Source organism: Uloborus diversus, chromosome 7, assembly GCF_026930045.1.
Source record: "Uloborus diversus isolate 005 chromosome 7, Udiv.v.3.1, whole genome shotgun sequence".
NCBI classification, from domain to species: domain Eukaryota; kingdom Metazoa; phylum Arthropoda; class Arachnida; order Araneae; family Uloboridae; genus Uloborus; species Uloborus diversus.
The window spans coordinates 57,508,205-57,636,369 of record NC_072737.1 but is presented as its reverse complement, the minus strand read 5'-3'; the positions used below and the strand labels follow the sequence as shown (position 1 = coordinate 57,636,369).

Here is a 128,165-nt window from a genome sequence, read left to right as displayed (position 1 = left end):
GTTGAAATTTGGTATATAGAATCCCAGTGGGGTCTAGTTGTGCATCTCCCTCCTTTTGGTTGCTTTCGGATGTTCAAAAGAGGTCTTTTACACCTTTTTGGGGAAAATCAATTGTAATTTCAGTGCAAACTCAAGAGTGATGTATAATTTGGCGAACACTTGGCAATAAATCGCCAAGCATTTGGTCTCCAAGTTTTGAAACCAACTTGGCGATATATCACCATGTTTGCGACACATTTGGTGAAAAAAATGTTTCGAATTCGGTTTCAATTTGGCATTATTTAGAGTTATCCATTAAATCACGTTAAAATTGTCAATATTGGGAAATGTAATGTCTGCAAAATGCTTTTTTCCATCGGTTCTCAACAATCTAGTTAATGTTTGAAATGTTTTTGGATTCCTCAATGTGAATGACACGCTCGAATGAGGTAACGTTATGGTGTTTTTCTGAAAATGGTGATTAAAAATCATTAAATTGGAGTAAAAGGAAGTCAAGTGATGAATTGAAACTTATTGAGTTTTCATATATTTTAAAGGACTATTTTTAATTCTACCAAATTTAGAATTATTAGCGGCAAATGATTCTAAACTGCTCTTTTCAAAAGAGATTTGCAAGTTTTCGGACCGAAAGAGTGTGTAAAGACGAATTAGTTACAGCGAGTAATTCATTTGTGAAAGAAAGAAAGCAGAATAAATGTAACAGACATCTAAAAAATGTGATGATGGAAAAAGCGGGTGTAATGAAAAGTCAAAAAAAAAAAAAAAAAGGAAGAACAGAAAAATAATGCAGTTTTAAACAAAAATATTTAGCACCTCATAAAAAAAGCATCATGATTCAAATTCTTTAAGATATATGGAGCGTTAATTTAATTGTTTCAGTCAAGGTTCGTTGTAGGAAGTTAAAGGCAATCACTAACTAATGCAAGGCTGGCTGCGGAAGAAAGAAATGAGTATAAAAGCATAACAAAAAGAAAAGATTGCGTATCGTCAAAAAATTACTTTTAATTTAACAAAAAAAGGTAATAATAACAATAAAATAGTAATAAGTAGAAGCTGTTATTCAAAAAAAAAAAAAAATGAAACTCCTTTCGTGTGCAGCAATATTCTTGTAACAATTTTTGTATTACAAATTTAATAGCAAGATAGTTAAAATACATAATGTATAACCATAAAGAAAATTTAAAATAATGAGATTCAGCTAAAAAGAAACCACTTATTACTTTAAAACATGAGTATGAATACAGTGGCGTACTTAGCATGAACGACACCCGGAGCGGTAATTTGGGGCGTCCCCCCCCCCCCGTACAGACTCAAAAGGGAAAAAATATGTAAAAATTATGTAAACATGAAAATCTTACAATTTTCAGAAACAACTACATTTATGATTTAACGAAATTTTAAGTGAGCTAACGTACAAAAAACAAATAAAAGTGGTGGGTGCAAAATTTTCAAATTTGTAGTGTTAAAAATGCATTTTAGCTTCATATTTTTCAAAAACTTGCAGTTGCACTTAGGTTGTCACCCTCGAGAAGGGTGACACCTGGAATGGAGCACCCCCCCCCTCCCGCTTGTAGTGACGCCACTGATGAATAATATCAAAAGCCTCTTTGAAAGCCAAGAGATGCATTAGGAACCTTTATTCGATATCTTTCACACAAATAACCTACCTGAAAAGACTATCAAAGAGAGTCGTTACCTTGGAGCGACTGGCTCTCAAACCTGATTAGAATTAGCTCCTATCTGAGGTTCATTCGTATATACCAGTTTGTCTTTTTTTTACTTTCTAAGTTATATCTGTCAAAGAGAAAAAAGCGTTCATTTTCACGACGTCCTTTGGAACGATTGGCGCAAAAACTAATCAGCGCCATAGCCATCAAAGACCATTTGTGTATAAACTTCTGTAGTTATTCTTGAGCTTAACTCAAAATACGAATTCATCAATATCTGACCATTGTTTTCATACAAGGTTATGGTTTAATTAATTGCAAGTGTGACTTTTACTAAAATAAAAACGCTTTATTAAAGCATGTGATGAGTAAATTACACAATAGTTTGAATTCTTTGAACATCATTCACTGTGTGACATGATTTTTCTAACATGAATACTATCACGTGTATTTAGTTACTTATTTAATTGTAACCAATATTGCCAAATAATATGGGTGTCTAACGCGTCACGTTTCTTAGTTATAGTAACTTCTACCGCATTTTTATACACCCTCGCTTATAATGTGTAAAAACAATTTAATTCCTTATATATTTCAATAATTAGAAGTATAAAACAGCCTATTAGTATATACTGTGAAAAATATCATCTGGAACAGTTATTATTTAACAACATTTAATATTTTTATTTTCCTCTTATCAGCAAGAAAATGATTTTTCCACCCTTACATGTAAAACTCGGTTGGACGAAAAATTTTGTCAAACCTATGGATAAAAATTACAAAGGATTTTTGCATTTGAAAAGCATTTTTCCCAAATTAAGTGATGCTAAATTAAAAGAAGTCATTGTCGGCTCATGAATAAGAACGCTTATGAAAGAACAATGACCTTGATGAAAATCTCACCCAAAAAGCAGGGCTGCGGAGTCGGAAAGAAAATGGCCGACTCCGACCCCGACTCCGACTCCTAGATTTTGAAACGCCCGACTCCGACTCCAACTCCGACTCCGACTCCGAATTTTTTTTTTTTTTTTTTTTTTTTTTTAATTGTACTTTTTTAACTCCCTCTCTCCATTCAAGGGAAGGGGGGAAAACCTCTTAACACAGATTGAAATATTAATTCCTTTTTATGAAAATTTCGCATTTTGTGTTTTATTGTAAACCCAAGACGCCATACAACGTTAGAAATTCAATTTAAAAATCAAACTTTCCAATAGTTACGAGTTAAAAAGTGAGATGACTTAAAAATCCCTTTTAAAAATTTTAAAAAGGATTATCTGTAATTTCCCCCCCTTTAATGTTTAACAAATAGATATTGATCAAATCGTGTGCTTTCAATTTTTGAAAGCTGTAACTTGAGAGAAAAAAAACTTTTTTTTCTAAATCCAAGTTCTTCAGAGGGGGTGGTTTGCCCCGGTTGACGCCCATCTGGTAGATGACACCCAAAGTTAATTTCAGAGTTTATAAAAAAATATAAATACTTTAATTCTGAAAATTTTCACGAATATATTTTAAATTATATTTCATCAAAAAAATTTCAACGAAAATGGGGCACATATACGTCAGGAGCTAATTTTACATAAAACGCGGGCGGTATACAAATTTGTACGAATAACTTTTACTATACCTATATTTCTTCTTCGCTAAATTTTTAATTTAAATTTTATTGGCTGCTTTAGAATTAACCTAAATATGAAGATTTTAAGATTAACTGCAATTCTTGAGTGTTGTAATCAAGAAATCATTTACTTATTTTGTTCCACTCTTTTTAGTGAGAACCAAGCTTACAGAAATAGTCTTAATAAAGAAAAAAACATTAGATTATTTCATCGAGTCTTTTGGATTCGTGCTTTCGCGCCAGAACTTCTTTGAATTTGCCGATCACACTTAAACGTTTCAACCTTAGCTACGGGTGTCGACTTACTAATTTGTTACGTTTCTTTTTACTATTTTATAAGTGAGATCGAACAAAACACTATATTTCATTTTTATTTGAAAGTGATTACTTGAAAATGTTAGGCAACAAAACCGTTTGCTGACAGTTGCTATTAGTTAAGTTAAAAAGCAAGCAAACTAGGGGACGGCTACAGAAAGTTCGGTAAGCATTCAAGCTAGCTAATTGCCATAATGGCAGTTATTTTCTCATTAGTATCTTTTTATACATGTAATCGAACCAATTGGTAATCAGTTTTTAAAAAAATGCAAGGAGAGTCAGTGAAAAGGAAAGAAAAAAAGAAGCCCGGAGTCGGAGTCGGAGTCGGCATGTTTTCTAACGACTCCGACTCCGACTCCTTTATCCGAAAATCAGTCCGACTCCGACTCTTCGACTCCGACTCCGACTCCGACTCCACAGCCCTGCCAAAAAGAACTATCTGCTTGGTTGTCTCTGAAAGGAGGTAATTCGAGGATTTTTAGTCAGTCATAAAACTAAAAATGCCAAATTTTTAATGAAAAACGTGTTGCAAAAATATGAAACAATTTAGTGCAGGAATGTCATTTACATTTCTTGCATTTTCACTCCGATTCTCCCCCCTTCTAATCTTGCAATGGTGACCGATGAGCAAGGTGAACGCTTTCATCAAGATATAAAATGCATAGAAGAACGTTACCCAGCAAAATGGAATCCAAAACTGTTGGGAGAGTACTGTTGGTTTCTAATTCAAGAGGATTTCGCTATTCACACGAGGAAAAGTTAAATTTTCATCATATTCTTTTATAGCATGTGGCTTATTTTACCACTCAATGATAAAATCAATGCTATTTCTCCTCACAATGCATGTATAAGTGTACATTATTACTATATTTGCATAAAGATTCAAAATATAAGTAGATAAACACGCAGATTTAAAAATTCAGTTTTTAGCCATTCATAGAAACTAAATTTGTCACAACTTTAAAGTGGTTCGTGTTACCAGAATTTATTTTATATATTTATGTTTAGCAAGCCCAGCATAAATCAGGTGTTTCTCAATGTTATACACTGGTAGACAATTGCTAAGGACGGATGGCAGCGTTAGCAAGCACAAAGTGGAAGGCAAGGAAATATAGAAATTAGCATAAGTCCGGACACAGTAAGACGTGTTGTGTCGTATGCAAATTTTAGACTCACGACGTTGCTGGTCACGTGATAGCGATGATAAACGATATAAAATATTTGGCGCATGACGACCATTGTTGTTCAAAGAAGGCAGAGTTTGACGGGAAAGAATCAACGGACGTACTTGAATTTTTCAGTATGATTTCGCGACATTCCTTAGATGATTTTGCGGGTAGCCTTGTTGTTGACAAGATTGAAGAAGGGTAAAAAATATCTGATGTTACCGGGGAGTTCGACTTCAGCCGTAGGGTTGCTTCAAAGGTTTGGAAATCATTTCAAATAAATGGAATGTGTAGCAAATGTCACGGGGGACGTCGTGTACGCAGTATGACGTCAGCAGAAGATTCGTATATAGTGCTAGAAACGAAAAGAAACCGGCGCAACACAGCTACTGAGGTAGCAAAACAGTTTCCTGCTGCTACTAGCAAGTAAATATCTCAAAACAACGTACCCATACGTATGCATGCAGTAGGACTATACATCTGACAGCATGTTTTGTACATCCCATTGTCTACAAGTTAGCGTTTCGCCTGTTTGTAATGATATTGTCAGCATGACATTTGGAGAGAAGTAGACTGGTCTTGTGTACTGTTCTCAGATAACAGCAGGTTCAGTATGTCGTCTAATTGAGATCGACAACTAAACTGGCGTAAGAGTGGTACTGAAGACAGGCCGGAAAACATAAAGTAAAGGACAAATATCCTACTAGAGGTGTCATGGTGAGGACTAGGATCATGATCAATGGCCGTACATTGCTCATGTGTTACCAAAAAGAATTATGGCTGACCAGTGAAGCATTGATCTTGTTCTGTTACCTCATCTTTATATGTTCCGCGGTGCTGTGGGTGATAAATTTGTTTTCATGGATGACAACGGAACCTGACATCGAACAGTCCCTGCCCATGAGTGCCTAGAGAGCGAGAGTACTCAACCCATTGGATGGCCAGCTCATTCTCTAGACCTGATTCCCATTGAAAATGTTTGGAATGCTTTGGGAAGCAGTCTTGCTGGTCGACAACGCCCTCCAATAAACAAGGACACCCTCATCCGTAACTGACAGAGGAACGAGAGAAATTACCCCAATAGCCGCTGAATATTGTTGTGCAAAGCAGCAAACCACGTGTGGAAGCTTGCATCACTCTCCATGTTGGCCATATCCCATATTGACATCTTTCGCCGGAACGCTTGGGGACGGTATTTTTTTTTTTTTTCACTTTCACGCATTCAGCACAAATGGTCCTTCGGATACTTTTCAACGCCTTCTGGATCTCAGAGCACAATAAATTATCGCCCTTGTAATGTTCTAGTGTTCTGGCATTAGTTTATTTCACTTGGCATCAAATCACACATACTTTTTTACGCGTTACATAGCCAATTGTGATCAGTCCTTAGCAATTGTCCACCAGTGTAGAAAAAAATTAAAAAATTTTCATACAGTGTAGCGCCGCCTATGTTACAAGTTTCATGGCTCAATGCATTATGAGGCGTTCAGATATTAAGTGGATCAATCCCATGAACGATTTGATCTACTTGAATTCTAAATGCCTGATTTAACACAAAGTAGTTCGGGCTCTTATTATACGAGGTGATCAGAGTTAAAATGGATCAAATGGCTCATGGACTTGATCCACTTCAGCTTTGAACGTGTTGTATATTGATTCTGGGAGTTACAAAATGTCAGATATGTACACACAAAAACTCATTTTTTTTGTAAGAAGTAAATATGTGTCAATCATGCAACAAAATTAACATTTAGCTCGATGGTACCCTACCTGTGGCCCCCTGGTCATATAGGGCCCGCGAAGCTTATCCATGTGGCCCGTTGCTATGTTCATTTCAACGTCAGAAATCGAAAACTGTTCTACAGCCTTCCCAACGAACCGATCTTTTGTAGTTTTAAAAACAAAAGTGAATATGAGGCAGTGAGAAGCAAAGGGGAGTAAGGGGACAGTTTCAAGTTTTGAGTAAAGCGCGTTTAAAGACAAATTCCTATTTAGGCTTTCATTGAATTTTCTTCTAAATAATGCTGTACAGAAGCCCCTACCAGGGCTACCAATACCATCTCTTGCCCCAAGACAGAGGATAGCTTCCTCTACCATCTGTACTGGTATCTCCAAACTTTTATTTTGCCACTTACATCCCTTTGCTTCTCACTGTCTCATATGTAGTGTACTTATAATTACGTTTTTGCTATCAAATTTTGAAATAATCAATGTTAACGTAACAACTTTTTTGAGGCTCACAATTTTTATTCGGACAAACGAGAGCCGAATAAACGAGGTTCCACTCTAGTTACGAGCTGTTTTACTTGCAGGCTTTTGTGATTATGAATACTCGAAATTTGAACATCATACTGAAATGAACGAAGATGACGTTAGCATCTCTGGGTTAAGGTTTTTAGGTTTTATGTGCCTCATAGATCCTCCACGTCCATCTATAAAAAAAGAAGTACAAAAATGTAGAAACGCCGGCATCAAGGTAAGAACTACGCTCATTCTGAAATAATCTAAAACTTTTAATGAATTATTTATAATAAGTAGAATGTGTTTAATATGTAAGCATACTTAAGGCTCGTCCACAAATAATGATACGTTTTGAGGGAGAAGGGAGATAGTGAATTTACGATAAGGGGAAAAGAGGGAGTAAAAAGTGTGATATAACATATTTTAATTAAAATAAAAATATTTTTTGTAGCAAGAGGGGGGGGGGGTAAAAAATTAATGTTCCAAATAATAAAACTTAATGAATTTGAATCAGCAAGTAATAAAGAATCATACTTTGTCAACACGATGTAATAAAGAGCCTCTTCAGTCATCGATACTGTCACTGGTCAAATTAAAATTTTTAAACGTCGTTCAAGAATTTAAGAAAGTCTTGGAGATAAAAGTGTGTGCTAACACTTAAAAAACGTTGTTATCCCTAAAGAAATTCTTATGCAAGAAATGAGATAAAATATTAATAAGTAAGTTGGGGCACATAACCGAAAATTTTGTGACACGTTTAAAGATCTGTATTAAGTCTAAAACTAGCCACTTTAAAAATTTGTAAATATATTATACGAAATAATCTTTATACATAAAGGTCTAAGCTCTGTCTGGATGTCCGGGGTAAACGTCAAAACTACTGGACGGATTTCAACCATTTTTTCGCCATAGATAGCTACATAATCGGGGAACAACTTAGGCTATAATTTGTTCCTTAAAAACATAGTTTTCAAAAGTTATGGTGGAAAACAGCAAATTTCATGTAATTTCCCCATTGAATGATTAAATATAAAATCCATTGTTGGGTAAATTCGTTGCCTAACAACAGGAATGTTAAAAGTAATCACAATGTAAAATTTTAATCAAGGCCTCTCTGGAGCAAGCATGACATTTATTGCTTTCTTAGGAGTTGCATCCTTATCTTCTTTATACATAAAGGTCTAAGCTCTGTCCGGATGTCCGGGGTAAACGTCAAAACTACTGGACGGATTTTATCCATTTTTTCACCATAGATAGCTACATAATCGGGGAACAACTTAGGCTATAATTTGTTCCTTAAAAACTTAGTTTTCAAAAGTTATGGTGGAAAACAGCAAATTTCATGTAATTTCCCCATTGAATGATTAAATATAAAATCCATTGTTAGGTATATTCGTTGCCTAACAACAGGAATGTTAAAAGTAATCACAATGTAAAATTTGAATCAAGGCCTCTCTGGAGCAAGCATGACATTTATTGCTTTCTTAGGAGTTGCATCCTCATCTTCTTTACTAATAATAAAGCTGAATGTCTCTCTGACCGGAGGATGTCTGGATGTCTGGATGTCTGTAGGCTATCTGTAGGATGTCTGTAGGATGTCTGTGACGCGCATAGCGCCTAAACCGTTCGGCCGATTTTCATGAAATTTGGCACGAAGTTAGTATGTAGCATGGGGGTGTGCACCTCGAAGCGATTTTTCGAAAATTCGATGTGGTTCTTTTTTTATTCCAATTTTAAGAAAAAAAACTATCATAAATTACGAAATTATCATAACGTGTAACCGTAACATGGGCACAAGCCAATTGGCGAGATACGAAATTATCATAACATGTAACCGTAACATGAGTACAAGCGAATTGATGAGAAAATTCACAATACATTATTTGTAAATACAGGCGAACCAAAAGACCTATTAATTTTTCTATTACGGGCGAAGCCGTGCGGGTGCCACTAGTTATACATAAAGGTCTAATCTCTGTCCGGATGTCCGGGGTAAACTTCAAAACTACTGGACGGATTTTAACCATTTTTTCACCATACATAGTTACATCACCATATATAGAGTAAAGAAATATACATAGAGAGGCCCCGTCTGTGGTAAGAAGGAGATGAAATTGAAGCCGGAATTGTGGGGTACAGTGGTGCAATGATTAGCGGGATTATGATAACGTGATCACTTCGCGAGTATAGTTTTCACCAATCTCGCAAAGAGACCGTATAAAGTAGCTGGCGGATTGGTTTGAATTTTAATTCATGTATTAATGCAATTTCAAAAACGTGCTCCATAAACTTGCAACAATATCTAAGTTTAAATTAACAACCAATTGAGATTCAGTAATGGAATGTTTAGAATCAAGATGTATCATAAAATGCTTAGCAAGAAGCTAAGGATCTTTGGATATAGCGGTGAAACTTCCGGCTTCAATTTCTTAGTATAGCAGGGCCTCTCTATGTAATTTCTTTACTCTATGTGATTAAACATAAAACCTTTTTTTACAAAAATTCGTTGCCTAACAACAGCAATATTAAAAGTAATTGTAATGAAAATTTTGAATCAAGGCTTCTCCGGAGCAAACATGAGTTTAAAGTCATTTAAACATTTGGAAACTCTACGTTTCGCACCCTGAGGGTAGGAGAGCTTTAGTTCAGCGTTAAAGCTTATAGTAGAGAGCTTTTTTTTTCTTCTTCTGTGTGCGTGTGTGTACTATTTAATTAAATGAAGCGCACGGTTTTGTTAGTGATCTTTGTTTTTGTTAGTTCATATTTTGTAAATTCTTCAAAATTTTAATATGTTTAAATTCGTGCTTTCGCTTCTAAATGAATATTCGTTGGTTCTTTACACTTATTGCTATTTTACTTTTATGGGTAAGGAAGAAGCTCGATTTTTAATCACGTCAAAGCGGTGTGTTTTGAGTTCTTTGAGTTAAAACAGAAAACGAAAGAAAGTAGCGATTGTTTCTTACAATTATTACTGACCCAGGCAACGCCGGGTATTTTTGCTAGTGTACTCATATTTGTTTTGAAGTTTAGTCGTAATATTTTCATTAGCATTAAAATCATAATATATTATGTTTGTCTAAGTTATTTTTTCTCACCCTGTAGATGTCGTCGTGCAAGCCTCCAACATTGAGCATTTAACATTGAACAATTTGCATATGATGCTAAAATAATGCACATTTCTGTAATTGCACTTTATTTGAGGGGGAGGGGGGGAATTCGTATATTTTTCTATAAATTGAAGTATTACGTGTTGTAATATGTGCAATTGTTTCGAAATTATGATCTTTTTGAAATCGAGTGCATAATTTGTGCTTGATCTGTATTATTTGCACCTAAAACGTAACTCATACAGTGAAATCCCGTTATAACGAACTTCAATGGACCTCAAATTTTATTTGTTCAAATGGGAATTTCGTTGTAACAGAATTCAAGCAACGTAATGCAAATTAAACCAGGACTGAAAATTGATTTCATTGAAACGGATATTTCGTTCTGTTGGTATTTGTTGTTTCACTGTAGTTTAAATTCAAAAAGCGAAAATAAAAATCGGTTTGTTTCTTCAAATTTATCTATCACGTATTGTAATATGTGCAGTAGTTTCAAAAATATGATTCTTTTCAATCGGGTTCACCATTTGTGTTCCGCCCAAAACGCAACAATGGCATAAATTTAAAAAGCGACTCTTTGAATGGGGTCGTTTCCAAAATTTTAAAAGTATTTTTTTATGAAAGAGCATGCTTAAAAGCATAGGATCTGACCATTTTTTAAATAACTTGTTTAAGTTTAATATCTAAAAAAAAAAAACTTAAATCGGTACGCTTTCATTGTTTACGCTTCTTGCCGATGTCATCACAAATGATGAAATGCCATTCTGTGTAGCCATTCACAGAGCAAAATATTTAATTCGCGTCTTTACTCACGTGCATTGGTAACTTTACGGTTGATAACAAGCGTAGAGCGCAATTTTAATTCGCTTCTTGATTATCATAACGTGGACACGCGATAGAAAAATGCGCCAAAGAGCATCATTTGTGACGTCATCAAGACCATGTCTTGTTTGAAAAATCGGACATTTCAAAAAATTAATTAAAAATTAACTGTTGGGAAAATAAAAGTATTTTCTGGGTTCATGTTATTTTTTTTTTCTTTGCTTATTCTATCAATTTCATTGACTAAAAGTACTACTTTTGATTAAAGGAAACAACCCCATTCATGTGTCACGCATTATAATCTGTGCAGTAGTATCGAAAATAGTATAATGTTTTGAAATCAGGTCCGCCATTTGTTACTCGCCCAATATTACTTCTGCCTAAAACGCAACTTATGCAATCGAACTCACTGATAACGAGCGCCAAGGGACCACGTTTATTGCTCGTTTCAGCCAAGTGCTCGTAAAAATCGAGTACGTGCGCCAAAAATCTTAAAATTTTATACATAATTACTTTGTTTTTTCATGTATTGTTTTTGAACCGTAAAAAAGAAGTTGGTTATTTCGCTTCGCTGTCTTATCACCTCTTGTGTTTGGTTATTCGAGAACTAGTGGTACCTGCACGGCTTTGCCCGTAGTAGAAAACTAAAAGGTCTTTTGGTTCGCCTGTATATTTACAAATAATGGATGACGAATTTCTCGCCAATTGGCTTGCCCATGTTACGGTTCCACGTTATGATAACTTGGTAATTTATTCGTTCATCTTATGATAATTTGCTCGGTAAAATGTTCTTAAAATTGGAATAGAAAAAGAATAAAATCGAAGTTTCGAAAAATTGCTTCGAGGTGCACACTCCTATAATACAAACTTTATGCCAAATTTCATGAAAATCGGCTGAACGATCTAGGCTAAGGCCCCTATATATACGAGCCGACGCATCAGCTTAAGATCAGCTTTTTTGGATCGGAGCGCGTTTTTGAGTGGTTGCCTTTTCTGGCAAGTTATCACGTTTGGTGATTGTTCACTGTGAGCAATTATATTAGCGGCACGTAAATTGTTTATTAAATAAAATATTATTTTCGGCAAATTTGGCGAAATCCGAAACTTTGCTGTGGTAACCCTAGCAGTGCAACAATGAAAATCCGATCCAAAAAGACTAAGCTTAAGCTGATGCGTCGGCCTATCTATATAGCGGCTCTAGTCTAGGCGCTATGCGCGTCACAGACAGAGGTCCAGAAAGACTTTCAGCTTTATTATAGTAAAGAATACTTGTTGCCCAAAAACTTTTGTCATTTGCGCCCCTGCTTTAGAAAAAAGGGAAATTTTTCTGCGCATCAAAAGCCATTAAATATGTTCAGTGTTATCCTTTTTTTTTTCTTTGTCGTTATCGTTATTGCTTTCATAATTTTTTTTCACTTCATTTGCGTAAATTCAACTACAATATCCCCGGAATTATATCTCGAAACTGATAACATTGGAGTCAACGTGAATTTAATTTCTGTTTTACTCCTCAAATGAGAACAAAGAGCCGCCATCACTTGTTGTCAGGATTAATGACTCACCACCAACTTTCGGTTTACTAACAAATGTTAAAGCAATTTTTTCCAAAAAAGTATGAACTGAGTTGGAATTTAATATAAAATTTTAAATCTCAAAATATTGCTCGCTTTAAGCGAGGTTTGCTCGTTAAAAGCGAGTTTTCCTCCAATAGACTTAACATTGTATCAACCAAGTACTTCTGATCCGGGCTAATCTCTATGCCATCCCGACAATCTAAAAATACTAAACCCAGGTTCTTGCTAAATCCGGGTTCTCGTTAAATCAGTGATCGTTATACGTAGGCAGGGCCGTCCCAAGAGGGGGGCGAGCGGGGCAATCGCCCCGGGCGCCACGAAATGAGGGGGTGCTTCAAGGCGCCCCTCGATTCGACGAAACACAACGACATTCACACGAAAACGATATTTTTACGTGGGGCGACTTGCGGCGCCCCTCATCGTATAAAGTGCCACGATTGTATAAAATTAGGGCGCCTTTCGGCGCCCACTCATTTTGTGTATAATAGATACACAGTCACAGACACACAAAATAAAGAATTATTGCAATGATTCTCTATTTTTTTCTTAGGGCACCAAAATATTCATCTCTCTTTGTCTCCAAAACATTCGTTTCCTTTGTATCATAGAAGCAGATACAATTTCTGAGAATATAACTGTTAAAAAGAACAAACAAAAGGCACTTCTCCTTTGTCTAGTTCTCATCAAATTTGCTTGAATTCTGCCCCTGCGTGCAGGTGACGTAACTAGAAAAAAGTTTTAAGCGGGCACATTCAGAAAACAAAAAAAAAAAAAAAATATTTTTGATCAAGTCAAAAGCTCTCTGGTCAAAATTTTGAAACTTTTAGTTTTAAAAACGCAAATTTAGCTTTAAAACGAGATTATAGGTTATGTTTATTGACGTTATGGTAAGCGAGGGCACTCAGAGACTGTTTCCAATCGATTATTTTTTTCAAATAGATTGAAATCAATTCCTTCTCCCCCTGCAAGTTTTCGAAATTGAAGTTTCAAAAACGCAACTTTAGACAAACGTTGAAGATTTAAAAATTTAAGCAATGTTTTACATTCAGGGGGTATTCAACTTAATTTTTTTGTAAGTGTCGTTTAAAAAACTTATTGCTTGTGATATTAAAGAAAGGCGGCATGGGGGCCCTTGTATGAATATTTTCTTAAACTCAAGTCTTAAAATGCAATTTTTAAATCCATATTTTGTAATATTAGCGCTAGTGATTTTTCGAAATTAGAGCTCCAAAAACGCTATTCTGAGCGATGTTCGATAATATTGAGTATTTGTGGGTTTCATTTTTTTTTAAAAATTACAAATATTTGATGCAAAAGAATAACATATATGAAAGATGTAATTAAATTGGTACAAGTGAAACCAAAAAACTCTTGAAAAGAGTCATTGGATGAGTCCAGATAGAAATTTAATTTTCATGTAATTTACTTCGATAAATATATTTTCTATTTATAATCAGCAAATCATTTATTCGTGTTCTTAGTTTGAACAATATAAATAACCAACTCAGTTTTTTTTGTTTGTTTCTTATCAAGTGGGATAACATTTTACTAGATAAATATTTGGGTAAAAAAACATTTAGATTTTTCGAACAGTTTTTGGGGCATTAATGTTTTACAAATATTCGAAACAGATTCATTGCTTGGGTTTTAATTTGTATAATGCATAGCCTTCTGATTATTCTGTTCATTAATATGTAAAAAAAAAGTATGTATTATGCATTGATGTTATAACTAACTTGATTTTTCTGCGTGTATGGGGGGGGGGGGGGAGAGCGTCAGGAAACTTCCGCCCCGGGCGCCGTCAGCTTTTCGGACGGCCCTGTACGTAGGCTTGCCAGATGTTCCGGTTTGACCGGGACAGTCCCGGTTTTCAGACCAAATCCTGGTGTCCAGGCCGGTTTACGTCACGTCCCGGAAAAAACAAATTTGATTACTAACAACCAAAAAAGTCTAAAAATAATCGACTATGAAGAATTATTCAAGATATTTACTTTATTATTAGATAAGGTTGACTTGGAAAAATAATATCGGATTAGTTTGGGAGGGGTTTTACAAGATTAAAACAAAAGACTGTTAAAAGAATAAAAGAAGTCCAAAAAATGAAAAATATATCTAAATTATTGTTCCGTTTATATATATATTTAATTTAATAAATCAAATATTTTTATCTAAGAAGTGAAATGTTCAAATTTTATCTGCTTGTATCATTTTTTATTATGCCTGCTTTAGGTTCACAATGGGGTCGTTTCCAAAATTTTAAAAGTATTTTTTTCTGAAAGAACATGCTTAAAAACATAGGATCTAAATATTTTTAAATAATTTGTTTAAGTTTGATATTTAAAAAAATGTATATATTTATCGATGCGCTTTCATTGTTTACGCTTCTGCGGATGACATCACAAATGATAACATGTCATTCAGTGTTGCCATTCACAATGCAAAATATTTAATTCGCATCTTTACTCACGTGTATTGGCAACGATAGGGTTGACAGCAAGCGTACGGCGCAACTTTAATTCGCTTCTTGATTATCGTAACGTGGAAACGCGGTACAAAGATGCGCCAAAGCGCATCATTTGTGATGTGTGTGTGTTTCCGGGTCCATGTTATTTTATTTATTTATTTATTTATTTATTTTTTGCTTATTCTATCAATTTCAGTGACTAAAAGTACTACTTTTGACTGAAGGAAACAACCCCATTAGTAACCATTTATTCATCGCATTGAGAATAAATTGCCACGTAAAACACTCCAAAAATCAGCCACAGGTGTAACCTTTTGAATACTAGCGACGAAGGGGTAGGGCGAGCAGTCCGGTGTCCCGGTTGAACATTTCAGAAATCTGGCAAACCTAGTTATTGACGAGTTTGACTGTAATTCAAATTTAAAAAAGCGAAGGACAAAATAAATTTATCAAATCCACAGCAAACACGCTCTCTCTCGCTCTCTTCCCGACCAAAACAAGTGTCTGCCGACCTTTTTCCTCTGTCTGGTCGCACTTACCCATTGATCCGGCGGAAAATCTGCACTGCAGTGCAGGCGGAGAGAGAGAAAATCCACCTCCGGGACCTTTCGGAGAAAAATTAAGGGCCGAAAGAAAGAAAAAGACAATTCCTCGGCTATCAAACCTGTAGCAGAAGAGATGCCCGTTGTCTGTTTCGAGTGTGATACGACTGTTGTAGCATGACCACTTTAAAGAAATAATGCCACTCGAAACAAGGAATTGCTTTCAGGAGAAAGTTTTTCAACTTTATTCCTTTTCCGTTCTAAAATGGAGTGAGACAGCCGAACGTTAAATGCTGGATTCTTGTTTTGGACTCGGAGAAACTATTGTAATGTTTGTGTTGGATGTTTCAAGGAGAGAATCACAGCTGTTGAATTAGTTTTTCTTTTTGTTTGTTCTCGTGTGAGGGTGTGTTACATCACGATAAAAATCCTCTTGTGTGTAATAGACAATGGTCGAGTAACCCGCGTGTTTCAACAATGAAACTCGCGCCACGGCATGATAATTTTATAATATGTTTTGGTAATGTTTAGCATTCAGGGAAAGGCTTTATCGTGACAAGGCCGAACTCGATCCGGCCACTTAACTGTTTTTATTGGTAAGACTGCGTCATTTTAGGGGAATGAAGAAACGAAAGCAATTAAAGCTATCTACTTAAGTATAGGGTTAATCCACTGGAGTTAGGGTTACAGTTTCAACTATCAAACTATCACGAAACAGACAATGGCTTCGTTCAAATGTAGAAGCAATTTTCACCCGTCATACCTTGACCGGCGATTTTCTAGTTGTAATAATAATAATGTGTATTAAATCCTCATAAGATTTAAGCTTTTACATTCTAGTCAAGTCATCTGGTAGTTTTACCTGGAAAGTTTTCCGGGAGTTTTGAAAATTAGTAATTTTATAGATTTTGATGTGTTCTTTTCGAATTTCCACTTTGCCACCTCGTATCTTTGCCGCTCGCGCCGCCATATTGAAAAAATGGCGTCTAAAAGCGGTATTTGGTTGATATCTCCGTTCTGACTTATTTTACGATAAAAACATATTTTACAAAATTAAACTAGAGAAAATTTCCTACAATTTATGTCACAACAATTTTTTCGTAAAATAAATAGCTTTGGCGTACTAGCGCCGCAAAGTATTATTTAACACGCGTTTTCGCAGAATAAGTCGTTCCACACTACTTTGAGGTTTAGTTATCATAACACATCGAGGAAATGCTGAGTTTAATTAATAAGCATATAGTACAAACACAAATTCAATCGATTTACAAGTTAATTTACTAACTGCATAAAAACTCACAATCCACAAATTAAAATTCTTTTTGTGGTAGAAATGAGCGAGAGGAAAAAGGCAATACGGAAACCAAATTCCATTTCAGTTATTTCTTCCTATCTACACTAAAACACCGAAATACACTCTTCCAACCAGGCGCCACGTGGATTCCCCCCTCTCTCCCTTTCCGAAATTTCTACCGGTAGAACTCAATAAAATATTTTAGTCTGCGTCATCAGTATACTTGTTACGAAAAAATTATTGAAAAAATGGCGTCTAAAAGCGGTATTTTGACGATATCTCTTTTCTGACTTATTTTACGACAAAAAAATCATATACAAAATTAATTTACGCATTATATATATTAATTTACATACAAAATTAAACAAGAAAAATTTCCTACAATTTATATCATAAAGTTTTTTTTTTTTTTTTTAATATTGTGGTCAAACAAGCCACAGAAGATGCTGACACTTTAATCATTAATACTGCGATAAGTGTTTCTTCAGCATTCGATTCCGTAATTGTTGTAGGCGAAGATGTAGATCTTCATATTCTTTTGACAGCTCTATCTAAGCGATCAAACATATATATGCTCAAGCCAGGAAAAGGAAAAATTTCGCAACAAATATATACAACTGACAGTATCATAGATAAGACAGCCGCAGATCACATTTTATTCTTGCATGCCTTTAGTGGCTGTGATACAACATGTGCCCTTTTCAATCAAGGAAAAACGAAATTTATTAACGTACTACGAAAAAATCCAAATTTAAGTGAGTCTATTAAAGCGTTTAAAAATCCAAATGCTGATCCAGAGATCATTGCTAAAGCTGGAGAAGACTTCCTTCTTGACTTGTACGGTTTCAGTGAAGTGAAAAGTAAAAAAAGCAAAAAAAACATGACTTTAAACGCCTACAGATATGAGTGCTTTGTAAAATCCGCATATAAAAGTAAATTTAATATTTCGTCGCTACCTCCAACAGAAGCAGCAGCAAGACAACATTCTTTTCGATCTTATATCCAGATTCAGCAGTGGTGTAGGAATGAAAAAAACCCAGAGCAGTGGGGATGGAATAGAAACAAGAATGGGTTAATTCCTGTTATGACGCTTGACCCTCCAGCTCCGCAAACCTTACTAAGACTTATTTCTTGCAAATGCAAAAAAGGATGTCAAAAAGCCTGTGGATGCAGAAAAGCCGGGTTAAAATGCTCTGTTATGTGTACTAGTCGTACAGGTGATAATTGTGAGAATTGGCAAAGTTTATCACATGATAGCGATGAAGAGGAAGAAACGGAGACGGTTTTCGAGCAAACGAATGATGGAATAGAAAACGAAGAAGCTCGTGATGAATTTGATGATCCCATCGCAGATGATGTCGAAGAAATTGCATGATGTCTCAATCGATACTGAAGACGGTGAACCAGTAACTCTTGGTCGATCAAAAATGTCTACGCGAAAATGCTGTTAAATAACACTTTTCGGCGCTCGTATACGCATAAATTATTTATTTTGCAAAAAAAAAAAAAAAAAAAAAAAAACTTTGATATAAATTGTAGGAAATTTTTCTTGTTTAATTTTGTATGTAAATTAATATATATAATGCCTAAATTAATTTTGTATATGATTTTTTTGTCGTAAAATAAGTCAGAAAGGAGATATCGTCAAAATACCGCTTTTAGACGCCATTTTTTCAATAATTTTTTCGTAACAAGTATACTGATGACGCAGACTAAAATATTTTATTGAGTTCTACCGGTAGAAATTTCGGAAAGGGAGAGAGGGGGGAATCCTCGTGGCGCCTGGTTGGAAGAGTGTATTTCGGTGTCTTAGTGTAGATAGGAAGAAATAACTGAAATGGAATTTGGTTTCCGTATTGCCTTTTTCCTCTCGCTCATTTCTACCACAAAAAGAATTTTAATTTGTGGATTGTGAGTTTTTATGCAGTTAGTAAATTAACTTGTAAATCGATTGAATTTGTGTTGGTACTATATGCTTATTAATTAAACTCTGCGTTTCCTCGATGTGTTATGATAACTAAACCTCAAAGCAGTGTGGAACGACTTATTCTGCGAAAACGCGTGTTAAATAATACTTTGCGGCGCTCGTACGCCGAAGCTATGTATTTTACGAAAAAATTGTTGTGACATAAATTGTAGGAAATTTTCTCTAGTTTAATTTTGTAAAATATTTTTTTTTTTATCGTAAAATAAGTCAGAACGGAGATATCATCCAAATACCGCTTTTAGACGCCATTTTTTTCAATATGGCGGCGCGAGCGGCAAAGATACGAGGTGGCAAAGTGGAAATTCGAAAAGAGCACATCAAAATCTATAAAATTACCAATTTTCAAAACTCCCGGAAAACTTTCCAGGTAACCCCTTTTTTTTCGACCAAATGACTGGACTATTCGTAGACGGGTGCGTTTTTTCTTACCTAAAATTGTTTCCTTGAAGCTTTTAAGTGAGCAACATCGGCAAACTGAACAGACATGACTGCATCATGATTTTTTTACTTAAAATGTGTTTCAAACAAGTGGTAAATCATCGGCTGTTTCTTAATCAAGTTCTCCTCCAGAATTATAGTCATATTAAGGTTACACCTGATCGTTAGAAATTGATTAAAAAAAGTGCTATAAATTTATGAAAAATGAAAGGTGGATTAAAAGAAAATATGTAACAGAAAAAGCAATATTATTTTTTTGTGTAGTTGTATTCCATGCATTTTTTTAAAATCGTGTAGAATCTAAGAAATACATATGATGCAAAAGGGCAAAACAATAAAAACGAAAAAAAGAAACTGAAATCCTTTTAATTTTCAGTCTTTTTGTGCTATTTGAAGTCATTATTAGATTTATTTATTTTTTTTTTCTTTATAGTCTTAACCAATAGTAACTTTTCCGCGCTACAGTAACTCGAGATTTTTTTTCATCACTCTTTTATTTATGTAAAAATGAATTTATAAAAAATGTGAAAACGTGGTTCGGAAATTCGGGTCAAACGAGGGCCAGATAAACGCGAAAAGATTGTTTATAATCAAAAGCCTGTCTCCTTGTATTTATGTAAATAAGATTTTTTTTTAAAGTGTGCAACGTGGTTCGGAAATTCGGATCAACGACGGCCAGATAAACTATATGTTACTGTATTATAATAAAAAGCCTGTGAAGTAATGATTGCTCATGCTTTCTCAATGTCTAAAAGAAAGTACTTGAGAACGAAAACTACGTGGCAAAAAATATGTACAGTCATTAATTTCTCGCCAATCAATTAATGCGCTTCAACACTTAAAGAGAAAATTGACTAATGATGCGAATAATTTTTTTTTTATTATTTGTGTTTTTAATGTCATGATTGTGTAAAACTTCCAACATTGATTAGACTGCTATTTAAAAAACCGAAAACACGATTTTCTTTTTTAAAAGTTAAGCATTTTATTTATAACACAGTTGAGATTTATTTACCAGCTTCCACAAACTCAAAAACAAAACAAAATTGCTAAAAGCTTCCCATATTATTAAAAATGAGTTAGGTTTTTTCTTTCGACCTTTCCAGCACCTCCTCAAAGTTTATCTTCAAGGAAAAGGATTTCTTTCGAATTTTATGGCGTCAATCGATAACGGCCTTACGGCAAAAAATGAAATAGATGTCATGTGGAGAGAACACTTACTTACACAAACGCGGAAAGAAAATTTGATGGCTAATTATGTGGAATATGATTTGCTGAATTTGTTTTTGAAAAACAATTTCAGAGAAAAAATTCTACTATTATGTTAAAAGTAACATTCTCTTTTCTGTATTAGGCATAGTGAAAAAGTGCTTTTGATCGGTATGTATATTATGTCCTGACTTTATTTAATTTAAATGCAGACTAAAAGTTGCCGAAAGTGGATTTGGGGAAGGGTGTTAAAGTAGAGCAGAAATTCTCAACTTGTCCGCTAGCAATTTTCATGTGGTCCGCGAATAGCTGGAGAAAATCAATCTTTATCATTTTTACTATTTTCTATTTCAAATCTGTGGAAGAAAGTATTGGTTTCGAGCAAATTTTCGAATTTTGGCGGATTTGGATGTTTTGAGGTGTGCTTTTCGATCATTTTTGGAAAACGTCTGTCTCTCTGTATGTGTGTGACCGCTTTTTTATGGTTACTGTAGAGCAAAAACTACAGCATGGAATCGAATGAAATTTGGAACACGTTTGCCCCAGTGTCACTGGTGCCCAATAGATTTTGGCTCCAATTCCTCCAAGGGGACATAGCAATCAAACGGTTCTTCAGTTATACGCAGGGCCTGCTATTCCTTCGAAAGTAACTTGCGAAACCAAACAAAATTTATTTAATTTGTTGACCATAATGGGTACAGATGCTGATTCAGTTTTGGTGCCAATAGATCAAACGGGGGTTGAGCAGTCGAATGTTTTTTGTCGTTTCTTGAGACTGCTATATCTCAAAAAATAATGAACGGAATGAAACAATAAAATATCGAAGGGTAGCCCTTAAGGGCTGTTCACTTATCGGTCGTCCGTCACGTCCGCACCGATTTTTCCCACCCGAAACAGGTTTTCTTTGCTGGTTGCCATGATAGCAAGCCATCTTGGACGGGACCGGTTTCGATCAGAAGAATCTTGATATTTGACGGCCGTCAAAAGTAGGACAGAATTTCATTGGTTTTCGCCAAGCAGCGCACTCTCCCCTCTCGTGGTTGAATTCAGTCACGTGATTGATGTACGGCGACCGTATGTGAACGTCACGTCAAAAAATGGGATGGACGGGACGGACGGTCGATTAGTGAACCGTTTTTAGCCTACGTTCCCAGTAAAAGTCAGAAAAAGAAGAAAAAAGCACGAAAGAAGGCTTAATGCAACTTAAAAATATCGCGAAAAACAAAAAAAAGTCAAAAATAAATAAAATAATTAAATAAATATCGAAAAATTAAAAATTGGAAAGTAGGGTATTGAGATGGGGAAAATGTCTGTCGGTCTGTCTGTCTGCCCCCCCCCCCCCTAATAACTTTTGAATGAATAGTCCGATTCGAACAAACTTTTTTTTTTGTTCGAAAGATCTCGGCGAGGACACCTCATTCCCATATTTTATTTTTTGATTTGAACTATTTTTTGTTCAATTTTAAACAGTTCAAAAAAACTTAACATTAGCGCCTACGGGGAAATTCAAGGCAATTCCGAACTGTGAGGCGAATTTGCTTCAAACAAACTTTGTAGGAAAAAGCTTTTGATGAAAAACTTGTATATAAAATATCTTTTTGATTTGAACAATTTTCCGTTCAATTTTGAACAGTTCAAATCCCTTAACATTAGCGCCTACGGGGAAACTGAAAGTCAATGTAGATTTCGTACTTGAAGGCGGATTTACTTCAAACAAATTTTGTTGGAAATAGCTCTTGACGCCAAACTTCAGACTCCGACTCCGAGAATTTAGGGGCACCTGACTCCGACTCCTGTGTCCGACAAGTAATCGTACTCCGACTCCCCGACTTCGACTCTGACTTCATAGCTTTGGCAAAAATTTATACACAGAGGACAAATGACCGACTCCGATTCTTGGATATTCGACTCCGACTCCTTTATCTCAAAATGAGATTGACTCCGATTCCGCAGCTATGGTTTTAACTGTGAAATAATTATTGTTGATATGACTTGTTTTTATTTTCATGCTAAAGTTTTAATTTAGGTATTTTTTCGGCGAATAAACTCGAAGTCATTTATATTTCTACATAAAGATATGCGCAGACGATTTTTTTTTTTTTTTTTGACAATGAAAATTATTTCTTTAAGTTGTTATTTTATTGTTTTTATTTATTTTGTAAGTGCATTAATTCCTTTAAAAAAATATTTTTGGCAACAGATGAAAAAGAAACGATTTTTTTTTTTTTTTGATATGATGTATTTATTTTAATGAGCTTATTAATTTCAATTATTATTTCTTCGTTTTGAAAGCTGTTTAAGAATTTTTTTTTAATGGAAAAAAGTGTATTAGCTGCTTTGTTTAAAAGATGCTGCTATTTTTTTTCTTTTTTTAGGTGGGTGAGGAATATTTTATTCCTAGAAATCAGCTTAAAATATTAAAAAAATATGTTTGAAACAATTTGCGATTTTAGCTATTTTTAATCAGGTACTGGAAAGTAGTATGGGTAAACGGGAAAGTAGGCTCGTTTAGTTCTAGACGGAACTTCTTGCTTAGAAGGTACAAGAGCTGATTCTATCTTGGCGCTAATAGTTCAAAAAGAAGGTTATGCAATGGAACGTCCTTTCTTGCTTTAATTAAAGACAATTTTAGGATTCATCTCACTTCACCTAATGTAATTGTTGTGCACATATTATTTCTATTGGTTTGTTTAGGATTCAGAAGGCTGCCAAGTGGTGCTCAGTAGTGAAAAGGACTTCTGATGTGGAGCCAATTCTTCGATAGTAACGAGCTATGCAATTGCTCTTTTTGAGTTTAAAAAGGGAAAAACAGAAAATGTCTGGTTAGTATAGGGAGCTTTAAATAAGTTTGATGAGAAGAAATTACAAATTTCCAGCTAAAACTAATGAAACGGAATGCAACCCAAAGTCCTAAATTGGGGATAATTTGATCGCTTATTGGTGCCAGACGTGGGATGCCAAAACATTATTTTCATTTAATACATATTGTAAAAATATCTGTTTTTTCAAGCTGTACATTTTTTTATTCTTCATAGAAGAATAAGAAGAGAATGACTGCTTCAGTTATTCTCAAGAAGGCTTAACAAAACAAAAACTCGGGTTTCGGCACCAGTAACAGACATGCTTAAGACATCGCTCTCATGTTAACTCAATTTTCTGACGTGTGTGTCTTTGTGTAGGCGTGTGCGTGTGTGTATGTACGCGCGCGTTTGTGTGTGTGTAGGCATGTGTGTGTGTGTGTAGGCGTGCATTTGTGTGCATATGTATGCGACAGTGTGTAGGAATTCATGTGTGTAGGCATGCATGTGTGTATGTATGCGTATGTGTGTAGGATATGCACGCAACCTGGAGACGGTTTTCGCTAGAGGAATAGCATTGGGAGGGACCGGGCGACAGTGGTGCTGCAGAGGAAGGCGGGAGGAAAATAAAATCATAGGAACGACATTCAAAGGTCAAATGAAAACAATAAGCAATTCATGATTGCTGAACTGAATTCAGCCTTTGAGTTTTTAGCCATGGCTGAAATACATAGGCCAAAAATTCAAACTACGTCTTGCTTGTTATCCACCCTGAATCCGACTTTTCTAATCCCCAACCATATACGGAACTTAATGCTATCTGGGATTCTTACGTATTTATTGATCACTGTTGGTGGTAAAAGATGCCTAGCAGCGTTTGCAGCGAATAAAACTGTGACACATTCGTTTTCATCATTGTTCACAACTTGGTATACATTTTTGTCACCTTTCATTGTTTTCACTCGGGATACCTTTGGGTTGAGGAAAAAAAAAAAAGCAGTTTCGTCGGAATTAAATATTCAATTTGGATTTTCATAAGTGCCAAGATGATTGTTGTCTTTTAAATAGTCGTAAACGGTCTTGAACCAGTTGCGTAGGCTTTCTGTAATTACTTTTGAACGGGACGGTGTGAGGTTTTCACTGATCCTATGAGCGACTGAAGGGTTCCTTTAAAGAAAGCCATTGTACCATGATTTCCCAGGTCTTCCATCAGTAAAAGAATTATTTCTCCGTAATTCCTTTAAGAGCAGCTGCACACTGTCTAAAAATTCTTCTTTTAATATCGGAAACCCTGCTTTAGATGATGAGGCTATCCAGAGTACGAGTATTTCCTCCTCAACCTCTGAAAGCACTAGGTCTGGACCTATCCTTCTTATGCTAGGATTAACCAATTTCACTTTGTTGAAAAGTAACTCGTGGGGCTCTATTTTTCCTTTCTGAAGCGGCAACACTCATAACATTACTATTTACATCCAATAAAGTAGTTTACATCTGTTCGTCACTGTAAGAGAATTTCCTGGCGGGGGGGGGGGGGCATCCTGAACTGAAAAAAAAAGAGATTTATTCGTTATTCTGAGGGTTCCAAAAAAAAAAAAATGGCATGAGTAACAGACAGCCTTTTGGACCAGTGACAGACACCCTGTCTGACACTAGTCCCATTAAAGAAGACAAAACAACGTTAGAAGAAGCAGACACGTGTTTCGGCGTTACAGGGAACGCCTTTTTCAATGCAAAAAATAATGAGCTTATGGATGAAAAGACATCCGACTTTTGGCTTTTGTCGGATGTCTTTTCATCCATAAGCTCATTATTTTTTGCATTGAAAAAGGCGTTCCCTGTAACGCCGAAACACGTGTCTGCTGTAATTTACAAATTTGTGCTTCTTCTAACGTTGTTTTGTCTTCTTTACTGTTCAGCACAAAGGTATTTATTTATCTTACTAGTCCCATTGTTCGATTTTCAATATTGAACCTGTTGCACAATCAAATCAATGAATAACCTCATATGGAGCGAAAAAAAAGATAAAAATGAAAAATGCTTCAAGGACCAATAACAGACATGGGTGTCTGTTACTAGAAAAGCGAGTTTTCTGGGGATGAGTAACAGACATAGATAAAACTCACATTAGAAGTGATTGTACGTGGAAAACGAGCATAGTTCAAACATTAAAAATACCTCCAGCATGCACTCATGTCGACATTTTACAATGCAAAGTGATGTTTGAAAACATTCACCCTCTTAAAGTAAACAGCTAGCTGCAGCATGAAATACCAACTAACCTCGAGGTAGCTATTCATAACCTTCCACTACTGCCTTGTAAATACCAACTGACTCATGAAATTCACTCTGATAACACTAGATGACTGCACCGTATTCATTGGCCACAGCAACGTCAGTTTAACCCGCCTAAAATTCTTATTATTTTAATCCAAACTTATGACTGTCTGTTACTGGACCCTTGTCTGTTACTGTTGCCGTCACTCTATATGCTGTAAAAGGAGATTTTGTTTTCTATCAGCACTAAAGTTGCCCCATAATTGCAATATTGGTAAATTTTATAAAAAAATGTGGATATGTATCAATGCTCTAAAAATATTTATAAATGTTGTAAAATTACTTTCTATATTGCAAGCTATATATTTTTTTTCTTTAAAAAGGAACAGGAAGTATCAGGGACGGACTGGGTCCCGCAAGAGGGCGCCAACCTTGGCCTCTAAAAGGCTCTAAAAAAGGTGTATAAGAAAAAATTGTGAAAGAAAAAAACGATGGCACACAGGTTTATGAATTTAAAAAAAGAGAAAAAAAAGCGATGTAAAATTTTAGTTTTGTGAGCGAAAAAAAAAAGAAAGAAAGAAAGTTGCACCAAAAAATAAATAAATAAATAATAATGATTAAAATAAATAAATAAACAAAGGTGTTCAGACTTGAGAGGCATGGGTGCATAGGCGGGAGGACGGCCCATCGGCCCGCGGGTCGGCAGGCCAGTCCGCCCCTGGAAGTATTCATTCTCAAGCGTACAAAAATAAACGAAACCTACTGGTGGAAATGGAGAAAACATGCAGATCTTTTTTTCCTGTTGTGGCAAAACGAATATTTTCTGTTAAGTTGAAAAAACAACATATCATTTTTTAATAAATTTCACATTTTGGTATTATTGAAACGAGTTCATTTGCAAAAAAAATGAGAGAAAAGAAGGTAGAGAAAATCTTATGTCGTCACTTCTGAAGGCGTTTTTATCGTCTATTTATATTAAACGTATTTTAAATTAAAGTATCACTTTGACATGTACAACAGCAGAAGAAAAAGTTCGTATTAAAAGGGTGATTACTGGGAATTACCCGAGATTTTCGAAGAACTTAGTGTGGAATATTTCTTATTTATGTTGGTGGCAAAGCAACCCCCCTCCCCCTCCCCTAGCATTCAATAAATTGAGATGATAGGAGCTTAACGTAGCATTTATTATCCAAAAAGTCAGGCAGATGTTTTCGTTTCAGTATTTTAGAGAACTTATTTTCTCAAATAGGAATAGATTTCTGGTATGTGCAAAAGAAATGATTTCTTTTACTCTTAAATGATTGCATTAAACTTTGTTAAGATGAAATAATGAAGTAAATAATAATTTTAGTATCAATGTCGGCATGGTTCTATTTTAAATAACCAACTCATTTGCTTAAATTATCATTGTGTATTTGTTTTTTATCAAGTGACTTTAGTCAAACGCGTAGCAATTTATTATGGTTATCTAGTTACTATACTTTAAACAAAACGTCGTGTCAACTTCTACGCACAACTTAAGTGAAGCTCACCTTTAAAACTAAAAATGTTACAAATGAGGCAGTGAGAAGCAAAGGGATGTAAGCGGGTTTTTAAAGTTTTGAGTAAGACGCGTTAAAATATAAGGAGGCGGGGTGACAAGAAGTGTGACATCACGCCTTTGTTACACGAATATGTTAATGAAAAATATCGTGACATATGAAAAAAACGAGCTGATATGTGCATCACATGACTTCCTTTTACTCCAATTTAATGATAATGGTGCCTAGGAGTAAGCAAAGACACATTTAAAATATTTTCACCCCAAGTTTGTTGCGAACTGAAGCAAAGAAAGCGTTTTATACAGATAAATTTTCCCAGTATTGACAGTTTTAATGAGATTCAATGGTTCACTTTCTAAATATGGCTAAATTGAAACCAAATTATAAAAAAAAACCCTCCAAATTTGTCGCCGAGTTGGCGACTAAAAGCTTGGCGATATATTGCCAAATTATAACACCACTTGAGTTTACATTGAAATTGACAATGATTTTACCCCCAAAAGGTGTAAAAGACCCCCTTTAGACCATCTAAATGCAACAAAAGGGGAGGTGCACAACTAGACCCCACTAGAAGCTATGTACCAAATTTAAACTTTATGGGAAAGTTTAAATTTGGTTTGTTTCAGTTTTTGAGTTATGCGTGATACATACGCACATACACACATACGCACATACGGACGTCACGAGAAAACTCGGTGTAATTAACTCCGGGATCGTCAAAATGGATATTTCGAATATCTATATTCTCTTAGGCATATATCCACGTGTGGTCGGGTTGAAAAAAAAACTCAATATTCATTCGAGGGTGAGCAAAATGGAAATTAAAGCCGATTTTTAAGTGAAATTTTTTTCGCGAATACAATACTTCTTTTTTTGTAAAAGGAAGTAAAAAGGAGGGGGGATTTTGAAAAATGTGTGATATCATTTATGGACGGTCCCTAAATGTATTACAACGCTTTTACGCTTTCTTTTAGTCGTAGGTTCCTCAGTTTTATTTTGAAAACTGAAGAAAATAACGAAAAATTCTTGTGAACTTAAAAAAATAAAACTTGAAAAAAAAAAAAAAAAACCTGCACTCATATCATGCAACAATCGATCGAATATCCTTTACCAAGTCTGAGAAATGACAATTTTTATTGTCGTTGCATTGTCACGATTTTCGCTATCATGATAGAACCTCGTAACTCTTTCCCGCCAATATCTTGTCGGTCGCTTTTTGCAAATAAAGGAAAAGCAAAATGGGAGGTGAGACAGCGGTATAGAAAGTGTCTAAATATCTCAGGAAAGCACCACCACATGCGATGCGACAATTTCCCGATCGAATTGCCGATGAGGTATGAATTCTTTCCTTTATAAATAAAATATCTCTGATTGCTGTGTTACAGGAGACGGGAAAACGTTCTTCTTTTATTCGGTAAAAGGTTTCGATCTGGAAACACTTGAAGCAGTAAAAAGTGGCTTTCAGTCGGAAAACTTATTTTCTGGAATGTATATTGGGTTTTTTTGCGATTGCGAATTACGTAACGAAAACTCGACGTCATTTTTTTTTTTAGTTCTTTCTAGAAAGAACTAGAGTAAGAATTCAAGTTCATTCTAGACGGAACTTAAATTTTTATTCTTTTTTCGTTTAAAATATGCATTTGTAGTTGTAAGTTAATAATCAAAATTATATTCAAGATAATTAGTTCACTTTTATGTGTGTGCAGTCAACCTGGAACTCCTGAACATTACATATTCAACTGTCCTCTAACCAGCTCTTTCCATTGCACTTACAATTCCAACCTTTCGTTTTCCAAAAATATTACACATATTCTATCTCACCCAGTTTCACGAAAGAGTATCTATAAAATAAGGACCCTACTCATATCACAAGCAGAAGACTTTAAATATCCGTTCTAAACACTTTCAAAGAACATTTATAGCTGTTTATTTTGTACTAGTGGTACCCGCATGGCTTTGCCGTATTAGAAAATTAAAAGATCTTTTGGTTCGCCTGTATATTTACAAAAAAATTATGGTGAATTTCTCACCAATTGGCTTGCCCATGCCTATGTTACGGTTATACGTTATGATAACTTAGTAGTTTACTCGTCCATCTTATGATAATTTTACTCGAGAAAATGTTCTTAAAATTGGAATAAAAAAAGGACAAAATCGAATTTTCGAAAAATCGCTTCGATGTGCACACCCCTATGCTACAAGCTAACTTTGTGCCAAATTTTATCAAAATCGGCCGAATGGTCAAGGCGCTGTGCGCGTCACAGAGATCCAGACATCCAGAGAGACTTTCAGCTTTATCATTAGTAAAGATTTACCAGGCACCTCAGTCTCATTTAACTTCTTTTTCACTTGTATACTTTGTAAATTTTAATGTTTTTTGCAGTTGCATGTCTTTCAGTAAGTATCAAAATTGTTCTAGCGAGTGACCTATTCTGCCCCCCCCCCCAATCACCACATCCGGTTTAACCTTTATTAGGATTGGTACGGTAATGATTGAAGGGGTTTAAATAAATTACAGTAGACCCTCGTTTTAAGCAAGGGTTATGTTCCACGGAAATGCCGCGTAAATTGAGACCTAATTCTAGTGCTAAAATAGGGGTTTGGTTCCGGAGATAACAAAATACTTCATTCTAGTGATGACTAATTGTATAATAAGTTTAATGTGTACTTACATCGTCATATATGCACAACATGTATAAAGAAAACAGAAATTAATTTCGTGTTCTGTTTATAAAGAGGAGCTGGCTATGATGGTCTTTTGGCAGTCATTAAGAATTTTTCTCTGTAATTCTTTGCAGAGCATAAACGCATCCAAGATCATTTGCGTCATTTCCATGATAAAACCTTCCTCCACTAACAAATCAGAAAGATCTTTTCTATTGTCTAGGAATGGCTCAAAATTTTCAACGTGAACGGTTTTGGTTGTGTGTCACCGATGTCAGTATTCTCCTTGGTTTTGGCCTCCTTTGTCACTCCTTAAAGCTCTTCTTCCAGTGAGTTCTGAACTGTGTGAGTTTAATAACTTTACTTCTGGAAAGAGCTCTGGAACCAATCGCATAAAATGTCTCCCGTGTCCCAAGCTCGATTATTAGCACGCCAAAATGCAGTTGATAACGCGTAATCTGCAATCTTAAGGAGTTTGGATTCTGAAAGAGGGAAAAATTTTATCTGTTTTGCATTGCCGCATCCGCGTAAAACCGAAGCTCATCGACGTAAAACAAAATATAGGTGCCAAATCTTAAACCGCGTATAATCGAAACCGCGTAAAATAAACCCGAGTAAAACGAGGGTCTACTGCAAATTAATAATCCCAATTATAGTGCAACCTCGTTTATCCGGACTAACTGGGACCATAGGCAATCCGGATTAACGAAAATCTAAACCTGTGGGAAGTATGGGAAATAAGCGAAACACATTCCTAAATTAGCATAGGCAGACTTATCTTTTATTAGATCAAAAAATAATGCTTTATTAAAATTACAGAGATGTTGGACTGACGCTCCAAAGCCCGCCATCCACTATAATTTATTGTACTACGCTACTACCTATGCAGGAGCTCTACACTTAATCCAAATACACTGGTGCAAGAAATGAAGAGAATTTTCAGATTCGGTTAGTTATCTCCAAAACTACTGGACCAATTTTAATGAAATTTGGTGTGTACAGACATTGAAACAATACAAAACAAATACCTAACCTCCAATATCCGCGAAACTGACCATTATGACGGTGGTGGTTTGACGGTCTGGACAGGCATCATGTTGAATGGCCGCCCACCCCTCCATGTCTTGAGTGCGGATCTGAGACAGTTGCGAAGTATAGGAATGTGATCTTGGAGCCCTATGTTCACCTCTTGAGGTGCACTGTTATTCCCCGTTATGGATTGGCCAAGCTGATCTCTAGACTCCAATCCTATAGAGCATGTCTGGGACGCTCTCGGGAGGGCAATAGCAACTCGCAACACCTCTCCGGGGACCATCCATAACCTGAGAGCAGCGTTGTTGAACGAGTGGAAACAATTGCCTCAGGATCCCATAAACTGCTTCATTTCAAGTATAGAGTCACACTGCAAGGCTTATATGTCTGTTAGAAGGGACCAAACCCCCATATTAACTTTTTTTTTTTTTTTTTTCAATTTTGCAACCGCTGTTTCATGCCTTCCGACTCTAAGGAGTGTTATTTATGATCATAAGTGTGTATTTTAAATTTTGGATAGTTATTTGTTTTGTATTGTTTCAATGTTTGCACGCACCAAATTTCATTAAAATCGGTCCAGTAGTTTTCAAGATAATTGACCAAATCTGAAAATTCTCTTAATTTTTTGCACCAATGTAAAGAGCGAATATTTGATGTCTTTGTAGTTCCACCCCTGCTATCACAGTTTAAAATTATAAAGTGGATACTTTTTTTTTAATTCTAAAAATTTGATCTAGGAAGACGAGATTCTACAGTAATATAAAATGATAAGCATTATGAAAGATTTTCTGTGAAGGGATCGGCAGATAACACTAGCCAACATCGAAAATGCATCCGGCTCAAAAATAGCTATTTCCGAAGTATTTTGCCTTGCTAAACACGAAAACCATCATAAAAAATGAGATTAGCTCTAGTTTTCAAGATACATGGCCAACTAGGATAGTGAATTCTCACTAATGCTCTTTTTTCCTGGCAGATAGAAACACTCCCATGGGACTGACTGTCCTCTAAACTTCGACCCTAGGTTGCGATAGAAAATCTCACTACATAAAAACCGAAATAGACTACAAGAAATTTAATTCTGTGAAGAGATGCCCAAAATCAGCCAGAATATGGAGTTCTAGATAGATCCACTCATTTCTGCTTCCACCCATGCTCATTCTGCTGGGAATAATAAAGAACTTCGTGAAAGCTGTGAACAAAGTCAATTTTCCAACACCTTAGAGGGAAATTTCCAAGATATATAGAAGCTAAGGTTAAGGAAAGAAGTTTTAACGGCCCTTCAAATACGCGCAATTATGAAAACCAGTGTTTTAGAAAAAAAAAAAGTGAGGAAGCATTTAAGGGTATATTACAAGCATTTCTAAGTAGCAGAGAAGACGAGAATTAAAATACAGCTGGTCAAACAATCTCTGCGGAAGTTCTGTGACCACTGATGAATGATGTGTCTCTGAAACTCTAAATTTTGTTCACTTCTTCCTAAATATTTTGTTAAAAATCTAAAGCTATGAGCAGTGAACATAAGGAAAGGTATATTCAGAAAATTACCGCCCATTAGCCAGGGCTAAAGCAGAAATACGTGAAATACACCGCCAGCTCAGTCATTTCCAGCCGAGGACTGCAGTTTCGTGCTTATTAGCACTCATCAGCTAATAAGCACGAAACTGCAGTCCTCGGCTGATAACTGAGCTGGCGGTTCCTATGCCGGGCTGATGAGTGCTAATAAGCACGAAACTGCAGTCCTCGGCTGGAAATGACTGAGCTGGCGGTGTATTTCACGTATAAGGAAAGGTTTTACCAAGATATCTTTACAATGGAACGTAGATATCAGGGTCATTGTGCTGAGTTAATGCTTACCAAATGCTGCTCTGCAAGAGATGGTCCTTCTTTGACACACAAAAAACAATCGAAAACAAAGCGTTTACAGCAATAAGCCAAAAGCATTCACTGCTTTCCATAAAATAAGCATTGTTTGATAAAACAGAATCTGTTCAATAACATTTATTGCACAGGTTTTTTTTTTTTTTACCCGACTGCGCGTGCGCGACGCAAAGGAGGGTAATGTGTTTATCAGTCTATGTATGTATGTCCGTTTCTATGTGGCGTTCTACAGGCTAAACGCCTTGACCAATTTTGGTAATTCTTACATCAATCGATTTGTCTAAACCTTGGGAGTGTCACTAAACACATGACAGTAATCAAAATTCTCCATATCAGTTGCCATTTTGTTAGTTCGGGATCGGGTCGCACGCAGTCGCTGTGTCGCTCACTACCTGCGTGCGACACAACGTGAGGCAAATGCAGGTAGCTTTCACTGCCTGAATTTTTTGTTTACTAGCGTCTACTAATTGGGGCCTCAGTGGCGGAGTGGTCAAAGCGATTGCTTCTCACACTTGAGGCGGTGGGTTGGACTTCCAACCTCGCTCCGGATGTACTTTCCCCTCATTTGTTTTTGTCGTGATTCAGGGGACTCAGTTTCGCTGCGTGTACTTTCGCGACAGGCTTTTTCAGTTTTGCGAGAAAGATTTGTCTGACGATGTTTGCTAGCTCGCGTCATCATGAGTTATACAGGCTGTTTATATAGCTGTGCTGTGGTTGACTTAGTTCTCGCATTTTTGCTAAAGGTCAAGCACATGTAGCTTTCAGCCGAGTTAAGTCCCTAGAGGGACTAATTATCTGTAATTTAAACCACCGCAAGTTACTTAATAAACCTCACTATAAAAACTCTCTCAATGAAATGACAAGATTGCGAGTCTTATAATCATAATGACTAAGTCAATGAAAATTCACTAAAAAGTGTAAAATAAAAATAATTATTAAATAAAAACGAAAAACCCGACTGCGTAAAAACCAGAAAAACTAAAAAGAAAAATGTATAAGCCCAGTAGTTTAGAATGCTATTAAGTACTTCTGAATAACTGCACCATTCAAATAGTTTTATATTCGTACACAGACAAGACATATCATAAATTCAAAAACAGAATAAAAGGTTCAACAGTCGGGACCCATTCAAATTTTACGGGGTTCTTTGATTCAAAAAGGAATGGGCCCCGACTGTTGATCCTTCTGTTCTGTTTTTGAATTTATGATACGTCTTATCTGTGTACGAATATAAACTATTTCAATGATGCAGTTATTCAGTAGTACTTAATAGCATTCTAAACTACTGGGCTTATACATTTTCCTTTTTAGTTTTTCTGGTTTTTACGCAGTCGGGTTTTTTGTTTTTATTTAATAATTATTTTTATTTCCTTTTTAAGATTACCTTTAAAGTAATGTGTGGTTGCTGTGCATGCAGCGGGCTTTTATGTATCTTGAAAACCAGAGCTAATTTTGAAAATCAACTACCGAATTCGTTTTTCTCGACCCAAAATTAGTAGGAATTGAGTGTTTAAAACCAGGCTGCAGATAAAAAGTTCTTTTTTGTTGACTAGTGTAATCAAACGTCATTTTAATCAAGCATTTAAGTAATGCATGGTACCATTACCTACAGCCCGGTTATGACATTTAGAGACGGCAGTTTCGTTTTTGTTATGAACTCATCAGTCTGAAATGGACAATAACCGAGCTGAAGGTAGATTTCATCTCATTCAAGCTGAGAGGATATTGGTTTCGCTAAAGAAGGTTCAGTGTATGGAAGTTCTCTGTATGGAAGTATCATTAGCAAACCAAGACCTCAATTTTTCTCAAAACCGACACAAAAGGCATTTTTTATGGTCTTGGTGGAAAATTTATTGCTGAACAAAGTTAAACTTTTAATCCTTCACCAAAACACACGTATTTTGGTGTTTCGAGGAACCCCTTTTAAATGCAAATTGATGAGACTGTTTCCATGAGCTCACATCTTTTTGCATTGAAAAAAAATTGTAATCTCAAAACACATGTCTGTATTTTTTATTGTTATTTTGCACTTCCAACAAATGTTTTTTAAAAATTTCTTGCTGATGTTAGATTTTGTTTGTAGTATCGGGCGTAATTTAGATTTTTCATCTTGAATATATATGTATATATTATTTAAAATTTAAACAAGCAGTTATAAGTAAAGCTCGAAAAAAAAAATCTTACATCGTGATGCATCGCAACATCGTGATGTGATGTTGGCGATGCATCACGATGCAGAAATTCCTGCATCCCCCAGCCCTAAAATATATGAATGTAATCTCACTTCTAATGGTTCCCCTAATTGATATTACTGAGATAATTTGTAAAAAAATTATTTTTTCGTGCAAAAAGTAGGCGTGTCCATAACAAACTACTACCTAGAGATTGGCGCCATTGCCTCGAAAGGCTGGACTTCTTTATCTTTATCTTTACTAATAATAACGCTCAAAGTCTCTCTGTCTAGATGTTTGAAAGTCTGTAGGATGTCTGTGACGCGCATAGCGCCTAGACCGTTCGGCCGATTTTCATAAAATTTGGCACAAAGTTAGTTTGTAGCATTGGGGTGTGCACCTCGAAGCGATTTTTCGAAAATTCGATTTTGTTTTTCTTCTATTTCAATTTTAAGAACGTTTTCCGGAGCAAAATTATCACAACGTGGGCAAGTAAATTACGAAATTATCATGACGTGGAATGAGTAGCGAATGAACATAGCCAATTGGCGAGAAATTCGTCATCCATTATTTGTAAATATGCAGGCGAACCGAATAACCTTTTAATTTTCAACTGCGGGCAAGGCCATGCGGGTACCACTAGTTAACACATAAGACAGCACAAGAAAGATTTACAGCACATAGAGAGGAAAAAAACACCCAGGGAACCGGCGGGAATCGAACCCGCAACCTCTGGCATGTGAAGCGAAGCTTCTACCATAAAGCCACGGGGGCCCCAATGTTAAAAGTTTTTTGATCTATATGAAAGTTATATTCTTATACAACAACATTGTCAAAGTCAGACAGTATTTTAACATACAAGGGAGGGATGGGAGGAGAAGGAAATGGCATCAGAATTTAAGCATGAGAAATTTCTAATTTTATCACTTTTGGCTGAAAATTTCAGCTAAAACTTCCCGAAGCGTTGAAAAAGTCATTTTTTCAATTTTTCCGTAGCGAAATTAAAAAAAAAAAAAAAAAAAAACTTTTATTTTTTCTTTTCGAAATTTTCGGGTTTTTTCCGACTGTTTTCATTTCTAGTCAAGAGTACTACTTTAAGTCACTGAAACTTTTTTAAAATGTCCGATTTTGAAGGCGTGGCCTGTATGACGTCACAAATATTTACTTTGGCGCATTTATCTACCGCGTTTCCACGTTATCATAATCAAAAAGCGAATTAAATATTGTGCTTTACGCTTGCTATCAAGCATATCGTTGCCAACACATGTGAGTAAAGAAGTGAATTAAATATTGTGCTCTGCGAATGGCATCAGTGAATGGCATTTCATCATTTGTGATGTCATCGGCAGAAGCGAAACAATAAAAGCGCATCGATAAAAGTAATTTTTTTTTAAATATTAAATTTAGTCAAGTTATTTAAAAAATGTTCAGATCCTATGTTTTTAAGCATGCTCTTTCAGAAAAAAAATACTTTTAAATTTCGGAAACGATCCCATGGTTGATGTCACAATTATTGACGTTGCATTTTGGTGCGCATAAATAGATACACGACATCTCTTAAAATGAAATATATACACCAAAAATGCAGTTATGCAATAATGCGTTCAAATGAATGTTTTCTTTTTCTTTTCTTTCCGCTTCATTTTCTACCATTTTATTACTTTTTTTTCCTTTCACTTTACTCATATCATTTGCAAAAGTACTGCACAAATAAATCATCAATATTATTTCATTATAATCCGCTCACAGACTATATTTCTATAAAAGCTAAAAATGCACTCAAAATTGCGAAAATCTGCATTTGAATAATAAAGTTCGAAAATGCATTAATCATATGCTACAATTATTCAGTTTAATGCGCCGTTTTTCGTAACATTTTTCACAAAAGAATCTTCGTAACTATTTGCCGTTGCTTCTGTTATTTTTGGAAAAGTTGAAGTGGAGAATAATGAAGCGATATGTGTAATTCATTGGTTTCGTATGAATAAATACGAATCTTAATACTAGATTAATCTTTTTTAAAGAACCGTCCTTTTCAATAAATTATGACCTCCATAACAGCATTCCTAAAGCAGTTTGTTACAAAATCAAAATCTGGCAATATATTTTTGAGAAGCCTTTTTTGTGTGTTGAATAAGGTCTCCGAGAAATGAATTTTTAAGAATGATATGCAAGTTTCAAATTCGTTTAATAAATCCTCTGCTGAAATAGAAAACCAATTATTATTAGTTGATGGAAAAGAATGGGTATTATAAAAAATGAAACGAGATTATTAAAATGCCTTTGTTATACAATTTGTTATTCTTTGGACAAAATGTAATATTTTTTAATTTAATCAATACTTTTTGTATAATAGCATTTATTGATTTCGCAACGTCCCTGGTAATGGCTTAACAAACGATGGTTGTGGAAGTGCAAAAGATACAGTTTTTCTAAACGCAAGGCGGAAAAATGCATTACTATGGTGAAAATTTTAATTAACATTTAAAACAAAAAATTAATTAATCGTTCTTGTTTTTAAAAGAAGAACTCCCAAAACGAGAAATTTTTGAAGTTGCCATTTAGTTTTCTTTGCAAGGTTAATTAATAATACAGAAACAGGTATAAAACAAAATAATAGGTGCACATGTGAAACTTTGAAGATTATTCATTAATAAGAGGTTGAGCCACCCTTTGCACAAATGACGATTTGTATTCGGCGTGGGACTGACAAATAAAGGTCTGGAATATAGTTCAATGGAATTCGCACCCATTCCTCGTGCAAGACAGTCTCGAGTTTAGATAGAGTGCGCTGAGGAGGAAACCGAGCAGGCTTAGTTCTCTAAAAATCCCCACAAAAGCTGAGTGATATTCAGACCAGGAGACTGGGGACACCACGATAGGTGTTCTACTTCATTGTCATGCTGATGTAACCATAGCTGTTTGAACGCAGTGTGTTAAGAAGCACAAAAAGAAGAAAAAAGTTAAAAGTGTATTTATCCACAAGTCTAATGTGGAAAGTATAAACAAAATTGAAGTTAAAAATGAAAAAATTGATTCTGACTCGGTTGCTTCTGTTAGCTCTTCTGGCTATCCAACCGACCCTGAAAAGGAAACATTTGCTTCTTCGAAAGCTGCTGACCAATGTGAAAGAAAAACTGAAAACTCATTTAAAGTTGTCAAAAATTCCAGATCTAGGAACATTAAAGTTCCCCCGATCTGGGTTGATGGTACTCACGACTTTGATAGTGGGTTAAAATTATATTCTGAAGTAGCCGGAATGACTATCACCGGCAAAATTAAAAATGATAAGATAATGTGCTCTATACCTACTTTTGAGGCGCAAAAAAAATTAAAAACATACCTTGATGAAAATTTCATAGGAAACCATACGCTTAGACTACCCGAAGAAAAACAACTTAAGATTGTTATCCGCGGTCTACCTATTCAAACTGACTTGATATGGATTGCTGATAAATTAGCCATACTAGGATTTTTCCCCCAGCACATTACGCAATTGCGTAAAATTGGACAGGACAAATGTAAACTGCCCCTCTTTCTCATTTACTTGAAAGATCAAGCTGAAAATGAAAAAATTGGGTCACTTGAGAAAATTAGGGGATTTTAATATCACCCTTGAATCTCTCAGAAGAAAGGACATTATGCAGTGTTGGAACTGCCAAGAATTCTTCCACTCCTCTTTTAGCTGTGCTCGACCTCCTGTTTGCCTTGTGTGTGCAGGACAGCACAAAACTAAAGACTGCAGAAAACCCTCAAACCTACCACCCTCATGTTTCCATTGCAAGGGTGAACATCTTGCAAATTTTAGAAGTTGTCCAAAACGACAAAATCTCATCGTCTCCTTGAATCGGAGAAATAAATCTGAAACTTGCACCTACCTGCGCCCCTCGCCCAAAATCTCAAATGCTGCTAATGAAAATCAACAGGTCCCCCCTGTTTCTCCCAAGTCAAATAACACTGTTATCGATAAGTTAACAATTACCCTCCAAAATCTTCTGCTTGAACTGCGTGGATAGTGGATCCAAATGTGTGTCTCTGCTAGCTACCAGTTTATTTTCTCTCTTCGTTTGATACTACCGAATTTGGTTTTCCCGCCATTACTGTCTGTTGAGTAGGCATGGCTTACAGCGGCGGATTTACGACCGTCCAATGAGCATGCCGCTCGACTATTCCCATCACTGAAGGTGGAAATTGCTTGTTTCAGCTGAAGTTCCATTTCAAATCTTTGTGAATTTTCATATGAATAATTACTGTCACTCTTTCCCTCCCTTGCCGCTCAATAATTTTTATTATTGATTGAAGTTTTCTTTAGAGACGTGGGCCTAACCTGCGATCTTCAAGATAAGTGTGGTAGGCAATTCTCCTAATTTATTAGGTCTAGCTTACTATATTGCTTAACTCTTAAGTTTTTAACTGAGACTGATCAAAAGGGCCATTAAGCTCTACCATCAATGACGCCCGCCTGCGGCGGGAGCGCCATCCGAATGAAGTTTGAACGCAACACCGGACGTTCTCCCGGAAAGAATCTGCAGATTGAAGATGGGCGAGAAAGCTTCCTTAGTGTTCTCCTGTGATTCTCCCTCTCAGGACAACAAGAGGCCACAATTTACGGGAAGATATTGCTCCCCGCACCATCACAAACTCCCTCAATGCTTCACTCTTCACGGTAGGAACCAAACAGTTAATATTATATGCATAGGCGGATTTAGGACTGAGTTCCTGGGGGGCCAGGATTTTTTTTCTTTTTTAGCAACATTTTTATTGCACCCGACTCTCATGTTTTTGTCTGCTTCCTGTCATGCATAAGTCCATGCTTTACTTTTTTGTGTGTCGTTTTCATTAATGCGTGTTTTCATGCTGTCCTTTTAGAATTGACCGTAAGAGAGGGAGCTAGTATTAAGAGAGTGACGCAGGGCTCCAATTTTAGGGGGCCGGGGGTTTCTCCCCCGGAGGAAATTTTGTACAATGGATATAAAATTCTGCATTTTGAAGCCTTATAAAGGTTGATTGCATAGACATTGAAATTGATAACTAGATTATACAGTTATACAGTATTGTTCAAACTTTGTAAGAAACAGCCATTTTAAGTTTGAAAGAAAAAATAAACTATAGATTTCTCAATACAACAACCTTTTTTAAATTATAAGTAGTGCAGACAACGAAAAGGAATAGAGGTAGTGTATTTTTTTTTCCTGGCTAAACAGATTAACAATATGCAGTAGAAGTAATTGGAGCCCACTTAGCTTAGGATTTTCAAAGAGTTATCTAATTATTTTCAAGGACTCTAGAATAAATAAAATTATTTAACGCACTTCATTTGTACTTTCCAGTCTCTGATATTTTAGTACTTGATTGTAAATTTTTACAGTCCTGTTCAAACTTTATGAGAAATAGCTATTTTAAATTTAAAAGAAACCATAGATTTCTCATGACAACAACTTTTCTTCAGTTTCAAGTGGGGCAGAAAACGAAAAGAAATAGAAGTAGTGTGTATTTTTTTCCATGCTAAACAGATAGACAATATGCAGAAGAAGTAAGATAAAAAACAATCAATACAAAAGAATTTCTAAAATACTGCATTCGGGATTGAATAAAGAGCAAGATATGAAAAATGTGAGTCACAAAAATTTATTTCAAATAATATGTTACAAACGTGAGAACCATGATTTTTACATTTTTAATACAGGATGTGGCAAGGAGCTGAATTTAACATATTTTGGCATTCCTCCCCCTCTACCACTTGTTAGAAATTTTAAACTTTAAGGTTTGTAGCCACACATTTCCAAATATTCAAGGTTTTCAAGCACTTAAAAATAAAATTAGTTTCTTCAAGCAATTTCCATTTTTTAAAGAACAAATCATGTTTTTTTTTTTTTTTTTTTGGGAGTTAGGGACCAACTTCAAAGCAGGGGCACTAAGCAATAGTTTGTTTGCCTTATAGGCAAATTCAGCCCTATTTGTAATTCACTCTTACCTGCAAATTTTTGCTTGATTTGTTTGTAATTTTTACAAAAATTCGTCAGTTTTTACTTTTAAAGGATTTTTACGATTTTACCAAGCTTTGTTAGGTTTTTGTAGACTTTTGTAAAATTTCAGTAAATTTTTCCGAAACTTTTGATGACTCAATTATTTAGTTTTCAATAATGACAAGGTCTGACTCACTTAGACTTAGATAATTATGACTTACCTTACTTTTTAAACAGTATTTATAAAGTAAGTAAAATTGTACTCTCCCTCTAAGTAAAAAAATTCATTTAATCAGAACACTCAGATAACTGAAATTTATTCAGTTTGCGGTAGTATTTATTTTCTCTCTCTCTCTCTCTCTTTAAAAAAAAAGAAAAGAAAAAGAGAGAGAGAAGGAAAAAAAACTATGTCTTTTGTTTTTTAGAATTTTTCAAATTGCCAATTAATCTACTAAGAACATAAATATTTATTGTGCATAAATATACTTGAAATGTGGACACAAATCATAACGAGTAGATCGGTCTGTTAGCGCTAATGGGGGGGGGGGAGTTTTTTCCCTTTTGCTTTAGGTTCTAATTTGTTAAAATAATCGTCAATGATTATAAGTGTTGCAGCTTAATGTATGGCTTGTTTAGTTTATATTTTCATTCATATACTTGCCCAAATGGTTTTCAGTCCAAAATAGTGAATTTACACACACTTTCAGCATCCCAGTGACAGTTGTACTATTCGTATTAAATGTTCGTTCCCCCCCCCCCCCCCTTTTTCTTTTCTCCCATCAGAAAAGGACATTCGCTTTTCTCTTCATTTTCATTGCACTATTCAAAAAAGAAAAAGTTATGATTTTTTTGTTTTAAGATTTTGGAAGATGTGTAGTTACTGCATAAAGTCGTCCTTAACCTGGGGGAGCACTGCCCCCTATGCCCCCCCCTATAAATCTACCCATGCCCTTCTAAACTATTCAAAAAAGAAAAAATAATATTTTTTTTTTTTAAATTTTTGGAAGATGTGTTGTTACTACATAATGTCCTCCCAAAACTGGGGGGGGGGGGCATTGCCCCCCTCTGACCCCCCATAAATCCGCCCATGATTATATGCTTCTGTCGATGGTCGCCTGACGAACACATGTCTGGAATAAAGTAAACTAAAGTAAAGAAATAATGACTCGTCAGACCATATGACTTGTTCCCATTTCAGTTGTGTCTAGTTTTTTGAGCAATCACATTGCTTATTGTTCTCATTTGACGGTTTTGATGTTCCTATGATTTCCCCCCCCCCGCCTCCCTCTGCAGAACTTCCGCCCACCGTCCTCCCGATGCTGCTTCTCTAGCGAAAACCGTCTCCAGGTTGCGTCTATATCCTACACACACATGCATACATACACACACACATACTCATGCCTGCATATATACAGAAACAAACACACACGCACACATACACACACATACTCATGCCTTCATACATACAGACATAAACAATCATACATACACACACCTACACACACACACATACTCACGCCTGCATACATACAAACACAAACACACACGGATGCATACACACACCTAAACACACATACACACCCACTCATTCATGCACACAGACACAAACACACACGCATACATACACATACCTATACACATACCCACACATACCCACACACTCCTGCCTGGACACAAACACACACGCCTACATGCACACACACACTCGTGATTGCGAAAAACATAATTTGAATTCAAGGAGTCAAAATTCAAATTAAATACTCTCTTTTTTTAAGCTATCCACGAGTTGCCTATTACTCTCGCTTAACGATAGTTGATGTTCCTTTCATTTTTGGACCCACACTTCTACCAGCAGGTGCTGCTCCTCTGGTCCCGGGTCTCCAAAAGTAGCACTGTCCACCGGAACACGCTCCAACTGGGCGGTGGCGTTCAGGTCCTACACAAACAAACGTCTGCACATACACATGCCACCGCCCAGGAGGAGAGACATGCTCGAGGCCTCTGGTCCAGAGGACATGGAGTTGTGTTAAGTCGAGAGGGTTGTGCATAAATAAAGTCTATTCCGGGGAACAGGAGTCATTTGGAGAATCTATAAACCCAACGAGTAGTGTCTTATCGCAACTCGTGATTGCGAAAGACGTAATTTGAATTCTAGATGTCTAAATTCAAAATAAATTTTCTATTTATTATTTTTTTTATAAATTTTGTATTGGCCTTTTTTTTTTTCTTCGAGTGTAAGCGGTATTATTGATTGTTCTAAGTTTAATAAAATTTAACTTAGCGCTTTGAATAAACTCTATTTTTTACGGAAGGGAGAACAGGTTTTACATTTTCTAGCAATCGTAACGCGTATTTTAGCCAAATTCTTTCCACCAGATGATTAAACTTTTCGCGAGGCAATCTTCAGTGGTTGGTAGGTGTGAGCAATAGGGGGCGGGGGAGACCCCCAATTAATAACAAGTAAGTCGAGCTCAGGTTTGGCGGTAACGACATCCAGTTTATTATGTAACAGCAAAACAGATTTTGTTTAATGCGATTACAAAACCTAAATAAACTGCATACAAAAAAGCAATACGACTTGAATTTGATATCGATTTGCCCTTAAAGTAGGGAACAGAGACTTCTGGAACACCAGATTGCAACATAAACGGGAGACGCACAACTAGACGCTGATTTCTGTATTAGAATGATAGAGATATGAGTTTTTTAAAATAAATAAATAAATAAAATGGGTGAAAATATTTAATGAAACTATTTTATTACTTTATAACACAAGCACTGCTTTTTTTCCTGAGAATCCTTCGTCACGAAAATATGAATCTTGCTTATAAATTTCCAACATCATCTCAGGTGGCTTTCCCTCACTTCACGATCAATTTGACTTAAGATTTTTCAGCGATGACAAATTCTTTTAATCTAGTCGCCTTTTTCCTATCACGTAATCAATTAATTAACTTGAAGTTGCGCACGATAGAAACTACATGTTTAGTTCGCCTGACTTGGATAACGTAATCAAAGGGAATTTCTCTTATTTCATTAAGAGCTAATGTGACAAACTTGATGTGAAACCACAGCCTGCTCATTTAATTAGTTCTCTCGCCAAAAGCGAATGCCGAAGTCGCCAAAGTAACCTCATTAAAAAGGAGCTGGTCATTTGTCGTTTCACTTGTAAAGGTATACTTTTGATCTCTTGAAATATTCCGTTCTTCCAAAATCATAAAATTAGATGTATTCTTGCAAATTTTTAATGACCTGGCTTCGATTATTTCAAAGCTTTGAATTAATAAGTCATTCACTTTCTGAAAGAATAATTATTGGTAAAAGTTTTTACAATCAGCTAATTCCTTAATAAAATTTCATTTTTTGGAATGTACAAAGAATAAAAGAATTGCTGCGTAATTTTGACAAAAGAATAAATAAGAACTGATATATATTTATTGTTGCTGAATGGTATAGGCATGCATAGATATAGATGTACATTTAAATCGTCTGCCAGAAAATAAGGGAAGTGTTATAATAAAGGCAGAAAGTATACATGAGAGTGGTTCTTAGATAATTTTGGGAAATCGAAGTTGTTAAACGGGAAAGTAGGGTAGTGTAGTTCTCTTGTTTTATTTTGAATTTATACCTTAAAGTGAAATCTTTTTATCAGTGTAAATTACAGCATTTTTGTAAGGTTACTAGTGGTACGCGCACGGCTTTGCCCGTAGTAGAAAATTAAAAGGTCATTTGGTTCGCATGTATGTATACAAATAATGGATGATGAATTTCTCGCCAACTTGCTATGTTCTCGCCAATTTGCTATGCTTTCCCATGTTATGGTTCCACGTTGTGATAATTTGCTGGGTGAAAAGTTCTCAAAATTAGAATAGAAAAAGAACAAAATCGAAATTTCGAAAAATCGTTTCGAAATGCACTAGTGATGTATCGGATCGTTAAAAAAGTAGATCCGCGGATACGGATACGGATCCGGATCATTAGTGTCAAGATCCGCGGATACGGATACGGATACGAAGCTCTTTTTTTTTTTTTTACTCGATTCAACTATCCAAGTTTAAAATTTGTTACGAAAAGTATTCCAGTCAGAATAATGGCAATTTCTTCAAAAAAAATGTCAACTGCGGCAAAAATATAATCAAGACTATGATTTACTCTTTAAAGAAATCTCCGTTAAAATTGAGGGAGATTTGGAAGGAATGGATCAGTGCTGCATTAATTCTTAGATGGAATGTGACAAATTATTTCTAGCATACTCGGTAGATGTAGGATACAGGAACTAGAGTGTAAAGCTGCTACTGGACCGGCTAGAAATAATTTTTCGCAGTTTATTTCAGCATAAATGCAGCGCTGACCCATTTCACCGAACTTACTCCGACCGACGAAATACAGAGCCGGGAACACCTTTACAAATAGAAAATAGAGAATATTAGTTTCACTTTTTTTTTTTTGAAAGATGCCGAGAAAACCCAAAATGAAGATTAACAGGAATCAATAACAAAAACTGATATTAAATTAAAAATTAAAAATAATAAAAAATTTCCCAAAGAGCCGACCTCATATGAAGATGAATTTCGCGGGTCAGAACACACATTTGTTAACAAATATGAACTGACAGCAGGTAAAAATTTTAAACCTTTGAGCATTTACTCCTTATTCCGACTATGAAATCGCTACCAATCTCTCGTATAAGGACTTAGAATTGCATTTATAATTTACTTAATAAGATAATAGCTCCTACCGTATATAAGTTAAAAGTTTCAAATAAATATCAAACGCAGAAAACTTCGTTCTTTCAATTAGGGCCACCATTTTTAACGTAGGGTAAATTTTTACTACCATAATTAGTGAAAAATGTTAAGTCGGTTTTTGATTAATATCTCCGGTAATTAAAGTTCTACGAAAACGAGGCCAAGCTAAGAACACTTTCGATCAAGTCACCTTTTGAACGAAAAATGAACCATCAAAATCAGTTCATGTGTTTAGGAGTTACGATGACACAAAAAGACGCACTGATGCACACTTTTAAAACTTATTTCCCCTTCCTTTTTGCAACAGGGGGGAGGGGGTTCAAATTGGCTTCTGAAATTCTATCTTATAACTTAAATAGGGAATAAAACCTAATTTAAACGCGATTTAAGAGTCTTTCATTCAAATATTAAAATTTTTTAGAATAGAAATGATCCGTTTAAGATCCATCAAAAAAGTATCGGATACGGATACAGATCTTTATTTTCCCTCGGATATCCGCGGATACGGATACGGATATCCGAAACATCACTAAAATGCACACCCCCATGCTATTAACTAATTCTGTGCCAAATTTCATGAAAATCAGTCGAACGGTCTAGGCGCTTCGCGCGTCAGAGATCCTGACATCCAAAAAGACTTTCACCTTTTTTATTAGGAAAGATAAAGATTTGTAAATATATACATATGAGCTAAATATCAGATAATCCAGAGAGTGAATTCGCATAACTAAACCGCCATTAATGGTCATAAAATGATTAAATGAACCATACATGCTTACAAATTTTGATTACAAAGAAAATATTTTAACTAACTCTTTAAAGAGCATCTTGGATCAAAACACAAAAACTTTAAAGGAAATTGATAGCAATTTATCAGATCGCATTTTTAAATTAGGGACCTTCGAACTAGTTAATATGATTTTGAAACACATCACAAAGAAACTTACAATATTTTTCTTTTTTTCCAGCTAATAAAAAGCAATCTCCTGCCGTAGAAAAATTCTACGAACAATATATAGAAAAATTCACCTTTAAAAGATTTATTTGCGACAGCAATCTGAAATTTAAACAATAGGCAAATTTCATTGAGGCACGTTAAACAACATTAAATTGAATTATCTTCCTAATGAAATAAAATTGAATTTCCGGAGTTTTGTCGAATTGAACAATAGTTTTGTGGGAACTCTAAAAAAACGCAATTTTCTTTCCTCATTCATTGCAATTTTATTGCTCCTTCTAAAAGGTGAGTTTAGAATTACGAAATAGAAGATTTAGTTTGCTTTTCTTTGAGGAGAAAAGCTTTCTTCCTGTGTTTCTGAATAAACTCTGGTTTAATGAACTTCGTCTTGTAGGGTAAAACTAAAAAGTTTTCAAGATAGCTGAAAGATTTTAAAAAACGTAACTGACTACGTTTTGCATGTTCTAAAACTATTGAATGAATTATGGCTTAATATGCTTCAAATAATTTACAGTCAAATGCAGAAAACCTAGTTATATTTCCTTTAATGGGGAGGCGGCGGGGCACGAGATTTGTTTTTTCGTCCTAACTTAAAAAGCACTACATAAGCACACTTATTATTTAGTGCCAATTAAATTAATCACTTTCAATTAACGGTAAAATGGTTTTAAAGAAAATGACACAGTATTATTTGAACTCTCAATCAATTTAATAAAATTGCCTTATTTAATTTAAATTTTTTATGCCAATGCTAATTGTCTTTTTCCAATCCATGTCTGTTTTCAACCCCCGACACACAAAGGAGGGGGGTTATAAGTTTGACGTGTCTGTGTATCTGTGTGTCTGTCTGTGGCACTCTAGCACCTAAACGGATGGACCGATTTCGAAAAAATAAAATTTGTTTGAAAGAAGAGTTGATCGAGAGTTCTTAACTAGGTTGCATCTTTGGATGACCCTTCCATCTTTGAATGACACATTATTAATGAAAAACCCCCAAAAGGTTTTTTGCTATTTTTGCAGTGAAAACATAGTTACAAAATTTTTAAATTTAATACCAAAATAAAGAGAATTTTTTTCCGCGTCTGATAAAATGTGTTTGGAACTTCCACGTTTCATAGAATTCAATTTATAACGTTTTTTCAAAGCAGATTTTAATAATGCCTACGCATTTATTCACGCGATTGATAACCGAATTCATTGTTGGCCGATAAGGAAACTAAAAGCATTGATTTAAAAGTGTTATCTGTTGCCAGTTTCTATTTAATAGCAAATAAAATAAATGACATTGATTTTTAATCATATAAGGCTTTTAAAAGGATTTTCAATTTTCCCTCTTGATTCTACAGTTGCGACTCAGTCGGGGGTTCTTTAAATTTTTAATTTTATCGTTGTTATAAAAAGAAAGAAAAACAAAATTAGATCTTCTGCCAAATTATAGCTTGAATTTATTATTTGTTCATCGTTAAGACATGATAAATGACAGGCAGAAAATCCTCACATATAATAGTGAATTAACTGATCGAGTAACACTGACGTCATCAACAATGAAATTCGCTCCACAGCATGATAATTTGAAAATATTTTTTGGTAATGTTTAACATTCAAGGAAAGGCTTTATTGTGACAAGGTTAAACTTTATCTAGTAACTTAACTGTTTTACTGTTAAGACTGCGTCATTTCAGGAGAATGAAAAAAAGAAAAAAAGGTCAACAATGAACGCTACCTACTGGAGTTTAAGGTTAATCTATTGAAGTTAGTGTTAAAATTTCAACCATCAAAATATCGCCAAACAGGCAATTGCTTCGTTCAAATGTAGAAGCAATTTTCACCTGTCATCTCTTGACGGGCGATTTTCAAGTGGGTAATAATATTTTTGAACATGGTAACGACAGAAAGAAGCACGAAAATGACCAACGGCTAAAAGCTGAAACGAGGGACAATTTTTAAGTTATTCTTTCTACGCTCAAATTTAAATATTTTCCAAATGTTAATATTTTAAAATATATTAATACATTTTATGATTTTTGTATGAGTTGTAATAAACAAAATTTACAGTAATAATAAGCTTAAAAATAAAGTAACTTCGTCATGAGCTACAATATTTGGTGCTTTATCCAGACGCAAGATCAACTTCAATAATAAATTTTAAAATTTTCTGCATTAATTTTCCAATAAAAAGCATAGAAAAGTATAAAAATATGTTAAAAATTATCTTATTATTTTGAAGAAAATTTGTGTACCCTGGAAGAGCGACACTACTGACAGAACCACGGATTGTATGAAAAGACAAACATCCGTTTTACAGCCGGAAATGGACGAATCTATTATTTTTTTTACCGATGTCAGCTTTTGCAGAAGCAGAGTCTCATTCAAATGAGTGGAATACACGCATCAAATTTTTACTTTTCCCCGTTATTCACATAGATTCGTCTTATCTGGACGTTTGAAAATTTAATGCAATCCGTGGTTGGACAGTAAATTAGTGCTCTAACTCAGAAAAGGGAAAATTTGTATGGAAATTGCACCTCAGAGTGTTTTTTTTTTTTTAGTCAGAATTATTTTTATAAATTACACTGGCCAACACACATTTTATTGCCGGGGTATTTGGGGTTTTTTTCATATGAATTTGACGCCCCGAATCCACATATGGCAATAGTTTTTGCCTAGGAGCTCGAATTTCTGAGATATAACATTTTACTGAAACATACGTTACACTGTTTACAGTTAAATCCATGGATTAAATAAATATACTAAACAAGGAATTTTTATCATCAAACTTTAAAAATATTATATTTGTATATAATAAATACATACGAATACAATATACTAATTATACACAATAAAATAATGATATAAATTACAAAGATAGAGGAAAAAATCATGGATGAAACCAACTACTCACTAAACACTTCAGAAGCTTCTTTTCCGTGACATTTTTGAATGTTTATATAATCAACAAAGACAGAGGAAAAGTAGGGTCTGGTGGAGTAAAGTGGTCATAAAATCGTAGGTTTTCAACTTTGGTGGATAATAAATACAACAAATTATTTAAACACTTCAACTTTTTTTGTTGTTATTTTACATTGCATTATTAAAGAACACAGTACATTGAAGTTTAGAAAAAAATATATTGATTTAATTAGTTTTATAACACTTTCCTTTCCCTTTGTGTTTATGACCACTTTCCCCCATGGGATGGGGGAAAGTGGTCATAGCATGGGGTAAAGTGGTCATAGTTAAAAATAAATGTAAAACCATATTAAATATCCCTAATATTTGTATATTTCAGTTATGTTTATGGTTACAAGTATATGCACCAATATATGTGTGTATACACGAGTATATACGTGTCGTGTAAATATGAATAAACACGTTCATATATGAGTAGATACATGTATACATCAGATTAGAGCCGCTATATAGACAGGCCGTCGCATCAGCTTAAGTTAAGCCATTTTGGATCGGATTTTTCATTGTTGCACTGCTTGGGTTACCTCAGCAAAGTTTCGGATTTCGCCAAATTTGCAGAAAATAATATTTTATTTTATAAACAATTCACGTGCCGCTAATAATTGCTTACAGTGAACAATCACCAATGCGATAACTCGCCAGAAAAGACAACCACTCAAACACGCGCTCCGATCCAAAAAGGCTGATCTTAAGCTGATGCGTCGGCTCGTATATGTAGGGGCCTTACATCAGATACAAGCATGCACGTGCCTACTTAAGTATATACGTGTATACACGAGTATATAAGCATGTATACGTGATTACCTGAAGGAGTGTTGACGTATCTACGCGAGTATATATGTGTCATGTTTATATAAGTGTCACGTATATATACGCGTATGAACGAACGTCATATGCATGTATGCACTTGCATCTCGAGTATACACGTGCATACCTGAGTATATACGTGTATAGTAGACGTATATACGCATACATGTACAAGTGTACATGTGGGCACATACATAAGTGTACATAAATGTATATACGGGTATACACTAATTAATTCGTGGATGCATCCAGTGCGTGTTTGTACGTGTTTACTCACATATATACATGTATATATGGAAGCACGAGTATATACGTATGTTATACGTGTAAACACAATTATATACCTGAAAAGACGTATATACGAACATTTACGTGTATACACCAGTACACATATGTATACACGAGTATATACGCTTATATACATGTATGTCTACAGAGTGAATCCAAGCTCTTGAGCAAAAATCTAAGGAGTGTGAGAGGGGAGGATAAGAAGCAAAGAATAATAAGGAGCGTATGGTCGCTGACGCGCTACATGCACACAAAGCCAGTAACTGATGGATGCAAAACAGGTCACAAATTTTTTACACAAAGATGATTTTACTCAAAATTTAGTTTTTAAGAAATATTTAGAGCACTTTTTAAAAGTTACGGCCCGTAGTAGTTCTAATACACGCATCGCAACAAAGGCGCAGCGACGGATGAAAGTTTTTCAAAAGTCTCGTTATTAAAACAGAGAGTGCTTTGTGATTGCGACGCATGTATTACAGCTGTAGGCCGCAAATTTCTTCAATCGCTTTAAAACCTTCTTACAACCTAAAATGTTGTGCAAAATTGTCTTAGTGTAACAAATTTGTGACCTGTTTTGCATCCACCAGTCTTTGGACTTGCGTGCATGTAGTGCATCAGTATTGTGTGTGTGAACATATGTTCCTTATGATTCAAACTTCTTATCTTCCTCTCTAACACCTTTTAAAAAATTTCCCAAGAGTTTAAACTCACCCTCTATACTTGTATATCATATGCTTGTATGTAAGTGTCTACTCGAGTACGCACGTGTATCTACGTGTCTACCTGAGTATATAAGTGTTCGTATACATACGAGTAAAAGCAAGTATATACGTGTATAGTCGAATGTATATCTGCATAGATAAAAAATACCCATATCGCAGATACCCATATACTTATTTATTGGTGCATGTATGTGAATACGTTTATATACGCGCCTACAGGAGTATATGCGTATGCATACGTATATACTCGTATATTTAACCCCATTTACTGTAAAAACAATACATATTAAGTGGAATTAATATTTAATTTATATCTGCTTTATACCTCACTATTAAGTGACATTAGAAGAACAATATTCGTTAAGCCTAATATTATGACCACTTTACCCCATCTTACTGATAATGAGTAAGCGATCTTAAGACATGTAGGAAGCTTCCTGTACCGTCAATCTGTTCATAATTCTAACAAACAAAATTTCCCAAAGAAGTTAAAAGAGGTGTTTAGATTTTTAAAATTTTCATATTTACAGAAATTTTTTTTTACCAAATAAAATTTTGCGAGTTTTGAAATTTTGTATTCAAAATGTAGTTTCTGACTCCCTGAACCTAAAATAAAATTTTCACATTCATTCGAACATTTATTTCCAAGCTATAGTCATTTATTTGACGTATGACCACTTTACCCCATTGACCACTTTCCCCCACCAGACCCTACTCAATGAAGCTAACTACTCATTGAACGCTTTGGAACCTTTTTTCCGTGATATTCTTGAATGTATTTTGGGACAGTCCCTTTTTAAATTCCAGCAGTAATCTGCCATCATGTGTGTATCCCATCTTCCTTGGTATCGGTTATCCATAGTTTTAATATCCTGGTGGAATCTTTCACCCGTTTCCTCAGGAGTGTCTCCTAAATTGTCAGAAAAACATTCTAAGTGACTGTGCAAATAGTGCACCTTAATGCTCATGTTCCACCCAAGGGATTTGAAACTGTTAAGCAATTCGTTTACCAGCTCAACATAGTTTTCAGCTTTGCGTTTGATCAGAAAATTTCTGACAACTGCAACAAATGAAGTTCAGGCTTTTCGCTCAACCTCATTCATCGAATTTACGAAGGCAGGATCCTTAATGCGTTGTCTTATTTGTGGGCCATCAAATATTCCTGCTTTAATTTTTTCCGTACTCAACTGAGGCATTTTTTTCCCTATATATGCAAAGCGCGATCCGTTTTTATCAAGAGCCTTTACAAATTGCTTCATAAGGCCCAGTTTGAAATGCAGTAAGGGAAATATGATTTTCTCTCGTGCATTTAAGGGGTTGTTAATGATATTCTTTTCCCCAACGTCCATGTTTTCTCTTTGAGGCCGCTCTTTTCTGACCCAGTGGTGTGTTTTGTCTCTGCTATCCCAGAGGCACAAGGAGAAAGGATATTTGGTGTTTCCACTTTGCTGTTCAAGGAGAAAGTTTACCATTTTCAAGTCCACACAAATCACCCATTGATGCTCATGATACTTTATCTTCTCCAAGACCAAACCTATGCTGTTATATTCTTCTTTCATTTTCGTTGAGTGGGCAATTGGTATGGAACCATATTTGTTCCCATTGTGTAGAAGGAACATTTCAAACTTCGCTTTAAGCTGTCAATAAATAGGCGCCAATCATCTGGGAAATATTCAGGAAGAGACATTTTTTCCAAGAGCCCTTTAATTTCGTTACAAAATACAAGATTGTCTTCTTGAGAGAAGAAGGGTAGCAAATCCTTTTCTCTTGTACGGTAAAAGAAGATTTTGGTTCTTTGTTCCAGGAAATGTTTGTCCTTCAACCTGGATGCCAGTAATTCAGCAGCTTCTTTTGACAGATTGAGATCTCTGGTGAGGTTAACTGATCCTGGTTGAAACATTGAGGAATTGATGACATGCCCTCATAATCACTGTCACCTTCATTAGTATCAGAAGGGTGATCAGAGGCACAATATTCGTCCTCATTGGAGCTCTGGTAGCTGATGAAACATTGGGATCGGCACTTCCTCTGAGTGAAGGACCGGGCTTCTTGCAGAGAATAAATCAGGATAAATCCACTTGCTACGGTTGTTTCGATTGATTCCAGTAATATTTACCAGGCAGAAATAAGTCATCGAAGTGGTTTTTGTGTTCTCTCCAAACCAGTGGTACGCCGAATTTCAGACTTTTTCTTTTCCCGGTAGTCCACTGTCGTAAATGTTCTGTACAAATTTTACACACCTGATGCGGTGCTCAGGATTTATCCTGATCACCAAGACCAACACCAAAGTAACCAAGATAAGCTATCTTTACAAAGTCACTAACAGGTTTTCTGTTTTCTTTTAACGTGTATTCCCCGCATATATAGCAAAACACATCCGTATGATTTACACAACTTCTACTTGAACTCATTTTATTTCTTTTAAACAACCCCATTACAACAATCTACAACTCAGTACGTTTTAGAAACTTTATAACAACTCTTTCCTAAACACAAATCTCACGAGAGGTCGAGAGGTCACGGCGAGAACTCACAAACCGTAACTAACCTCAACTCGCATTGCAGGGTTAAAGGTCACTTAAGGACAGACAATGCCATCTAGTGGATTTTCCTGTAACTATCACATATACAATCTTTATATACGTCATTTAGAACTACACATTTCTTGAAGAACTGCACGTTAAAAAAACACTGATCTCAAAAACTAGAGCTGATAGAGAAAAACTGATTTCATATTTAGATTCAGCGGCCCAAATATAACTTAAATTAGTTATAAAATCCTAGGCACCAAAAAAAAAATTTTTTTTATTTTTTTGGTGGCCTGTGTTATTCTTCAGCAAAATTTCATAAAAATTGCTTTTTAGAGGAATAAAAGATTTATAACACCCCTTAGCATTCTATGTTATTCGAAAGAGCTTTTTTTTTTTTTTGAGTAATCATGATTGCTTATTGTTCTTATTTGACTGTTTTGAATTCCTATGATTTTCTTTTCCCACCACCTCCCTCTGCCAGCACCACCGTCGCGTCGACCGACCTCACGATGCTGCTCCTCTTGCGAAAACCGTCTCCTGGTTGAGTCCATATCCTACACACACACGCATACACACACATACATGCACTTATGTCTGCGCACAGACACAAACACACACTCCTACGCACACATACACATACACACTCATGCCTGCACACAGACACAAACACATATGCCTACATACACACACACACACACACACGAACGCCTACACACACAGCACTGCATACACAACAAGCACACACATGCATACATACACACACACGCACCCACACACATGCGCCTACACAAACACACACGCGCATACATACACAGACGCTCGTGATTGCGAAAAACATAATTTGAATTCAAGATGCCAAAAATTCAAATTAATATATATATATTTTTTTCTACATCAGATTAAGTTTGTTCCAAATTTATCAGTTCATTAGATCAGCATTGACAAGGAGTACTAATTTAACATAGGTTCTACGCAAAACTCAATTCAAGACCGGAGCTTAAGAGCAAAATGTTACTGAAGACCGCGAATATGAAAATGATTTTTCAATCTTGAAAAACATCAGTTTTGCTATACTCAGTAACCCTACAGCACTGCTACAACTTTGAAATCTTGTTCAAGTTAGTTTTAACTCTGAGGGGTGCTTTTTGTAGCGTTTTATTTGGGAATATTTTTTTACGTATTTTCATCAACTTGTTTTTGTCTCCGAGAGTTTAATATTTTTCTAATTGTAATGTATTGTTGTATTTACTGAAATTCTGTTTTCTACGGGAGTAGAGAGAAACTTTCATTTTGTTATAATTGTAACATATATTTTAACCTTATTCTTACTAACCTACAATTTAAATCTCCGCGATTCAAATAGGATTGCGAAGCATTAGCTGTTCAAAACTAGTTGATATCGTTTCTTAAAATAATATATTCGAATTAAATTGTTCCATCCAGATATAGTTCCCCATCTCAATAGCCTGCTTTCAAAGTTCTTATATTTCTATATTTGTTCATCTATATTGTTTAAACTTGTTTTTTTTTTCTGTTGTTGTTCTATCGATATTTTTAAAATACACTAAGCAATTTTTGTGCCTTTATTATGTTTTTTATTTAGGAACTTTGTTTATTAACTTTGACGCGAAAAATGGCAAAAAATTAAATTTGAAGAGCAATTTTTAGTGAAAATGTGAACCTAAAATGTTTTGTTTTTGGACATGTAATTTACGTTTAAAAGCTACACTTTATTACTTCACTTTTCCGAAATTTAAAGCAAGCTTGAATTTTTATTACTAAAAATTCAATCCCGTTAGGTTTTATTCAGTTTAATACCACTCATTAGAAAATCCCTAAAATGTTGTGTTTCAATTTTACAATGTACATTGTGTCAACTTTTGTTAAACCTGTCAACGAAACACAATAGAATTCCACGTGTTAAGGAATCTGCTGAGAAAGCATTCTCCGAGGTGAAACGAAGAGGAATTCTTCCGTATAAAGTGTCAGTATTCAATACCGATCGAAACATTTGGAAGATGGATCGTTGGGATGTTTCGTGGAATAGAACATGCGGATGTTGAATCATCCGCGGAATAGAACGGAATTGTATTGGGTCATTCTTGCGGCTTCTGCTAAGTGCTGTTAACTGTAGAAAATCGATGATATTGCAAGGATAATTGTGATTTATCGATTGTCTCTCTTTGATTGGGTAAAATACGTAATATTTACTTATGTTTTGCCTAAAGCAGAGTTTCCCAAACTGTGGTCCGCGGACCCCCGGGGGTCCGCGAGTCCGTGCCAGGGGGTCCGCGGTGCTATCCAGCTAAAACGTTAAACATAATTGAGATTGAAGGACGAGTAACGATATTTAAATTCAAAAAGAAACCACATTTATGAGGAATGAAACAGTTCCTGATTAAGTACATACAGGACGCAGAAGCCCCCCCCCCCCGGAATTATCGAAAGTAACCACACTACACATTACCGTATATACTCCCGTATCAGTCGATTTCGCAAAAAAATGTCGACCCCCCCCCCCTATTTTTAGAAGAAAAATCGGGAAAAAATCGAAAACCCGCGTTTAAGTCGAGTTTCTACCAGAAAAAATCAGTAACATTTTTAAAGGACATCATCGGGAAGACCTTGTTTTGTTCAATAACTTCAAAAGTTCATTTTTATTAGTAAACTTGTTTTAGAAATTTTGCGATAACATTTTTATTCCTAATTGAGTTTCAAATAGAATTTTACTTCCATGGCTCAAAATAGTAATGTAAGAAATGAAAATCAGACAAGAGCTCTGAAAAATATACAGAACAATGAATAAATAAATTTAAAGCTAAAAAAGAGTAGAAATATTTTGAAAAAAAAAGTTTAACTGTGTCATTTTTTTTGCGGGGGGTGGATAGGGGGGGGGGTCCGCGATGTTCCTCATGTTTCCGGAGGGGATCCGTAGAGGTCTTAAGTTTAGGAACCTCTGTCCTAAAGAACCCTACGTGTTTCTGTTTTTCGAGACATTTTGTTAAGAAAAGAATAAGCACAACAGTTCATGTTTTTGATGTTTGATTTACAATTCTCGAGATTGAATACGCTGTCTAGCGGTGATTTAAGAAATTAGCCAAATAGGTGAAACATTTAAATTTTGCGCGGATAAGTTAGATGTCTTATTGGATAAGTCACGACATCCATTGAAATATTGGTACTTTTCCGTTTTAGTGCGTCACTTGGCTTGGCGACTTGCTTACTTTCTACCTTGGCGAAAATAGAAAAGTAACGCTTACATCGTCGCCATGTTTGCTCCTCCCTTTCTGATTTTACATTTTAATAAAAGTTTTAATTTAGGATGCATTTGTATAAAGGTTAATTTAACATAATGGCGCATATGTTGTTGTTTTGTTTTGTTCCCAGAATTTTTTTTTACTTGAATCTGTCACGTTATTCAATGGCTTTTTTTTTTCTTTGTTTGTTTTCTCATTTTAATTTTTAATCTAGCTGCGTCGCCTGACTTTGCACGGTGCACCTCGAAAATAATAGTTATGTCTAGTGACACGTGTTCAACAATCAGGCTTGAACAAAAAAAATCAGTAAAATTTTGCGGCAGATTGAGGGAAAATAACTACTGAATAATAATTTCAATGGAGGAAAGCCTTCGAAAAATAGAGATTTTATGTCGAAATCAAAGTGTCATAATTAATAGTTTTTAATTCATATCTCCGCTAATTATTATCGGAGGATTATGTTAAATAGCCAAACATGAAGACAGGAAGATTACGAACCCATCGATACCTGGTTCGATGGTCAGTTCAATTCGTTCGGGAGAAGAAGCTAGGACATATAGATACATACGCTCAGTTTTTAATTATATAAGATTGCTTAATTTATTATTTGTCGGATTGTTGGGACTTTTCGTCATGTTCAATGACTTGTTTTGTTTTACCATAAATTCATTTAAAAAAAAACGTATGGCATCGCCAAATCAGTACATAGTTTCTATGTAACTTTGATCTAACATGGCGGCAATCAATAAAATGGGAAATATGCGCCGAGATCTAAAATACGACTATGGAAAGTACCTGTAACGGAAGCGAAATATCATGACGAGCAATTTCTGATGATTTCTTTCGTCTCTTTGCAGATCATTTTGCTCACCAGTGACGTCAAATCCGTTGCCAAAGACACAGCCAGACGAGTTGGCATCATCTCCCCGGAGAGCGAAACTCTTGACGAACTCTCCCACCGATTGAATATATCGGTCGATGAAATTGAACCTGGGTGAGTTGAGTATTGGATTTACGGCCATATTCACCAACGAAGTTGAACCTCAGTCAAACAGTGGATTGAAGAACTCGGATTGTTGAAAAAGGCTGTACGGTTACAGCGTTTGACCAAAGTTTAACTCGACTGGTGAACATGGTCGTTCAAGAATTTTTTTCATGTCAACATAGATACATATTTGTGTCCAAGGGCGCCCATATAGGGGGGCAAGGGGGGCTCGAACCCCGCTTAGAAATTAGAACTTCCTTGTTTTTAATACTTTTTTCTTTGCAAAAATGTAAAAATATTTCTTTTCCAGCCATTAATGAATAAGTGATTAAAAATGTCCAATTTTAATGACTCAAATCTGTCCTGAAATTGGTTTTCATGGGGAAAATATCATGCTAAACCATGGTTAAAATATCTGAGACCCCCCCCCCTTACAATTTTGCATATGGGCGCCCATGTTTGTGTCATAGTGATAATTTTCCCCAACGGAAAACATCAAGTGCAACGCGATCGATATTTTTACGATGGAACTTGTTTTACTGCACTCATTTAGTAAAAGCTGCAGTAGTTGCTATTACTATACGTGGCAGCTGTTGCTTCAGACATATTTTTCCACATTCACAAGCTATTCAAACTTTTTATTTAATTTTAAATTGCTACTTCATCACCACACTAGTGTCATCTTGAGCCACTCAGATACTACCAGATCGCGGTTGCTGTGAAATTGCCAAACGTCCAGTTAAGACGAATATATCTAAACTAGAAAATCGCCCGCCAAGGTATGACGGGTGAAAATTGCTTCTACATTTGAAAGAAGCCATTGCCTGTTTGGTGATATTTTGAAAGTTAAAATTTTAATCCTAACTCCAGTGGATGAACCCTTAAACTCCAGTAGATAGCGTTCATTGTTGACCCTTTTTCGCTTCTTCATTCCCCTGAAATGACATACAGTGCTGGCCAAATTATTAGACTAATTTTTTTTTTGTACACTATTTGTACTAAAATACTATTTATTTTACTGTTAAAGTACAGTACATACTGTACACTGATTATTACGTTATTTTAGCATAATTTAATGTTTGCAGGTGGCAGCACTGTCTGCTTTGTTTATGTTCTTTGTTTATCTATTTACCAGGAAAATAACCTCAAACAGCTTTAACAGTTCACTAGTTCTTTTTATTAGTGTGTTCTGTTCAATTTAAAGTGAGTTTTAGGTAATTAGTGAGTATGTGTATGTTAGTATATACAATAGTGAGTATAAACAATTTTTTGCCTCATTTTTTAAAAAGTTAAGAAATGGGGTAAACCTTGTGAAAAGTATGCCAAAAAGACTTAAAATGCTCATCAAGAACAAGGGAATGCATACTAAATATTAGATAATTATTTCACTGTTCGTTTATGTGTCTATAAGTATGTAATCAATAAAGAATTTGCTTTTGAAACAGTCTTAGTCCAGTGTTGCCAGATGGTCAAATCCAGATTTCCCCAATTCCCTTCCAATTTTTCCCCAAAAAGCGATGTTTTCTACCAAAATTCCCCAAATTCAAAAATTATTTTTCCACTAACATTTTCAGAAAATGAATCGACTTCCTCTAATATTTTTGTCTCTTGAAAAAAAAAAATTTCCCCCAAATAACCAAATTTTCTTATAAAATTCCCCAACTTTTTTTTCTTCCCATTTTTGCTTTTTTTTTTTTGTCTTCTTTATCAATATCTTTCTTTATCTGTACTAATAATAAAGCTGAAAGTCCCTCTGTCTGGATATCTCTCTATCTGTCAGGATCTCTGTGACGATACAAACAATGTAACTAATACTTCTTGACGCGAATCTAAATAAGAAAAAAATTCTTTTTTCCTTGAGTTTTTTTCCCCCAGGTTTTCCAAAAAGAAAATTTTTTTCCCCAAAGAATTCTCCTCAAAACCCTTTCCCCAAAATTTCCCCAGAGAGCACTAGATTTCCCCAAATGGGGAAATTTCCCCCAACACTGTCTTAGTCTAATAATTTGGCCAGCACTGTAGTCCCACCAGGAATAGAGTTAAGTAACCAGATCCAGTACAGCCTTGTCACAATAAAGCCTTTCCCTGCATTTTAAAAATTAAAAAAACATATTATCATGCCATGGCGCGAGTTTCATTGTTGATGACTTCAGGACCGTTACTCGATCATTGGCTATTATATATATGAGGATGAGGGGAAAAAGTAACTAGTATGTTGTGGCCATCACGAAACTTTCTTCTATATTTTTCTTTTTTTTTTCTGATCCCTCCCCATGCTTGACGAGGAAGCAATATTCCCAACAAAAACAAAATTGCACATGCAAAAACTTGACGACCATCCCAGTGTCTGAATTATTGCAAAAGCAAAGCAAAGAGCGAAAATTGAAAGTTATTTTAAAAGCCTTGCTTGAATTAATTACAAATATTTTATTTGTTAACAAACAAGATGGCAACAGTTAAAAATTTTAAATCATTGAGATAATATTTCCGATCATTTCCATACAATTAAAATCACGAGAAATACGCAGACGACAATCTATTACGATTTATCTTTCTTATTGTTGCATTAATAAAGCTATTTTTATTCAAAAAAAAAAAAAAAAAAAATCATCACCTCTTGGAGCGATTGGCGTCAAAATTGAACCAAAGCCTGTTTACATATGGATTCATATATATTCCAAATTTCAACCAGAACGTAGCATTACTTCTTGAGATAGGGTACTCACAATGGAAAAAAAGAACGGGCGATTGCGCTACCCCCCTTTTTAGCTGTTGACACCAAAATAAAATCAGCTCTTATACCCACTAAGGGCTACTTGCCGATAAATTTTTCTTTCATTCCGTTCATTATTTCTTGAGATACAGCAGTCACAATTGACGACAAAAAAACGTTCTATAGCTCAACCCCCGTTTGAGTTATTGACACCAAAATTGAATCAGCACCTGTTCCTGTTAATACCAACATATGGACCAAATTTTGTTTGATTCCGCCAGTTACTTCCTGAGGAATAGCAAGCACGCGTAACTCAAAAAACGTCCCATTGCTCCACCCCCTTTGGAGGAATTCGCGCCAAAAACCAATGGGCACAAGTTCACATACGGGCACATATGTGTACCAAATTTCGTTCGATTTCATGCGGTAGTTTTTGCTGTAGAGCGGCCACAAAAAACTGGTCACACACAGACGTGACACACATACATACACACACACATACATACATACACACACACACACATACATACATACACACACACACACAGACAGACAGACATTTTCCAAAAATAGTCGAAATGAACTCAGCACACCTCAAAACATTCGAATCCTTCGAAATTCGAAAATTTGCACGAATCCAATACTTTCTTCTATATATTAGATATAGAAGAAAGTAAAAATACTTGATGCGCGTCTTCCGCTCATTTGAATGTGACTCTGCTTAATTTAGAGGCTAACACGCATATATAAAAATTGGCATTCCTGAAAACCAATAGATGCGTCCATTTCGGCCAGAAAATCGGATGTTAGCCTTTCTATCTCTTCAATGGTCAGACTGTTTACAGAAAGTCTCGAGACTTTCTTCATTACGGTCATTTACATAGATCATTTCATCAGTATTATGTATAGATGTATACTGCCGTGCTAAGCACAAAAGTCGTATCTGCACTTTTTATCAAAATTAAGTTACAGTCACCAAGTGATTCGTTGTCACATATTTTACCTAAATACAATGTTATATGGTAATTTGAGGCAGTGAGAAGCAAAGGGGCGTAAGTGGACATTTTCAAGTTTTGAGTAAAACGCGTTTAAAGATAACATTCTATAGGTAGGCTTTTATTGAAATTTTTTTTCTAAATCATGCTGTACAGCAGCAACTACCAGGGTTACTAGTACCATCTCTTGCCCCAAGACAGAGGAGAGGTTCACCTACCATGTGTACTGGTTATCTCCAAATTTTTAATTTTGCCATTTAATCCCTTCGCTTCTCACTGATTCATTTGGGAATGGGAAATATTTTTAAAAAAATTCTGAAAAAGTTGCGTCTGTATGATGGAGGTCCACAACTTTAAATGGCGTATAAGTTTCTTGACCGACCTGTTCAGCTACAACATGATTTGGAATTTTTGCTCATGTGTGCTTGCGGAAATCAACATTTATTTATTTATTTTTTTTATTTAATACAATTTAAAAACTCCTCGTGATCCACACAGTATGCCACGAGGCTTACAAGAGTAAGTATAAAAAACATAAAAAGTTGAAACTTTAAAAATTTAGACTATTAACAAAATCAGACAAGATGACAAAAGTCTCGGATCTTTTAACAAGATCCGAGAAAACAGGCGGCCAGCATAAGGAAAAATTTGCCAAACCTTTTCTGAAGACAGTCTTAGGGCCATCTTGTAAACTGCAGTGCAGAAGAACATGTTCAGCGCTCTGCTCGCCTACTCCACAGTCACAAAGCAAATTTGGTGAAATGCCAAATCTAAACAAGTAACTTTTAAAATTTCCATGGCTAGTGAGAAATTGAGACAGTTTAAAATTTGTAGAAAAATAGCTGCACTGCTGACGATGAAAAACAGTAGGGAAGAACCTCCTTGTCCACCGTGCATTTGAGGAGGCAAAATACTCGGTGTTCCAGTCTGCGATAGTTTTCTCCCTTGCCGAAAACTTCCAGTGAGACCCAGGAATATCCATGATTAAGTCAATATCGCGCCTTGTCGCTTGCTTAGCAAGTTGATCTACCCTTTCGTTGCCGAAATTTCCACTATGACCTCGAATATAGATGAAATGAACATCAGCAACATTTTCAAGCGCACTAAGAATAGAATGAACTTCCACCACAAGTCTTTCGGTGCTAGCTGGATTGCATAATAAGAAAAGGGAGGACAATGAATCAGTACATATGATAAATTTTACAGTTCCAGACGTATTATAGAAATTCTGAAGCCATTTTACTGCAAGATTCAAGCACAAAAGCTCTGCTGAAAAAATCAACATTAATCGCTTTTTTTATGAAATGAAATACTGTGCGGTGACAAAGAGGCAAATATTCCTTATCCGAAAAAATCACTTGTCAATTTAAAATATAAATAAATACTAGTACTCATAGCTATGAAATTCAAATGGAATTTTTTAAAAGTAGTCAATGAACTGTTTGTAGAAACTTACTAATACGAAACTAACCGTAAATCTGCTTCAAAAACGTGTTTTTGGAAAATTTATTATTCTGAAAACGTCGAGCAAAATATGAGAAAAATGCTTTGAAATTTCTAAGCTTAGAATCCTTACATTCGTAACCTTTAGTCACAATATGCTTTCAACTAGTAAAATGCTTCAAAGAGATTGCAATAATGTTTTTGCTTACAGCTTTTTAACTTCGCTAGAAAAACATTCCTTTATGATATACCTAGAAATATTTCGTACATTTATATTTACTAGATAAACATACAGTTCCTGTGATTTTGAAGGAATGAAAACGTACTCGGAAACGCTATTATATTATCGAAAAATTTCAGTTTTTCTTACGTTCTTAAGAAAGAAAGAAAGAAAGGAAGAACGTATTTCTGCGAAGCTAGTCAATATGTAACATTTTGTCCAGTAATTCCAAAGGTAAAAATACCGTTGAAATAAATACTTTCAAATGTATGTAAGAAACAGGTGAAGTCAAGTTCATTTATAATAAGTAAGAAGGAATCCACTCTATATCAAAAAAAAAAAAAAAAAAAATGACGCACCAAAAAACGTTGTTAGAATGAAATAAAATTTTACATACATGAGGAAAATATTGATATAGAAAATGATTACAAAATAAAAACAAAATAATCCATTTTTCAGAAAAAAAAACTGAAATGAATGAAGATTTTAGTACCACCTCTAGCATGAATGTACTCTGTACTAAGGCCACTATATAAGGGGAGCTGACTTATCCGACATTTTGGTTCCAAAATTGTCGATTGACAAAATTAGTATTTGTATAAAACCCTCATTGCAGAAAAACTGGTGCTCAAGCTTTAGATGTGTTGCCTGATTGATGTTTGTTTATTTTATTCTGTAAATTAAGATTTAATTAATACATATTTCAAAATAAAAAAGGTGCGAAAATGAGATTCATTGCAGTAAACATTTTCCGATACATTTTTGTTAAATTTGCAAACTAAGTTATTTTTCTAGATTTACCTTAAGTGAAATTTTACTCAACTTATCATCAATTGTTTTACGTTATGGCTACCAGCATTTATAATTCTGTAGTTATAAATACTAGAAACAAGGTTGGATCCAAAGCTGTCTTGGAACCAAAATGTCGGATAAGTCGGCCTATCCTTTTCAAGGGGTTCTACTCTGTACAAGGCGATACTGGAGAGGGTTGAAGCTTAAAAGTACCGTATATAAAGGACGGTTGTGGCTTAAATGTGCCGAGGAGCCCGTCGCAGGCGCAAGGAAGGGGGACATATTTAAGTACCACTGATGGGACGGAACGCCCAGAAAAAAAACGGAAACTTTTGGCTAGAAAAGTTTTTTTTTTTTTGGTTTTTTTGGTGGTTTTTTTTTCTTTTTTTCTTTTTGTAAAATAATTTTATTTCTACTCGATAAAAATTGAAAATTTCTTTCACAAAATAATGTATTCAGAAATTTATAATTTTTACATTTCATGAATTTAAAAAAAAAAAATTATGTTCAGTATCCCACATTAAAACACTAACTTTGATAACGCCAGTTGTAAGATAATTTAATTTCCCTTTGCACCTAAGTATTGTATGCTACTTTTTTCACTAAAACTAAATGTATAAACAGCGCAGAATTATATCAATAACATCAATTAGTCGAAATGTTTAAGCTAAAATTTTAATATATTTTTACTTAATGTGTGTCTTCCTGTGTGCATGCATGTAAAAAAATTTATAGACAAAAAAAAAACAACTTCCCGCTAAAATCTCCCAAATTAGGAAGAAAAAAATGCCAATTTCTGTCAAAAAATTAATTTTACAATTTGTAAAAATCACATTCTATTCAAAATTAATGGACAAATGGCGATTTGATTACTTTGAATAACTTTTATTGTTTTGAACTTAAAACTCTACACTGGTAGTTAGAAAACAGAAAAAACCTTTTTATGGCGATCGATGTGTAATGTCAGAAGCATATGAAAAATTGGTGCACATATGTAAAAGACGTAATTTTATAAACTGACGCAACTTTGAAAGAACCGGTTTTTTTTTAAAAGAGACCGGAAAGAATTTTTTTTAACAAACTGCTTTCATTTTTCATTATTAAAAAGAACACTATATTACAGACAGGAAAAAATTGAAACAATAAGAAATCCTCAAAGTAATAAGATTGTTATAAATCAACAAGCCAGATCTGGGAGGGAAAGTGCGGGGGGAGGGGCAAATTATTTTTACATAGTTTGTTTTTTAGACAAAAAAATCAAAATAAATACAAAAATGCAGATTTATACTGTGTTTTAAATTTAGTAACGTGAAATTCACCCCCCAGATCTCCCAAATGACGAACCTACAAGGAGCTCTTTTTTAATTGAAAATCAGTGAATATCCGAAGCAGTCTCCATAAAACTCTCTAAATCCTCTTCTCCTGACACTTTCAATTAAGCACTTTCTTGTAATCTGAGCATCGAGAGATAAAAGTGTTTTATTTCTCCCTTCAATGCTATCTATAAATATCAATAAACATAAGTGGGAATCGGTGTCGCTTTAGAAGGCCAAGTTGTTCAAGAGCCTCTTATCTTGTTACTGAGTAAATTACATGCACATATAAGAGTGTTTTTGCGAAGAAAAATAGAATGATTGATAAGCTGTCATCGGCTTGTGCGTACTTTTTTATTTGAAATACAGTGCGTAAAGTTTGACTTCGCCATGTTAATCATAATTAGTTAGGATAGAATGTTAATGATAATTTTTTTTTCGTATTTTTGGCTTTGGTCATTTTTTTAAAAGGACATTATTCCTAATTTTTAGATGAAATTTTATTTATTTTTTCTTTTATCTAAAAAAAATTTCAAGTCATTTCGTCCAATTACAGACTTAAACTTGTTTTTAAATTTAAATTTTTTTATTTATTTTCATAAGGATTTTTTACTTATTTTAAGTTTATGCTTTATTTATCTGTTTATTTTTATTTGCTTACTTACATTTGAATTTTTAAGGTTATTTTTATTTTTAAGAGCGTTTTGATTGTGAAAAAATGTGCGTTCTCATACTTTGAAGTTTATTCTCACCATTTGAATTGAAGAAAACGAAACATTTTGGATAGAATATATTTTCAATAGTGAATATTGTTGTTATAAGCATGTTCCAAAAACAAATGCTGATGTTAACTGAAGTTCTTCAAGCTGTAAAAATATCAAAAAGTGTTAGGAAATGCAATGTAATTTTGATGTTTTAGATAGGATGTAACTAATGATTAATAACTTCTTATTTATCTTGATCATATGTGCGGGTTTTTTTTTTTTTTTTCCTTTCTTTTTCTGCATTATATTTTATTCATAAATACGTTATTAGCTCAAAAGCTCAAGCATCATTTTTTAAAGAAAAGTTCTAATTCAAGAATACATTTTTTGTGTTCAATTCAGAAATACAATTTACGATTTTTTATTTAAAAGGTCACCCTTGTTGATTTTCAAAGACCATTTTGTATCATTTTTTTATTTACCTACATCTTTGCTCTGAACTCCAGTAAAATGCAGGATTTCTTTGGAGATTTTTATCCTTTTAATAAAAGTAAAAACAAACCAATGTTATTTAACGAATAAAATAAAGCGGCTAACTACTGAATTAGTTTAATGATAAATATGATTATTGCTATATATTCTCAAGTCTTTCGATTTTTTTCACTATAAGCCAAAGCTTGTGTAGTTGAGGAGATCTGGTAAGTATTATTTCAGTTCTAAACTTACTTACCGAAAACGACTGCGTAATCCTAAAAAGGTTTTCAATTTTTAGGTAAAAAGGATATCTTCCATTTTATGTTCAATTTCTGCTCCAAGCTCCTCGTTCCCTAATAAAATAAGATCACGAAATAAGCTTCGTCTGGCGCAGTCTTAAATAAAAATAGATGCACACACAAATAATCAATTTCTTGCAATTTCTGCTAATGATATTTTTATCTTTTCAATTACTTCCACAATTTCTCCAAAAGACTGAGCTTTCGAAGTCTTGATTACTAAGTATCATTTTTCGTCCACAAAGGCAGCAAAGCTACAAATGGACAAACAGCAAATAAATGTACGGCTAAAATCTGAATCAATGGAATCAACTCCTTTTATATTGAATGAAAAAGTCAAATAACAATCAAGCAACAGAGCTCAAGCTAAGGCACCCATTTTCTTCTACACTGTTATACAAGGTACAAAAGTATACTTCTGGAACCAGAATGCCGGATATATCAGCTCTCCTAATCTAGTGGCCTTACTCTCTTAGTTTATACAAAAGTAGGGGAATGTGGAGCAATGTGAAATGACTGAGATTTTCTGAGCTTTTTCAAAATAAACAAATTGGATTTTTTTTTTAAATTGCAGTACATAAGGGGGGAACATTGTATTTAGAATAAAACTTGCATTGAAATAGTATTTTTTATTTTTGGCAATAAATTTTCGCTTTCAAAAGAAAAAAAATTTCCTTTTTTTTTTCATGTTGCAAAGTGAAAAATGAAATATTTTTGTAATGAAATGTTTTTTATAAAAAGATATTTTTGATCAAATGAATCGGTAAATAAAAGGTTTAATAAATTAATGAAAAGATACTGAAAAAATAAACGAATGATTAAAAATATTCATTAATTAATAAATCAAGACAAATAAATGAGCGAGTGAAAAGTGAATGAATAAGAAAATAAGTGAAAGAAGAATAAATATAAATGAATTAATAAATTAAGGTATGTTAATAAAGAAATTAATAAAGAGTATGTAAGATATTTAATAAATGATTAAATAATTAAACGAAACTAATTATATATATTTCACTTTTCCCCACCCACTTTGCCCCGCATGTACTTCTGTATTAGTAAAAAATATTTAAAAGACAAATAAGTTTAATATTAACTAAATAAATACTACACCGATTACTTGAAGGTCTCAATTAATATTTCAAATGTTAATTATACAAGAACTTTATCATTTAGTAATGCTAAAAATAATTTTCGACTTACAGCAAAATATTTAAATATGAGTATCAATTTTTGAAAAATTGCTCGTGTCATTATATTCTATGATTTTCAGAGGTATTTTTTTTCTTAACTGGAATAGACTACATGTGTTATCACACAGTTAAAATACTAGATAGGCGGCACTAAAAGCAGGGTAAATATTTCACCATTTAACTTTGCCTCACGTTCCCCTACAGTTTTTTTCAGCTGAAATTTATTATTTCCCTTTTAGAAAAAAAAAATTGCAAAAATCATAACTTCAAAAAAAATTATGTGATAAGATACGAAGGTCATTCAATAAAAGTTAAACCATGCACTCAAGTCATTCCAGAGGGTACCTTAGCTAGTTCTTAACCTTCAGCAATCAGAAAACGAATCACAACCAATGTGGAATAAATACTGTTTAAGACTTTCACGGCCGGCGTCAATATGAGGAGATAACATTTCTGGGCTTATTGGCCGTGGTCTAATTGGAGTAGAAATTCCAGACGTTTCGGCTAGTAGAAATTCCAGACGTCTCAACCAAGCTCAAACCACTGATGATGGCTGCAGCAAAGCAAGCCAAAACGTCTGGAATTTCTACTCCAAATTAGACCACGGCTAATAAGCCTGGAAATGTTATCTCCTCACAGTGTGGAATAATTCAAGAAGACCCGACATCGTATCGCTTAATTTAGAGGTTATAAACAGAGTAATGTTGATCAATCAGCTGTTTAGAACTGCTACCAGCGATCCCAACTTAAGATCCCAAAAGTATCAAACTTTCACTACCAACAGTCTTTTCTCCACCTCTCTTGAATGATCCTAGTATATTAAGAGAATTTGGGTTTTAAAATTTTTGTTACATAGCTCTTTTTTTTTCATTTAGAGTGGTCAAAGCGATCGTGGTGACCGGGTTGAGGTTAACGGTGATGGACGCCGAAGAACTGGACGAGCTCATTCAATCTTATGAAGAAATAGTGTTCGCCGAGATAAAGCCCAATCAGAAGGTGCTTATTGTGGAAAGCTGCAAAAGGATGAGGATGGTCGTTGCTACGACAGGAACTGACATCTTAGACTGCCCGGCAGTTGAGAAAGCCGACATCGGTAAATAAAACACTGATATAATAATTTTAAGGTGTTTGAAATGTTAGGTGCTCAGCAGTTACAGTACTATTTCGTTTATCCGGACTAATTGGGACGAAAGGCAAACCGGATAGTCAAAATTCCGAATAATCCGGGTGGTATGGGTGGTAAGGAAAACAGATCCTTAAATACGTTGACATACCACTCATTACGACAAAAAATTATATTTTATAACAACATTACATCGGTCTGTCTACAAGGCAATAAAAAAAAATGTAATGGTATTTTTTTAAATTTTATATAATTAAAAAACTGAGTATGATGACTATGTATCAATGTATGTATCTATTACCGAGTTACTTCTCTCGAATGCCATTGAATTGACCATCGAACCAGGTATCGACAGATTCGTAATTTTCCCATTTTTATGTTTGGCTGTTTAACATAATCCTCCGATAATAATGAGCGAGGATATCAATTAAACATTTTTAGTTATGATACACTTAGATTTCGACATAAAATCCCTTTTTTTCGAAGGTTTTCCTCTATTCAAATTATTATTCAGTGTTGCATCTCAACTTTCCGTGACAATGATTTTATTAAAAACTAGAAAATCGCCCGTCAAGGTATGACGGGTGAAAATTGCTTCTACATTCGACGAAACCATTGCCTGTTTAGTGATATTTTGATTGAAAGATAGTTGAAATTTTAACCCTAACTCCAGTAGAGTAACCCTAAAAATCCAGGAGATAGCGTTCTTTGTTGACCTTCTTTCTCCTAAAATGAGTCTTGCCAGTAAAACAGTCAAGTTACCTGTTCCAGTTACGCCCTGTCAAAATAAAGCATTTCCCTGCATTACCAAAAAATATTATCAAATTATCATGCTGTGACATAAGTTTCATTGTTGATGATGTCTGTGTTACTTGATTTGTAGCGTGAAGAAAATCATTGATTTGCTTTGAGGCTTTTCTTGTAATAGGGGGATTTAAAATGTTACCTTTTTGGTTATTTTTCCCCAATCTGCCGCAAAATTTTACTGGTTTTTTGTTCAAGCCTGATTGTTGAACACGTGTCACATGACATAACTTTTATTTTTGAGATAGACCGTGCAAAGTCGGGAGACGCAGCTAGTTATAACATATATGTGTTGTTTACTGAAATTATTTCACCTTTTTAACCTCTAAAATCAATTTTAGACAAATATTAGCAGTTTGATAGAGTAAAGAGCATTTATCCGCATAATTAAATACCCCGCTTAATCGAATATTATAAGATGGAACCAACGATATTCGTTTACACGCGGCCGACCGTGATGAGTGAGGGCATTCGACTGAGCAGGGAAGCTTAATAAGTCAATGTATGATGGTTAACCTAGTTAATAATACAATAGAGGTTCATTGGTAATATTTGTTAATTGGAAAATGGTATATTTCTGAAAGGATTAAATATAAAACTGGGGGAGGGGGAGGTTCGAGCTTAGATACGGTAAATTTTGAACATTGAGATTTTACAGTGTTTTCCAAATTATTAGACTAAGACTTTTTTAAAAGCAAATTCTTTATTGATTACATAACTATAGACACATTAACGAACAGTGAAATAATTATCTAATATTTAGTATGCATTCCCTGGTTCTTGATGAGCATTTTAAGTCTTTTTGGCATACTTTTCACAAGGTTTTCACCATTTCTTAACTTTTAAAAAGAGGCAAAAAAATTGTTTATACTCACTATTATATATACTCACATACACATACTCACTAATTACCTAAAACTAATTTTAAATATAACAGAACACACTAATAAAAAGAACTAGTGAACTGTTTAAGCTGATTGAGGTTATGTTCCTGGTAGGTAGATAAACAAAGCAGACAGTGCTGCCACCTGCAAACATTAAATTATGCTAAAATAACGTAACAATCAGTGTACAGTATGTACTGTACTTTAACAGTAAAATAAATAGTATTTTGGTACAAATAGTGTACAAAAAACAAAAAAACACTCTTTGGTCTAATAATTTGGCCAGCACTGTAGTTCAGTTGTTTGTGGTTTTCTCCAAAAATTGCTTCCCAAATATCACGCAAACTTTCTTTTCTATATCAAACTTCATTACTTTTTAAGAGAAAATTATTGAAAGCGATCCAACAACAAACAGATAATAACGTATGTCTTCTTGCTGAAAAAAAGCTACAAACCATTGGTTGGCTCAGTTAAAGAAAAAGAAAGAAAGAAAGAGATGTAACTCTCATCGCCAACTACTGCTGTAGTACTTACTCATGATGGCAATAAATTTGCCCATCTCGTTGAGCCGTTTCAGATATTATTTATTGATCGATTTTACTTTTTGGGGGAAAATCATTGTTAATTTCGATGGATACACAAGTTATAAATTGGCGACAAATTTGGCGATTTTTTTAAAATCTGTTTTAATTTGGCCACTGTTGGTGACTATGGCCAGTTACAAAAATTCCTTGATGTATGGTGTTTAGATTTAAATTTGAGGTTTTAATTAAATCTTTGGGAATAGGTCAAAGAAATCTTCTGTCATGATGTTATGGGAAAAGTGGGGATCTGGGGGTTTTCCTCCTTTTTTTTTTAAGATTGAAGCCCAAAACAGGTAATTTTAGACGATCTTTAATGATATTATGGGAAGTAGATGCTTAAGGGGCCTCCGAAAATTTTTCGACACTGATTTCTAACGCTCTTTAATGATGGAGTGAGGATATTTCTAGGTCAATTGCGGCGGAAATACTCTCTACGAAGTTTTTCGAAGCTGAAATCCCAAATACGCTGTTGTAGGCGATCTTTAATGACGTTAAACTAAAGAATTCTGTTCGGGAGTTTTTCTCTGGAATTCCTTAAAAAACTAAGTTTCAAAAACGCACTTTAGGCAAGCTTTGGTGACTAAAAAGGAAGATATAAGCTTTTGAATTCCTCTCTTCCCCCCTTTTGGCTACGTCCCAATCTTCTTTTATTTATTTAATTGATTTTTTTAAAAAAAAGGAAAACCCTGTAACATGGTTCTCCTTCAGAACCATTTGCATTTAGATTTTTCATAGTAAAATTTTCAATTTACAGCCTAGTAATTTTATTTGCTTGAAATGCAAGCTATCTGCGGCCCCAGGTTAAAAACTTTTCTTGAACTGATTTGGTGCTTTGGTGACTTAAATAAACTTAATGATCTTTGTTCTTTTTTTCACTTTCTTTATTTTAAATATCATTCTTCATTCCTTCTTCACCTCTTGATAAAGTTTTGTTTAAAACTTCGATTCATACATGATTTTTACATTCAATCATTTAGAACTACTGGTGTGACTCTTAATTTCAATATATTTTCAATCTCTCTCGCTATACTTTAATTTTTCTCCTTGTTAAACCATATTTCTGGGGTCTGTGTATTTTTCTATATACACTGGTGTGCAAAAATTAAGGACGAAGTCGAAAAATTAGCATATCAGCTGAACGAAGAGGCAGAGCGGACAGAAAGATCAATCAGGAGATTAAGTAAGGTGATGTACGGTAGCACATGCGCAGATATGCAGGCAGACGTAATGGGGGAGTGTCTGAGTAGTATAAAACATGTTGTCGGTGTAAGATCAGTAATTCTGGCAAAGAGATTGCACGTCGTATAGCAGTTAAAATCACACCGAGTTGCTGCCTCAGCGAGAAATGGCGAATAATCAATCTGTTAGACGACATCTGGATGCTTTAACCCGAGGTCGAATCATTGGAAAGTTAGAGGAAGGCCGCAGTGTGACAAGTGTGACTGCAAAGTTCGGAATTGCTCACAGCATCGTTTCACGACTTTGGAGACAATTTCAAACTTCAGGAACAGCTTTCCGGGGGTTCAGTAGTGGTCGTCCACGAGGAACCACACCCCTAGATGACCGGTATATTGTCTTACAGGCCAGAAGAAACAGGCAGCAGACAGCGGGAGAAATCGCTAGACACACGACACAGGCTACTGGACGACCGGTATCGCGTTTTACCGTGGCCAGAAGACTGCACGGTGGTGGTCTGTTTGCACGACGCCCTATACGGTGTGTACCTCTAACGCCTGCCCATCGGAGAAGGCGTTCTCTGTGGTGCCGGGAACACCGGAATTGGAGAGACAATGAATGGGGACGAGTACTCTTTACAGATGAGAGAAGATTCAGTTTGAGTAGCGATTCTCATCGCATACTCATCTGGAGAGAGCGGCGAAGCCGCAATCATCCCTCGAACATCATTGAAAGGGACAGGTATGGAGGTCGCGGTGTTCTCGTTTGGGGAGGCATCATGCTTGGTAGTCGTACAGACCTTCACATCTTCGACGCAGGTTCAGTCAACGGGACCCGTTATTGTAACGAGATTCTTTTTCCATATGTGCGTCTTGTAGAGGCGCTATATGGGTCCGCTGTTCCTTTTTATGGACGACAATGCATCATGTCATTGCACAGTAGCTGCCGAACAGCTCTTAGAGAGTGAGGATATTTAACGTATGGATTGGCCGGCACTATCTCCGGATCTCAATCCCATCGAGCGTGTATGGGATTTTCTAGTCAGACGCTTGACAGCTCGTACCTTACCACCAGTAACGATTCGGGAGCTTCGACTGGCGCTGCAAGACGAATGGGCAGCAATGCCTCAACAACTCATTGACACCCTCATTCTCAGCATGGGCAGAAGCTGTGAAACCTGCCTAGCAGTCGGGGGAGATCATATCTCCTACTAAAGACCGGATGTTTCTTGCTGGACACCCATCACAGGGATGTTTCGGCCTTCAGTCGCATTGCGCTCCATGCTACATTTTCAATAAAGCTTCTTTTTATCTCTCTGATTTCTCTTTTAGTAAGTGTTGCTTACATTACACATGTCCTTACGTATTGGAGATCTTACGGTATTAAATGTGTTGATTTGGAAAGCTTTTGTACAAAGTTATATTGAAAAAACCGTCTCGTCCTTAATTTTTGCACACCAGTTTACATAACTCTGCTTTTCAGGATGATATTTGTCATTTTTAAAAAATAGGAAAGGTAAATGGTAGAAAAGGTCGGTGTGTCGGCGGCCCCTGAAAATCATATTTTTTATATAATCATTTTTAACCTGAAGGGTCTTCAACCCTTAGTTTGAACCCTTCGAGGGATATTGAGTGAGAGAAACTGAATATCTTATTTTTCGCAAAAAAAAAAAAAAATGTTAGAAACGCACATTTAGGAGGTCTTTATTTAAATAATCTTCATAATACAGAATTTTGGATGCTCCAAATTGTGTTTTAAGATTGCATTTTCTGTTAAAGCTTTATTGAAAAAAATCCATTTTGTCACTTTTACTGCAATAGTTATGAACTACAATTCGTAACAATTGTGAATTGCCATTCATAAGCAAAGTAAACGTGAATTGCAATTCATCGATGAAATTGAAAAATGGAGAAAAGTATTTCAACTTTTAAATACTGCCCTTGTTTTTCTGTTTTTTATTGCATTACTAAAATTAAATTGGCGGTCCCATTTCTGAAAAACTGGGCTGATGTAGCACCCCCATGGCCCCCTTAGCGACGGCTTTGCACCCTCCATCCGCGGGCTTGAGCCCATGCGTAAAGAGGGATCGAAGCTAGAGAATTTACGTAGCGGTATTTACATTTTACTGTTTGTAGACAGGGCAACTGATCGGCCCGAAACATGACCGGCCCACCGAGCAAATTCCCGCTTGCCCGCCGGGTGTATCCGCCACCGGTGATATTTAGAGAATGAACTATTGAATCGCATTAAAACTGCCAATAATGAGAAAATGACATTAAATTGGAGTAAAAGGAAGTCATGTGATGCACACATCAGCTCGCTTTTTCTTTAGCATATAAAAGAGGGATCTAAGATATAACGCCGAGTTCAAATTTTTGATAAGACTGTGTTGAAAAGACAGATATTCACTCCAGCTGTAGTCAAATTATAGTCGTGTATATTTCTATGTTCTTCATAAGATATCGTTATTGATATCTTCCAGAGTTCTTTACGATCAAAGTAAAATAGTAGTAATTATAGTTTTAAATTCACATCGGTAAAAGTCGTTAAAAAAAGGGGGGCACATAATTGGGTGATATAGGTTTACGTTAGGATTTTGATGAATAAATGAAATTAAAATCTTCATTTGATAATTTTTTTTTTATCCTCATGCTTCTATATTTCAGTTTTTTTCTCAGGAAAAACATTTATTTTCTTCAAAATTCCAATATAAAAAACTTCAATTAACTGTGAACGAACATTAGAAATCACTTCGTTCATAAAGAGCAAGTATTAACGAATGAAAGAATTCATAAACTATTTTTTCCCATTATTTTATCATAGCTATAGAGGGAAAAAATCCAATAATGAGATTTAGAGCTGTTAGAGAAAATTCTCTCATTATTTATTCTACTAATCCAATCATTTAATGGGCTTAAGGAGTCCACATGAAAAAGCATATTTATTCCATTCACATTCTGCTTTCCGGTCGATTAGAAAATTAGAATAAACTGAGTAGTAACGCATAGGGGCAGTTTATCAAGTTTTAATCAGAAAATGTAATTAAAGTTAAGTAATAAAATTAACTGCATCTGTTACAGTGCTGGTCAAATTATTAGACTAAAGAGTTTTTTTTTTGTACACTATTTGTATTAAAATACTATTTGTTTTTCTGTTAAAGTACAGTACATACTGTACACTGATTATTACGTTATGTTAGCATAATTTAATGTTTGCAGGTGGCAGCAGTCTCTGCTTTGTTTATGTTCCTTGTTTATCTTCTTACCAGGAACATAACCTCAATCAGCTTAAACAGTTCGCTAGTCATTTTTATTAGTCTGTTCTGTTATATTTAAAGTTAGTTTTAGGTAATTAGTGAGTATGTTTATGTGAGCATATGTAATAGTGAGTATAAACAATTTTTTACCTCCTTTTTTAAAAAGTTAAGAAATGGTGTAAACCTTGTGAAAAGTATGCCGAAAAACTTAAAATGATCATCAAGAACAAGGGAATGCATACTAAATATTACATAATTATTTCACTGTTCGTTAATGTGTCTATAGTTATGTAATCAATAAAGTCTTAGTCTAATAATTTGACCAGCACTGTATACTTATCGAAGAGAAAAAAAAATCTTGCGAAGTATCCAACTTTCTCAAAACGTCGCTATGAAACTGGGGAACCACTTTAATAGCACAGTGACTAAGATGGTGCTCTGCAGTTAAAGTCACATAAGGATCCCCGTCGCGTGATTGTCGCAAAACGTCAATGCAAAATCGTCAACAGGTTGCAGCAGCTTCCCAGGAAGCACACGTAACGTTTGATAGTCTCAAAATGGTTGTCATGACTTTAACAACCATTTTATAGCGTTCGCAAAACGTCAGTCCGCGGCGACGTCGCAAAGTGACGTTACAGTGACGTCGAGGTCTTCTTATGTCACAAAGTCACCTCCACGAGTTGGTGCAGCGAGGTCGCAATAAAGTCACGGGAAAGATGTCCAAAATGAATGTCACAGTGCGACTCTAGTGATGCGTCGCAGTTCATACACAGTTACTTTGTCACTATGACCATTGTGGAGCGCACTGTTGTCCTTGCAACTTCGTCGTGACATGTTGCTGTGCTATCAAAATTGTCGTTTCTGTTCAGTTAGTAAAAAATATGCATCCGTCTTAAGTCCAAGACCGTAGTTTAAGTAACAACAGGTCCGACATTTTGGGGCTAAAAGTCGCTTTCTTCCTATGTAAGCTATGATGAAGTAGCATGTTTTACTTCTCGACTGTGGATAAACATTTGGTTGATAAGAAACCACAACCAAGAAGTAAAGCATACTAAGGTAAACACACCAGTAGCAAGGGCGCCCATATAGGGGGCCAGGGGGGGGCTCAAGTCCCCCCCCCCTTTGAAATGAGAACTTCCTTGCTTTTAATGCTTTTTTCTTTGCAAAAACGGGAAAAAAATTCTTTTCTATCCATCAATGAATAAGTTATTAAAAATGTCAAGTTTTACTATCTCTAATTTGAACTGAAATCGGTTTCTACGGGAAAAATGTTCTGTTGAACCATTGGAAAAATTTCTGAGCCGCCCCCCCCCCCTAGAATTTTGCATATGGGCGCCTATGACCAGTAGTGACCAGTGCTTCAGAGTGCTTCAGTAGTGGCCACTTCAGGTTTATATTTGAAAAAATAAGGATTCCAGGTTTCCCAATGGATTCAAACGTGCAGGAGGTAATATCTCATGCACGTTTGATGCACTTTTGAATCCATTGGCAGACCTGGAATCCTATTTTTTCAAATATATACCTTGAAGTGGCTACTACTGAAGCACTGGCCACTACTGGTGTGTTTGCCTTACTTCATCAAAGAACACATTGGAACAAATCGGCGTTTAGTCTTAAGATGGCGAACGTGTCGCTACTTAAGTTACAATTAAGGACTTAGTGTTAACCGACAAAACAGATTTGTATCCCTTGAGCAGATTTTTACAAGCGGAGTAATTTTGAACTGACATTTCGTACAGGACAGAGATTAATGAGGCTCTTCGTTTGTTTCTATAGAACGCTTTAGTGACAAAATCCTTACGTAAGAAATATCCTAATGTAGAAACCTGCCAACAATTGGTTTAGTTGCTGTGAGGAGTGTTTTATACGTGTTGATGTTTAAGTGCAGGGCATATAAGGCCCCTAGTCAGTTTCACAGCAGACTTCTACGTAAGGAAGCTTTGGCCCAGTACTTAAAAAATTATACATGTTAAACCCTAATAACACATTTGGTTGCTTTGAGTAGGATTTTTACATATGAAGATGTCAATCTCATAATTTTCGTTGCATAATGAAATTTCATTCTCATCGCGTCAAAGGAACGCCTGAAATGCCCAATAATCAATCATCCGTTAAATTTATTCGTACAATAATTTTTCATCCAGCCCTTATTTTTCCAAATGTACATCATTAAGACGTTATTGAGCTGAATAGAGGTAAAGAAGTTATAGATGGCATTCTCCAAGCCGAAAACCGAAAGAAATCGTACACATACTATTTCCAGTATACTGTTCCATCCAATCGAAACATTTAGAAGATGAATCGATTCTGCCTCATCGAACTACAGACTTCGGATCCTGAAGCTTCATCAGTATAAAGCAGAATTGTGTTTCACGTTTCGACTGTTGTGGAGTGTGGTTCTATTTTATGCTTTAAGTGCGGAAGAGAACCGATTATAGTAGGAGCATGATAACTATTTATTGATCGTTTTTGCTGAACTACTTTGAATCCGCAATAGTTACTCATGTTATTAGCCATCTAAATTAGTTTATCTTTTTTATTGAAAATAATTTATACAATATGCAAAAAAGAATTTCCCTCAGCATTGTAGTTTTGCTTCTTTTCTAACATACTGTTTAATATGAATTTGTGGTTTTAAACGAGGTACTTAATAGTGAGAAAGAAATAACAACGTTAAATTGCACAAATTGCAGAAAACTGCAGACACGTATTTCAGTGTTACAAATAACCCCTTTTTCAATGGAAAATAAGAAGTGAGCTTATGGATGAAAGACAGCTGACAAAACTTAAAAGTGTATTGATTGTTTTAAATCGCAAAAATGACTACGCGAAAAGCTTTTCACCTAATTTCATTGAATTATACTTTCATTTTTAGAAATATTATAAGTTTTTAAGACGAGACTTTTTTCTGCATGCTTATTTACAGAAAATAAATGTGTAGTAAATTATTTATTGTAATATCTATCGCTGAACCGGGGCTGCCCGTCCCACAAGAGCGCTCGCACACACCCTTCAAAAACTACTGAGTGCTCCCATAAACATACTCACCAAAACACAGGGACGGATCCAGAAAGTTTTCAAGGAGGGGAAGATTATTTTTTGCTCTTTACTCTTTGTAACTTAAATTTCTAAAAATTTTGGGAGGAGTGTACTAAACACCGTCGCTTATCCTTACGGAATCAAAGGTGTGTCTTACAGTTGTGTTTTTTTCGAAAAATATTCTCTAAGAACCCTCGAACTTATCTCTAATATCATCTAAGATCGTCAAAACTTGAAGTTTTGGAACTTCAATTTCGAAAAAATCCTTTACAAAGTTCCAGTTGTAAAGGATTGCAAAGTTCCTTTACAAAGTTGCTCCATCTGTAGACTGGAGTAATAAAAGATGAACTACGATTGCGTTTTCAAGACTTGAATTTCGGGAAAGAGCTCTCTTTTTCCTTACGCCATCGGAGCTTATGGTAAAATTGCGTTTTGGAACTTTAATATCGTAAATAAAACTGATTGACCTTCCTATACCTTGGCTCAAGGAGGGGTGATCGTCCCCACCGCTCCTCCTTTATATCCGTCCTTGCTAAAACAGGACCCTCCTAAAATTCCGCTAAAACGAACCTCCTAAAACTTTCAGTGCTGCAGTCTACGCCATGCTATCAAAGACCTTATAGTTTTCTACCATTTTTGATGCTATGTTCCCCCTTTCTTGTAGTGGAATCCTCGCTTCGAATTAGAATTTCATTCAAGTATTTGAAATTTTAAAAACTACGATCTAAGTTTTGCATTGCAGTTGAAACATTGTCCCACATTTTTTCCCTTCAATGAAAGACACTTAAAAGCCTTGCGACTGAAATTAAGGCCTTGCGTAAATAAGTGCTTTTTCAGTTATGTAATTTTTTTTAAGAAGTTCGACTAGATTTTATTAACTGATTTATATGGATAGTAATATACAATTAGTCGTACGACATCGAGGAAAAAACATCGATGTTCAAAATAAAATGTTCCTGCAGGAATATTCAATTTAATGAATATTCCTGCGTAATAAACTCCAAAATTTATGCTTTAATGCTAAAACTAAACCCAGACTAATCAGTTTACTACTTTAGAAGATATTTGGACTGTAAAAAAAAAGCTAATAATAATAATGATAATTAATTATTGACATTTAATATTTCAAATTAAATAACACACAAGGGATTGCAAAAAATGAAAACATCAATGCAAATTAGTTGGAATAATTTCGTAACATCTTTTAAATTTCCTCCTGAATAATGTAAAAGCTTAAAGTAAGTAATTTAATAAATAATGCGAATCAACTAGAGACTTATGTAAATCGTTTCAAAAATGATACCACGTGTACACAAAAAGAAAAAAAAAAGAAAGAGAAGAACAGAAAAGAAAATATGATGCATGATAAATTATTGTTCTAGAATACTTATATTATTTCCGATGAAATTTCACGGAAGGATTGTACAAAGTAAATTTAAAACTCAATTTTTTTCTAAAGTTAGAAATATTTATAGCAATTTAAAGTTCATACTAAATATATATTTAAAGTTAAATTCTAGTTTTTAAATCAACGACTTATGAGGGGTTTTTTTTTACACTTGCTTTCGTTTCACTCCAGTTTTTCTGTAACATAGGTTCCAAAAATCTTCGGGAAAAACTAATAAAAAAAACTTATGTTTGCATTTGAGAAAAACTTGAGAAACGCTCAATATTTTTTACCAATGTGCTGTAAAAAAAACATTACAATTTTTTCTGATATGTAAGGCTACTTCAACCGACAACTAACAATAGAAAATATGCCTTTTCCCTATGTGATATAAATTTCCCAATAAAAAAACTTTCATCATAAACGTAAACTCAAAACATTTTTAAGAATATTTAGGTTCAAACATCAAGATCGAAAAATCATCGAAAGCAAAAACATCGATGGTGGAAAATATATTGACGCTCACACATCGATGTTTTAACACTAACATATGACTAATATAATTTACCATATTATTCTAACTGCATCAGCAGCAGGTCAGTCAGGAGTATTTCTCGAAATCCCATGGTCCTTGCACATTTTCATTTCTAATACAGTGAAACCTGTGTAAGTTGACCACTTGCGGTGCAGTACTTTGGTGGTCAACTTATAGAGGGGTAGTAATGTTTTTTTTTTTTTTTTTTTTTTTTTGTCATTTCGCCCCATGCAATTTTTTAACTAACTGGAATACTTTAAACTCACTTTCATTGTTTAACATTACTTTAAAACAATAAGAAAAAAAATGTTGTTTAAATATTTTTAGAAATTATTTACCAAAATGACGCATAAAGTATCATACAAATTTAAAATTTTTGTGAATCAATCAAAAAAAAAACCCATTGCTTATGAAAAGCGAAAAAGTACTTACTTGATATTAACAATTCCTAAAAATTCATAACAAGTCAAAAGTGACTCAAATTCTTCATTTGATTTTTTCTTGTACATTTGTAACTATGGTAATCTACTTTTCAACAAAATAACTCTTGATTGAAGTTTGGCTCATTTTCTGGGACTTAACATTGGCCCAATGTTTTTCGATGGAAGCATAAATGTTCATATGTTTTTCTAAAATGGGACTGGTTACTTATTTGAGGCATAAATGATGAAACGTTTAGTACAATCTAATTCTTTTGCATAGTGGTCAACTTACAAAGGGTTTTTTACACTACTTCAAACCAAAGCTGGTGTATATTAGTGGACAAAATAGACAGGTGGTCAAGATAGAGAGGTGGTCAAGTTACAGAGGTTTTCCTTCATTATGTAAGATAGGACTAATTCCGTTCCTGACAAAAGTGGTCAACTTAGACAGGTGGTCAACTTATAAAGGTGGTCAACTTTACAGGTTTTACTGTATAAGTAATTGCAATTTCCAATGAAAATTTCTTATGCCATCACCATCTTCAAAACTGAAGGTAATACGTACAACTTCATATATAGGAAGATTATATTGTTCACTGGGAAGAAAAGGTTGGTCTCTCTTAATTAGGAAATGAAGTGAATCAATTTCTTTCAAAACCTCATAAAAATGAAGCAAAAAGCGTATGTACGAGTATCATGATAAGATCTATACCATGATATTTAAAAAAAAAAAAAATCTGCAGATTATTTATTGAAGACAGATAATTTTTTCAACCCGACCAAGATCGTGACGAGCCCCTAGTCTACCATAAAAACATTTAAACTTTCAATACTGATGAGAGTTTGATATTTATAAATGAAATCATTACCGATTTTCTTTACTAAAAATGTCCCTTAAAAAAGAGAGTTAATAAGTTTAAGCTTACATCCATGAAGGCGAACATATTCTATTGATTTATCAAAAATAAATAGAACGCACCACACTTTTATACTTCAATAATCATTCTCACTGATGCAAGAGACGTTATTACCTTTTATTGAATCATTATTTTCCGAAAACATCATGTGAAAACTCTCTCTCACTCTCTAATATGCATCCGCTGCTTGCGGTGAATTTATTAAGGCTTCGAAATAACACTCCGATTCAAAAATAATGGGTTTCGTCATTTTTCAGGCATCGGTCTGGGACTGAGAAGTTGCGATATGTGCAACGAAGCTGCTGATGCCATTTTACTCAACAGCGACTTCGGCTCGTTCGTGTCTGGGATTCAGGAAGGTAATGAACGAATTTATTTACTTGCGTGCGGGTTTGATGTGACGTCAAATTTTATTTCATTTGGGAAAGAGTGGAGAATTGGCTTTTGGGGAGTAATACATGTTGAGGAAATCTACATGAATTTCAGGTGGAAACTTAATAAATGCAATTAAAATGTGTGTATGTATGGCGCACATAGGAATTTTGCAAAGAAAATCTCCAAGGTCGAAAGCCTCAATTTCACGTCATATTCCAAAACCCCGTCAAATATATTGACTTGATTAAGGCCCCTACATATACGAGCCGACGCATCAGCTTAAGATTAGCCATTTTGGATCGGAGCGCGTGTTTGAGTGGTTGTCTTTTCTGGCGAGTTATCGCATTTGGTGATTGTTCACTGTGAGTAATTATTAGCGGCACACGTTGAATTGTTTATTAAATAAAACATTATTTTCGGCAAATTTGGCGAAATCTGAAACTTTGCTGTGGTAACCCTAGCAGTGCAATAATGAAAAGTCCGATCCAAAATGGCTAAACTTAAGCTGATGCGTCGGCCTATCTATACAGCGGCTCTAGACTTGATTTTATCGATTCCCGAGAAAGAAAAAGTAAAAATTAAGCCAGTGAATAATTAATTATCGTTATTCAATGAATTATACTTAAATAAATAACCAGAAAGCAAAATAATTTACGCTTTTTACTTTTCTCACAATTAAAAAATGGATTCAAGTTCATAGTATCTCATTTTGATCTGTAATTTCAAAACTAAATATTTGATTATTACAGTCTATTCATTTGTAATCACCATCCAGCTTCTTATAGGCAATTCGTTGTAAGAAAAGTGCACAATATTTTTTTTTTTTTTATTTTTTTACATGAAGATTTTATTTTTTAAATTATTTATTTCAAATTATTCTATGCACAAAATACATAGAATCGTAATTAATCGGGGAAAAAGCAAGATCACACAAGTGCGTCACTGATGTATGGCTTGCCTCTGATAAGTTGAGCCATGAGCTTGACTATGTTCACCTCTTTTTGGGGAATTAAGTTTAAAAGGCGCATTGGTTATTTACGTGGATCTATTTGAGTTGGAATATTTTTGCACAACTACTGCGAAAGTAGCCTCCCCTCGAATCAGTGCCAATTATCCTTCTTTATTATCCAAGAAAGAGGTAAACATTGTCAAGGTCCTACCAGAGTCTCGCTGTGTGTATGTATGTATATCTATATATTGTCCGTTTTCCACGAGAAGGCACTTGACTCCTCCTTCGTCACATGGTATCCGATGATTCAATTTCGTTGTTTTCGGCAGAAGGTATATTCGGATCATAGCATTTTGTTGTGAAAGCAGCAGTTTTTAAAATGTAAAAATAAAAACAAATAAGTGAAACTGCAACAGACAAGTGAAGCAAGTGATGTAAAGGAGACGAAGACATTTTTACGCCTTAAAATGCCCACCCAAGTTAAGGATGTCTGGTTGTTCATTTAGAAGCGTGAGGATTGCTTACCAATCACCCCCGCGTAAAATGGAATTCTCCATTCGAGGAGGCGGGACGAAGTGCTTTCTCGTGAAAAACGGAAAATATTTTTGTTTATTTTTTTTGTGTAAACGTGTGAAATCAAATATAGCCTTAAACTGACAAAATTTAGGGACAATTTGTCTGATATTTCTCCAGAAATTTGAACAAAAATGTCAATTTTTGAAATTGTTCACTTACTTTTGGCTGTGTATATTGAACAGCTAGCTCGACATTTTCCCCCATTAAGATTTCTATCGACCAACATTACCAACAGCGCAGCCAGAATTTACTTTCGGGGGAGAGGGGGCATCATAACAGTCCTTACATGTATATAAAATACCGCATTAGGGTAGCTGATATATTATATATATATTAAAACAAAGAGCCCCGGTCCCCCAATTTACTGTTTCCTTGATCATTACATGTAAAAGAGCCATTAAACGGAAAAAATGGACATTTTGTCCCTTACGTGGCAGGTACTACATTCCATTAAAAACAATAATTTAAGAAGGAAATGAGCAAACATTTCTTGCTTAAGAAATCAGAAACAAACGTATGAGTGATTTCTGAAGTCAAAAATTTTGTGCATTACAGTTATAATTATTGTTTTTTAATACAGTATAATAGTTGTGACGTGCGGGGTAAAATGCCGCCTCTTCCGTGGAATGATCCGTAAGTCATACGAGCTTTTTGTCCATGCTAATCTTTTTACTCTCCCTCCCCCTTCTAGTTCAGAACTATTAGCTTCTTGATGTCTACAATGCTAAACTAGTATTTTACAACAATCATCTTTAAAGCTGAAAGTCTGTCTGGATGTCTGGATGTCTGTCTCTCTCTCAGGATCTCTGTGATGAGCGTAGCGCCTAGACCGTTCGGCCGATTTTCATGAAATTTAGCACAAATTTAGTTTGTAGCATGGGGGTGTGCATCTCGAAGCGATTTTTAGAAAATTCGATTTTGTTCTTTTTTTATTCCAATTTTAAGAAAATTTCTCCGAGCAAATGATCACAACGTGGAATAGTAAATTACGAAATCATCATAACGTGGAACCGTAACGTGGGTGAGCCATTTAACATAGCGAATTGGCGAGAAAATCATCATCTATTATTTGCTAATATACAGGCGAACCAAATGACCTTTTAATTTTCTACTACGGGCAAAGTCGTGCGGGTACCACTAGTTAAGTTATAAAAGTGTCGAAGTAAAATGATTTATGATTTCGAATTTTTTCCGTTTAGAAATTGTTCGACAAAATAAACAATCTAGAGGGCATGCTGGAAAACAAAACTGCGCGGGAATGCTGTCTGTTCGACAGGTAGCACATGAGTTGTGAATTGACTCACCTTCCCTCAGAAAACAATGACTGCCCTCCACGTGACTGGCCTTTGTGTTTCAATTTAGTGTTGTATTCCTTTAGTTTTGCGTTTTACTATGTGTCTCCTTTTTCTCACATGTTTTTATTTATCTATTGCCTCTGTGTTTTCCCTTGATCTTTTTGTGAAAAATCATGCTTTAATCCTTAAAGGCACATGTTTCTATTTGAATTAAGTACTTCCAAAAAAAAAAAAACATTAAGGAAAAAATCACATTTGTGTCGCCACGAAAAGATATTTGGTATAATAATTTTTCTTGAATTGTTTAAACCATTTAGTGCACCATTTTAAAACCCTCTGTCTGTCCCACGCCATTGGCCTAACTTAGTGCTGCAACACTGTAAAAAAAATCCGGAAACGTTTCTAAGTATATTGTGCAGCTGCGGTTCATGAAAGTTTCAAAAACGTTTCTGAGTATTTCGGAATTCTCTTTCTATAATGTCCAGAAACGTGGCTGAGTATTTTGGAATCCTCTTTCTGTAATTTCCAGAAATGTTTCTGAGTATTTTGAAATTCTCTTTCTGTAATTTTCAGAAACGTTTCTGAGTATTTCGGAATCCTCTTTCCGTAATTTCCAGAAATGTTTCTGAGTATTCTGTGCAGCTGTGGTCCATAAAAGTTTCGAAAACGTTTCCGAGTATTTCGGAATTCTCCAAACAATTTTCAAAAACGTTTCCGAGAATTTCGGAATCCTTTTTCCGTGATTTTTTCTAAAATATAATTCTTTACTATAGCATTGCATACCATATCAGTTTCAATTCTTTCATATCTAAGAGCAATAATACAAGCAATTTTATAATCATTCGTGGATTTTTTTTTTTTTTTTTTGAATTTCTAATGACAAATATCATGGTTAACAGCATAACATATGCACAGTTATAAATTTTTGAAAATTTATGAAATAATGTAATAGTTTCATTCCTAATCACAAAATCGTCGGGGGAGGGGAGAGGGGTACTTTCTCAAAAGTGGGATTGTTTGTTAAACAATCTTAAACTTCAGTTTTTCTCTCAATATTTTCAAGGCAAAATTATCAACATATTGTATTCTTAAGGCAGAACTTAAAAATATATCTTGTATCAAACTTGATAGCTTTTATCTTCGGATAAAATTTGACAGGACTTACTTTTCCTTCGCGTTCCGGAATTCGTTCACCTCAAGTCAATTTCTCTGACGAACAAAGTGTAACGAAATGTACCAACAGAGAAATTGATGAATTTAAATATAACACCAAGTCCCCCTGCTGGAACCATTCTGGTTGATTCTTCTGTGTTCTTGCCCTTTTCCAGTTCATCACAAATATAAATACTTAATCACAATAGGTTACTAATTTTATTTTTACAGTGTGCGCAAAATGCATTATATATTTTATTTATTGAAACATTGAACTCTATTACATGATTATTCCATTTCATATATACGAGAATCCCCCCCCCCACACCATAAGAGGGATGGTGCACCCATAAAATGCTATAAAGCGCCCCCCCCCCCTCCTTAAAAGCAACCCCCTAAAAATGTCAATGGCACAGTCTGCTTGGTGAACGCCCCTCGTCTTCTCCTCATATGTACATTGCATATTAATAACATAGTTTTTTAAAAAAGGATCACTTTTAAAACAATGACATGAAATAATATTACTTTTTATTTTGGCATGTAAATGCAGCTGTTCCATTTTTGCCACTGACTCATTCCTCCTGACTGTCCTACATTAAACTTTAGTATATCCACGAAGGAAATGTTATTTACGCAACAACTAATGTCAAGGAATTTTTTATTGTTAACCACATTTAAAAAAATGAATAAGCAGATGAATTAATTGCATAACTATGTTGCTTACTAATAGATAACTGGGTCATTTTCTAAAGGTATAAATATTTTTAAATGAATGAATAAATTATAATAAAAAAAATATAAATAATACTGGCACATTTTTTGTGAAGCATATTACAATACTAGAAAACATTTGCATTACCATATTTTTAAGGAATTAAACAATCGATTTTTTTTTTTTTTTTTTTTTTTTTGAACCAATGTAGTATATTCAAACCGTTTTCGAGTATTTCGGACTAACTTTTCTGTGATTGCTTTTCAAATATAAATCTTCTTTCTTTTTGGAGCCTCATCAAATGCAAATCAACAAAAATATAAATGTATATAACAACATGTTTTAAAATATTCATTAATACTTACAAGTTAACAAGCGGAATGAAATCTAAGTACCTCCATTACAACTGGATAAGTAATCCAAAGGGTTTCGTTTTATAAAGTATAAACACGGGTGTTGAAACTATTCACGCTTGAACACACAATATATGTCTAATCATGGTCGCACTGGAAATTGTAATGAAGCAAATCGTTATTAACTAACTTAATAAGCTGCTTACATCGTCTAAAAAATCAAGGGCAGTCCAAAATGCAAAGGCGTAAAATTAGTTTCGACACATTTTACCACTCTCTAGACATGAAATAACAAGCAATCTAATGCTAAACAGTTGCTGACTGCAGCAACCATAGATAAGGAAAAAATAAATTTTCGTTATTTCCGACTCACTGGCGCCCGTGATGGAAGGATAAAATACGTTTCGAAGCATTGCGTCAGCACTTCCGCTTCTAGATTTTTTGAAATAACAAAAGGCTTTCTGAATAATGAGGAGTTCGCTATTGGATGAAGGATTCTTACTATTTCGGAAACGTTTCCGATATATCTAGAAACGTTTCCGAAATTTGTTACAGTGAATGGAAAAGATGGAAAAAAAAACATCCAGCACACAGCATTCATTTGAGCTTTGACGTCTTGGATTCAAATTATATTTTCAGGATCACGAATTGCGACAGGACCCTACTCGTTAGGTTTCTTGTTTCTACCAAAGGAATTGAATAGAAGCCGTGGTTGTAGCTTTAGTGCTGATGGCAAACAAACAAGTACATGGTGAAAAAATGCTTTCAATTTGATTAACTGAACCGAGAAACTGGATTGTTTATAAAGGTTGTAATTTCAAAAGACCATGATCCATAGCTATATGTTTGCTTAAGATCAGCTTTGAAATGAATTAGTTCACTTTCTTAACACTTTACAGTCATCCTTATTCGTCGCACGTCAAAGAAGTCTGACTGCGACAGGAAGGTCCGGGTTCGATTCCTGGTTCGGGCATGGATGTACTTTCTCTCTCCTGTCCTTGTCCTTTATTTGTGTGAATGTGTTATTATGCTTGAATGGTTGCCTACCTATATGGAATGTGTGGTTTGTAGAAGTCGGACTTCACGCCAAACCACGGTATAGTTGGAAAAGTGAAGCAGCGCAATTGCTAGCCTAACTGGCATACGACAACAACAACAACAACAACAAGAGACTGGCCAAAGAAAGAATCGTATAAGTGAGGAACCCTATTCATGAGAGTCATCTTTATTTTCAATCAAATCAGCTCTTAAGTAAATAAACAAGATAGGAGGATGTAAAAAAAAAGCAGCCTTTTTAATTGTTCTTATTTTTTCAAATCTTTATACATAAAGGGCTACTTCCGTCCGGATGTCCGGGGTAAACTTCAAAACTACTGGACGGATTTTAACCGTTTTCTCTTCATAGATAGCTACATTATCAAGGAGCAACTTAGGCTATAATTTATTCATTAAAAACTTAGTTTTAAAAAGTTATGGTTGAAAACAGTAAATTTCATGTAATTTCCCCATATTATGATTAAATTATAAAACACATTGTTACGAAAATTTGTTGCCAACAGCAGCAATATTAAAAGTAATCATAATGAAAATTTTGAATCAATGCTTCTCTGGGGCAAGCATGACATTTACTGCTTTCTTAGGAATTGTATCCTCATCTTTATACATAAATGGCTACTTGTGTATGTATGTATGTATGTCCGGAATGGGCTTCAAAACTACTGGACGGATTTTAACCATTTTTTCCCTATAGATAGCTATATTGTTAGGAAGCAACTTAGGCTGTAATTTATTCCTAAAAAACTTAGTTTAAAAAATATGATCGAAAACAGTAAATTTCATAAACTTCCCCCATTAAATGATTAAATGTAAAACCCATTGTTACAAAAATTCGTTACCAACAACAGCAATATGAAATGTAATCATAATGAAAATTTTGAATCAAGGCTTCTCCGTAGCAATCATGAGTTTAAAGTTATTTAAATATTTGGAAACTCTACTTTTTGCACACTTAGGAAAACTTAGTAGAGAGTTTTTTTTTTCTTTTTCTTTTTGAGTGTGTACTATTTAATTAAATAAAGCGCAAAGTTTTTTTACCGATCTTTGTTTTTGTTAGTTCATATTTTGGAAATTCTTCAAATTTTTATGTGCTTTAATTCATGCTTTCGTTCCTAAATGAATACTCGTTCGTTCTTCATACTTATTGCTATTTTACTTTTATGGGTAAGGAAGAAGCTCGATTTTTAATCACGTGAAAGCGGTGTGTTTTGAGTTCTTTCAGTTAAAACAGAAACGAAAGAAAGTAGCGATTGTTTCGCACAATTATTACTGACCCAGGCAACGCTGGGTATTTTTGCTAGTTGATCTTATATAGTTGATTATCGGACTTAAATTGTTCCTCAAATGTTATCTTTACATTACGTTTTTATCCTGATGTTTAATTTCTAAACAATCGATACTTTTGATCCAATGATCATTTTTAAAGCGAAAACTTTGCAGCCCGATTTATTCAAGTAAAACACTTTATCATTAGATGTCTGAAAATTAAGTGCCTTATGTTGAGCTCTGACAAATTACATTGAGCGGCAAAAAGAAGCAAAAAACTCTCAAAATGCTTCTGACACCATTCTTGCTTATTCGGATGTAACATGACCCTGGAATCCGAATATAAACACTGTTCCCCCCTCCCCCCCCCCCCCCCATTACCCACATTTTTGGAGATTGTGCCTAATTTTTGCAACTGGGCGCTATCTCCAAAAAACCTCGTACACTTACAGGGCGTCCTGAAAAAGACTGTTTTTAAAAATGTATAGCAGGGAAACGGTAAATGATAAAAAAAAATAATTCTTGTAGAAAATTCATGTGGTGGGCCGTAAATTTTTGCAATAGATGGCGCTGCAGATAGTAATCCCGTAAATCAAAAATAAGGTGGAAAATTACACCATAATTTTTTGAAAAAAATGAACAAAAGAACAAAACAATATTTTCAAATATTTATCGGCTGTGTTCCCATGTCGCAATTGGAGGAAAAATCGGTGAATTTCAGTTCAACTTTTTTGACTTACCTGCTTGCTATGTGCAGCGCCATCTATTGAAACATTTTTGAACTAATATTTGGAGCTCTGAGGGGAAACTTTTTGAACTAAAATTTGGACCTCTGAGGGGAAAATTTAGCTCCCACCACATGAATTTTCTGCAAGAATTTCTTTTTTATCATTAACCGCTCTCCTGTAATCCATTTTTGAAAACCGTCAGTATTTTTCAGGACACCCTGTATTACTGCTTTAAACCTGCGTTACTTACCGGTTTTTAGATCTACACCTCTTACGTATATAAACTAGTGACCGGAACGGTCTTGTTCAAAAGCATTCCCCTCTTCTATACCTTTTTTGTGTAGACTAGATCAGCGGTTCCCAACCTTTTTCTCTTTGCGAACCCCTTGGAACAGGCAAAAAAGTTCGCGAACCCCCTGATGTTGAAATTAGTAACATGTAAGAAACAATAAAAAAACAGCATGTTTGCTTTCCATTTTTTGCAGCAATTGATTGCAATAAACAAAAATATAATTGTAAAATATCATTAAGTGCAAACATTAATAAAAAGTTAAAACTACATCTACAAGAAAAATTATAAACAAGAAGTTTTATAAACCAACTATTTTTTTTAAGCATACTTTAAATTGGGGGAAAAATCCTTAATGCGATATTTGTGGCTGTTTGACGGAACAAAGAAACTGAAAGTTTGGTTCAATGTCTGACAGTTTGAGTCTTAAATCAGGCTCTGCATTCAATCTGCTTCGGTATTTATCTTTGAGATAAGTACAGGAGGAAAATCCTTTCTCGCACAGATATGTTGTACAAAATGGTAATAAAATTCGAATTGCTTTTTTGGACAAAACGGTATAGTCATTTCTTACACTGAGCCAGAAGTCAATTAACGAGAGCTCTTTAAAGGTAGTTTTCAATGAATTATCACAGGATAACTCGATGAGCATTTCCATTTCAGGTAATGTCAGGGTGTTCTCTAAGCATGGATTTCCTTCAAAAGGATTGCGTATCCAATTGTTTGAGAGAGGGACGTTACGCCTATTAGGAAAATACTCGTCAAAAGCTAGTTCAAGATGTTGCAGATGTTCACATACATTTCTTTTAACGCTTTCATCAAGTTTCATCGAGTTTTCTGATAAAAAACTACTAAGAAAAGTGAAACAAGAAAACTCACCCATTTCCAGGCATTGGATCCAGAAATTCAGTTTTTTTACCATAGCTTCAATTTTATCATATACAACGAAAATATTAACAACTGCACCTTGCAAGGATAGATTTAATTCATTTAATTTTGAAAAGATGTCAGCTAAATATGCAAGCCTTTGCATCCAAAGAGGATCGAATATGCAAGTGGACAAGTGAAATGGATGATCAACAAAAAATGCTTGGACTTCTGACTTCAATTCAAATAAGCGTGTCAAAATTTTGCCACGGGAAAGCCATCTAACTTCTGTGTGAAGAAGTAAAGTAACATGAAGGCTTCTCTATTCCTCACAAAGCGCGTGGAATAGACGGCAGTTTGTGGCACGTGATTTTATGAAATATACAATTTTTACCGCATCATTCAAAGTAGCGGATAATTCTGCGGGAATACGCTTACATGCTAATGCTTGTCTATGAATGCAGCAATGAGTCCATTCAATTTTCTCGTTAATCTTCTTTACTCGCACCACAAAGTCAACAAATTTTCCTGTCATTGATTTTGCACCATCCGTGCACACACCCACACACAAAGACCAATCTATTCCATTTTCTTCAAAGTAACTGTTGAACAGTTCGAAAATTGCTTCTCCAGTTGTGTTGGTTTTCAAAGGTTTTGCAAATAGTACATCTTCTTTAATTGTATCGTTGAAAATATACCTAACATAGACAAGTAATATTGCAGCGTTTGCTACATCAGTCGACTCATCAAGCTGGATCGCAAAATTATTCTCTTTTATTCTATTCACAAGTTCTTTCTCCACATTACTTGCCAAATCAGTAATTCTGCGTGATACTGTGTTGTTTGATAGCGGAACCAGGTCAATTTTTTTTGCTGACTTTTCTCCCAGCATACACTTAGCAATATCTTTAGCACACGGTCCATTTAAATTTTCTGCAATTGTATGTGGCTGTCCAGATCTTGCAATTCTATAACTGACTCGATATGAAGCTTCAAGGGCCATTTTACTATCTTCGTTGGATTCTAACAGGAACGTAGAGACGCTACACTTTTTATTATATTCCAATTTTCTTTTAAAATATTCGATAGGTTTGTCCTTGTGTGTCGGATGCTTTGTTTCGAGGTGTCTTCTCAGAAGTGACGGTTTCAAACTGCTGTTCGCTAGAACTTCGTTGCAGAGAAGACAAAGCGGTCTAGGTTCAGACTCTTCTCCAGTAAAATAAAAACCCATTTGTAAATAGTCACTGTCATATTTTCGCTTTTTTCCTTTTTTCTTCCCTAGTTCACTTTTCTGTTTAGTCGGGGGAGGCGGCAGTTCATTACAGCTATCTATTTCAATATCCTGTGTTGATTCGAAAGTTACTGCTGATGTTGAGGGTTGATCGATTGACTGCTTGTCCATTTGTCGCTCAACCAAACTACCAGTTTTCAACCATCGATCCATAACAGCAGAAAGTTATTAAATCATAAAAATTACCAACACGATTATAACTTCACAAACAGAGTAACAAGTTCACGTAGAAAAACCAATTGCAAACAAAATCACTTGTTTTCAAGCATCTCTAAAGTATCTCTAAATACGTCTGTTAACAACTATTTCCCCAGAACTATGAGCATGCTGATGTTATATATTTTTGAAAACGAACAGATGGGTAAAATCCAGTAATAAATTTTAAGTTTGGAGCCTTTTGCTGTCATGTCTGCTATTCGATGACTGAATTCGACGGAAATTCCCGAGTTTTATTTCAACCAGATTAGAAATAATACCCCTATGATGCATTGTTTGAGAATTCTTTATTTTTTTCGACATATGTATATTATGTATATTGTTTGATTGACTCCACGCGATGGCGCCTTTTTAAGGTCATCGTGATCCCCGCCACAGCTTAATACAACGTTTCTGCATGGCGCCTCGCAATAAAGAAGGAAGGATATCTCTTTTTGTTGTCTATCGAAAAAAAAATGAGAAAATTTCTTTTTAACCAAGATTATAAAACCGCTGAAAGATTTTTTTTTTTTTTTTTTTTTTGAGCTTAATACAAGAGTCTGGCGCGTTTTCAAATAAAAAAAAAAAAATTAGTAACTATGTGTGCAAATTGAATATTTTATAATTTTTTACCAAACTAGGAAAAATCCGCCATTGCACCGAAATTTTCGCGAACCCCCTTCCTGCACCTCGCGAACCACCGGTTGGGAACCTCTATCCTAGATTAATCTGAGTCAGTTTATCTGTTTGAATGATTGTCTCGCGTATGTATGTAGTCCGTCGCAATAATGAGCTATCCCTTCCTTAGCCTCTACAAACCTTTTTGAAATGTATTCGAATTCTATTGATTATTTGATGCTTTTGCATACACTAGTATATATTTTACCTATTTTGCGGAGTGTCCTCGAACTCGCTTTTCTCTGGTTACCATGCCACCCTATTTCGCGAATAACCAGGAGTTTACTGTAAGGTAAAACTACTTAAATATGAGTAGAGATGCAAAAAACCCTAAGTTTATGAAACAATGGAATTTTGGGGGATAAACTCGGAACTTTGAGGAACATTGGGAGTTTTGAAAGTAAACAAACTTCATGTTTTTCCACGTTGATTCTAAGCTTAAAACACGATTATGCAAGATGTTTTTTCAGATAATCATCGCAAAAAAAATCTTCTATTATTAACGAGTGCTAAATATACAAATAAATCATTTAAATGTTTAATTACAGACTAGTATTGTTTATGAAAGTGCTACACATTCCAATGAATCAGTTAAATATTTAATTGCGAACCAATAATGAAAATAATCAGTTAAGCACAGCTATTTGGTTTAATTTTTTTTAGAAAAAACTTACGTAATTTGCATTTACAACAGGAAAGGCATTAAAATTTTGAAATCGTGTAGGAAAAAGGTTAAAATATAAACAAAGTTTTCCTATCTTTAAATCACTTGAAAGTTCCTGGGAATTTAAGAAATTTCCTTTCCAAAAATCCTGTATTATTCGCGGGAATAAACTCGGTTAGTTCCTTCCCTTGCAACACTAAATATGAGTAGGATTTTTAAAAATTTAGAAACTGGCTCGAAGTTATCCGGAATGACTTGAAACAATCGCTGATGTTCCCACCTAAAAATTGTCTCCAGTTAAAGGACGTGAGATGAGATTCCAAATACTTAATTACACTTTTATGTGTTGCTAGAGTGGACACCTGATACCTTCTTCAGCGTATTTGAGCAGCAGTTTGCACACACCAGCTGCTTGCACTGATCATCTGTACCTTGAAACGTATATTCCATTCCGAAAGGGTCAGTGCGTCGAAGAGATAAGAGTATTTGTGCAACTGCATTCTTCTAAATCGACAAGAAACACATCAAATCTATTCAAGGTTGCGAAGTTATAGGGCTTGTTGTAGAAAGGAGTGTTAAGTGTTCTACTGTCAGGTGATAGTCGTATGTCTAGGAACAAGAAAACGTAAAAATATTTTTATACATGTGTGTAAATACGTGTAGTAAATATAGATACATGCGTCCTTCTGATTATAAATATTTGTTTCTATGTATCAGAATTTTTTTAACTCATTAACATTTTTTGGGTGGGGGCTAGTGCTGAGGGGGTATTTTTGTAGTTCATTTAAACGTACATTATTTATTCGTCGCTAATATACGATCCTTCATTTCATTATATTTTATTTCTAGAAATCTCTCTCTCGTGTGTGTATGTGTATGAGGCCTCCCGGTGGAAGGTCACGGGAGGTCACTGTGACCTTTCAAAAATATTCTTATTCGGCAAATTTTGTCTGACGGCTCGATAAATGTTAAGACAGTATTTCAATAATTGCATTAAATGGGCCTTGGTGGCCTGAGGGTAAGGCTTCAGACTCGTAACCGAAAGGTTCCGGATTCGATGCCAGCCGGTCGGAGATTCTACGTGTTCGTGAATGGTGACTGGAGAACGTTAAAAAATTCGTGGTCACAAAGTTTTCCAAGTAAATCAATACCTGTAGAGGTGCTGGACCAGGGATTGTCAGACTTCTTGTCTGGACAAAATAAAAAACAATAGTACACAAAGTATTTTCCACTTCTTCATATAGCATCCACATTAATAGCTGATATTATTTTCACCAAAGTAGCACGTGTTATACAAAATAGAGAGATATCGGTTTGACCGTTGACCCGCCTGCTATCCAAAATTAACCCTCATTGATGAAAGTTTTCGAAAAGGACTGTATGTAATGTCCGCAAATCAATAAATTGTGATTCAACCTTTTTCCCATTCATAAATTTTATCATATTATGATATCATAGGTCTGGTTGTGTTGACAACATTCAGAAGACTCATGAATTTTATCATGTTACGATATTATGGGTCGGGTTGTGTTTGACAACATTTAGAAGACAATCATAAATTCAATCATGTTTACGATATTATAAATAGAGTCCTGTTTGACAACATTCGGAACACAATCATAAATTTAATGATGGTACGACATTATCGGTCGTTTGTGTTTGACAACATTCAGAAGACAATCATAAATTCTATCATGTTACAATGTTATAGATCGAGTTGCCACTTGACAACATTCGAACACAATCATAAATTTAATCATGGTACGACATTATCGGTCGTTTGTGTTTGGCAATATTCAGTAAACAATTAAATATTTAATCATGTTAAAATATTATAGTTCGAGTTGCCCCTTGAAAACATTCAGAAGAAAATCATAAATTCAATCATGTTACGAAATTATAAATCGAGTCCTGTTTGACAACATTCGGAACACAATCATCAATTTAATCACGGTACGACATTATCAGTCGTTTGTGTTTGACAACATTCAGAAGACAATCATAAATTTAATCATGTTACGATATTATGGGTCGGGCTGTATTTAACAACATTCAGAAGACAATCATGAATTTTATCATATTACGTTATTATAGGTCGGGTTGTGTTTGACAACATTCAGAAGACAATTTGTTACAACCTTGCAAGCAATCTGCCCGAGTTCCTTCCATTGATGCTTGTTGTGACTTGCCAAATTCCGTTACCTCTTGGAGCAACATTCATTCTTCTCATTGACTTATGCGTAAGCATGGTAAGTATTTTTTAAAGAAATTTCCCTACCGTGCATAAAAAGGGAAAGTTTTTCTGCCCAGATGTCTGTATATCTGTCCATGGCCCCACTGAATACTTACGGGCCGTGGCAATTGCTGAAACCCATGGCAACAAAGAGGACGCTACAGGGCACCCCTGTTTCCATTACTGTGTCATTGATTGGTGGATGTAGGGGTTCCTAATGGAGCCACCTGCGGTCAAAATTGGCGACGTCCAGTTGTTGTTGTCGTGTCCGTAATAAACAACTACGGAAAGTTTGGTGCCATTGCCTCGAAAGGTTGGACTTCTTTATTAACAGATAAGACAACACAAGAAAGATTTACAGCACATACAGAGGAAATAACACCCAGGGCACCGGCGGGAATCGAACCCGCAACCTCCGGCATTTGAAGCGAAGCTTCTACCATAGAGCCACGGAGGCCGCGGCGACGTCCAGTCAAAAATATAAACAAACTTTGAAACATTGATCTTGATTGGTGAATGCATGAGCTGCATTGAAACATTGACATTGATTGGTGGGTGCATGAGCTGCATCGGTTTAACACAGAAAAGTCAAAAATTGACGAGGCCTGTAAGCGTAATTAGTGGGGCCGTGGTCTGTCCTTATTTCACACAGTCAACCGGCTTTCATGAAATTGACACAAAGTTAGTTCTGAGCATAATGGCGTAATTTACACCTTGACACTCATTTTCTTCCAACATTCGATTTTCCTCTTTCTTTTATTTAACTAAGATAACTTTGAACATAAACTTAGTGGTGTAAAAACGAAGCAATTGATGCACATTTTAAAAGCATTGCTTAAAGTTTTTACACCATTCGAAAGCATGGTTTCGGATGCATGAGATGAATCTTGTTGAAAACTTCTTGATTAAAAAGAACTTAAGTATAAATTATTTCTATTTTCAAAAAACTATTTAGTCCTTAATCATATTTTAACAAACAGTCTCCCTAGCTACTGTCAAGTTACTGATGTATCTAGCATTAAGTTACTTCTTCACTTGTGATGCTATACCCATTTGTAGCAACCTAAATATTGTCAATGTTTTGTATCAGTTTTTTAGGATTCTATTACTACTGATTTTTTCAGGTATTTAATTGTTCACATAAATGGGAAAGACAAGAACGAGAAAGATCTTGAATTAACATCTACTAATTAGTTTTTTTTTTTTTTTTTTGGATTCTATTACGACTTAAATTTTCAGATAATACAAATTTTTCACATAAACGGGAAAAATCACCAACATACTCAAAACTGAAAGACGGATATTCTTTATTGAGGGATATCGATAAATATTCCAACTGTATTTAATGAGATAATTATGCAGCCGTGTGGTTCATTAGAAAGAGTTCTTTAATAGAAAATATGTGAAATGTTTAAACATTCAATTAGAAACAAAGCTTAATCTCCTCTCTTTCGATGCTCAGATTTAAGTAGTTAATAAAATATAGCTGAGATATTTAAATAACCTTTGGAGAAACATTTAACAGTTTAAATGTTGACCGGCAGCAAAGTCCCCGCAGACAGTTGCCGGTTCGAAAGTCAGTGGTTGGGAAACAGTTTTAAAGAAATTCCGTTAGAAAATCAAAAATAATAGTCTTTTCAATTAAAAACAATTTATTATTTTCAGCTTATTCCGACAATCCCGGTATTTTGCCTCAGCAAATACCGATATTCACTAGCGCCGCCAGAAATACTTTCTTTAAGGGATTTTTGAAAAAAATACCTTCTGGGGTTTTTTTTTTTTTTTTTTTGATCAAAAATACCTTCTGAAAAAGGATTTTATGATCAAACATATCTTCTGATGGGGATTTTTTTGATCGAAAATACCTTCTAAAGGTTTTTTTATTTTTTTCAGTCAAAATAGCCCATTCATATACATAAACTACTATATTAGAATTTGCATTTATGTTTAAACCAATGACTCTTGGGGTGGAGGGTTCACCCCCAACCTCCCTCCCTCACTGCGCTACTCCCGGTATTACAAATTTGAAAAATAGTTTGAAATATCAGTATACCGGTACTGCAATTTATAGTCAGTAGATTTAGTAAATGATAAAATCAACATTATGAAAGCACAAATATTTGCAAAAATATTACATGAATACATGTTACTTACATTTGAGATAAAAAGGTGTACAAGTGCCTTTCAATCTCAAAACACATTTGTGTAGAATAATTAACATTTTCTTATTTATTATATCGGAATTACAACTAAAACTACAAAATCGCTTCTAACTCTATTAAACGCAAAAAGTAGACACTCTTTTTACTTCCTTTTACAAAAAAGGAAGAAGTATTGTATTCGCAAAAAAAAATTTCATTCAAAATTCGGTCTTAATTTTCATTTTGCTCAGCCCCGAATTAATGTTGAGTTTTTTTTTTTCAACCAGACCACACGCGGATAAGTGCCTAAGAACATATAAACACTCGAAATATCCATTTTGACATTCCCCGAGTTAATTGCAACGACTTTTCTCGTGACGTCCGTATGTACGTATGTATGTATGTGCGGATATGCGGATATGCGGATGTGCGTATGTATGTCGCATAACTCAAGAACGGTATGTCCTTTAAAATTGAAATTTGATACGTAGACTCCTAGTGGGGTCTAGTTGTGCACCTCCCCTTTTGGTTGCATTTGGGTGTTTTTAAAGGGATCTTTTGTCCCTTTTTGGGGGGAAATCATTGTTAATTTCGATGTATATACTCAAGTGGTGTTATAATTTGGCAGACATTTGGCCATATATCGCCAGTCTTTTGGTCGCCAAGTTTTGTCGCCAACTTGGCGACAAATTTGGCGTTTTTTCTTTTTTTTTTTTAAATCTTGTTTCAATTTGGCCACTGGTGGTGATATTTAGAGAGTATTGAATCACATTAAAATTGCCAATAATGGGAAAATGACATTAAAACTGGAGTAAAAGGAAGTCATGTGATGCACACATCAGCTCGTTTGGGAAATGAAATATGATGTGTAAACAAACATGGCTAATACTTGAAATTGAAATACAAAGAGAAGAAATTACATGAATTTTGTCTTTCAAGTATTGATCGCTTTAAGATGTGTCTTCCAATTCTCTATATACTTATTCGATAAACAATTTATCAAAGGTATCTTCGTTTTAGACTAATAATTCTTGTTGATAAAAACTCAAAGTGCTAATAAGAACGTGATTTTTTCAATCTATGTTTGATACAATTCTGAACGTAGATAGAAAAATTACTAGCCCTTCCCTGATCTTTCCTGATAACCGACTGGTTTGAAAAAAAAAAAAAAAAAAAAAACGGTTGAATAAAAAGTAAAATTTCTTATCTGAGTTTTTTGAATATATTTCCTTTTAAGTACCTCGCATAAAAGCTATTACAAAGGAATATCATAAACTATTTAATGGCATAAAAAAGGCGTTGAAAGCGGTCTAATTTTCGGTGATAATTCACTTATCGAAATCGCTTTTTGGAAATTTGTTAATCGAAAGATTTTCTTTATTCAATTACTTATCTTGATACAGTTCAAGGATAGAACAACTTTCGTGTAGAATGGGGGGGGGGGAGGGAAACCTTGTTAAGTACCGTTACTTGTGTTTTAAAGCATTAAAGTTAATTATGTCATCGGAAAACACGCGTGTGTAAATCTATATAAAAAAAATATTTATTCTGAAAAAGTGTCATAGCATACTTAATATTCTAATTTATGAAATAAGGCAAATAAAAAATAGGTTCTCTCATTACATGCACGATTTAATTTGTTGCCTTGAAAAAATTACACCGTGAGACGCTTTTTCGTAAGATGCTGTTAATAAATAATGCCACATTTTTTTTTAAACTTTTTGACCCGCCCCCTCCGCTTTTGTCCCAAAGCGGTACACTTCGCCATACCCCTACCCCTCTTGTCATACGTCACGCTATATTTTATATATATATATATATATATATATATATATAAATCCATTCTTATCTTCTTTACTAATAATAAAGCTAAAAGTCTGTCTGGATGTCTCTCTGTCAGGAGATCTGTGATGCGCATAGCGCCTCGACTGTTCGGCCGATTTTCATGAAATTTGACACAAAATTAGTTTGTAGCATGGGGGTGTGCACCTCGAAGCGATTTTTTGAAAATTCGATTTTGTTCTTTTTCTATTCCGATTTTAAGAACTTTTCACTACGCAAATTATCACAACGTAGGTGAGTAAATTACCAAATTATCATAACGTGAAACCGTAACATGGGCAAGCATAGCAAATTAGCGAGAAATTCATCATCCATTATTTGTAAATATACAGGCGAACCAAATGACCTTTTAGTTTTCTACTACGGGCAAAGCTGTGCGGGTACCACTAGTAAAAATATTCGTGATATCACATTTCTTGTTACCCCCTTCCACTCCACCCTTCTCAAAAACTGTCACAATTTTATGAACCCCCCCTCCTCCGTCTAAGCGTGACACAATTTATGAACAACCCCCAACTAAAAAAATTTAAGCAACCCTCCTAACCTTTTTTTCGCTGCTGAATTCTGCAGCATTTCTCGCAAGCCCGTGATCACTGGGCTACCGACTGCTATAGTAGTTGTGTTTCGCACTGCGTCTCGATCAACTTTTTCGGATCGAAGACCCATACGGCATTCACGGAAAAGATAGACTAGAAGGAAAACGAACAAGTTGCCAGAAGATTTGCCACTATGCCACTTTTGGGAACTTTTTCTGATATTAAAAATAAGTAAGCCAAAAGTATTGTCATTTTTCGTCTGTTTGCCACCAATTTGTTTCTGTCCAAGTCAATCATTTCACTGACGTTGCCAAACGGCACATTTGTTGTTTTCATCTCGTCTATCTTTTCCGTGAACGCAGTAAAAATTATTGAAACTTGAAAGACCATATCGTGTCCGATCATCGTAGATTGAACTAATCTTTTCCAACAAAGAGAAGCAGCAATGAAAATATTCAGCAAGGGAAAGATTGAAAGTTCCAACAAATTGATGTAGTGGTTAGGCGTTCGCCTCTTTTGTCCAAAGACGCAAGTTCGAACCCGGCTCCAGTCTGGATTTTCAAGATGCAGAAAATCGACAGCGTCCATGTCGCATGGTTAAGTTACTCGTGGCATGTTACTCGTTTGACTTTGAGAACTCTTGGTAAAACTAAATACCTAGTGTGGATTTGCGTCAAAGGGAGCTCAGGTAACCCCATCTGGTACTGAATATGCTGTAAAATGCTGCCTTTTGAAACTAAATTTCATCTAAATAAATTTTTAAAACGATTTTTTTTCCTTCGTGGAATTCAGCATCTTTGATATATCTTCATGAGAAACAAAACCGTTTGCCTTGTATTGAAAACTAAATTTTGTTGCTTCTCTTTCTCAAAAGTTAAGCTTCTTTTTCCAGCCCTCTTGTCATTTAGACATTTCTCCTTTTTTCACTTTTTCTCTACAACTTAACTTCCTTGACTTCCAAGTTACAAACTAAAATGTTGTTATACATGTCGTTTAGAAATTTCTTTTCCTTGATGTTCCCCTTTAAATACCAAGTTTATTTATGGCTCCCTTCTGGAAACTCAGCTTACGTTCCCCTTCAGCAACTAAACTATGATTTTAATTCATTTAATACTAGTGGCACCCGCACGGCTTTGACCGTCGTAGAAAATTAAAAGGTCTTTTGGTTTGCCTGTATATTTACAAATAATGTATGATGAATTTCTCGCCAATTGGCTTGCCCATGTTACGGTTCCACGTTATGATATTTTGGTAATTTACTCGTCCATCTTATGATAATTTTGCTCGGGAAAATGTTATTAAAATTGTAATAAAGAACAAAATCGAATTTTCGAAAAATTGCTTCGAGGTGCACACCCTCATGCTACAAACTAATTCTGTGCCAAATTTCATGAAAATCGCCCGAACGGTGTAGGCGCTATGCGCGTCACAGAGATCCTGACAGACAGAGTTCCCGACAGAGAGAGATCCAGACAGAGAGACTTTCAGCTTTATTATTAGTAAAGAAAATAAGCCTCTTTGAGATGTGCCTGTATAACGTTTAAGAAAAGAAGCTTCTTTCACGTGCATTCGTCAATGACCAAACATTACTTCATCCTAAATATATAGTAAACTTGATGAATGCATTCAAAATTCCAGATTGACCCACATCTGTTGCAGTTGCAAAATTTCGTTTGGAAACTGGACACGATTGCCTTGCTAAACACTTGCATTGGATTGGCATATAGAGTCGGACCCCGGTTTAACGAATCTCCTTTTAGCGAATGTTTCTTTTATCCCCGACTAAAATGAAGGCAAAAACTTCTATTTACCGAATAATAAACCCCGAATTAACAAATTATTTTAACAGCCATTTTTTTTTTGTTAATTTGAGCTATGAAATTTTGGATTGTTTTCCAAATGATGTATCGATTTTGTTCGAAGTAGAAGAAGACTTTTCTTGGTATCAGCCATTTTTAACGGCCGAGGGGGCAACGTAGCGATTCTGATGCAGAAGAGGATAATGAAACTCCCGTTAAAACGGTTACTTTTTCAAATGCTTTACACGGCCTGGAAACTGTAGAAGCATATCTCATACAGCAAGCTGTATAAGTGACACAGTATTTTCTTCTCTCCATAATTAACGATGAATTCGTTAAATCGTGGTTCGACTATACAATACAGTGAAATCCCGTTACAGCGAATACCTATACAACGAAATTTCCTTTTCAACGAGTGCGAAATTCGGACTCCTTAGAAGTTCGATGTAACGGGATTTCACTGTAGTCCCAAACGCCCTGAAAATATAGACATCGCCTCCGAGGGTTCCCTGTTCTCGTCATGCAGTGACATACTAGATGGAACTCCCCCGGAACTGATGAAGGTTAGAGATGGACAAAGAACATCTACTTAAAAGCTCTTCGTTATTATTTCGCTATATATATTAGCGTACCAGGGAGATGATGATGCTGACATTTATATATATAGTGACTGATTTCTGTTATACAGTGCGTATCGAAATGATGGATCCACCCGCATTTTTCAAAATTTTGACTCTTATTTGAGAATAAGAATGACTTTTTTGGTACAGATAATCAATAAGTAATTGTTATGACTATTTATGAAGAAATTTCGTAAAAAAAAAAAAACTAATTCTTTTTTATTTTATGCAAATTTTCATTTTTAGACCGTTTTGAAAAGATAGGTTCACTTTCAGAAATTTTGCTCTAACCACGGTTATTTCCAAAACGTTTGCATAAATCTCGTTGCTTAGTCTTACTGTGAGATTATGCTGGTTGCTGTGTAGAGGTATTTAAACCGATTTAAGCATCACGTTGTAATCAAACAAAATGGGTCGTCATTGCAGTCTTTCGCTGGTTGAGCAAGGGAAAATTGAAGCATTTAAAAAGTGTAGAAAATCGAATAGAGAAATATGTAAACTTTTAAAAGATAGCGATATGGTGTAAACAATTTTTTTTACGACTTAGAAATGCTTATGGCAGTAAAAAATCATCTGCAGCCCGTCAAAAGTGACACTTCGACAAAGGAAGACTATCGTAAAGGACTTAAAACCAGGAAATATAAGCTTATCCACTTTAGGCATGCAACAAAACCCTTCAATATCAAAATCTAGTCCATACAATAGTAAAAAAGTTCGTCAATTTAGTTTACGTGAAGAGAAAAGCGGCTCCAAAATTGACTAAAAAGCAGAAAGAAAAGAGATTGAGTTTCGCAAAGGAAGTGATGGCCTGGAAACAAGATTGACATCGTGTGATATTCAGTGATGAAAAGAAATTCAACCTGGATGGTCCAGATATCTGGCTGTATTACTGGCTCGATCTGCGTGACGATAGACAGATATTCTCGAAGAGGCAAACTGGTGCTGGTTCCGTTATGGTAAGGGCCGGATTCGGAGGTGCTGGGAAAACTGATATAGCATTTGTAGACAATTCGTTTGGATGCTGCAGACTATCAATCAACAGTAGCTTGGTTAATATAATTTTCCTCAATTAGAGTACATTAGGGGCCCATTCTTCATGTTCTAACAAGATAATGCTCCTGTGCACAGTGTGAAATCCACTTTCGAATGGTTTCTGGATAATGGTGTACATGTTATCGATTGGCCACTTTGCAGCCTCGACCTGAATCCGATAGAAAACATGTGGGGTATACTCGCAAAAGCGGTGCGTGCTAGCGGAACGCAGTACAACAGTATTGCAGACTAGAAAAAGGCTATTTCCACCGAATTATCAAATATCGAGACAAATTGTATGCAAAAATTTGTATAAACCATGCCGAATAGGATTTACGAGCTTATTCAGAAAAAAGGTACAAAAATTTCTTATTAATTCAACATTATTTGATGTTTGGCTCAATGGCCCTATCTTTTTGGAACAGCTGTTTCATGTAAATTTTGTTTAGCGTATCATTCCTATTATTTGTATACTCTTCATGCATTATTTTGCATTGAATGAAGCAATTTAGTTTACAAAATAGTACTTTTTACGCAATAAACCCTTTTTAACCAACACAACTTTCGCTTTTACGATTGGACCTATCATTTCGACACACACTGTAGTTCATGTATGTAATTTTTCTGTTTCTTTGTACTGTTCGTATTTTCATTGTTTTAGTGTTGATAATTGTACTGTTGTATATATTTAAAAAATATTTTATGTTATTTATATTACCATTTTCGAGGTTTTTTATCAGTGTTTTTCTAATTCAATTAGTAGCTTCAATCTCATTTATATTCGAGACATGAAGGCCCATGATGTAAAATCAAGTGCTTGTGCAATGAAAAAATGAATGTGGTGGGGTGCTCTGCAATAAAATACTCATTACTGCTTCTTAAAATCGAATTCACGATGTTGTGCTTTTCTATAATTTGCGACTGTAGTGCTTCTACGTTTCAGAAGCGAAATTTCTTAAATGTGCTTTTTATTGCGTTTAAGCTTCGCTTTGTCTCAGCAAGCAAACTTATTGCAAGTGGGGTGCTTGCTTGTAGAAATTAATAGCTTTTATTTCTTCTTAGAAGCTAAAAGCCTCTGTGCTGTGCTTTGTTAAGTTTACGTTTAATGTCTTTGATCAAAAACCATTTTCTTCTCGATTTAGCTACCGACTTTGTCTTTGATCTATGAAAAGCAAGAGAGTGACATTATGAGGCGGCGACCAATAGATCCATACTCTGATAGAATGCTCGATAACAGGTCAGTTTACAGACATTTTAACATTTAAAACTTAAAAGCTAATGCTCGGCAGCTGTGTTTTACTCGATGCAATACTTTGTCTTTGAGAAATTTAACTTTTTCCTGATTGCAAAATGTTTAACATTACACCAGCTATGTCAAATAATCCTATATATCCTGGAATGAAACTAGAAGCTTGGGAATTAAACAACCCTTGAACCCTTGACTTTTTAAGGACGATTGTCTACCCTATATGTACAGGGTGTTCCGTTTTAACCTGCAAAACCTTTATTTTCGCAACCATTAGTCCTAGATGTATACTTCCAATTGCAAAAACGTTCAAAATTAGATGCAGAGTTAAGATATTGAAAGTTTGAAGCAAAAATAAAAATAAGTCAAAAAATACGAAATTTAACTTTTTATACGGGCCCCAGGTCTCCTAACTTATAGTAAGGGAAATAATCTTCATTGAACATAATTCCTACAAAAAAAGTTTGAAATTAGTGCGACTTATTTTCACCGGGATATGAAACGCAGCGTTTTGTGACTTACACCTTACACCACTTTTCACTTACCGTCAATCACACCTTTTGGGGGGAAATATAGCGGTTAACAAGTGTATAAAATTATATGTGTGCATCGAGTGTGGTTTTTCAAATTGTTCGAAGTTTTGTAATGTGTTTTTGCATATCACGGCATAACATTTGCATTTGTTTTTGAATAGCAAGGAAAAATATTAATACCTTGTTTTTCTTACTTTGACGACCTGTCATTCTTCTGAAAGGGCGATAAGTTCCAATCACATCTTCTGTATGGTCCCTAAAAACTTTGAAGTGGAATATCTCCTTGAGTTTTGGTCGCACAAATGTCAAGTTTTTTGTGTCAGTAATATTTTTCAATGGAGATTATTTCCCAAAATATAAGTTAGGGGACTTGGGGTCCGTATAAAAAGTTATGTTTTGTATTTTTGGCTCATTTTTACTTTTGCTTCAAACTTTCAATATCTTAATTCTGCATCTGATTTTGAACATTTTTGCAATTGGAAGTATACATCTAGGACTAACGGTTGCGAAAATAAAGGTTTTGCAGGTTAAAACAGAACACCCTGTATATATCCTTCACTTGGATGCTCTTCTTTGTTTTTATTATATTTTTCTTTTTTCTAAAACAACACAATTTTCTTCGCCTCGAATTTGAATTTTGGCTGACATAAAATTTTATTAGTTCCCCTTTGAGTTCGAATTATTAAGAGTCGACTACATATATATATTTCTCAATTCTTTGCTTAAGGAAGTGTAAAGCTTTTCCATTCGCAATTTTATATTACTGAATTTGATAATTCTAACGCACTTGTTATATGATGTATTTGACAGGATTGTGAATAAATCTTTACTTCAAATCGGGATACCAGTGACGCTAGCTGGGCTTTATGTCTATTTTGTGGTGATGGCTGAAAATGGCTTCATGCCAGAAGATTTGCTGGGTATCCGGAATTCGTGGAATTCTGAGGCCGTAAATGATCTTACTGACAGCTTCAACCAAGAATGGGTATGTGAATTATTCGTCATAAAATATAAGAGGAAGACTGATATGAAAAGGATGAGTAAAATGTAACACATACACATATTTGTATGGTACGGCATTGATAACAAGACACTTGACATCGTGGACGAGTTCATTTATGTTCGTGTTCTGAGAGGAGAAAGTAGGAGGCACTACGCCAATAACGGTTTTTAGCAAAGCAAACCGGCTTTCACCACTCTTATACGAAAAGCAATCGTTTAATCCTTTGTTCATCAGCATATTGCGTATCAGAGCTAACTGTGTGTGTTGAAATTTAAAATTTTAACTAGTATAATGTTTTTTTTTCTTTTCAATGGTGCTGTATAAAACCCACCTCCAGAGGCGTCTGTGCCATAACCAGACCTAGTGCGCTCCCCAACAATACATCAGTCTTTCGTGTGTCACCATTGAGGCGCTGATGAATGACACAGTAGTGTTTTTGACGCCCAGTTTCCACCAGATGGAGGCACTTGGGCTCTCGTTTGATGCGAAATTGCACCAGTAATTTAATCGAGGGATATTCTAAGCGATACCCAAGGGATCTTTTACATGCCGCATAATCATACGAGATGAGCGCTGAAGATTTTCTGCATCTCGAAAATCCAACGACTGGCCACCCAGGTCAGAATCTGGGTCCTCAGGCGTAGTAGGCCAGCCCCTAACCATCACGCCACCAGCCGGCAACTAGTATAATGTTTGATTATGTATTTCCACCTTCATTTTAAGATTAAAAAAGTTTTTTGAACTATCCTGTAAGTATTTTTAATGCACACTTTTTACTACGTTAAACACTTTCTTTTTTTACGATAACGCCTACCGGAATCGAATCCTTTTGTTTGAGTGAAAATTATTAAACTTCTACGTAACCTTAATGATAATGCTTTTTGAAATGTTAAAAATTGATTACATTAATAATCGTTCACTTGTATGGTATGTGTTTGTTTGTGTAATTCTGCTACAGTGGACGCCGGTTAGTTGCATCAGTGGTTTATTGAATCAGCTGCTTTAATGAATCAAATTGCCAAAAACAGAACAAAATGCAGCTTTGTTGAATCAGCTGCATTATGGAATCAAAACTATTTAGAACAAAGGTGATTCATGTAAGTGGTAGCCACTGTATAAAATTATTTATCCCTCTTGAACCTCCTCGCTCCCTCGTTCTTTCCTTTTCTTTTAGACAGGGCCGCAGAGAGCCAAGGTCAGTTTTGTCCTTGTCAGTTTTATCGCCGGACTCCTACTCCCCCCCCCCCAAAAAAAAAGAAAAGAAGAAAGGAAATGAAAAAGAAAAGAATTCAAAATTGCTTCCTAGAAAATAATTAACTCTATTCCTTGTGCCACAACAGTAAATACGGGTCATTCCATAGTGACTAACGTAACATTCGCAGCTGATTTTCAAACTCTTTTTACTTACACCGGGAGTAAAAATAAATGTGTTTTGGTTCAATATGCAGATCTAAAATTTACAAGGTGACTATTTTTTTTTCTACCAAGAATTTGAAGCAAAATAAACGCTAGCAGGTGTTTTTTCACCAAAAAAGGCATCGTGACTAACGTAACATTTTTGCAACCCTGAGAAACAATGCTTATGTTACGAGCTAATTTTTTCTGAAACTTACGCAGACATTTAAAGTTGGCCGATATATTTGTAAGAGGTAAACAATCTATTTTTAAAATCGTACTACAGATTTGTTACAGACGAATCTTTTTTGGCCCTAAATGGTACTTTTCCGAAAAACTGCGTGTGACTAACGTAACCATCGAATAACAAGCAATGAATGCATATAAAAAACTTTTTATAATTAATTTCTTGCTCTTATATTACTTTTACACTTTTTAGGAACCTTCTTTGTGTTGTATTATGGTTTTTTCTTTACTTTTTTTCTATATTAGTGTAAGAAATTGAATGGAAGGATTCAGTTCAATTAACTCAATTTGAATGTGCGAAAAAAAAAAAAAAAACTGCTTTTACAAACTAAATAACATCATTCTTGGTCTAATTATCTCCTAAAAATCTCTCTTTTAAAAAATTAACTTTTTGCAAGTTGGTAGTTTCACTGAATTCTAGTATTCTGCTGATATACTAGTTATCGTTATAAGAAACTCCGTAGTACTTTTCAATGGCATATTATTTTTTAAGGTTTACTGATTCATCGAACGAATAGTGTTGTGCATCCTTTTGAATTAAAATGTAATATTGAAAAAAAATATTCGAACGTTTTATCAGAATGCATTTTAATTCCAGATATCACCGCAAATGTTTGAATTTCTAAATGATCATTCTTGCATTTTCTGAAATATATGACAGCAGCGCCTATTGTCACTGTATCATGTAACATCTTCAAATGTTTTCCAACATACAGCCGTTACTTCATTTTAATAATAGCGCTCGATGTATTTTCTAAAAAATAGAGACGTTCTTCTTTGTTAAGACTGTATTTCTATTATCTTAATTCTTAAGCTTGGATTCTTGTGTTGAATGCACATTCAGCAGAGTACTCATTTTGCTTTACTCACTTTTTTTTCCTTTTTTAATAATTCTCTAAATTGGAAGTATCTTCATAAAGACCTTTAAAAAAGTATTTTTCTAAGTAAACAGAAGGTCTACAATGTAATATTACTGGTATTTTTCACCCTTTATTTTTTTAATCAATATAGAATGCCTAAATATTCAAAAAATTGTTCATGAAAATTTACATTAAATTAAATAAATTTTAAATATTAGCAGTCATTTTTGAAATGTTACGTTAGTCACATGCAAACCGTTACGTTAGTCACAGCTCAAATGTTACGTTAGTCACACTAATTATTTTACATCTACTGATACTAAAATGAATATTTTGCACTTTTTAAGTAGATATGACACAGATGTAAGAAAATAAAAAGTGCTGTTTGGTTATATCTGGTTTAGTTTTTATGCAGAAAATAGTACATTTTCGTGACTAACGTAACGTAAATATTTTCAGTGAAATAACCAAACTAATTAAAAGACTTATCTTATAATGCATGCAAAAAGAACAGTCAATTTTATTGGGCCAACATCTATTCATTTAGAATAAACATAGTTCTTTTAAAAATTTGCAAAATTTTTTACATTATACAAGAAAACGTAGACGCATGTTTTTTGCACATCCTAAGCCTTTTCTACAACCTCGCACGTTTTTAGCCAGAAGAAAAACACCGAATGAAATTTTTGCAAACTGTTATTGGATTTATGTACTAGAAAGTATGCTGAATGAAATGATAGGTCACAATTAAGGCTTTGTGGGAAAAAAAATTCTGAGGTTGAGGTTGACATTTCTATGGAATGACCCATACCGAAAGAGTAAATTTTACTTTATCTTTACGTTTTCACTTCGTCAAAGTTTTTTTCCCTGTTTTCTTTCTTCCTTTCTTTTGTCTTTCTTTCTTTTTTCCCTTTTTTTTCCTTTCTTTTTTTGCGTCAGTGTTGCCGGGCCCTCCCCAAGGCCCGGGCCCCCAATTTCTGACTAGGCTGACATGGCCTCTCGTTGGACCTGAGTTTAGATGTAATCATTTTCAAAACTATATATTTTTTAAAACGTTTTACTTTTCAGACATACACCTCTAGAAAAGCGTTAGAATACACGTGTCAAACTGCGTTCTTCATGACAATAGTGCTGGCGCAACTTTTCGACCTCATCATGTGCAGATCCTGGCGAGATTCCTTACAGAAACGTGGGATATGGTAAAAACAAATTGCTACCTTTTTAAATCTCAACGTATTTATGTTTAATGTAGCTTAATACTGAGGCTTTGAATTATACTATGTCTAGTTCCTTAAAAGCACGGCACATTGCACGTTGTTTTCTATTTAAAACAAATCATTACGAAATAATGTAATAGACAGTGATCGTAAAAAAGTTCCTTTTTATTGCAATTTTTAGTTTCGAGAACAGAAAAATTTTCACTTTCGACAACAGTAAATAAACACATTGTGAAAGATCATGCAAATTCTGAGGGTGGTCAAGGACAAAGGTCTTTTTTCGGCTTCCGAAACTGAAGCTACAATGAGAGGAGATTTTTACTGTGATGTTCCAGCTAAAGCCGCTATATAGACAGGCCGACACATCAGCTTAAGTTTAGCCATTTTGGATCGGATTTACATTGTTGCGCTGCTAGGGTTACCACGGGAACGCGATTACTCGCCAGAAAAGTCAACCTCTCAAACACGCGCTCCGATCCAAAAATCTTAAGCTGGTGCGTCGGCTCGTATGTATAGGGACCTTAGTTCCAGCCATTCAAGTAGTGTAACACCAGTGCTAAAGAACATCCCCAAAAGTGAAATTGAAAAATCTGTGGATAAGCTGGTTGATCGTTCAAAACGCTCTTTTGAGTTGAAAGATATTTTTTTAAATATTAGCTTCACACACAAAAGATATATTACCACGCTTCTTTTACTCCATCAAATTGAAAGTTTTGGTTATTAAACACTTTTATTATACTTGGCCTGATTGTCACGGAGAAATCTGAGGCCTGATTTTGCTTATATCTCTGTTACTACACCACTTCGAGACTTCGGGATTTCACTAAATAATTTGCTTAATCTTAAGGTACGTTTTAACGCTGAAAAATTAAAATTCTAAAATAAAATTATTATTTCAGTTAGGATGGAAAACAGCAAATTTCATGTAATTTCCCTATTAAATGTTTAAATAATATAAAACCAACTGTTACAAATTTTGTTGCCTTGCAACAGTAATGTTAAAAGCAATCATAATGAAAATTTTGAATCAAGGCTTCTCTGAAGCAAGCATGAAATTAGCAAGCATAAATCCTAGAGAGGAACAAGGATTAAATTTTAGTGCCAACTGCTTAAAGTTTTAGACACGTATATAGGTTTTTCTCTTTTAGTACCGAGCATTTATATGAAAAAATAAGGTGAAGTTTCGTCAGCGTAAAATTATTCTATTTCTGGAATGTACACTAAAAAAGAATAAAATAACAGATTTTTTTTTTTAAATACCAAGCACTTTTCATAATGCACTCAAAAGAACAAAATAACTTTTCTGGGTCAGAAAGGACATTTTAAAAATTCCTCTAGTTTTTGAAAATTCCAAGAAAATGACACCACAAACGAAGAAAAATACGGTTCTAGTCATTTCAAACCAAACTTTCCCAATAAGAAAAATATGCATGTTTCAACACTCAAAGTTATGATTGAAAGCTAGATAATGATAAGAGAAATTCTCTTCATGATTTGAGCCACACTTTTCTTCGTTTATGGTGTCATTTTCTTGGAATTTTCGAAAACTACAGGAATTCTTAAAGTGTCCTTTCTGACCCAGAAAAGTTGTTTTATCCTTTTAAGTGCATTATGATAAGTGCTTAGTATTTTTTTAAAAATTCTGTTATTGTGACAAAATATACACTGTCTGACCTCGGATTGCATGGAAAGACAAACATTCGGTTTACAGGCGGAAACGGACGCATCCATTAGTTTTTAGGGATGTTAGTCTTTGCAAATGTATATTAGCTTCTAAATTAAGCAGAGTCTCATTACAATGAACGGAACACGCGCTTCAAGTTGTCCTTTCTGACCCATAAAAGTTATTTTGTCCTTTTGAGTGCATTATAAAAAGCGCTTGGTATTTTTTAAAAAAATCTGTTATTTTTAGATCACACTGCAACTACCTTCCCGCAACTATCAAATGAAATTAGACAACACACAATTATCTACCAATTTAGTCACTGTGCTATTTACATAAGTCGATGGCCATCATTCATACGGTATACGCCCAAAATGTCGCGGCCAAAATGTCGCGGGACAAAATGTCGCGGCCAAAATGTCGCCGGCCCAAAATGTCGCCAGTCCAAAATGTCGCCAGTCCAAAATGTCGCCAGTCCAAAATGTCGCCAGTCCAAAATGTCGCCGGTCCACAATGTCGCCGGCCCGAAATGTCGCCAGTCCAAAATGTCGCCGGTCCAAAGTGTCGCCAGTACAAAATGTCGCCGTCCCAAAATGTCGCCGGTCCAAAATGTCGCCGGTCCAAAATGTCGCCGTCTAAAATTCGCTAGTTCAATTTGTACGAAAAATTTAAATGTACGTCGATGCTTTCCAGCATAAAAGTTGCGAAAGAATATTAATTGCCTTTCAAAGTAAGTTCCTTCAAAAATTCCAAACGTTTTCTCCTGTCTTAACTCGTAAACATCAGATTAATTCCAGAAAATTAATAGTTTTCAGAAAAACATACGTTTTTCTGTATACTATTACAAACGTAAACATGTGAAAGGCTGCTGCAACGGAATTCTCTTTCTCGTTTAATCTGATTAATAATAATACTCAAGATGTAACATAAAGGATCAAGATGTAACGCAAGGATTCAGACAAAAAATTGGTATGGAAGTAAAACTAAACTGTTCTAAACGCGAATGAAAGAATAGTGAGGCGCAATTTGAATATGGCAAGAGAATAGGCGGTTTGTATTTTTTGGCGTAATGAAGTAAAAACAAATAACTCCTTCACTCTAGCATATTATTACGGTAGCGACAGGTCATTCATTTAGAGGATCAGGCGGAATGGCCCTCGACTTTGAATTTTTTTTTATATACAAGTGGGAGTGGTTTTTATAGCAATCCTATGAAATTTGCATTGATTATACATACGCCCGTTATCCTCCCTCTCCCCTTTCACTGGAAAAATCCGAAATCACGGGCCAGGGTGGAAATAAAGTAGAAAAGTATCTTAATGAAATTTAATTTTCTCATAGATTTATCAACATTACCCTAAGAACTTTAAAAAAAAACTACGTTTTCAGTGAGATATACGTTGGTTAAAGTAAGATCAAAACTGCCGTGGGAACTCCCATCTCTTATGAGTAAATTTCTGAAATTACGTCGAAATGTTCACCGTCAAATCTTTTGAAATCAATGAAACCCGTAACTGCTAAAACAGGTGCCTTTCACTCAGATTTTTGAAAAACGACTCTACGCGATGACAAATATTTTCAATTCTCAACATTCATGAAATTTATATATTCGATAGAACATCAAGGGACACTTTCAGAACAGCTATTTTATTGAAGGTTTTCAAGAGGATACTTTCATGCATGCGAAGTAGCGCTTGTCAGCTAATCACATTTTCCAATTTTAAATAGAAAAGAAAAAATTTCATAATTTAGGGTGAAATAACTGATATCAATGAGATTATTCAGATCAATTTTGACCTAGACTTATTTTTAAAATGAGTTTCAAAAAGTAATAGTTCCAGCTGCTCAATATAGCTTGGTAATTCAGAAAGAAAAGAATATTGATAATAATAATAATAAACAAATAAGTTTTTCTCTCTCAGAAAAAATTGCTGTTTTAATTAGTGAATTTTTACTACGCAAATTATATAAGAATGCAAACTCAGTTTTTATTTAACACTCACGCTAGTTAAAGTGCTACAAAAATGAGAGGAATACACGGCTAATTTAGATTTTATTGATATCATGCTCAACCTCTCATATATAAATTCAGTATATTTTTCAATGTTTATTTAATTACACTGACTCACGTAAACGATTACGAAACTCAACTTAGAACGAAAATAAGGCTTGTTTTCGTTTAATTCACTTGTATACTACATTTTTGTATGAATCCTCGCATTACTTCTTGAGATATAGCAGTCACATAAAACGATAAAAATTATTCTGTGATCCATCCTTTTGGGCTGACTGAAGCCAAAAATAAATGAGCAACTCGCCCTTTAAGATATACCTGTAGACCAAATTTTGTCTTAACCCTTGTACAGTAGACCCTCGTTTTACGCGGGGGTTATGTTCCACGGAAATGCTGCGTAAATAGAAACCGCGTAAATTGAGACCTAATATTAGCGTCAAAATAGGAATTAGGTTCCGTAGATTTAAAAAAAATACTTCATTCTAGTGATGACTAATTGTATAATAAGTTTAATGTGTACTTATATCAATTTTTATGCACAATATGCATAAAGAAAACAAACTAATTTCGTGTTCTGTTTATGAAGAAGAGCTGACTATGATAGTTTTTTGGTAGTCATTAAGAATTTTTCCTTCAATTCTTTGCTTAGCATTAACTCATCCATGATCACTTGCGTCATTTCCATGATAGAATCTTCTTTCACTAACAAATCAGAAAGATCATTCCTATTGTCTACGGATGGTTCGAAAATTTTCAATGTGAGCGTTTTTGGTTGTGTGTCACCGGAATCGGTATCCGCGTTGGTTTTGACCTCCTTTGTCAGTCCTAAAAGCTCTTCTTCCAGTGAGTTCTGAACTGTGTGAGTTTAATCACTTTACTTCTGATGGAAAAAGCTCTGGAACCAATCGCATAAAATGTCTCCAAGGACCCAAGTTCGATTATTAGCACGCTAAAATGCAGTTAGTTACGTGTAATCTGCAATCTTTAGGAGCTTGGGTTTTTAAAGAGAGGAAAATGTTACCTGTTTGCATTGCCGCATCTGCGTAAAACCGAAACTCATCTGCGTAAATAAAATAAAGGTGTCAAATCTTCAACCGCGTATAATGGAAACCGCGTAAAATAAACCCGCTGAAAACGAGGGTCTACTGCATTACTTTTTGAGATATATCAATCACAGATAATAGAAAAGAAAGGAAAAAACATTCGATTGCTTTACCCTCTGGTGTTATTGAGCCCAAAATCTGTCCCCCTGCTGCTTCCTAACATTTTATTTGATTCCGTTCATCATTTTTTGAGCAATGACAGTCACGCATATCGATGAAAACGTTCAGTTACTCCACTATCTTGAACGAATTGACGCAAAAAACCACGCAGCCCTAAATCATATATGGGTACTTGCGGGTATCGTTCGAATTCTTACTACAGGTTTTGACGTAGAATGTCCCCAAAAAATCGGTCACATACAAACGCACACTATTCTTGAAGAAAAGTTTAAAATAATTTAGCGAACGTCAGAACTGAACGCCGTCAGAACGTTTTACAGTTGGTAGATAGCGAGTCACAAGAAATAAGATAACGTAACGCTTGTATTCTATTTGTTTGCTGAAAAACAGCCGAGAGTTGCGAATCAAAACGGAATAATCTTTTCAGAATTTATCATGAAACTCAGTTAGTCCAGACCCATTTTTAACGGAGACATTCATTAAAGGCAGAAACCATTTATTCTGCAAATTTGGTGTTAAACATCATTTTTGTACATTTAAATTTTTCTTACCAACTGAATAAACGAATTTTGGATCTACGACATTTTGGACAGGCGACATTTTGGCCCGACGACATTTTGGATCGGCAATATTTTGGCCCGGCGACATTTTGGACCGGCGACATTTTGGGCCGGCGACATTTTGGACCGACGACATTTTGGACAGGCGACATTTTGTCCCGGCGACATTTTGGACCGGCGACATTTTGGACCGGCGACATTTTGGACCGGCGACATTTCGGCCCGGCGACATTTCGGCCCGGCGACATTTTGGCCCGGTGACATTTTGGGCCGGCGACATTTTGGACAGGCGACATTTTGGAACGGCGACATTTTGGCCGCAACATTTTGTCCCGCGACATTTCGGTGGCGACATTTTGACCCCAAACCCATTCATACATATGAGACCTTGAAATGAAAAAAAAGAGAGGGAAGGGAGGTCCCCCTTTAACTCCCACTAGTATCGTATTCCCAAGTCCGAAGTCCTATCACCGAGAACGTCAGAACTTTCCATCCCCCCCCCCCTTCAACCCGTGAATACACGGAATAAAGCATTAATTTCTTCTGTAAATTTACATCTTTTTCCTTTTTTACTTCCTTTTACAAAAAAGAAAGTATTGTATTCGCGAAAAAATTTTCACTCAAAAATAGACCTTAATTACCATTTTATTCACCCCCGAATGAATATTGAGTTTATTTTTTCGACTCGACCACACGTGGATAAGTGCCTAAGAACTTATAGACACGCGAAATATCCATAATGACGATTCCCGAGGTAATTACAACGAATTTTCTCGTGACGTCTGTATGTACGTATGTATGTGCGTATGTATGTCGCATAACTCAAGAATGATAAGTCCTAGAAAGTTGAAATTTGGTACGTAGACTCCTAGTGGTGTCTAGTTGTGCACCTCCTCTTTTGGTTGCATTCGGGTGTTTCTAAAGGGGTCTTTTACCCCTTTTTTGGTGGAAATTATTGTTTATTTCGGTGTAAACTCAAGTGGTGTTATAATTTGGTGGACACTTGACGATGTATCGCCAGTCTTTTTGCCGCCAAGTTTTGTCGCCAACTTGGCGACAAATTTGGCTTTTTTTTTTTAAATCTGGTTTCAATATGGCCTATGTTGGTGATATTTAGAGAGTAAACTATTGAATCACTGCCAATAATAAAAATATGACATTAAATTGGAGTAAAAGGAAATCATGTGATGCTCACATCAGCTCGTTTCTTATCTGTTAAAAAGGAAAATTTTCAGAAAATACATTTATTTCCCTCCTATCTTATAAAATTTATAATCTTTTCTCAATTCAGTGTACTATATTTTGGTTTCTACAAATAAAATGTCTTATGTATGAAATGTTTAATTATTCAAGCTTCAATTATATGGTTTTTATGCCATTTTAGCAACAGAGTAATGATCTTGAGCGTGCTGTTTGAAATTTTCCTTGCGGTTATACTTTGCTACGTCCCAGGAATGTGGAGAATTCTTCATATTTATCCATTAAAGTAATTACTGTTTCTTTACATATTATGAGTGCAAAATTAATACAAAATTTTAAGACTCGTTAAAGTTTGTACATTACTTGTAAAAAGAAAAAGTAGGGGAATGCGGGCAAAATTAGGATAACTTTTTTTTTTCAAAATAAACAAATTGGAAATTTGTTTTGAAACTTACAGTATAAAGAGTATTTTAAAATGAAACTTGCATTGAAATGTTATTTTTTAATTTTTGGCAGCATTTTTGATGCCATCAAAAGCAAGTGAAATTTTTTCCCTCCTTTTTTTTTTCATGGGGCAAACCAAAAATGATATTTTTTCAATAAAATATTTTTTATTTGGTTATTAGAGATATTTTTCATTTAATGAATGAATAACTAGACGAATAAATGAGTAATGATAAATAATGAAACAACAAACGAATAAATAAGGAAATGAGTGAATGAATGAATAATGAAACACTAAAAGAATAAGTAAAAAATGAATTACTATATGAGAAAAAAATTAATGATTGAATACTGAATTAATGAGGAAATGAGTGAATGAATGAATAAATCAAGTTACTTTACAAATGAATGAATGAAAAAAATCAAGTAAAGTCATAAGTGATTGAATTGATAAATAATGGTTTAGTAAATGAAGGAATGGAAATTGCCGCCCAGATACGCCATCCCTGTATGGTAAGGAGTTGAACTTGATATCGCAGGGTTCCAGGTTCGTTACCAGCCGGTGGCAGATCCTCCGTGTTCGCAAATGATGACCGGGGCACGTTAAATATGTTAGTGGTCACAAAGTCCTCCATGTTTCTATTCCAAGTCAATACCTCTGGATGTGTTGGGTCAGAGTTTGTTCGGCTACTGATCTGATTCAAAATACAGAGCTAACTTTAGGTTCCCATCCAACCGGTTAAACCACGTGTAGTGGAGGGTACGAGAGCATCTGGAGTGTAGTGTAGGGTGGTAATTCTGTGATAAGGATCTGCGTAGCTTTCCCAATGCTGCCAAGTTAGGTCTGCCCCAACTATAAAACATGCGAGTAACTACAGTTGTATTTTATTTTGAATAAGAAAAACTTATTGCGAATAGTATACAACGTTTTGCATTGAATGTCAGGCATGTGTTTTGTTTTGGATGTTTCCTTCACAACTCTATCAGTAAAGGTTCAATATCATTTAAAACACTGAATAATCTTGACCATTTAAGTTTACACACAAAGTTTCGGATATGGAATGCCCAAATTTAGCCGATTCTCTCTTTAACTATTTTCCCCGCGGTTACGTTCTATTTAAAACTGGAACGGTTCGAGCTGGTGGTGTGGCTTCTTGTTTGCTCTATGGAGCTTCATTTCAACTATACTTGCGTCACAACTTGCGTCAGTTGAATAAATTACTTTTTTCTGACGCTTTTAGCTATGTTTGATATAATGTCACGTAGCGTTTTAGTATTTTTACTTACATTTGCTATTTGTAATTTTTAAAAATCAATGAAATTATGTACACATAATAGGGAAATCACTGATATTAAATGATTTTTATTTATGATGCTGGAACTTTTCTCAAGTCCTCAGCTACTGCATTTTTGATATGGAGCTGAAACTGAAGCATATATTCTCAAAATTGTTACGATTTCAATATCACATAATATAGGTTCTCTATTGCGTACGAATCATAGATTTTCGACAGTGAGGTGTTGCTTATAAATTACATAACATTTTTTGATTAGAGGACACATCGCTTCTTAAGTTTCTTATAAATCTGCAGAGTTCATTTTCTAGAAGGTCATAAGATGCAATGAGAAGCAAAGGGATGTAAGTGGACAAATTCTAATTTTGAGTAAAACTCGTTTAAAAATAACATCCTAGGTAGGCTTTCATTGATTTCTTTTTTCTAAATCATGCTGTATAGCAGCAACTACCAGGGCTACTAGTACCGTCTCTTGCCCCAAGACAGAGGAGAGGTTCACCTACCATGTGTACTGGTTATCTCCAAATTGTTAATTTTACCACTTGCATCCCTTTGCTTCTCACTGCCTCATATGTCAACATTTTTATTTTCCTTTACCACTTTTCCTTACGTCATATGTTTCATAATTAAAGGCCTAGTTGCTAGAAGAAAATAAGTTAACTTTTTAAAAAATTTCAGAAATCACAAATACGCTCCATAAGTTTTGCACAGTCTGTTTTGAAATAAGTTCAGTTTTTTCTCTTATATTATTTTTATTTTTTAAATAATTATAATTAGGAAAACCATGTAAAAAGTAGTTCCTAACAATACCCTTCGCATTTAATCATTTATTTAATGAATAAAATATCTACGTAATCCTTACGAATTTAAGTTAAAATTACTCCTTTTCCGCCCATAACTTTCTTTCAAATTGATTAATATGATTAAATAAAGATGTTTGACAGTCTCAGGATCCCTCTACCAATAAAAAAAATAGTAAGCTTCTCGTTAGATTCATCGTGCGAAAACTTGTGCTTGTACCAAAAAAAAAAAAACTTAAAGTCTAAATCGATAACCTCCTGTTTTTTATCTATTTACTTACTTATTTATTTATTATTTTTATTTATTTATTTTTTTAATAAGTTAGTCAAAAATAAAATTTTTCAAAAAAGGAAAAGCTCAATAACCCAGTATTCACATCGACTGAAGTACAGGGTATCCGAAAAGTCCTTGACGCATTTTAAAATTTCTTAGAAGAGCAACAAATTGTCGTATTGATGTGCACTTTGCGACATAATGCTTCACAGGTTCAAGATACTTTTTATGAAATTGTAAAAAAAAAAAAAAAAATAGAAAATGATTTTAAAAAAAAGTGTAGTTTTTAGTAATTTATATTGACGACTGTATCGTCATAATAAAAAAATAAATTCTTACTGTGACGATGCAGCCGTCAATGCAAAAATTACGTATTATTATATTTTCTTTTTTCTTTTTTTTTTCCTATTCTTTTTCTCCTTTTTTTTACCATGTCATAAACTTTTGAACCTATGAAGTATACGGCGCAAACCTCATATTGATACGACAACTTTTTGCATTTGACGAATTGCTCTACACTAATTAGTTTTATGAATTACTGATAATTACACTTTTTTTCTTTTTTTTTACGATTTTATAAAAAAATTGTGAACCTGTGAAGTATTACGGCGCAAACCGCATATTCATACGACAGTTTGTTGCTTTTCTATAATTTTTTAAAATGTGTCAAGGACTTTTCGGAAACCCTATATATCTGTAACTACAAACGTAACTTTCCACTCCGTTAACTTCGCCCATATCAAATTTACCGATTTAGACAATAGATATTAATTATCTATTATATATTAATTATAACGATTTCAATAAAAAACATTGAAAGTGAAAAAGCGAAAGAAATATAATTATTTTAAGGCGTTCTTTCATTATGAAAAATAACACAAAATCAAAAACAAGTGTAAATTTAATTGTAAGTCTTTAAAAAGTAAATTGTAAGTCTTTAACACATAAAAAAAAAAATTCTTCATTTTTTCACATTGTTTATTAATGAAATGCATTTTAAAATTTGCCAGCAAGCGTCAAATATTCGCAATTTTTACCTGATTAATGATTTAGCTTCTCAAGCTTAGGAAAACATTTCCTTATTCCAAATTCAAAGATTAACAAACATCTTTAACTATATAAATACCCCATTTATACCAAACTTTCGTCACCGATGTTTCATTCAATGCAAATATTTTATCGAAACCTTTTACTCGAATGTTTCCAAAACCTTTAACAAATCATTTGAACTTCTTTTACGTCCTAAACGAAACGTACTTATTGACCTTAAAAAGATTGCGGTAAAAGATTTTCCCTCGAAACAAGATTATCTCTTTTCTCTTTATAAATTTCTCGGTTGCAAGAAACATATTTTGCTTCCGAGTTTTCTGATTTTTTTATGCTATATCTATCGAATGAAAGAAGTTATTTTTTAAAATATGATATTTTGACACGTGGAGTTGAAATATTAATTAATTGCAAACTGTATCGCAAATATTTTTACGAGATAAAATCTTTGCACGATACTTTTGGAATAAAATGTAAAATACTTCGACATTTTTTTTTTACTGTATGGAAAATGTGAGATTTTTTTTTTCCATAAAGTAGGGTTACGGCACCAGTAAGAGACAAGGGTCCAGTAACAGACAGTCGTAAGTTTGGATTTAAATAATAAGAATTTTAGGCGGGTTAAACTGATGTTGCTGCGACCCATAAAGACGGTGCAACCATCTATTGTTGTCAGAGTGAATTTTATGAGCTAGTTGGTATTTACAAGGCAGTGGTGAAGGTTATGAACAGCCACCCCGAGGTCTGCCGGTGTTTCATGTTCATTTGAATTTAATAAGATTTTAGCGCTAAAAGTAAAGAACTTTTGTACATTTTGAAGAGAAAAAAAGGGAGTTTTGTCTATTACTCATCCTTTCTTCCTTCTATATGTTGCTGGGTTTCGTCAGAGTTTTCGGTTTCGGTTGTATAAAATTGCTTAACGATTGATGTCTTTTTCAGATTTCTTTGGTGGCTCCCAGGTCTCCCCTTCAGTGTTTTAACCTTAGGATACGATGAGCTTCGTAAGTTCCTTATCAGGCATTCTGAAGAAAATTCGTGGCTTGAAAGAGAAACATAAGGTGAAACTCCAGTAAATAAAATCTCAATGGTCCTTTTTCTACAAGCTCCTTGAACTTTTTATGAATTCAACTACGATTAGAAAACAAAAAATGTTAGTGAAATTCAAAATTACGTTTACATTACAGCAATAAAGCTTTTTTTTTTTTCTTGAAACTACATGACTCAAATTTTATCGCACGCATACATGCTAACAGCTTCTTTGGTAATTAATTTGAGTGGTAATTTTTACAAACATTCTATTTTTGAACTTATATCCACTTTTTTATTATCGAGACAACATTGCGTTACACGAGGAGTACTCAACCCTTTTCAACTCATTACGTACCCCTTTTTTGTGTCATTAACCATGCGTACTAACCTAAACCGCTGTAATTTTATTACAATGCATTATATTAGTTGAAATTTAAAGGCTAAACTTTAGTTGACCCCCAAAAACTGGCGCCGTGAGCAAAATACTTACACCAAGTAGAGGAAAAGTATACATTGGTATTCTACTCTTTAAAAGGGAACGGGCTCCTAAAGGGAGTGCCGGGAAATGTCCATATTTTCAATATGTATGTAAAATAGAGATAGACTTTCGGGGTGCCGTGATAAATTCTTCAAAGGGTGTCGCGAGTCGGAAAAGTTTGGGAACCCCTGCTATAGGGAAAGGACCTGCTCTTTCTAGCTTCTCCTGTAACCTACTCTATAGTTGCTGAGATATTTCGACTGTCACAGGGAAGAGGGCAAGGACGGATACAAGGGAGGGGCGATGGGGGCGATCGCCCCCTCCTTGAGCCGAGAAACTAGTACTTTCTTCAAGTGTATTTTCGACAGTTAAGTTTCAAAAACGCAATTTTACATAATCTTCGATGGTGTTAGAAGAAAGGGAGCTATTCCCCGGAATTTTTTCGGAATCGAAGTTTTGAAAACGTAGTCGTAGTCCATCTCTTATTACTTTGGGGATAGGGACTAGAACTTTCAATAGGATTTTTTTTTGAAATTGAAGTTCTAAAATCTCAATTTTAGACGATCTTAGATGATAATTAGGGATAGGTTCAAAGGCTCACATTGGATATGTTTTGAAAGGGTAAGACATAAGGGTAAGCGATGGGGATCAGCACACTCCTTCGACAGTTGAAAGAGATTGAAGTTCCAAAGAGTGAACAGCAAAAAACAATCGCCCCCTCCTTGAACATTTTCCGGATCCGCCCTTGGAAGAGGGACGGTTTACAATCGCAGTAGATGAACTGTGAGTTTTTTTTCATCGTGCAAGTGCTCTCGTGATTTACTGAAAACGTGTTTTTATTTTTATTCATCAGATATTAAACCTGGTACAAACTAAAACAAATGATTAAATCAACTACGTATTGTTGAATATAAGGGAAATTGGTGGTGTGAGAGAAATTCTCACATTTGAGTTCTCAGGTTACTCATTTTGACGCGAGTTCTGGACTATTAAATGTATCTAGTTGGAAGTAAAAATAAGAAAATAAATTTTATTATAAAGTTTTTTATTAATCAAACAGAAGAGTTTAAGAAAATCACTTTTAAAAAACCATGACGCGTTTCTTCTCCTTTTTTTTCCAATGTTTGGCTCCAGCTTGATCACACACACACACACACACACACACACACACACACACACAAATGCAGGCGCAATTCATCCTAGACGTTAAGGTTGTTTCTACACTCTTTCTTTGGGTAAGTTGAACTCTAAAGTCCTCTTCTTGAAAATGTGATGGATGTCTGAAATGCAGAGAGTTCATTTATATATCTTTACAAATTGATAAATTGGTGATTTTACGATATTTGATAAATACTGCCGTTGGCAGGTAAAGGGCAATAACTGTTTTTTTTTTTTTTTTAATCGATTGTACGTTCTAGCTTTATTGTACAAGCTTGCTTATTTGGTTTCCATTGAAAAAAAAGTCCAATTCCATCATTTTCCTATTGTTAGTATTGAATCCAACGCACATTTTCAAATATCTCGAAAACTCTTTTCTGCAGATACTGCCGTTTATCTGCCCTCGGCAGAATACTAAGTGGGGGAATGTGGGGCAAACTAAAATGGTTAAGATGACTGAGTTTTTTCAAAATGAACAAATTGGAAATTTGTTTTCAAAATTACGGTACACAAAGAAAGAACATTGTACTGTCTGACCATCGGTTACATGGAAAGTCTAATATCCGGTTTATAAGCGGAAATGGACGTATCTATTAGTTTATAGGGATGTTAGTTGGTTTGTTTCATCTGTGCACTTTTACCTCTCTATTATTTAGCCTTATTTTTGTAAAAATTAAAATTTGCTCAAAGCAACATTTTTTAAATCTGAATTATATTCGATCTATATTCTCACGGCAAAAAATGATTTATTTATTCACAACAAATTTTTGAGCTTACCGTTTTGCTTCTACGTTCCTGAACGAAATGAAAATATTTTATTTTCCTTTTGTTGTTTCCATGATAACTATTTTTGAAAATGCAATAAATGAATAAGGCACTAGTGACATTATAAAACGCGTGCATCAAAATCCCATCGCTATTTTCTTTTCTCCCCTGCTAGATTCATTCAGATGGAATAGTCTTTACTTGGCAGATTGCCAAATTACTTACAATCCGTGGTCAAACAGTATTTTATTATAAAACTTGAAATGAAACATTATTTGTTGTTTTGGCAGTAAATTTGAATCTTCAAAAAAAAGTGGAATATTTTCACTTTTTTTTTTTTTTTTTTTTTTCATGGGGCAAAGTGAAAAATAAAATATTTTTCTAATGGAATATTTTCTAATCAATTATAAAACAAAGTTTTGATCAAAAGAATCAGCAAATAAAAGGTTTCATGAATAAATGAAACGATAACGGAACAATAAGCGAATAATTAAAAGAATAAATCAATTAATGTACGAAGAAAAATAAATGAGCGAGTAAAAGAATGAATGAATAAGAAAATAAGTGAATGAATGAATAAATATAAGTGAATTACTTAGTGAAGGAATGTAAATGAATTAAATAATAAATGAAAACTTAAGTGATTTGTATTAAATGATTGAGTCAGTAAATGAAACAAACTATTTCACTTTGTCCCGTATGTACTTGACTAATTGTACAATTTATTTAAAATACAAATTAGCTTAATATTAACTAAATTAATACTGCATTGAATATTAGGAGGTCTCAATTAATACTTAAAATGTTAATAGCAAGAAATTCAGCATTGAATAGTAACAAAGATAATTTTTGACTTAGAACAAAATATTACAAAACGAGTACCATTTTTAAAAATTGCCTACATTACCAAATGCTTCAATCTTTAGCGGTATTTTTTCCTGACTGGAATAGACTACACATGGTACGATATAGTTAAAATAATACCAGATAAGTGGAGCTAAAAGCAGAGTAAATATTTCACCATTTCACTTTGCCCCGCTATTTCACTTTGCCCCATGTTCCCCTACCTCTTGATTTTTTGTTTCCATAATTACGCCAACACAGGGTAGTTTTAGCACTATTCTGCGGTGCTAAGCACAAATGTGGTACCTGCAACTGAAATCAAAATGAGAAACTACATCTGATTTCTTTGATTTGTGACTTAAATCATCTGGTGCTAACTCGATGTCTTATAACCATAACGATATTTTGGTATCCAGAGTCATTAATTGAAAGCTTGAATTAAATTTTGACAGAAGACTATGTTTAATAGAAATTTAGCAAAAAGATAAAGGATTAAATTAATTTCTTGCTAAACGAATCAGACATGAAATATTATCCATTTAAACCAACCATTACAACACTACATTAATTTTCAAAAGATGGAGAGTGTGTTTAGTTATAATATACCTTTTTAATCGTCACTATAAACACTGTTGGATTTTCACATTGTATAACAGGAACTCGCATTATGTTAATACCACAAAACATGTTTCTATTAATACTAACCAATACTTTTAACTGCATTGAAATACACATCCCTAAATATCTCGTGATAACAAAAAATAGATTGGCCCACCTCCAAAAAAATTGTTAATGTATAAATACCCCCCCCCCCCCCGCTTAGAAATGAGAACTTCCTTGCTTTTAGTGCTTTTTTTCTCTGAAAAAAATGCATAAAATATTCTTTTCCAGCCATTAATGAATGAGTTATTAAAAATGTCACGTTTTACTATCTCTAATCTGTACTGAAATCGGTCTCCATGGGGAAAATATTCTGCTAAACCATGGGGAAAAATTTTAAGCACCCCCCCTTTAAATTTTGCATATGGGCGCCCTTGTCCCCCCCCCCCCCCCCCCCCGCTACGTCTATTGTAATTCAAACGAAAATTGTTAATTGCTAATTATTCCTTTCTGTAAATCAGCGTTTATTCATTAATGAAGAAAAAAAAATTAAATGCATTGCTTACAGTATTTATTTTTCATTTGCTTCAAGCAGGAAAGTTTTCAAATAGCTTCAATATTGGCATATGCAAGCTCTAAGGTTCCATAAAAGTTCACTTATCATCATAAGCACTCAAAAAATAAATATGAAGCGGTGAAATTTACTTCGTATATCCCAATGGGTTCTTCTCTAAAAGGTTTTTATGGACCATTGGCGACCACTACCGTCTTTGCAGTTTCGTGATATTGCATAGGAATAATGTGAAAGCGGGTTAAGTGAAGAAAACTGGAAAGTGCCATTAAAAGCTGAAATATTAAAACCTTCGGTATTAATTCGAATTTTACTCATTGTAACCCAGAACGGTATCATTTTTTAAAATATTTATACCTCAAAAAATGGTTAATTTTGAAAAGAATTATTTTAAACTTTACTTTCCCATAAAAGTAAAAAATTACGCAAAGAAAAAAGTTAGCAGTATGCAAATAAAACTTAGTATCGCGTAAAAGCTATCGCTGAAAACAAAATTGGTTAAAAAATAAATCCAATAAATGTTTTTTAATGAAACACTTGATAGTAGGTTGGTTGGTTAGATTGTTTTTTTTTTTTTTTTTTTTCGGCGCAACACCCTTAGTAGACTATACTGCGCCAAACGATTGTTTTTATTCGAAAAAGTTACCTAAGAAAAGAAATTGTTCAAAGAGAAAGGGACTTAATAGTAGGTGTCTGAGATGGAGGGATTTTTTTTCCAGACTGTCTACTCAAATACTTTTTAAATATG

At 34.7% G+C, this 128,165-nt stretch overlaps 1 protein-coding gene across 4 annotated transcripts; it reads left to right on the top strand.

Moving 5' to 3' along the window:
* The first annotated feature begins 28,282 nt into the window (after nt 1-28,282).
* Nucleotides 28,283-123,151, top strand: LOC129226423 (sodium/potassium-transporting ATPase subunit alpha-4-like). Of its 4 annotated transcripts, XM_054861023.1 has the most exons (10): nt 28,283-28,388; nt 57,907-58,043; nt 69,053-69,270; nt 82,562-82,663; nt 96,845-96,999; nt 106,096-106,190; nt 107,543-107,717; nt 111,305-111,435; nt 118,298-118,399; nt 122,913-123,151. In XM_054861023.1, exons 1-10 carry the CDS (start codon nt 28,356-28,358, stop codon nt 123,028-123,030), a joined length of 1,266 nt encoding a protein of 421 aa, XP_054716998.1. In that variant the 5' UTR covers nt 28,283-28,355; the 3' UTR covers nt 123,031-123,151. The 4 variants fall into 4 exon arrangements, with proteins under 4 accessions (XP_054716998.1, XP_054716999.1, XP_054717001.1 ...); XM_054861024.1 differs by lacking the exon at nt 82,562-82,663; XM_054861026.1 differs by lacking the exon at nt 118,298-118,399 and having other exon boundaries at nt 122,913-123,011.
* The last annotated feature ends 5,014 nt before the right edge of the window (nt 123,152-128,165 follow it).

Excerpts from the sequence above, each read along its gene's own strand:
- LOC129226423 (XM_054861023.1), top strand. The coding sequence starts at position 28,356 with ATGCGACAATTTCCCGATCGAATTGCCGATGAG. Across the intron at positions 69,271-82,561 it reads AGTTGAGAAAGCCGACATCG|GCATCGGTCTGGGACTGAGA; the intron begins GTAAATAAAACA and ends GTCATTTTTCAG. Across the intron at positions 106,191-107,542 it reads GATAGAATGCTCGATAACAG|GATTGTGAATAAATCTTTAC; the intron begins GTCAGTTTACAG and ends TGTATTTGACAG.